The following is a 121,896-nucleotide window of genomic DNA, read 5'->3' as shown; positions in this document are numbered from 1 at the left end:
CTCAATTTGGTCCAAACCCCAAATAAATGTGTTTAGGTAAACTACTAAATTGTTTGCCCTCGATACCACTGATAGAGAGAGATGCACAGCTGTTTGCCCCTCCCCCCTGGTATTAATACCTACTCTGGGTTAATTAATAAGTAAAAAGTGATTTTATTAAATACAGAAAGCAGGATTTAAGTGGTCCCAGGTAACAGCAGACAGAACAAAGTGAATCACCAAGCAAAATAAAACAAAACAGAAGTCTAAGCCTAATACAGTAAGAAAACTGAATACAGATAAAACCTCATCCTCAGAGGTGTTCCAATAAAATTCCTTTTACAGACTAGTGTCCTAGTATGGGTTCTGCAGTCACTCACACCCCCTGCAGTTACTGTCCTTTCTTCCAGTTTCTTTCAGGTATCCTTGCGGGTGGAGATGCTCTCTCTTGAGCCAGCTGAAGACAAAATGGAGGGGTCTTCCAGGGGTTTAAATAGACTTTCTCTTGTGAGTGGAGATTCTCTCCTCGCTCCTATGCAAAGTCCAGCTCCAAGATGGAGTTTTGGAGTCACTTGGGTAAGACACCTGTCCATGCATGACTCAGTTTTTACAGGCAGCAGCCATTGCCCACATGCTATCTTGAATGTCTCCAGAAAGACTTCTTATGTGGATTGGAGTCTTCCAAGATCCATTGTTCGTTAAGAGTTTCTTGATTGGGCACTTAATTTGCACATTCCTTTTTTCAAGAAGCTGACCAAATGCTTTACTAAGGCTACTTACAAATCAAGCAAGTACACAGCCAATATTCATAACTTTGAATACAAAAATGATACATGCACACAAACAGGATTAATACATTCAGCAGATCAGAACCTTTACAGAGATATGTTACATGGCATATGTAGCATATATACATTCATAAGCATATTTCCATAAAGCCTTATGGGGTGCACCGTCACAGTATATTTCTGTTTTGTAAAGTAAGTTACAAACTCTTGCAAATCCAAGCTTATCGGAAGAGTCTTTCTCCGTGGTCCCTTTTACTCTGTTTAAGAGCCTGACTCCCTTGCCTCTGATATGTTGAAAGAAATGAAGTGGGTAAAAAAGCCCTCCAAGAATCTTTCTCTGTCTCTCACACACACAAGCTATTTCTCATTCCTTAAATTTTTTTTTCTCCATTGGTAGAATTCCTATCAACTTTTACACTGATCTGACTTTTTTTTTTTTTTTTTTTGTAATGTGGTTTTGCAGGGATAGGACAAAATCAGACTCGTAAAGAAAACACATTTTGAACTTTAATTGAATGGCTGTTCTAACTCCATAATATGAAAGACTTCACTTAACAATGTATTTACTCTTTTTTATTTAATGTGTCCTCTTTAATGTTTGACTTTAATGATTTAATGTTGGTCAGTGTTATGCTCACTATGATAAGATTTTTCCTCCTTCTTCCTGTTGTCTAGATCAAGTTACAGTGAAGATGAAGGTTCTGTCATTCTGCCACAGCTCCAGAGCCAGCTCCCCTCTCCCTGGGTTTATTGTTTTCTTCCTTATTTGTTATGTTCACAAGATTGAATCAGGTAGGAATCCGCCCTGTGTCCGCTGTTTCTCAGAGAAATTATTTAGGCCCCTGAAGTGTCTTAACAACATGCTTTGCTCAAAATCAGTGGAACTCACAATGTGTAAACTTACCCACACAGCAAGAGCAGCACTTTCATTATTCAGTTTTTGCCCTGATTGCGTTGCTGCTGCTGGGTTATTTTTTTTGCTCCTGGGATAGTGCCCAGGCCTGTTTCTTCACACAAGTATTTTTAAAAGATTGTCAAAGATGCCCAAAGCATTGGGTGGACACTTATTGAAGAGTTTAATAATAACAATAATAAAATCAAACAACTTAGTGGGTTTCAGCTGTAAAAAAGGTCAGAGCCATCATCTGAGACTAATCTGCACAAAAACATAAAAAGAACCAGAATATATTGATGTCATGTGACTTTTTAAATTGGGCCTGTTAGCTAATACATAATATGGTGTATACATAATACATAGTATACACCATATTATTAGGCATTATGTGCATGGTAGTCCTATAATATACATGAGAGAGAGAGAGAGAGAGAGAGTTGGGATGTTAAGTTAACTGAATGTATTGTGCTCTTCCCCCAATTCTGTTCACCAATATCTAATATCCCACAACACTTTACAAATCTGACGTCAGCGTTGGCAATAGAAAATAGGAAGCCTATCAAAGCCATGAAAGGTGTGTCCTAGCACATCTACCTCTACATTCACCTGGTTTGGAATGTGGTATCCAAAACAGGGTTAGGGAAGGTACCGAACAACAAGTTAAGAAACTGGTGGGTTGGATCTTAGGTGATGTATAAAGTGCTTTTTCACTTGTAAACAGCCATGGTATAAGTATAAGTGGGTTTGGGGTGTATTTTTCAAGCACACCTTCTGTGTAAGGTGAGCACGATGCATGGTAGGAATTGCTTCCCAGGAGGAGGATATGGATGTTTCTTTTTCGTAGTACACTGTTCTGTCTTTAGGCAATAATTTTCATTACATTTGGTTATTTGGTCTCTTGATCATAAGACGTATTTAACTATAATAGTCCAACAATTGGCTCTAGCAATAGGGCTGTCTCAAGAGAACCTTGGTGAAAGAAAACCAAATATGGGCCACCAATTCTACCCTTATTCCTGGTGAGGCCCAGCAAATATCATGGCAATCTCAGTAAACGTGTCAGTTTGAGAGCACTTAGAAAAATGGCTGTTGAATAGTAAGTTTGTCTCAACTATACACTGAGCACGTCCATTCCCAGCTCTCTGCCTCAGTTTCCCTGATGTGTGAGTTTGCCATGGACTGAACACCCCCATCGTCAGCTTCCCACCCCGTGTCAGCACTGTATGCCTGTGCCATGCGCTGAACCTACCAGTTCTCACCTCCCCATTCTGTCCCATGCTCAGTGCCTGGCCATGCACCAAACTTGCCTGTTATCAGCTCCACGCCCCATCTCAGTGCTGTGTGCCTGTGCCATACGCTGAGGCTGAGTGTTCTTATAACACAGTCCTGCTGCCCATGAGCTCTTAAACATTCAGGCTGAAATTTTCCATGGTGGGTGTCTGCCTCTGGCTGAACTTTTTGGAAAGTTTGTCTGAAATGGAAACGGTTGGATGTGTCCTTCATATCAAATTCCCACTTTCCTCTGAGCTGCTTTTCTTGTTGTTGTCCTGGTGCATTTTCCAGCAAAGTTCACAGTGATCGGACCCCATGACCCTGCCACTGCCATCCTGGGTCAGGAAACTGTTTTACCCTGTCACCTGTCCCCCCCGATGAGCGCTGCAAACATGGTGGTGATATGGTTCCGATCTCAGTTGGCATCCTTTGTGCACCTGTATCGTGGTGGGAAGGATCAGTATGATGGGCAGTTGCCAGAGTATCAGGGAAGAACAGAGCTTTTGAAAGCCGGACTTAAAGATGGAAACGTTCCCTTGAGGATTCTCAATATCAGACACTCTGATGAAGGAAAATACCACTGCTTTGTTCAAGACAATACTTTTTATGAAGAAACCATATTGGAACTGCGAGTAGCAGGTCAGTAGCTTGTGTCAGTTTTAGCTTTGTGTGATTTGCTGGCTTTGTTCTTTGCTATTACAGTAACTGTGACTCCCTGCTTGTGATACAGTGTATCTAAATTTCAGCTAACAGCGACTTTCATACTAGGGAAAATATGCTGGAAACTTTCCCAACATGTATTAAAAATATTTTCAGGATGGCCAAGGTACTTTCTTGCCCAATCTTGATTAACCCCCAAAGGGGCCTTTAGTTAAGAGGGAACGGACTTCTGGATGTATATGGCCTTCTGGTTGCATTTCTAGGATGTGGGCTAAGGTGGGACTGCCAGATGTTTATGACCTTATTATTGGTTCACTGTTGGTTGTTACTTAGGGGTGTAGTTAAAATCAAATGCAACATTCTTATTTGCTGAGACTGCATAAAGGTGATGGTCATGGTGAGTGTGACGGGTTCTCCCTGGGGTGCCACCTGGAACTGGGTTATAGCTGAGCCCTCTGTCTCCCCAATCTGGATTCCCTCTTGCACTGTGACATTGTGACAAGCTGCAAAGCCACTCACACCAACATCTGCAGGCAGGGACCACACCCAGCTGTGTTCATGAATGCATCTGACCAAGCATTCATGAACCAACAATAGCGAGGCTTCAGCCAAAACACACACCCCTCCCACAGCACCCCAAGCTAGGATGCTGGAGCTGTACCATCCTGCTCTTATCAAAAGTCTGACCAGTAAAGATTATTCCAATTACCAAGTTCGGCCCTCCCTCGATGTGGAGAGGAATATGCACAAAACCTTTGTTAACTGAGTTGAGATTTTTTGCAAACACATCACTCAAACCACATTGTTTTAGGTAAAAAAAATATATATAAAATAGATTTATTGACTACAGAAAGATAGATTTTAAGTGATAGCAAACAGATCAAAGTAGATTACCTAGCAAATTAATAAAAACGCAATCTAAGCCTAATATACTACCCAGAATTTGAATTGAACAGTGTTAGATAGTACAAGCTGTTTGTAGATGTTTCATACACAGACAGGGTTTCCTTCTTGGGACCAGCACATCCCCAGTTCAAAGTCTGTGCTCTTCCAGAGATATATCCAGATGTGGAGTTGTGAGGAAAGTGAGGCCTGTTGGTGATGTCACTTCCCCCTTTTATAGTTTCTTCCCTATGGCGGGAACCCCTTTGTCTCAAACCAGGTTCCCAGCCCAGTTTGTGGAAAAATACAGGTACCAAAATGGAGATCAGAATCGTGTGATCTAGTCAGATGCCCCTGCATGTTTGAGTCATGGCAGCCGTTATCCATACTCTGTCTGAAGTGTCCTCCGGTGAGGACAAGGCTTTTCCATGGCCCATTGTTTTCACTGATGGGCCATTAGCATTGTCTAGCTTCTTCACTGTTGTACCTGAAAGGCTAGTTGTGGGTGTTACTCAGGGCAAGCACATTTCAACTACAGATGCATAGTCAATATTCATGACTCCAGATACAAAAATGATTCATACATACAAACAGGATAACCATACTCAGCAAATCATAACATTTCCATTGACACCTTACATGTATAAAATGCAACTTAATTATATCATAATCATACCCAATCATATTACTATGGTGAATGTGGAGTGCAGAGTGTCACAGTGGGGAGGGGAAATTATGTACAGTAATTCCTCTTGGTTAACGTGGTTTCGTTGTTACGTTGCTGATCAACTAGGGAAAATGCTCGTTTAAAGTTGTGCAATGCTCCCTTCTAACGTCATTTGGCAGCTGCCTGCTTTGTCCACTGGTTGCAGGAAGAGCAGCCCATTGCAGGTAGCTGATAGGGGTTTGGAACCAGGGTGGACCGGCAGCCCCCCTATCAGCTCCCCGCTCCCATAAGTTCCCTGTGCAGCAGCTGCCCAGCAGGCTATCAGTTGCCCAGAGTTCAGCTGTCCCTCCCCACACTGCCATGTGCTGCTCCTGCCCTCTGCCTTGGAGCTGCTCCCGGGAGCCTTCTGCTTGCTGTGCGGGGGGGAGAGGAGGAAGGGGGGGGGCTAATGTCAGGGTGTCCCCCTGCACCTTGCTTACTCCATTTTCCATAGAGCAGGGGGGACACACGACAGGGCTCAGGACGGAGGGAGCTTGCTGGCAGCAGATGGTCTCAGCAAGCTGATCTAATTAACAAGGCAGCGTACTTAAGAGTGGGGTCAGCATACTTAAAGGGGAAATGCGCATCTCTCTCTCTCTCTCACACACACACACACACACACACACACACACACACACACACACACACACACACACAGAGTGTGTGTGTCTCTGTCTGTCCTCTCTCCATTCCTGCTGCCTTGTAGAGTGTGAGAGGTAACCCTTGAGGGCTCAGCCAATTGCTAGTTCATCATTCAGCACTAAGGCATTCCCTGGGAAATATCCCATCCTCTGACTCCTCCACCTCAACCAAGCTTCACAATCATCATCGCTGTGTACCAGTATTAAATTGTTTAAAACTTGTAGTGTATGTGTGTGTGTGTATATAGTCTTTTTTTTTGTCTGGTGGAAAAAAAATTCCTGGAACCTAACCCCCTCATTTACATTAATTCTTATGAGGAAATTGGATTCGCTTAACATCATTTCGCTTAAAGTCGCATTTTTCAGGAACATAACTACAACGTTAAGTGAGGCGTTACTGTATTTACCACTCTTAGATGAGACTGAGCATTTCTCCCCTGCTGCTTTGACACTGCAACCATGTAGCCAATTAATTTTTTTAAAATAAATATGCCTTTCTAATGCACTAATGATCAGATTTTCAAAAGTTCAGATCCTGTTCAGGTATCTGCATTGTCCTATCACCAAAGGTGCTCAGCGCTCAGTTGCTCATGTCTTGAGATGACAATATCTCCCACTGACTCAGTGAAATTATTGTAAATACTGATTCACATTTTTGTGTGTCCATGATCATTGGGAGTTCAGAAAGTCCAGTGTTCATTTATCCCTTCTACTGACTACTCACATGAATTAGTGCCTTCTCATGTGAGTAAGGGATCCACAAACTCTCCTTTATCCCTTCTGCTTTATTAATTAACTTATGGAATTAATACCTTTATGTATTTTCCCCTTAGGTCTGGGCTCTGCTCCTCTCATCTCTGTTGAAGGTCACCAGGATGGAGGGATCCGGGTAGTTTGTCGATCTACTGGTTGGTACCCAGAGCCTGAGGTGCTGTGGAAAGATTTCAATGGGCGACGTTTACCATCACTCTCTGAAACAACATCCCGAGGGAATAACAACCTGTTTGAAATAGAAACTGCTATCGTTGTGAAAAAATATTCTAACCAAAACTTGTCCTGTTGCATCAGGAACACCATTCTCAATCAAGAAAAGGAATCAGCAGTTTATATAGCAGGTCAGTTACCATCCAAATCCCACACTGAACTCACCACCACCAGAAACAAAGCAAAACATAGGAAGAAAAGAACTGAAACATCTGTGGTGGATATTTCATAATTCACAAACAAAGAAGATGGGAGTGTTCAGACTATCCAAGTTTTTTGGATTTCACGTAAATTTAATATTAAGTCTGACTTTCCTGATATTCTAGCGTGTGCACACACACACACACACACACACATATGCACACAAAAACTTGCAACATTTTTTAGAAAAAAATTCACTCAATCCACTGACACAGTATGTTCCTGTAACTTTAAATTCACTTTAATGATTTTTTTTTAATGTGGTAAATTTTGTACTCTGGGTTGACTGTGATCTGTAGAGCCCTGCAAATCTGCAGATATCCACTTTATATCTGCAGATATCCTCATCCCACAGATACGGATATCCGCAGATCATTTTAGGGGATCGCAGATTGGATGCGGATACATATTTTGTATCCGTGCAGGGCTCTAGTGATCTGTTTGTTTCACCAACTCTGTCTTCATTACTTGTGTGAAATGTCACCTAAGTCTTGTGATGTTGTTTTTACTGACATTCAGTGGGACTTGTGCTCCTTAAGACACTTTGATCCGAATCCACAAAGGGACTTATTTTACACTTGTCTACACACAAAAGTTGCACTGATTAACTATTTAGTGAATCGATGCCACCTGCTCATGTGAACACTCTTGTATAAGTTTCAGAGTGAGCTATATAGATTTAGCTCCAGTCAATTCCTTACCAACTTCAGCTAAATGGAGATAAATCATAAATCAGCTTAATTGTGCCCTAAGGTTTTGTGGATCAATTTATTCATGTTGGTGCAACCCTCATATGTTGTCAACTCTTGAACCAATTTAAGAATGGTCATATAAGAGAGTTACCCCAGTTTCACTGTATCAGAGCACAAACCCTGAGCAGAGAAAGCTTTAGGTACATTTCCAAAATTCCATCCTGGGTGGATGTCTGAATCACTGTGAACACAAGAACAGTAAATGAAGATTAATTAGTTTGCTATAGAATTGTTTGGAGAAATTGGGATTATGATTCCTTCAAATATTGAGGGGGCAATAGTGGATTTTTTCAAAAATATTCTAATTAATCTGACAGTTTCTGAATGTTGCTGAACACTAAGGATTAAATTATTTGCTGGTGTAACTCTATTGAAGTCAGTGTGGTTTTATGAACAGAGAATTTGCCCCTGGACTCTCTGGCCCTCTGAATAGCAATGCATCAAATCAGGCCTGTTTTTTCCAGGATTAAATCAGTGTTAAAGGTGTGTTGATTGGAGCCATTTTTAAAATCAGTTTCTGGTATTTTGTGTAGTGTAGACGTGGCCATTCTTTCACTCTTTATCTCCCAGAAATTCTGCTGGATACTATTTATGTATTTGTATGGAATAAAACCATCTGATTTTAGTCACTGCTTCCAAACAAAGGCAATTTCTGGGTGTTTTTGTTTTTCAGATCCATTTTTCCCAAGGGTGAATCCTTGGATGGTGGCGCTGAAGTGTGATCCTGGTGGTTTTGATTGGTTTTATTGGCCTCACTGTTAATCTCTTTAAAATGAAAGGTAAATATCAGAAGGAGAAATATATTGTACATAAAGGGTTTATTCTAATAAATAAATAAGAGCAATTTTGGAATTTAATATTAAAAGATCGTGTGATCTGCTGACCTTGTCCTATATAAAGAAGAAGAATGCATGTGAATTTATTGATAGAGGGTGGAGGCAGAGGTGGGAAGGGGGAGAGGGGTAGAATAGGAGAGAGGAGAGTCTAGGGCAATAGAACTGAACCAGAGAATCTGATCACAGCAGACACGTCTGTGTTCTGCTCAGTTCTCCCCCTCCAGCTACTTGTCTCTGGTTCCACTTGAGACAAGGTTCAGCAAAGCCTAGCCTCTCAGATTCAAACTTCAGATCTCTTTTTTGCTAATAAAGTGTAGTGCACCTGTGGCGAATCAGTTAATAAACACATTTGTTCCTCAGTTAGGAAATAAAAAAATCATATCAACTGTCACATAACTCAGACACAGCTGTCCATGCCCAGGTGAACTTCATCCATAAAGAATATCTGCCCAATTTCCAAATAAATCAGACATGTCTATTCATCCTTCCTAGTCAATTTTGCACCTGTAGGATGTAGTCTTCTAACACTGTTTAATGAAGCAAGGAGATGCTAATCATTTATATTTATTTCTGTACTTTTCAGGAAAACTTACTAAAGAAGTTGGTAAGTTTCAAATTCTTTTTTTCCACAAATACAAATTTTGACCAAGTTACACAACTGTGTATTGGCTTCTTGGTTTCTATGATTTATTTTATTACTGTGTGTTTGATAGTTGGGAGCTGTGTGTGTGATAGGCTGGACCATTTTAGGGTCTTTTTGGATGTTTCCAGAGACTCTTTCCCCTTAAAAGTCCTTTGAATTAGGGGGTTAGGTCAGCATAGCTATGTGTCTTGGGAGTGTAAGTTTTCAGCGCAGATGAGCCCTCAGTCTGAGGCTTTCAAAAGAATCTCTAGAGGTCTGGTTTGTTAAGGAAGGTGTGGTGCAGTGGGAATTATCTGTAATATGTTTATGAATCCTATGTGTGCCCCAGTTTCTGACCAAGGATTCTGACCAGAGCTTGAACAGTGGAGTACACTACAGAATCTGGGCTGACCGGAATGGTCTATGTTTCACCTCCATTTCTCTATGATAACCTACGTCCTTCCTATGCTGTGTCCAGTTGACTAATACACCCGACTGTTTTGAAAATGCTCTTTGAATGCCAATGCAAATGTTTGGTGAGGTGCATTTATCCCTTAAGAGTGTGCAAGTCTCTACCAGGAGTATCTCAGTTGGACTCGAACAGAGCTCAGAGTGCAAAGCAGGAGCACTGAAGGCCGAGAGATCCCGTCTACGGAGGTGGTGAAGCCATGTGGCTTATCCAGGAGGAAGAGAGAGCGAGAGGCCTAGCGAGTCTGGCAGACTGAAGAGTCTCTAGACACTGTTGCAAATCTGGGGGTGTAGCACTGATCAAGTGAATCCATGACAGAAGTTAAAGAATAGCCATGATCTTTGAAAACTCATGGCGATTGGGGGAGGTCCGGGATGATTGGAAAAAGGCAAATATAGTGCCCATCTTTAAAAAAGGGAAGAAGGAGAACCCAGTGAACTACAGACCAGTCAGCCTCACCTCAGTCCCTGGAAAAATCACGGAGCAGATCCTCAAGGAAACCATTTTGAAGCACTTGGAGGAGAGGAAGGTGATCAGGAACAGTCAGCATGGATTCACCAAGGGCAAGTCATGCCTGACCAACCTGATTGCCTTCTATGAGGAGATAACTGACTCTGTGGATATGGGGAAAGCAGTAGATGTGATATATCTTGACTTTAGCAAAGCTTTTGATACGGTCTCCCACAGTATTCTTGCCAGCAAGTTAAAAAAGTATGGATTGGATGAATGGACTATAAGGTCGATAGAAAGCTGGCTAGATTGTCAGGCTCAACAGGTAGTGACCAATGGCTCGATGTCTAGTTGGCAGCCAGTATCAAGCGGAGTGCCCCATGGGTCAGTCCTGGGCCCATTTTTGTTTAACATCTTTATTAATGATCTGCATGATGGGATGGATTGCACCCTCAGCAAGTTCGCATATGACACTAAGCTGGGGGGAGAGGTAGATATGCTGGAGGGTAGGAATAGGGTCCAGAGTGACTTAGACAAATTGGAGGATTGGGCCAAAATAAATCTGAGGATCAACAAGGACAAGTGCAGAGTCCTGCACTTAGGATGGAAGAATCCCAGGCACTGCTACAGGCTGGGGACTGACTGGTTAAGCAGCAGTTCTACAGAAAAGGATTTGGGGATTACAGTGGATGAGAATCTGGATATGAGTCAGCAGTGTGCCCTTGTTGCCAAGAAGACTAGCAGCATATTGGACTGTATTAGTAGGAGCATGGCCAGCAGATCAAAGGAAATGATTATTTCCCTCCGTTCAGCACTGGTGAGCCCACATCTGGAGTACTGTGTCCAGTTTTGGGTCCCCTACTACAGAAAGGATGTGGACAAATTGGAAAGAGTCCAGTGGAGAACAACAAAAATGATTAGGGGGCCAAAGCACATGACTTATGAGGAGAGGCTGAGGAAACTGGGCTTGTTTAGTCTGCAGAAGAGAAGAGTTAAGGGGGATTTGATAGCAGCCTTCAACTACCTGAAGGGGGGTTCCAGAGAGGATGAAGCTCGGCTGTTCTCAGTGGTGGTAAAGGACAGAACAAGGAGCACTGGTCTCAAGTTGTAGTGGGGGAGGTCTAGGTTGGATATTAGGAAACACTATTTCACTAGGAGGTGGTGGAATCTCCATTCTTAGAGATTTTTAAGGCCTCGCTTGACAAAGCCCTGGCTGGGATGATTTAGTTGGGTTTGGTCCTGCTCTGAGCAGGGGGTTGGACTAGATGACCTCCTGAGGTCCCTTCCAACCCTGATATTCTATTATTCTAGAGTTAGACCCAAGAACAGGGTTTATCTTCAACCACTCCCTGCTGCAGTCAGCTTGTACCTGGTCTGAAGGCCCTTGTGTGTGGCAGAGGGAGCAGACCCTGCAGGATAGCTGTTTAATGCCAGTTGAGCCCAGAGGAGTTTTTGTCTTTTCCTAACTGGGATGGGGCTGTGCCCGAGGATAGGGTGTGTTCATCTAGTTTTATAAAATCTGGGATAAGTCTAAATTAGACAAATGTCACACCAAAATGATGTTGGGGTGGGGAGCAATAGAAAAGAAGAAATTGAATAGAAACAATCACCCAGCCTTAACTTTGTATTGAGGGTAAAGAGAAACAACACATAAGGGAAGGAAAACTCACAATAAACTCTTATCTGTGTTTCTTTTATGTTTTAGGGGAATTAAATCTAGAAATTGTTAAGTGTCGTTATCCTTCCTCTGAGAAGAAAATGTTTGTGAAAAATTGGATCCTCCTGTAGGAGTGTAATAGTCATCGGTGCATTAGGTGGCCTAGTGGTTAGCACACTTAGTGTCCCCTCCCAGTGGGCAGGTCTTGCAGTCCTGGCCCTCTTTTAATCTGAGGGGCAAGGAGGTGGGCAGTGGTACGGGAGCCTGGGCCCACCCACTCTTCTGGGCTCTGACCCACTCCTAGGAGGGTCATCAGTGTCTGGTTCCCAGAGTTGTCCTCCGAGTTGCCCTCTCTCGGTCACTTCCTACCGTCTGCTGGTCTCCCCCAGTTCCAGTCCAAGATAAGGTGAAAAGAAAAAGAAAAGGCAACGAAACCATTAACCCCAACTGGGCCTAAGCGAGCAGCCAGTCCCTCGGGCAGGCTGCTCCAAGGCTCTTGTCAGTAACCTCCAGGGTAGGTGTGTCCTCCTCCCGTGCCTCTCCCATCTTCGCTGCGTTGCTCCCTTTTCAGCCCTTTCTCCAGTTGACGCATGATCTGCAGGGCTGGATGGACGGTGCTACCTGGCTCAGTACTGTCCTTTCAACCCATCAGGCCCAGTGTGGTGTTTGTGTACTCCCTCACACACCCTCCCCTTCAGACCTTGGGCTGTGGTGTCCTGGGGCCAGTTCATGTCCCCACCATCCCGTGAAAAAGAAGTCCACGCTTTTATTTTCCGTGACTGAATGATGTACCACCCGAAAGCTGTGTGGCTGCATTGAGAGATACCAATGAATAATGCCTGGGTTATGGTCTGCCATTGAGCTCAGCCAGTGGAGTGGTGCATGGTCAGTTACTAGATGGAAAGGCTGCCTCCACCAGTAATAGCGTAGGGCACCGATGTCTCATTTCACTTCCAGGGCCTCCTTTTGATGACCGATTAGGCTGCCTCCTGTGGGAACAACTTCCTGCTGAAATAGAGAACAGGGTGTTCTCCTCCTCCAAATTCTTACCATAACACTGCTCTGAGTCTCAGGGCTGGCTCCAGGCACCAGCCTACCAAGCACGTGCTTGGGGCGGCACCTTGGGAGGGGGCGGCGATCGGGGTTTGCTTTTGTTGTTTTTGGTTTGGCGGGGCAGGGACTTCGGCGGCGCGACGCAGCTCTTGAGGGGGTGGGGACTTGGGCGGCGCTGGGGGGGATGGGGACTTGGGCGGGGCGACGCGACGCTTGGGGGGTGGGACTTGGGTGGCGCTGGGAGGCGGGGACTTGGGTGGTGCGATGCGACGCGGCGCTCAGGGGGGCGGGGACTTGGGCGGCATGACGCGGTACTGGGGGGGCGGGGACTTGAGCGGCGCAGCACTGGGGGGGCGGGGACTTGGGCGGCGTGACGCGACGCTCGGGGAGGGGTCGGGTGGCGCTCGTGGGGCAGGGCGGTGCTCTTTTTCTTTTGCTTGGGGCGGCAAAAATGTGAGAGCCGGCCCTGCTGAGTCTGACATCAGGCACATCTGTTTTGGAGAATCAAGGGCTTTGAGAAGGCTGAGTGGAATATTACTGGCTCCTGGGTCAATGGGTCCTGTATTGCCCTAAATGCCTTGTCACTGCTTTTGGTCCAACAGACTCTTTCGGTTGCAGTGTCCTTAACCAGGTCTGTCAACTGGGCAGCCATGGTAGCAAAGTTTGGGATGAACTGTCAATAGTATCCCACTAATCCCATAAACCACCAGACTTGCTTCTTTGTGAAAGGGACAGAGCAGCCTACTAGGGCTTGGACTTTTCCACCAAAGGTCGTAGCTCCTCCCCTCCCCCCACAGCATACCCTAGGTAAGTGACTTCTTGGGTGGCCAGCTGACACTTTGACTTCTTGGCCGTCAAACCTGCCCCTTTGAGAGCTTGAAATACCACCGCAACGTGCTTCATATGCTCGGCCCATCTCTGACGGTAGAAGTTGGTGTCGTTGATGTAGGAAAGTGGCCGTGTCCCCATGAAGTCCAAAGGGCATGGTTTTAAACTGGTCTATTCCGTCACGGTCAGATGGCTTAACTGTTGTGGAGTTGTTTCTTTTAAATGTACCCCTTTTATTTATTTATTTATTCATTAAACTTGGGTTTTTTTGTTTGCTTTCTTGTTTTTTATGATTATTCTAATGGGGGGAGGTGGGGGAAGGATGTTGATTTCTGTCAGCCTTCACTGTCGTATTGATGATAAAGAGAAATAAAACATAAGAAAAGGGAAATGCCTAACAAAAATATCTATTTATTTCTCTTTGATTTTTAGAGAAACGAGATAATGAAATAAGTAAGTGTCATTATCCTTCCTCTGACAAACTTTTCGTACCAATTTGGAGTCTCGTGGGGCTGTTCATTTAATTGTGGTGGAGTTGTTTGCTTTTAAATTTATTTTTTAACATTGTTGCAATCAAAAACCTTTTTTGTTTGCTTGCTTTATTATTATTATTGTTATTTATTATTCTTTTGGGGGTGATTGTTTTTTAATGAAACTTTATAAAATGTGGGGAAGGACTAAACTTGATGAATTGCACACCAAAAGCTAATTTGAAAAATTGATAAGCAATACAGTAATAGAGTAGGTAGTGGGCAAGAAAATATGACCCAGGAGGAATTGTGGGAAGGCACTGGAGGACTATCAGCCCCTGAGATGATTAGCCTCCCTTCACACTGCAAAGTGGGCATGTAACCAACCTGAATTAAAGTGGTACCTGAGCTACAGCCTCTACCCAAAGTCTTGCCAGCCAGCGTGGGTGTAAAGCACCAACAAACCTGAGTCAGAGTTTTTGTGCTTGCGCAATAAACAGGTTCGGGCAACAGCCAGGTAAGATCCTGAGCTAACTCTGCAGTGAAGATCCACCCTGGGAGAGAAACACACATGCAACCCAGTGCAGGTTCTGGTGATCTTATAACTTTCTTTTCCCATCAGTGTATTAGTTTGTACAATATTGAATCATGCAATACTTGTTCAGATCTGCTCTCATCTCTAATTATGTGGTTGTTTTTAGGGTGGAGAAGATCTGTGGCACCTATAGAAGAAAGTAATTAAAGATCTTATTTTATCAGTGTCCAAATATCAGTCCCTATGAGGCAATGTGCCTCTTTTTCCTTGAATGTGGGAGTGGATGTGATAGTTCAGGTACCTGCCCAGCTCCCTGCATTTTACAGCGGATCACAAGGTGAAACAGGGTTTGTGCCTATGTCCTACTACAGCATAATGAATCTACATCATATTGCATCTACTCTTCCTGCCCCTCCACCGCTCGCATGTGCACTGCACCCTGCAGAGATCTGTGACAGCAGCTGCCACTCATTGTACGGATCCAGTGGGACATGCACCTCCACAGCCACTTCTCTGGGGGAGTTTGTTTTATCTCCCTGCGTTGATGGCCGATCTCCAATTTCTCTGTTTCTTCTTTCATCTTTTCCTCTCTGAAGAAGGCCAGGAGCTCTGCAATGACCCCACGCTGATGGGGTGAGCAGGGACTGTGTCTGTGTGCGACCCGTGCTCCAGTCTCCAGCAGAGGAACAGAGCCTTGACCACAGACAGGGGCACTTCTGGCTCCATTATACAGATCTGGGGAGCTCCTGTGATCAGAGCTGTGAGCTTCTCTCTTTTCTCCTGTCTCCATCTACCATGATCTCAGCATTCTCCTGTCTCTGGTAAACAGGACGTCACTTTAGCCTCTCCATCACTAGCACGACCCTCTCTCTCTTTCCACCAGCCACCTATTCTATGCCTCTCCCCAGTGGTAGATTAGCCACTGCCCTGGAAAAATGGGCACCTCCGCACCCTGACCCACTCTACCTGCCCGGCGCTCCTACCAGAGAGTGGGGTCAGGGCTCAGGGGCTTGTGCTGCTCCACCCGCCCTCACTCCAGCCAGGGGACAGGGTCGGGGCACAGGGGCTTGCCCTGCTCGCTGGCTGGTGTGCTAGGTGGCCAGAGTGGGGCACACCCCCGACCCCATTTTGCTGGCGGTAGTGCAGGCAGAAGGGGTGGGGAAGGGTCCCCACTTGCTCTGGCTAATCCGCCCCTGCTCCCCCTACACTCATAGCTTCTCCTCATTACACCATGACCCCCCCTCACTCGTGTTAACCCCTCCCCCAGGCTAATGTACTTTTGTGCTGTGAGTGCTGCTGAGCAGGGGAAGGGATAGCTCAGTGGGTTGAGCATTGGCCTGCTAAACCCAGGGTTGTGAGTTCAATCCTTGAGGGGGCCACTTATGGATCTGGGGCAAATATTGGTCCTGCTAGTGAAGGCAGGGGACTGGACTCAATAACCTTTCAAGGTCTCTTCCAGCTCTAGGTGATTGGTATATCTCCAATTATTACCTATTTTGGGCAGGTTCAGTCCTGGTACCATGTGAGCTGTTACTGTCTGAGTTGTGACATTTCAGAGCAGGCTGGGTGCAGTGGGGAGGCCCCATAGCAAAGTCCAGCACAGGCCCTTTAAATTGCCACCAGAGCCCTGCTGCTGGAGCCCTGGGGTACGGCTGCAGGGTTCTGGGGGCTATTTAAAAAGTCTGCGGCTCCCGTTGCTTCTACTGCCCCGGCCCTTTAAATAGCCACTGGAGCCCCACCGCTTCCCCTGGGCTCCCTCAGCTATTTAAAGGGCTGGGGCGATAGAAGCAGGGGAGCCCCGGGCCCTTTAAATAGCCCCAGAGCCCTGGGCTGCTGCTACTCTGGTGGGGGAGAAAGGAGGAGGGGGCACTCACTGTACAGGGTGGGCTCTACCCCCTGTACCCGCACCCCCTGCCCACAGCCAGCCCCTGCTGCACCAGCCCTGCCCCCCCTGCCCTGCCTGCACCAGCCCCTGTCTTCAGCCAACCCCTGCCGCACCCCCCTGCCTGAAGCCAGCCAGTCCCACACTCCTCTCTCTCCAGCTCTGCCAACCCCTGCCGCATCCCCCTGTGGCCCTGCCTGAAGCCAGCCAGCCCACCCCACACACCCCTGTCTCCAGCCAGCCCCGTACCCCTTATCCTGCCTGCAGCCAGACCCTACCTCTAGTGAGCCCCTGCCCTGCTCCAGCCAGCCCCATACAGCCAGTCCCAGGGCAGTAACCCTGCACACCTCCTTCAGTGAGGGGGGCAGGGAGCAGCTGGGACCCACACATGTGCACACTGGCCCCCAGGGAGTGGCAGGGACCCACACATGTGACACGGAGCTCATTTCTAGTTCAGGCCCATCTTTTTAAAAAAGAACTTTAGGCAGGGTTAACATACATCCGTATTTTCCCGGACATGTCAGTCTTTTTGGTTCTTAAATCACCATCCGGGAGGAAAATACGGACATATGGTAACCCTATTGGTACAAAAAATACATACCGTGGCACATCCCTTAAATCAGAACTTTTTATAAGGAACCGTTTGCTAAGAAATGAAAGGCTTTTTTTTACGTTGTTTTTTTTTTTTCAGTCATCCCTGCTGGGGCCCTGCCGAAAATGTTCGAATGGGGCCCCGCACTTCCTAAAGCTGGCCCTGCTGATGGGTAAATCCTGGAGGAAGGAGATTCCCTGAGTCACTCTCCAGCTGGGACAGATTCTGTCACTGACACTATCAAACCCTCCCCCAGGGCTGAGCTCTGCCCCTAACGCTCTGATTCTCTCTCTTACAGCGAATGTGACGCTGGATCCAGACACGGCTCATCCTGAGCTTGTCCTGTCTAAAGATCAGAAAAGTGTGAGACGGGGAAACACAAGACAGCAACTGCCCAACACCCCTGAGAGATTTGACACTGAGCCCTGTGTGCTGGGCTGTGAGGGATTCACCTCGGGGAGACATTGCTGGGAGGTGGAGGTCGGGGGTGGGCGATACTGGGCTATGGGGGTGGCCAGAGAGTCTGTGAGGAGGAAGGAAGGGATCAGCCGTAGCCCTGAGGGGGGGATCTGGGCTGTGGAGCGGTGGGAGGGTCAGATCCGGGCTCTCACCTCCTCTGAGACCCCCCTATCCCTGAGCCGGGTCCCCAGCAGGATCCGGATTTGTCTGGACTGTGACCGGGGGCAGGTGACATTTATCAATGCTGGTGACGAGGCCCCGATCTTCACTTTCCTGCCAGGCTTTGTCCCTGGGGAGAGAATCCGACCTTCGCTGGCAGTGTGGTGGGGATCCCAGCTCAGACTGCGTCCCTGTGCGGCGGGAGGGATAACTCAGTGGGTTGAGCATTGGCCTGCTAAACCCAGCCTTGTGAGTTCACTCCTTGAGGGGGCCATTTAGGAATCTAGGGCAGAAATCTGTCAGGTACAGTGGGATTAGTCCTGCTTTGAGCAGGGGGTTGAACTCAATGATCTCCTGAGGTCCCTTCCAACCCTGATGTTCTATGTGAGGGACCCCTTGACCCCAGCCTCACCACTGCAGATGTTCTTGGGCAAGCTGGCTACCCTATAAAATAGGGGCCATTAAACCAGCAGGTGTTTAGCTTGTGCTGCAGGATTTGGACACCCAGTGACTGCTTAGGGTGACCAGATGTCCCAATTTTTGGGTCTTTTTCTTATATAGGCTCCTACTACCCCCCACCCCCTGTCCTGATTTTTCACATTTGCTGTCTGGTCACCCTATGACTGCTGGACAAGCTCCCTGATTTCTCTCAGTTTCAGTACTAGCCAGGACCTTATGGATGCTGCAGTGCAACCTTGATTAACCTTTTTGTTTATGGTATCCCCAAGCAGAGAGTCCTTAGCCAGGTACCCCACTGCACATCCAGGTGCAATAACTGTGTAGGCAAACACGGCATTTATGGCTTAGCAGTCACTCCCACACAACCACTGACATCTAATGTACTGAGAAAACGTTGGCCAAGATATTCGTCTTTCCATTTGAAAAGCATTGTGGGATCTTCAATTTGTGCATGGAAAGCCAATGGAGACGAACAGCAGGGAACAACATTTTGAGACACACTGTCAGGTTCAATTTGGCCCAGAGTTTAGATTTTGTAAAAACAAACTTTTATTAAGGACAAAAAAAAAAAGTTAAGACCAGCAGACACATTTCCATATACAGTATAGTGTGAGGTTTCTGTGAAACGATTGTTCCTTGCAGTGTTTGCAACCAAAACTTTGCAGTTCTCTGATAGTGCATGAGAGGGATAGCTCAGTGGTTTGAGCATTGGCCTGCTAAACCCAGGGTTGTGAGTTTAATCCTTGAGGGGGCCATTTGGGGATTGGTCCTGCTTTGAGCAAGGGGTTGGACTAGATGATCTCCTGAGGTCCCTCTCAACCCTAATAATCTATGATTCCCACTGGGGGCCCTGAGCTCAGCCTCTCTGGCCTCACACACCTTTGTCTCTGATCTTTGAGGACCTCTGGCTCCTCATCACTATGAGGGCTGCCCAGGGGCGGGGAGTGATGTTCTGAATGTAGTATAATATCTCACTGAAAGGTGACAGGGCCAGAAAGAGTTAATCGACTAACCTGACCCATGGCCAAACTTTAGAAACTGGTTTGGAAGATATGTAAATGAACAGAGGTTTGAAATGCAAGTCTGCATTGTTAGAGATCTCAAGGGTAGATGTTTGTTCAGGTCCTGTGATATGAGCAAACAAGTCTTGTCTATCGCTACAGCTTTGATTCAAAGATCAAAAAAAGAATATTAACATTTAGGAAGACACTTAAGTGAAATAGTAGTATTATCTATGTGTCTCTTTGAAGATTGTGGTAACCTGTATCTGAACTGTTTAATGGATAAATTACCCTGTGCTAATTGCCAGGATGTTTGGGAGAAGGAGCATTAGGCCTATTGTTTTCTCAGGCCGAAAGGCTGCTGGAAATGTATAAGAACCCTGGGACATGATCCTTCTTCATTTCAGATCTGCTTTGGGTTTCAAGAAGGGGGAACCATAAGCCATAAGGATTGAGATCCCCAGTCACTGACTGGAGTCACCCTGGGCATGGACATTGGACTGTAACCTATGGACTATTTCTAAAAGGAGTTTTGGCAACTACAAGCTCACCTCTACTATGTATCTTAACCTCAAGAATTGAATTCAAGTCTGTCTGTATATTGGTCTTTTAACCAACACTCTCTCTCTTTTTTTTTTTAATAAATTTTAGTTTAGTTAATAAGAATTGGCTATAGCGTGTATTTTGGGTAAGGTAAGAGAGAATCCGAACCTGGGTATGTGGCTAATCCTTTGGGATTGGAAGAACCTTTTCTTTTATATGATGAAGTAAGATTTTCAGTAATCATCATCATATCTGATAGGTGTGTCTGGACGGAGGCCTGAGGCTGGGTACTTTGAGGGAACTGCGTGGTTTGGACTTCTGAGTAACCTGTATGGTAATATAGAAGTTGTTTTGGCTGGCTTGGTAAATCTAAGTATTGGAATAACCATCAGCTTCTGGGGTTTGTTTGCTCCGTTTGGTTTGCAGTTCACCTTGATTGAGTGACCTCAGCTGGCTCCTACGGGCAGCACCGTCAAAGGGGGCAAGTGGGTCAATTTGCCCCGGGCTCCGCAGGGGCCCCCAAGAGAACGGCTGAGGCTCCCGCCCCAGCCCGACTGCGCCTCCGCCCCTCTCCTGGAGCCTCAGCGCATCTAGGAGCGTCCCTGAACTGCTGCAGCGTGGCTCCGGCGGGGCCCCTGAGCTTCTCCCCATGCAGAGCCGCGTGGTAAGGGGGCGGGGCTGCGAGCTCCAGCGGGGCCTGAGCTCCCTCCGCTCAGCCTGGAGCTCGCAGCCCCGCCCCCTTACCACGCAGGGAGGAGCTCAGGAGCCCTGCCAGAGCCACGCTGCAGCTGTTCAGGGACGGTCCTGGATGCGATGCACTGAGGCGCTGGGTGAGGGGGGAGCCGGGGGTAAGAGGCCGGGGCCGGGGGGGTTGGATAAGGGGCAGGGAGTCCCAGGGACAGTCAGGGGACAGGGAGGCGGCAGAGGTTGGGGGGGGGCATGAGGGGACAGGGAATGGGGGGGGGTTGGTTTGTGGGCATTCCGGGGGTCTGTCAGGACTTAGTGGGGGGGTGGATAGGGGTCAAGGCAGTCAGGGGACAGGGTGGGGGGGGTCTCTGAGGGACGGTGAGGGGACAAAGAGCAGGATGGGTTGGGGATTCTGAGTGGAGCGGGCAATTGGGGGGCAGGAAGTGGGTGGGGGTCAGATAGGGGGGCAGGGCCAGGCTGTTTGGGAGGCACAGCCTTCCCTACCCTCAAGCTCATTCAGCAGTTTGAGGGTAGAAACTTGCAGGAGAGCCAAGCTGTTAGCTTTTCAATTAGGGCTACCATCCCTTTCACTTCTCAAATGCCAAGTTATAGTCTATATTTAATTTCAGTGCCATAGGGAGATTCATGTCAGGGGAGGGTAGTAGCTTCATTTAAAATTAGCCACTGGGGGAGGGATCACATGAGAAGAGCAATATCCTTCCCAACCCTACCAAGGGAGACCCCCCCCTCCCCTGCATTCCCTGAGGCTTCAGAGGGATTAATTCAGTAGTTCTCAAACTTTGTCCCGCTGACCCTTTCACATAGCAAATGTCTGAGTGCGACCCCGCCCTTATGAATTGAAAACACTTTTTTATATATTTAACACTATTATAAATGCTGGAGGCAAAGCGGGGTTTGAGGTGGAGGCTGACAGCTCACGACCCCCAGTAATAACCTCGTGACCCCCTGAGGAGTCCTGACCCCCAGTTTGAGAACCCCTGGGTTAATTTAATTTTAGCACCCTGTGTCCATTCACATGCATGTGCTATTTTGAGCATTTCAGTTTTCACAACATAGGCTCATCCCAGATTCTGGAATAAGCTCAAATGCTCAGTTCGTGGAGTATGTACATCAGCTATACTAAAGACAAACCCACAGTAACCATCTCCAGTTTGTAAGGGACCCCATAGATCCAGTCTCTAGGAAACAGATAAATGCATCGACGTTAAGTCCATTAATGGCTATTAGACAGGATGGGTAAGGAATAGTGTCTCTAGCCTCTGTTTGTCAGAGGATGGAGATGGATGGCAGGAGAGAGATCACTTGATCATTACCTGTTAGGTTCACTCCCTCTGGGGCACTTGGCATTGGCCATTGTTGGTAGACAGGATACTGGGCTGGATGGATGGACCTTTGGTTTGACCCAGTATGGCTGTTCCTATGTTCTAACCTAAATGAACCCAAAGTTATGGAGACAGATATGAGTCAAGGAAGCCAGCAGAGTATCAGAAACCTGGAAAAATCTCTGACTGGATGGGCTCAGGCGTTTGGTCACAAGCTGAGGTGGTTCAAAAGTTTTGGATTTTTTTTAAGCAGAATTTTTGTTATTGTTTCTTTAAACAATCAAACACAGCAAGCAGCAAATATTTGACCATACACATCTGAAACCCCAAACCATGTTCAGGTTTTGGCAGACTAATTTCAGCTTTTCAATCAAAAATTGTTGTGGTTTTTTTTTAAAGGAAAGCAGACATTATCCGTGATTTTTTTTCTGCTTTTTAAAAGCCCCTAGTTTTCAATCCAAGAAAAGGTTTGACGGAAAATATTTGTCCAACCCTTTTAATGATCTTTAGTGCCTTTTAGCACTAGCTGATGCTGAGAACCAGTGATACCTTGTAAAGAAGTTTTCTCAAAACTGGGTATGTGCTGAGATGCAGAAGGTTTATTTTTCCCAGGGCCGCCCGTGGGGGGGAGTAAGTGGGGCAATTTGCCCTGGGTCCCGCAGGGGCCCCCACGAGAATATAGTATTGCAATTTTTTTTATGGAAGGGGCCCCTGAAATTGCTTTGCCCCAGGCCCCCTGAATCCTCTGGGCGGCCCTGCACTATGAGCCCTGGAAGCTCCTCCCCCTCCCTCCCTGCAGCAGTGGGGAGGAGGAAGAACCTCTGGGGCTGCAGGAGGAGCAGACATGGGGGCTGAGCAGGGGGTAGAATTAGCAGCCAGGCTGGGGACAGGCAGGTGTGGAGGTGGCAGGGACACAGAATTAATTAAATAATTAGACTCCACAGCAGCCAGGAACATTTTGTACAGATCTGTGGGATTAGGTCTCATTGGGGCAACAAGTGGCAAAGGGATTAGGGTGATCCGATGTCCTGATTTTATAGGGACAGTCCCAATTTTTGGGTCTTTTTCTTATATGGGCTCCTCTTAACCCCTCCCCTCCCCTCAAAAACAGACTCCAATGATAAACTGCACTGGAATTAATTTTCAAACTGGACAACATCAAATTAGGCCTGAATAAAGACTGGGGGTGGATGGGTCACTACAAAAAGTAATTTTCCCTGTGCTGATACTCGCACCTTCTTGTCACCTGTTGGAAATGGGCAACGTCCACCTTGATTGCATTGGCCTCATTAGCACTACAAAAGAAATTTTCCCTCCCTTGATACTCACCCTTTCTTGTCAACTGTTGAGAATAGGCCATTTCCACCTTAATTGAATTGGCCTTGTTAGCAATGACCTCCCCACACTCGGTAAGGCAACTCCCATCTTTTCATGTGCTGTAATATATATACTGTTTACTGTATTTTTAACTCCATGTATCTGATGAAGTGGGTTTTAGCCCACGAAAGCTTATGCCCAAATCAATTTGAAAGGGCTTGGCTACGCTTGCAGATGTAGAGTGCTGTGAGTTAAACCAGCCTTTGGAGAGCGTAGTAGGGAAAGCGTCGCAGTCTGTCCACACTGACAGCTGCCAGCGCACTGTCGTGGCCACATTTGCAGCACTTGCAGCGGCATTGGGAGTGGTGCATTATGGGCAGCTATCCCAGCGTTCAGGTGCTTTTCAAATGCTGGGGGTGGGGTGGAGTGTGACAGGGAGTGTGTTGTGTGTATGTGGGGGGGGAGAGAGTGGGTTTTTGGGGTGCTGAGTGTATCAGCACGCTGTCTTGTAAGTTCAGACCCCCCTTCTTCCCCCCCCCCGCCTCTCTCTCACTCACTCCAAGCAAACAACATTCCTCAGTAATGATCGCTTTGTCATGGATCAGATAAGCAGCCGTCTGTCAGAAACAGAGCTTTGAAAGGTCTTTTCCGCATTCCTACAACCGAGTTCAAAACAATGAGAAGAGTGGCCACTTGACTTAAGGGGATTATGGGACGTTTCCGGAGGCCGATTAGAGCACAGTTATGCAACACCTCGTTCACACTGATGCTGGGGCGTCTCAGCCAAGACGCATCAGACGGCATTCCTCTCGCCGAGGTGGAATACCAGGAGCACTCTAGCCATGGAGTCAGAGCACTCTACGTGCCTTGTCAGCATGGACGGGGAGTGAGTTAGAGTGCACTGGGCAGCTTTAGTGTGCTCTAACTTGCAAGTGTAGCCAAGACCTTAGTCTCTAAGGGTACGTCTACAGTACGAAATTATATTGAATGTATAGAATTAGAATTCTCTAAACAGATTGTATGCATTCGATTGTGTGTGTCCCCATTAAACGCGCTAAGTCGGCGGAGTGCGTTCACAGTACCAAAGCTGGCATCGACTCTCGGAGCAGGGAAACAGAAGCAGTAGCCTCCAGGCTAAGAACAGGTGTGACGGCTGCTCTCTTGGCCAGCGCACCCAGCACTGAACCTGGGACCCCTAGAGCTCTCTGTTTGTCCCACATCCTGTGCAGTGCAGGACCCCAAGTGTGAGCTCCCCGCACAGCCACTGCCCTCGGACAGTTCTCTGTGGACCACTTAGTCCCTGAGTCTTCTGAGACTGACAAAAAGGGAGAAAATCAGTGCAGGCCTTGCTGAGTGTGGTTGTGTTACAGGGTCACCTGCCGAGCTAGGGCCCAAGCTGAGATCCCAGCACATTCCACAGGCCCCTGAGCTGCCATCAGATGGACTTTCAGCCTCTGTCCCTGTGGTGGTGGGGGAGGAATTGGGTTACTGCCCTGGGGGAGATGCTGGAGGAGGAAGAAGATTTAGCTGCCCACAGACAATTTTAACAGTTCTAAAGCTTCAGCTTTTTGAATCTCAGTGTCATTAAATAGTTCTGGTCTGACCGAAATATTGTCTGATCCCCCCATAATTTCCAACAGCTGTGAACATTTAAATTGGTAACAATTGGAATGAAATGCTGAAACCCAGATTTTTGTGCAACTGTGAAAGTTTACAATAAATATAAAATTTGGTTAAAATGAACATTATCTGTCAAAATTATATAGTATAAAAAAAAAAAGAATTCCACCAAATCTGACTATCGCGCCTGTTGCCGGCACAGAGGCCCGAGGCGACAGCAACAGTGGTTCGTTGCCCGGTGTGCTTCGCTTCCAATAAACACACCAAGGTGGAGAAGCAAAAAAAAGTTTATTTGAGCCCAAATAAGGTGCAAGGGAGACATAGCAATCTCAAATCCCGCACACAGATACAAGCGGTTTTCCTCTCTTTATACATAACTTCAGCTAAGCATTCCCATCACCCCCACACTCCTCCTCTTCCCCCACCTTTCATTCCCATGCAGCAAATACACTTTGCAATAGCAATTACCTTAAGCAGTTAAGTCATACTTGGCAAAAACCACTTTAGCTCGTTAGTAACTCTTCTGTGAACAGTTATCTTGTTTTACTTTCCTGGATCTGTTATTCTGTCCCCCCCTTAGCCAGGTGTAAGCAGGCTTCATCATTATCTCCTGGCAGTACCACAGTTGAGCTAGCTGTTGTACATTCCATTCTCGGTTACTGGCCTGCTAGGTTGATTAAAGTTCAAACATAAACATGGAAACGCTTTGGTCAGACATGGAGTGACTTTAGTTCATTCAGGCCTACTACAGAAGGCTTTATTGACACTTATGGCTTTCCACCCTCCTGAGTTACCTAGGGTTATGCCTAGTGACACCAACAACTCCCCCCTTTGAGAATACTCAACAAACCTTTTGGCTGAGTTTTCTCAAACTTTGAGGACAAAAAGCAATTAAGCTCTAAGGAGCTGGGGTTAGTAATGAGGGGGTATTCAGTTCCACATTCATCCTCCCCATGGACCCAGCAGGATTCGGTATGTGGGAGCCCACACCCACCCTAACCGGTCCAAATGCTTGGAAGGAGCACTGTAAATGTACACACTTCCACCCAGAAAGTGTCCAAGTATGTCTTCATGACCACAGATCAGATGGTACTCCTGATATGTCTGTAAGGGCAGTGGGTCAAGTCTGGTGCTTAAGATCACTCTGAATGGCCATCAGCTGGTCATTTAGGAAATCCTGAATTTCTAAACATACTAGATCCCACTGCAATGCCTTCCCAGCCTCAGTAATATTCAATACCATCTCTGTCAGTAACTTCTGGGTCATAGGACTAATGGTGAAAATGACATGTAACTCACCAACTCCAGCCTATACTTAAGATAGCTGAGCTTCAAAAATAAGTCTAGTGGCCTTTTCTAGTTGGCCCAATTTCTCATCATTTTCTTGGCTTTCAGGTCCCTCTTTTTTTCCAGAGGAAATAGCCCAGGCTCTCTGTTATACTAATCTAATGGCAGCCCCTTGTGAGCAATCTGGGTATGTAAAAGTGATCTGAAAACTGGATAAAGGCAATGTCATTTAAAATCCAATTAGGGAGGGCAATACATACTGAAGGATTTATCCAAAACACAGGGCGCAGCCTGTAGAATAAACCCCAAAATCCAATTAATACCACATTCCCAAACATGGGTCCCACAAGTTTCTTCCTGCCAGTGTATAATTCCTTGGGTTTCTTCACCAGGGTCAGTTCTCAATGTCCTTTCTGGTCAGGAATTCCTGGACTTTGGCAATGTCAGTGGAGTGAGTGTTTCTTTTCCTTTCCCCAAACAGTTGTAGTTCAGCATTCTATAGGGGAGGGATTAGGAATACACCACCCTGTAATGGTTTTGCTTCTTTTAGAAAAACTCAAAGGCACAGTAAATTTGTGCGTGGACAAGGGAGAGGTTCAACCAGCACATCACCTTGTCCTTTTTCCCTGCTGTCCAGAAGCACAATAGAACTAGAAAACGGAATAGGCTAATCATCAGTAGGAAAATTCTTCTGAGGTGGAGGGGTCTTTTTGCAGTGAGAATCCTGGGTCCAAGCAGTCAGTCTTTGGCACATCACAGCGGTGTTGGTAGTCAGCAGGACTTAATAAGGGCCGTTCCAGCATGGAGCCAAAGCAGTCTTTTGCTGGTGGTCTTTTACCTTGATCCAGTCTTCTGGTTCCAAGGAGTAGCGGGGCTGCTAGGGTCTTCGGATAGTGCTTCTTTACCTGTGAGAAAAGAAACCTAACACATTGCATTAGTGTCTTTGCAGATTTTACATCTGCTTGGGTATATTCAAGCCCCCCCCCTTTTTCTTGGTTGTTAGCCAAGTTTTAGATGTGAGCAGTGTCCTTGAACAGAGTCAGTGTCTTATCCTGAAACTGAGCATGTCAACTATTTTTTTTTTCTCCTCAGTTAACTCGTTCTTTTTCCTTTTCCCCTTTTTGGCTTCTTTTAACCTACAAAGGAAACTTTTACTTTTTATTTATACACCTTTTGTTAACAATGAACACATACACTTATTATTTAATGTATGCCACATATACCCTTTTACTAAATTAACCTTATTACAGAGCTTTGGAACAACAAGTCAGGACAAGCACACCCACTTTGAGGAGTTCATTCAATACAAACTCTAGTCCAATAGCTTCCCACCATCCCTAGCCCGCTGGCTAGAAGTCTGAGGTAGCCAGAACGATCCCATGCACAATATGGGGAGTGGGTTAACTCTTCATGTCCTTGCTTCCAAAGACTGTTAATATGCAAAATTTAATAACTTCAATTAAACAATCAATTTAAAAACTTTCAATTAAAAGATTTGGCCAATGAAGTTTTTCTTTTTCTTAAGGAAATGTACTAGACTTTAGTATATCACATTTTTCCTGATGTATCCAAACACTTTGTATTCTAAGTTGAACAAAACAAGTATCTGCATTTCAATCCAACCCTTTCACTTGATTTTAAACCAGACCATCCCATGAAAATATTAAACACAACAATTCTGGCCACAAGACAAACACCACAAGACAGAACATAGAACACAAAACTTAATTCTTTACTCCATTAGTAAATGCATGGTATATTGAATGCTGTTCAGCTGGCATTAATTTTCTTTGATTATCTGAAAGACAAAAACAGAGGTCTGCCCCTTCTGGGCAGTCAATCATTATTTAAAATACACAAATACCTTTATTGATTTCAGACAACACAGGGGAATTACCCCATATTTTCTTGTATGTGTTTTTACAAAGTTCAACTGCTGTTCCCTTTAGCAACTACAGAGTTAACTTTGCACTTTGCCTTAAATCACTTACTTGTTCCAACCTGTTTTTCAATCTCTCTGTCTGTTGCCTGCCCGCCTGGGCCCGATCCTGCTTTTCTCGCTGAACCGTCCCTATCCTGGACACAAACTTGTTCCACTACCAGTTTAGCTAGGAGGGTGGGCTTCACAACTAGCCCCCACCCTTCTGGTCTTTTCCCTAAAACATTTCTACTCACAAGACTACCCGGGTCCTCCCTTTTCTCCAACCACTTTATTGCCCAGTCCTGCTACAACTGGGGGTAGATCCACCTGCCACCCTTCCCGGTCAACCAGGGTCGAGAGAGGAATGCTAAACCCCCCTCCAGTTCTCAGACTTACTGCAGCTGAGAGTGGGCACACCTTTAATCATACAATCCTCAACATATAACACCAACAATACCAAACAAAGCAAACATAAAATAACAAGGGTAAAACAGATAGATGGTGTAAATTCTGCAGGGCTCCCCCATTCTCTATTGCTCACCAAACTGTGACAAATTTCTGTTACCAATCAATTCCTCATGTCAGGTGATCAAACTGACACTGCAGGACGGTGGGGGTGGGTGGATAGAGAAAGCACACCATATAACCAAATTTTAAAGCTTCATTAAAAATAATAAAACAACAATGGAGAGTGTTGGGAACACTCCCACATCACTCAGGAAGAACATGAATGCCCCAAGCCTTAAGCCACTTTAATACTCACACATGTCCAGACTGTTCACGTCTGTATATAACATTCAGAGAAGGGGAATAGGTGGACGGAAGATTATCCTGTATACAGCTTTGCCCAGAATTTCCAACATGCTTCCGCTCTTGGGAGGGCTGTTCTTTTACACCCTGGACTTTCCTGCGGCATCTCTTTCAGAGATTCCAGTTCAGGTCAGCTGCTTGTCCGGCTTCGGGGTTGCAAAAACTGTTGGATCTCACTGAACCGTTAAGCTTTGCAAATGCAATCTCAGTTCTGTAACTTGTATTGCCTTTGGTTTGCCTCTGTCTCTATTTTCCACAACCAGCTGGGGCTGAAAGCAGTTTTTCTTTGTATTTAACACAGTCTGTGCTGATTCTTGACCTTGTACGCAGAGCAGCTTTCTCTTTATCTCTGGGGTTAGCCGAGTTTCAAATTAACCCGTTCCTAGACAAATTGCTTACACTGTGTCAGAGGCTCTTCTTTGGTGATTAAAAGCTCCTCTGAGATGTATGATCTTATTTAGATTGAAGGTACCTTCTAATGGACATTGTTTAGATATAAAAATTCCAATTCTCTAAATACCTGCAGGTTTTAGGACCATAATGTACGTACATGTAACATGCTGGGGTACCCTTAGGGGGTGAGGTGGAATGTTTAGACTGTCCCTTACCCATTTTCCACTTACATACACAGAGAGGGTGCCCTGTCCGCGCTAGCAGCTCATAAACTAAGGATCTCTCCCTACAGGGCACTCACACAGGAGAGACTAACGGGGATGACCATGACTCTCCTACACCTCCCTTCAGCAAAGAGCGTCGGCTAGTCTCTGGGAGACGGCGCCGCTTACTCTGATTGCATCCAGTGAGATGATCAGACTGTCAGTAGCCCACACGGAAAGGAAGGGGGGGAGGGAAGATGGGTTCACACATTCCTAGACCCAGGAAGCTTCCTCGCCGGATGATGCCAGGCCGAGTCAGCCCACCGTGGGTCGGATCTCCTAAAGATCCACTAGTTACCGGGCTTGCGTTAGAATACTCCTGATCATTAGTATTTGCTTCACAGGGCATTCTGGGCGTCTTCCGGTAACGAACACTCACACTGGTATACACACACACACACATACCAAGACCATTATTTCCTATTACCACGATGCATCTTATCTTGCTGCACAGTCAATAAGTTCAGATTGCGTGAGCCCAACAGAGACAGACGTCCGCACGGACAGTTCTCCTCCCAGTGCAGCTCTGGGGCATATGATGAGGGATTTTTACAAGAGCTCTACATACAAACAGCTTCAGAAGCTACCTGTTCGCTGACAAAACAGGAGTAATTGAAGGATCGTGTTGTAATTAAGTGATCCTTCCGGTGGCCACCTTTCCTGGCTCTCTAGCTGATACTGAGGCCAGTCTACTGTACAGAACCTTTTCAGTTTACTTTTAGTCAATGGATCTGATTCAAACACTCTCCAATTCATCAGAATGCATTCTAAGGGTGTACACCGTACCCTGCCTGTACTCTGTTCCTGCCCCATACCTATGGGAAGACACTGGGCATCCCCAGATCTTAACAGGCAAACAAAAGGTTAACAGCACTGGACGGTTCCTACCTTATCCATGAGACCGGTTCCTCACCGTCGCCCGCAGCTGCTTCTCCACTATCTGAGTGCGTTGCACCATTGTGTCCTCCAAGGTCAGCCTGACGCGTCTCTGCCGAGGCCCCCGGTAAAGGCACCGGTGCGCGCTGGGCGTCGGCTGTGACCATCGTCCGCCGCCATTGGAGGAGTCCGGGCAAGGCACAATTTTGCCTCGAGCCCACCCAGGGACGCCAAAACTGTTGCCGGCACAGAGGCCCGAGGCGACAGCAACAGTGGTTCGTTGCCCGGTGTGCTTCGCTTCCAATAAACACACCAAGGTGGAGAAGCAAAAAAAAGTGTATTTGAGCCCAAATAAGGTGCAAGGGAGACATAGCAATATCAAATCCCGCACACAGATACAAGCGGTTTTCCTCTCTTTATACATAACTTCAGCTAAGCATTCCCATCACCCCCACACTCCTCCTCTTCCCCCACCTTTCATTCCCATGCAGCAAATACACTTTGCAATAGCAATTACCTTAAGCAGTTAAGTCATACTTGGCAAAAACCACTTTAGCTCGTTAGTAACTCTTCTGTGAACAGTTATCTTGTTTTACTTTCCTGGATCTGTTATTCTGTCCCCCCCTTAGCCAGGTGTAAGCAGGCTTCATCATTATCTCCTGGCAGTACCACAGTTGAGCTAGCTGTTGTACATTCCATTCTCGGTTACTGGCCTGCTAGGTTGATTAAAGTTCAAACATAAACATGGAAGCGCTTTGGTCAGACATGGAGTGACTTTAGTTCATTCAGGCCTACTACAGAAGGCTTTATTGACACTTATGGCTTTCCACCCTCCTGAGTTACCTAGGGTTATGCCTAGTGACACCAACACGCCTTAGACGCACAGACCCTGCTCCTGCAGGTTCATCCTCACAGGGAGATCTGACGTCCATGTGAAGCCTCAGTGACCCTCTCCACCAGCACAGAGGGCTGATTGCCAGACTACAGCCCTAGTGGTAAATTTTTCACCACAACCTCCAGGGCTGTAATTTTACAGGTAGGCCCCTTCCAACTGAACAAAGTGTTGAGATGAGTTCCTGTCTGCATCCTGTAAAACTTGCCCATACTGGTATTGCCCTGGCCTCTTCTTTTGTCATTCAGTGTTGAACGCATTCTAAACAATATGCATTTCCTCACCTTTTGGGGGCGAAGCCAGACTTTAAGGCACCTGCTCCCCTACTTGGTGTAAACTTTGCTTGTGCCAATCAGAAACGAACACAAACAGGTTTTGGGCCCCGTCCCCTATGATGCTTCTATGATGTCATAGTTGGTACTTTATAGGCCTGCCTGCCATGTGCAGGCAGGGAGAGGAGAAAGAAAAACGAATCCTGTGTACACCCGTAACCGAGCCTGATCACCTCGAAGCCTCTCTCTCAGCTCACATGTATCAAACAGAGTTTCTACGTTTGCCGGTCATTATGCGTTGGTTTGTATTTGTAAGTATCGGTTATTACTAAATGCTGCATCTTTGTTTATAAATATTGTTAGTAGATATTTTAGTCATTGTGTGTTTTAAGTTTCATTAACTCTATTAGCTAATCATATGCTGCTCCCTTACCTCTTGTAATTATCCCCAATAAAACTTTAAATTGATTAATTTTAGTTGTGTGTGTGTCTGCAGTTTGCATCGTGACCCATACTCTCCTTGCATCCCTTACTAATATAGTCTATTGCCACGTGCAGCCTGGTAAATAACAGGCCTGCATTTTCTTTTGCCCCTGCATGTACCTGGCAATTTACACAAAGAGCAGGAGTCAGTTCCGGGAAGGGAAACACCCCCTTGCTGCTGCAGGCGGGGCATAGTGTGAACTCAGGAAATTGAAACTTACCCTCTTACACTGCCCAGAGGGAGTCATGGCTGCAGAGAACCCCATGGAAAGTCTCCAGGAGGAAGCGACATGTCCCGTCTGTCTGGAGTATTTCACAGAACCTGTCACTCTGGAGTGCGGGCACAATTTCTGCCGAGCCTGCATCGCCCAGTGCTGGGAGGGATCCGATACAGACATCTCCTGCCCTCAGTGCAGAGAAACTGTGCAACGGAGAAACCTCAGGCCCAACAGGCAGCTGGCAAACATGGTAGAAATCGCCAAGCAACTGAGTTTACAGGCAGCAAAGGGAAGAGGAGGGGACGGGGTGTGTGGGGAACACCAGGAGGCTCTGAAACTGTTCTGTGAAGAGGATCAAACCCCCATCTGTCTGATTTGCAGAGAGTCCCGGGCTCACCGCGCTCACATGGTGGTTCCCATACAGGAAGCCACCCAGGAGTACAAGGTACAGAGTTGCTGTCCAGTCTTATGGGTAATCTCTTTCGCATCACAAGTTTCCTGAGACAAGTGTATCTGTGTCATTCAGCTGTGTGTAGCCTTCATTGCATGAAAGAGGCTGTACAATTTAATGATACTCCAGCCTGGCAAGAAAGGCAACAGAACGATTTAAAAGTTATCTGATGTGGGAAAGTTTTCGCTGAGCAGCTGAACCCTTTTCAAACCCAGCTTCCACCAGTAAACTAAGGGAACTCTCTGCAGACCGGAAGTTATTAAATGACCAGTGAGGTTTGATTCACAAGAGCTGCAGGCCGGTCTATGGGAGAGTGCTGCCTTCAGACCAGAGAAGTGGGAGTTACTAGCTGTGTCTGTTATTACTGATTGGATCACAGTGTTTATTATTGTTATTTGCATCCCAGCAGCCCCTACAGATGAGATCTGACCTCGATTGCAGGGGACCCTGCGCAAAACCCAGTGAGGGGCAATCCCTGCCCTGAGCCATTTACAGTCTAACTCAGGGGTGGGCAAACTACGGCTCCTGGGCCACATCTGGCGTACGGGACCATCCTGCCCAGACCCTGAGCTCCCAGCTGGGGAGGCTAGAACCTCCCCACTCCGTTGTCCCCGCTACCCCCAGGAGCCGCACCGCTGCGCAGGCAGTGCTCTGGGCGGTGAGGCTGCACGGTCCTGCAGGGCTGCGCAGCAGCATGTCTGGCTCCGAGCGGGCTGCAAGGCTGCCAGACGTGCTGCTCTGAGTGGCGTGGTAAGGGGGCCCGGAGGTTGGGTAAGGGGCAGCGTGTCCTGAGGGGCAGTCAGGGGACAGGGAACAGGGGGCAGTTGGATGGGGCGTGGGAGTCCTGAGGGGCCTGTCAGAGCAAGGGGTGTGGGTAGGGGGCGGGGCAGTCAGGAGACAGGGAGCAGGGGGGTTGGATGCGGGGTCCCCGGGAGGGTGGTTAGGGACGGGGGGTCCCGGGAGGAGGCACTCAGGGGACAAGGAGTGTGGGGGTGTTGGATGGGTCGGGGATTCTGAGGGGGGCAGTCAGGGTGCAAGAAGTGGGAGGGAGCAAATAGGGGCCGGGGCCAGGCTGTTTGGGGAGGCACAGCCTTCCCTACCCGGCCCTCCATACAGTTTTGCAATCCCTATGTGGCCCATGGGCCAAAAAGTTTGCCCACCCCTGGTCTAACTGGACAAGAGAGACAAAAGGTGGGAGGAGAAACTGAGGCACAAAGAGGGAAAGTGATTTGTCCAAGGTCACTCAGTAGGTCAGTGTCAGAGCTGGGTATAAACCCCCACTTATCCAAGGCCAAGCCCATTCCCCTAACCACTAGCCTATGCTGCCCCCCTCAGCAGCACTGAGCAGTGATGAAGTGCAAACAGTAGGAAGAAAAGACTCCCAGGCTCAGCACAGAGACAAGGTTTCCCGCTGGGATTCTGAACTCCTGTATTTCTCCATGAAGGGTTAAACTCAGATGCTGCCGGCCTGCACTAGAGGAGATCACGGGGCTAAAAACTGTGTGGACTCCCGGCACCTTGAGCCCGCACACAAAAGGGCTCCAGACAGCGCAGGTCCATGCAAAGTACCACTGGGATTTCACTGGATTGTAGCAAAACGAACCCCATGGTGGAGCTGACCGGTGCCAGTCTGACCTGTTCTAGTATGTACATGGACAAGGACGAGCCAAAATGCTTCTATTAGTCCCACCAGGCAGATTTTGTAATATCCCAGAATGCACTGCTTCCGGGATCTTTACCAGGGAATGGGACATTGGGGACCTGCCCAGGAGGCATTGCCACGGAAAGGGTTTAGGGCAGCACTGGGGCAAACCCCAACCTTTCTTTATACAAATCTGCCTGTCTAATTAGGGTGGCCACTGAGGCATCGCCAGAACACAGAACATCCCCATACCTGCCTGCATGGGCCCTCCCCTGCCTTCTTCAGCTTGCCTCCACCTGCATCATTCTGCATGGAAGTGCCACCCCCACCCCTACCCCTACCCCTACCCCTACCCCCGCCCTCACTGGTATCCTCAGTCTCCTCCTCTTTCTTTTTCACTGGACAAACCCACGTCCAGTGCTGGGTCCCTACCAGACAGGGATTGTGCTCCACAACACTGGGACTGTGCAGCTTCCAACCAGACGAATGGCCTCCCGACATCTCATGGGGTTTGCCCTGGTGCTTAGACCAACTCTTTCCAACCAGTGCAGTCCCCAGGGCTTCAGGGCTGAAATCCCAGCCCATATTGAAACCCTGCTGGCTTCTGGGATTTGTATCACTTTCTTTGTTAAACCTTCTTTAAAAAAAGGCCTGTTGATTCACCCCCATGTGACTCCAGTGCCCTCTTATGTGCTGCACCACTAATCAATTCACAAATAGCAATAAAGCTTGGTTAGAATTGAGATCTCTCTCTAATTACTGAAAAGACTGAATCGGATTTGGTAATAAGTTGGAATATGACACACTCCCAGTCTGCATTGATAAGGTTTCATCTCCTTGGTGACCCTGATGTCACAAAGTGATTAGGACCAACAGTCATCTTGGGTTTTGGATGGAAAAACTAAAAGCTCCACACCCCTCTCAACCATTCAAATAAAAGCTCCCAAATCCTTTCTGTTTCTTCAGGAAAGAATCCAGGCCCAATTGAAGACTCTGAGGGATGAGAGAGAAAAGCTGCTGGGATTGAAAGTGACTGGAGAGGGGAAAAGCCAGAAGTATCTGGTAGGTGCCTGTTGTTATGAACCAGCAGGGAGTGCAGGGGTGAAAATAACTTACAGGACTTAGGGGTACTGCCGGAGTCCTGAGGGGGGCGTGGTCTCATCCAGAAGAGGAGGGGCTCTCAAGATTTAAAGGCCCTGGGGAACCAGCTGTGGCTGGGAGACCCAAGGCCTTTAAATCAACCAGGGGCTCCCAGCTGCAGAGGTGGCTGGGAGCCCCCCGGGGTTCAGGGGCAAATTAAAGGGCCCGGGGCTCTGGCCACCAGGGTATACCCCGAGCTTTGCGGGGCTGGGGCAGGGATTTAAAGGGCCCAAAGCTCCTGCTGCTGAGGGAAGCCCGAAGCCCTTTAAATCCTGGCCCCAGCCCGGCCGCCAGAGCCATGGCTGGGATTCAAAGGGCTCTGGGCTGCCCACAGCCGTGAGGAGCTTTGAGCCCTTTAAATCCCCGCCCCAGCCCGGCCACCAGAGCAGCGGCGGGGAGCCATGAGCCCTTTAAATCTAAGCCATGGGCAGCCCAGAGCCCTTTCAATCCCCGCTGTGGAAGCCGGTGTGGTCCAGCACAGCGTACTGGCTCTTCCCGGTACGCCGTATCAGACCGTACCGGCTTACTTTCACCTCTGAGGGACTGGCAGTGAGAGGTCTATTTGGAGGCAGACTCCTGTGTGGTCTTGGTGAAAGTGGTCTTGTGTGTGTTTCACCATGATCACGGATTGCTGGGTAGGATTCATGTGTAGACAAGCCCTAAGCTTCCATTTCAGCTGATCAGTTAATGTCTAGCTCTTGTGGCTTGCCCAGAAATCCCCCCCAAGTGAACTGAATGTCCCCGTGAAGTGCTGTCCATGTGTCTGGTCATTTCGTGCATTAACATGTTTGTTTCTTTTTTCTCCCCTAGTGTCTCTATCAGTGTAGTGCTGAGTCCTGCCTCTTGCTGCTCTGGGTCTGAATTCCCAGAGACCATGAATGACATAATATGCTAACATGACAGACATGCAAAACTCCCTTTCAGAGAGATAGGAGCTGAAGGGGAAGCTGTGACAGAATCCTTTCCCTAGGGTAAAGTCAAATGTCAGAAATCAGGATTTTCAACTGAGTTCTCCCTGCTGCACACTCAGCGCTCCATGAAAGGACCCCAGGCTCCATCCATGCCCCTGACCAGCCCTTGCCCTATTTTCATACAGAGACAAACACAAACCGAGAGGCAGAAGGTTGTGTCTGAATTTCAGCAACTGCGGCAGTTCCTGAAGGAACAAGAGCGACTCCTGCTGGCCCAGCTGGAGAAGCTGGATGAGGAGATTGTGAGGATCCAGAATGAAAATGTCAGTAAACTCTCTGAGCAGATTTCCCATCTCAGTGAGCTGATCAGTGAGCTGGAGGAGAAGTGTCAAAAACCACCAAGTGAATTCCTGCAGGTGAGACAAGGAGAAACAGAGGTGCTGACTCCGTGGGTGCTTAAGGGCTAGAGGACGCACGGAAAAAATTAGTGGCTGCTTAGCACCCATCATCAGCCAGCTCCCCCGCTGACCCCAACGCCTCCTGCCTGCCAATCAACTCCTCCCCCTCCCTCCCAGCGCTTCCCACCAGCCTCAATCAGCTGTTCCATGGTGTGCAGGAGGCACTGGGAGGAAGAGGGAGGAGCAGGGATGGGGTGCGCACAAGGGAGGGGTCAGAAAGAGGTTGGGTAGGGGTGGAGCGGGGGTGGGAAGAGGAAGGGTGGGGGTGTGGCATTGGGGAAGGTGTGGAGTGGGGGCAGGGCCTGGGGTTCAGCACCCCCAGGGACAATTAGAAGCCAGCACCTGTGGTTAGAAACATCCCAGATCCCCACACAGGGAAGGGAGGGCTCCTGAATCATAAGCTCTGGAGCCAGCGGTCTGAGATCTCAGTGTAACTCGGCGTGTGCGTTGCTGACATGTGAGTGAGTATTATTCTTTGCAGAGTTACAGACACAGAGATCTTAGAGATGGAAAAGCCCCATTAGCTCAGGGAATCCATGGCTCTGGGGCCAGGGCAGGGCCTCTCTTCCCCATATTTGCAAAATCCCTTCCCTGGGATCCCCTGTGTGAATCAAATGGAACTGACAGTCTTTTCTCTCTCTCTCTCTCCCTTCCCTCTAGGATGTCAGAAGTACCTTGAGCAGGTATGTGGCTCCCTCTCACTCCCCCTCACACTTCACAATGCTGGGAAAGAGCTTGACGGTGATGTTAGCACTGCATCTCCCCAGGGCTGTACAGCAAAATGTGTGGGGAAGGTCACATTCTGGATACAAATCTCTCTGATCAACTTCATCCTGAGGTTCTCACCCTTGCACAGAAAACTCTGGAATTCTCCATGCAGTGGGAAGGACTGACCTCAAGTATTTCCCAGAGATGTCACCTCCCTGGGGGACTGGCCTTCTCAGGATAGTGGAGATGGAATATGGGCCTGTCACTGCTGGGACCCAGGTTACCATTCAGCCCAGGCCAGCAGTGGTCAAGAGTCTTTCCAACCTGAGGACTGTTTGGAGACCTGTGTGGAATGAGCAGTGACTCACCAGTAAGCACTTATAATGAGTCACTAAATGAACTATAATCATGTGAAATTGTTTCTCTCCAGGTGTGAGACGGGGAAGTTCCAGCAGCCAGAGGAGATTTCTCCTGAACTGGAAGAGCGAGTCAGTGGTTTCTCCCAGAAAACCATTGTGCTACGGGAGGCTCTGAGGAAGTTCAAAGGTACCTAGAAGGGATCTAGGAGGGGAAACTGGGATAAGTGTCTGAGACTGAGAATGGCGCTGGTCAATTGGTTCATACTTAGATTATGCTTCTATTTAATTGTTGAGAATGCCACACACTTAGGGTCCAAGACACTCAGACTGCTTAATTCAACCCCTTATTTGTTCCAAAAGCATGGCTTGTTATTACAATTACTATGAAAATAAGAAGTGACAGAAATACTGCCCACTTACCTTCTCCTGGTGCATAGGCAGGTCATGATGCATTTCTCCTATGATGCTCCTTACAATGTCTGACGTATTATACACATCCAGATTATATATTTATTAGTTCTTTTCCAATCACCTTTGTGTGTTATGCATTGTATCTTCTAACTGGAAGGACTTTTGCTGTCCAAGCTATTTTCAAGTTATTCTCGTTTCTGATTCATTCATTACCAGTCATTACACTCTGATGTGCATGGATCACTTTGACCCTTTTCTCCACGTGGGATTTTTTGGACTTTGCTAACTGCTCCTTGGCAGTACATTTTGGGTGTCTGGTGTCTTTAAGCACATTGTGTGGTCGAAACATCTCTTTGTCCCATATAGCAACTTATGAACACATCACTTAATAACAAGGCCACTTAAAGCAACATTTCCGTTATGTCAAATATGATGATTTCTGAAAATCTTATTTCATCATATAAAATAAAAGGTTCTACCAATCCCAAAGGATCGAACACGTTACATCCCAGGTTAACGAATGTTTCAGATTTTACCCAAATACACGCTACAGCCATTTCTTATCAACTAAACTAAACTTTATTAAAAAACAAAAAAAGAAAGTATGGTTAAAAGATCAATATACATACAGACATGAGTTTGATTCATCGAGGTTCAGATTCGTAGCGGAGATGGTGAGCTTTCTAGTTATAAAGAATTCTTTCAGAAATAGTTGATAGTCCAATGTCCAATATCACCTTCAGGGTGTACCAGCATAACTGCGACCTCAGTCTTGCAACTCAAACTTCCCCTGATGAAGCCTAAGCAGATCTGGGATGACAGAATCAGGACCCAAGGATCTTTTCTACAATTTCATGTCTTTTGACAAGTTGGGAGTTCAAAAGGATGTTGGGTCCATTGCTGGGAGATGCCTGAATGAGAGAGGAAAGAGGTTTCAGACCTTTTCACATTAAATACCTTGAGTGTGTCTCTGTCTGTTTCTGTGTCATGATGAAAACACAGTTCTAGGAGATCAGAGTGGGGATGCTGTTATAAATATGAAGCCTGAAATCTGACCTCTCTTATCCTTTCCCCCTCCAGACACTCTGCCGTCTGCACTGGAGAGAAAAAGAGGGGAACCACTCGGAGCGCACAGACAGGGTGAGATTGCAGCAGCTTCCTGGCACTGGCCTCTATCATTGGCCCCACCCCTGCTCCTCTTCCCCCGAGGCTCTGGCCCCTGGCCAGGCCAGAAACCAGAGCCGAGCTCCCACGCAGGGAGCCCGAATGGCACTGGGGAGCCTTGCACCCTCCACCTGCCCTGGGTGGAGCACCCCGGGGAGCAGGAACATGGGACAGGGGCTGCTCTCAGGCCCCCCAGAGACCCACCCAGGAAAGTGAAGGGTCAAGGGTTCTCCCCAGCTGGCAACGCTCCCAGCCTGGCCAGGGGTCAGGGGCTTGGTGGGAAGAGGAGTAATGGAGGAGGGCCTCAGAGTGAGTAGGGCCACCGGTGGTGGGACCTCGTGCCCCACCCCCAACTTCTACCAAGGGTCCGGAACTGCTGGGGAGATCCAAAGCTGACATCACACAAACACTCCTGACACCAACCTTAGTGCTGAGTTCATGCCCATGCTGATGAACAGAAACACTCACTGAGCAACACCTGAACAGAGCTCTCTGCCCTGAGGGCTGACACATCCCTCTGCTTTACCCCGGTGCAGGGAGTCTCCCCATCGCTCTTCTCCAACATCCTGCCTTTCCTGTGCGCAGGGCTGGGCTCTCCCATTGGAGCTGCTCACTGCTTCCTGGATTGGCGAGATGCTCTCCCTGTGATGCTGCCAGCTCCTCCCTTTTCTCTGGGCTGGGGATGGGGCTCCCCCACCCAATGCCACCTCCTACTCTCTGGTTTCAAGCAGCTCTTCCCCAGTGCTGCACCTTCCTCTCTGTTCCCTGGCCTGGGAGTGGAGGCTGCCTTAGGGGAGGGAGTTTCCCTCTGAGTTTAAAGCTGGTACTGGCCTCCTCTGTTCCCTCCTCAATGAAAGCTTCTGACGCCTTCCTGGCTGTGTCTGTGCCCCTGGGAATGGAGCAGCCCCAGCAGAGGGAGCAGGGAGCAGAAGCTTCTGGATCAAATGAGAAACACATTAGGCCCTGGTCTATGCTAAGGGGTCAGGAGAGGTGGGGGGGTCGAGCTAAGATACTGCCCCTCCCCCATCGACTCCGCTTCCGCCTCTCGCGGCGGGGGAGAACCGGAGTTGAGGGGGAGAGAGCTCGGGGATTGATTCATCGTGTCCAGACTAGATTCTATAAATTGATCCCTGATAGATCGATCACTACCCTGAGGAGCTGCAGTGACATCCCTGCTCAGTCTCAGGTGCCCAGGACAGAGGCAGTTCCCTGGGATCCGGGACTGTCCCAGCCAGGACGGGGCTGCTGGGGAGTGTGAGAAATGGTCCCAGCTTCCCCCAGAGCCGAGCTCTGCCCCTAACGCTCTGATTCTCTCTCCCCAGTGGATGTGACTCTGGATCCAGACACGGCTCATCCCATCCTCGTCCTGTCTGAGGATCGGAAAAGTGTGAGACGGGGAAACGCATGGCAGCGACTGCCCAACAACCCTGAGAGATTTGACACTGCGCCCTGTGTGCTGGGCTGTGAGGGATTCACCTCGGGGAGACATTGCTGGGAGGTGGAGGTGGGGGATGGGAGATGCTGGGCTGTGGGGGTGGCCAGAGCGTCTGTGGGGAAGAAGGGACAGATCAGCCGTAGCCCTGAGGGGGGGATCTGGAGTGTGGAGCGGCACTGGCAGGGTCACTTCCAGGCTCTCACCTCCCCAGTGACCCCCCTACCCCTGAGCCTGGTCCTCAGCAGGATCCGGGTTTGTCTGGACTGTGACCGGGGGCAGGTGACATTTATCGATGCTGGTGACGAGGCCCCGATCTTCATTTTCCCGCTGGGCTCCCTCCCCGGGGAGAGAATCCGACCCTGGCTCTGCGTGGGGGTGGGATCCCGGATCACACTGTGTCCCTGAGACATGAGGGGGAACAGCCCGCTGGGAATGGAAAAATGGTTTTCTCTAGCCAAGTAATCCTAGCCCCTATTGCCTGGAGGACTCCTGTCTACCCAACCTCTGGTCTCTTAGCTCTATGACCCCTGGAAGCTCCTCCCCCCTCCCTCCCTGCAGCACCAGGTATGGGAGGAGAAAAGAGGCCATAGGAGCAGATGTGGGGGCTGCGGGGTCACAACTAGTGGAGGGGCTGGAGGTAGAAGTGATGTGGGGTTGTGGGGCAGTATTAATGTGGAGCTGGAGACACCCATATGTGGAGTGGCAGGGACACAGAATTAGTTAATTGGGATTTGGCATTTTGGGAAGAAGCTGAAAGCTCCGCACTAGCCAGGAGCCTGGGAGAAGGAGACCCAGGAGAGGTAGTAGTTAGAGCAACAAAGAATTCTTCCCTTGACTTATCTGCATCTACAGCAGGGGTTAGATTGACCTAACTACATCACACAGGGTGTGAAAGTTTTCACAGCTCTAAGTGATGTAGCTAGGCTGACCTAAGTTTTAGGTGTAGACCAGGTCTCAGGAAGAATACTCAGGAAGAATACTGCTACTACAGCAGAGCTACAGCTGTGTCACTGAAGTGCCATTGTGTAGATGCATCCGGAAGTGTTTTTTCCATCGCTCTAGTTTATCCCCCTTTCTGAGAGGCTGTAGCCAGGTCACCGGCAGAATTCCATTGGCTGCACCGGGGGTTAGGTCGATCTAGCTGTGGCACTCAGAGCACAAAATGTTTCCCAGCCCTGAATAACATCCCCAGGTTGATCTAAGTGTTAAGTGTAGAGCAGGCCTAAGAGGGATTTCCCTGAAGCTAGCTGAAAACACAGGGGCTGAGGGATTGGCTGGCAGCTTGGTGTGCATGAGGCAGAAAGCCAAGAGAACCAGTCTTGAATGTGATCCCAGCAGGAAACTCAGTGACAGAGCTTGCTTCAGGCACAGGGTTCCCCAGTGTCACGGAGACCCTGGGCGATGCTCTGGAACTGCTCCACACAAAGCCAGTCAGGACTTTGGGGAGCCTCCTCTCCCTTGGAGCAGACTGTTTTCAGGCAAGAAGCTCACACGTCTTCACCTCCTGGGTCTCTCCTTGGAGCATTCAGCATCCTCTGCCCCTCTGTGCGCTTCCCACAGCGAGCCAGCAGGGTCCTAGGGAAACCACTGAGTCCTGCACCCCCACTTCGCAGTCAGATGTGACTCTCAGCCAGCCAGTAAAACAGAGGTTTATTAGATGGCAGGAACACGGTCGAAAACAGAGTTTGTAGGTACAGCGGCCGGGTCCATTCTGGGGGGCAGTGAGCCAGACCCCCACGTCTGCACTTCACTCCTCATCCCCAGCCAGCTCCAGACTGCCAAACCCCTCCAGCCCCTCCTTCTCTACTCAGTTCCTTTCCCGGGCCAGGAGGTCACATGATCTCTTTGTCTCCAACACCTTCAGTTGGCACCTTTTCAGAGGCCTAGGCCTAGGCCATCAGTTGCTAGGAGACAGAGTGCCAGGCATTTAGGTGCACTGGCCCTTTCCTCTGTAGCAATCACACACCCTTATTCCACCACCTAGATACTTAAGAACTGCATAGGGGACACTGAGGCATCAACACAGTATTCAGAGAAAACATTAAGAACATTCCCAGTTCACCACATCTCTCACCCCTTCAAGACCGAACTGAGCAAGGTCACTTCAGCCAATGACCTGGGGAAGTTCGAACCCACCAACGTTCCCATGGATGCCCCAGCATCTCTCCCATTCCTTGGTGTGAGTTACACCAGGCCCTTCCAGTCTCACGCCCTCTCTTAGGTCGAGTGTGCTTGATGGCACTCGCAGGCCGCATGTAGGAAGGTTTATGCGACCCGTACCGTTTTGCCACCCCGATACCCCTTGGGTTCAAACTGGGATGGGGGTCTTCTCCCAGCACCCTGGTCTGCGATTCAGGCTCCCTTGGTTAAGAGCCCCCATCTCGGCCTTGGCCAGCTCTGGGCTTGGGCAGCCACTCCCCACCTTGTGACCCAGATACAACACCTCTGCCGTCCCCACCTGACACTTTCCAGCTTTCATCGTCAGTCCCACCTCCTTCAGGCCGCCCAGCACCCTCTTCACCTGGGTCACCTGTTCCTCCCAGGTCTGGCTAAAGATGCACATGTTATCAGTGTACGCCAGGGCCATGTTCTCCATCCCCCTTAGCTTGTCTAGAATCTCCCCAGGTCTAGGCATGGGGTAGGCATTGGACACTGTGATGGCTTTAAGCTTCCGATGGTCCCCACTAAACCAGATCATCGTGTCTCCCTTGGGGACCAGCCCCACAGGTGAGGCCCATGGGCTGTTGAACGGCTGGATCACATCTAAGGCCAGCATGTCATTGACCTCTCTCTCCAGGTTCTGGGCTGCTTTCCCAGTGACTCTGAACGGGGAACACCTGATGGGAGATTGGCTCCCACCTCAGGGAAGAGATCCACCAGAGGGTCTTCCCCCTTCTCCTCCCAATCCTCCCCTTTCAGGTCCAGGAGTCCCCTTGCTTTCCTCCCATACAGCAGCTCGACAGGGAAGAATCTTGTGGATTCCTGGGGCACCACCAGCTGCCTCCCGATTCCCCACAGTTCTACTTCCCCTTTGGGAGCCCATTCCTGGTACAGGAATCCCTTCTCCCGCAGGACTCTGTCCCTGCAGCCTTCCCCAAAGGGGTTTGCAGCGCTGTGGCCAGCAAGTTCCCTCAGCTTCTCCAAGGAGGGATCCTTCCGCAGCTCGGTCTGGAGTTCAGCTGCTGGGGGACGGAGTGGGACCTGCTCCCTCTCGCTGGCTGGGCCTGGGGTCACAGCCCCCCTGAGCCCTGTCCCTGGTAGCTCCCTCCCTGCTGTGTAATCACTTCGCAGCAGCACATCTGGACCAGGCAAACCTGGTTGGCAACCGACCTGCCCTGTCTGGGTGTCCCCCCACTCAGCTGGGGTCTCAACTCCCACCGTGCTCAGCACTGCCCTTGCTGTCCCAGTGGGGGCAGGCAGCAAGCTCCTTGCTTTGGTCACAGCATCAGAGCCAGCATGAGCCCACTCTCCGGTGTGCAGGGGGGCGGGGAGAATCTCTCCCTCCCACTCAGCCCCAGGGGGCTGGTTACAGGCAGGCAGGTATCCTGAGCCCTGCAGCCCCTCCCCCGCTGCCAGCCAGGTCATTTGCATTTTCACTGACCATTTCCATCTTAGCCAATTGGTTCCCTGGATTTGAATTCAAATCCTTGGCCGTTACAGGACAGGGCCTGATCCTGTCCCAAAGAGACACAGTCACCCCCCCTACAGGATCTCACAGCCGAAATCCTGGAGAACCCCAACTACCAGCCATCCTGACCCCTCCTTTGTCTGCAGAGGGATCCAGACCATAGGCAGGGCGAGGGGCTTCACCCCGGGGACCTTCACTCAGGCCCCACAGCCCCTCAGCATCTGCGGCTGCACCACCACAGTTCTCTCTCTCCCAGGGTCTCACCACCCAGGCGTGTCTCCCTACTGACCCCTGGGAAGCTCCCTATGCCTCTCCACTCCACCATCGCCAGTCCATGCTGCTGCTGCTTCTCCTGCAGCTTTTCCTCGGGCCCTTGCTCTCTCTTACGGTCCTCTCGGGCTCTGCTCCAATTCCATCTGTCTCCGATCCCCTGATGGGGAACCCGATCGTGAAGACCCTCATCTGGTTGGAGAACAGACTCTCGGGGATGCCTGGCTGCTGCTCCAGCTGCTCCCAGATCCTCTTGTAGCCCAATCTGGGTCAGGAATCTGCTCCTCAGAGCGGTCTTCCGCCTCCAACTGCACGATTAACTGTGCCTTGGTGAACTTCCCACTTTGTCCTTCTTAAGGCGATGGTGATAGGCCATCATTTCACTGTTCCCAAGTGGCTCTGGACTCACAGGCCTGTGTGCTCTTGGCTCCCCCATGGTTTCCAGGAAGAACCCCTGGTGTGCCAGCCCTTCTCGTGGTCACCACCTCTTTGCCAGGGTTGAGCTGCAGACTCCTCTGCCCCGGGACTGCTCCTGCAATCCCCAGGGGAACCCTGCTACTGCAAAAACCCTTCTCTCTCCCAGGGTCGAGCAGAAAGCTCCTCCACCCCGAGACTGCTCGCTGCAGTCCTCAGGGGGACCCTGTTACTCCAACAGTCCTTCTCACTAGTCACACACTCCCAGAGGTTAATGGCCCCCTGAAACCGTCCCTCTCTGAGCCTTCAGCCTGCCTGGTCCTCATCATCCCTCCTTTGTTTTACTGCTCCCCAGTCACTTACTGCAAGAAGCGCCATTCACGGGGTGCAGTACATCCCACCTTTGCCACCAGATGCTCTGGAACTGCTCCCCACAAAGCCAGTCAGGACTTTGGGGAGCCTTCTCTCCTTTGGAGCAGACTGTTTTCAGGGCAAGAGGCTCACACGTCTTCACCTCCTGGGTCTCTCCTTGGAGCATTCAGCATCCTCTGCCCCTCCGTGCGCTTCCCACAGCGAGCCCGCCCCAGCGGGGTCCTAGGGAAGCCACAGGGTCCTGCACCCCCACTTCACAGTCAGACGTGACTCTCAGCCAGCCAGTAAAACAGAGGTTTATTCGGTGACAGGAACACGGTCTAACACAGCGAACGGGACCCCTCGGCTGGGACCATTCTGGGGGGCAGTGAGCCAGACCGTCCATGTCTGCACTTAACTCCTCATCCCCAGCCGGCTCCAGACTGCCAAACCCCTCCAGCCCCTCCTCTCTGCTCAGTGTCTTTCCCGGGCCAGGATGTCACATGATCTCTTTGTCTCCAACACCTTCAGTTGGCACCTTTGCAGAGGAGGGGCTCAGGCCATCAGTTGCTAGGAGACAGAGTGCCAGGCATTTAGGTGCACTGGCCCTTTGCTCTGTAGCAATCACATATCCGTATTCCACCACCTAGATACTTAAGAACTGCATAGGGGACACTGAGGCACCAACACAGTATTCAGAGAAAACATTAAGAACATTCTCAGTTTGCTACACTCGGAAAGGCAGACGTGGAGTTCTGAGTAAAGAAACTACTGGCTTCTGTTTGTTTGTACTGTGTTCAGGGCATAGGAATGTGTGGATATTGTTTGTAACTAATACAGATTGCACCAAAGAAATACCTGACTCCTATAATCAATTTCTCCTGCCAATGGAAGAACCTAGCAAGGCCCCAAACACTGGCTAACTGCTGAGGTCAAAGGAGCAATGGGACAACCATAGTCAGAATCTAGACCAGTGGAGGCAAATGGTGGGAAACATTTGCAGGGAGCTCCAGCAGCAAAGAGCCTGTGCAGAGGAGCAATTGCTGCTAACTGTGGACTTGAGCACGTCCAGCTTTGTGTGCTGAGCAGTCCCCATTGTCCCTTCTCTCCGGCCTGACACTCCTCTGCCCAGAGTCAGACAAAGCCCAAACGTGGATCCCTGGCTTGTATTTCCCCCCAGCAGATCCAGTCAACACAGTGATAATGAACTCGGTATTGGCCCAAGGAGACAAAATGACAGGAAGAGACTGGGGCAGCTGGATCAGGGTGGAGGATTGGGTTGGGGAATGGGTTGGATTGTTACTTTCCCTTTTGTGTTTGGAGCTTTACAAAATTAAAACCTAAACTCTTCTTTCTAGCTCTTAGCTTGTGTTTTGAATGGGCTCGGCTGTGACCTTTAGATTGCGATGACATAAATCTTAGATGATTTATCATAAAATCACCCTTCAGCACCTTTGCTCCAGATTAATGAGTTGTTGCCATTTTCATGCCTTGTCACTAACACGCACCAGCTGCCTCTGACCTTAACCCAGGGAGCCCCTGTAGCCCGGCTGGTCCCAGGCGAGTGGTTAGATGTTCAGCAAGACACAGCCAGGCCAAGGCTCCTCCGCGCACACATTGTCACTGAATTAACTCAAGGGGGTTTAGTTCCCACTTATCGTTTCAGTGCAAGTCTGTGTGTGACTGTGGATGCCCTCACTGTGTATTAATATAACCCTTCTGCTGGGGGGAGCTGGCAGCAACCAGGCCTGGGTTCAATATCTAGGGCAGTGGTTCCCAAACTTTAACAACCCGTGAACCCCTTTCACTAAAATGTCAAGTCCCTGTGAACCTCCTCCTAAAAATTAATAATTTCAGGCATATTCTCCTTGACCTGAGTATAAATTATAAAAGCAGTGATCTTGGAAACATAAAATTTGTTTTTATGACATGCTTATTACACACTATTTATTATTAATTATCATTTATCGGGACAGTATTTTTATTACATTATGAAAACAGCAGCACACTTCCAAGCTCTCACTTTCGTAGCTTGCGTCACTTTGAATAAGACTCTTATAAAACAAGGCTCCTAGGTTTCATCAAGGAGCATCAGATGCGAAACAGCAGGAAGGTATTTAAGAAGCCAACTCACAGAGTTCCTCCTACACAAGCATTCAGGTCTTGAGCAGTCCAGGCAAACAATGCACATTACAACAAAACTTAAACTTGTTCTTCATAATAAGTTTAAAAACAATCCTAGCTGCCTATTTAATTTTAAAAACAGCAAAAAATATCCACCTCCCTTTCCATTTCTTCTAAGGAGTCTTGAAGTTTAAATCTCCTCAGTGTGACAGGGATGCTGGCTTTGATCTGCTTAGCTCTTGGAAGTCCAGGAGATCTGAGCTTCTGACGCGGGCTGCTCAGGGTCCCTAGGGAAGCTCCGTCTGCCATTAGGGAATTTTTCCACGAGAACCCCCTGTAACATTTCACAAACCCCCAGGGGTTCATGAAGCCCAGTTTGGGAACCACTGATCTAAGGGTTCCTTTTCAAGAGTACAACAGAACCGGCTCCAGCCCCACCCAGTAACCTGAGAAAATTACACACCACCCCTGGGCGCCTCTAGAGGCAATACTTCCCCTCTCGCAACCACGGAGTCTGAGTGTAGAAAAGAAACTTTGAATGAAAGGAGGGAAATCACACGGCATTCATTTGGGGAAACGCTGCAAGCTGGATTAATAAACATAAAACCATGAGCAAAACAACCACCCTGGAATACATTGGGCAGTGACCTTTTGTCTCAGGTTCTTAATTCAAGCAACCAAAAGTTCCTTTAACGTGCCCACCCCTTCTCCCTCTGCAGCACTCACAGTGAAGACCCAGAATGTAGAGGTGCATCTGCAGAGTTCACCTCTCACCCTGGTGGGGGCCAGGGGGTGCATCTTGCTTGCTCCACTGTCCAGGCATTTGCTCTGGCACCGGCTGCCTTGCCAGCCACTCACAGCTCTACTTACCACTGCACCAGCTGCTCAGCCAGCTATTGGCTCGCCACCCCACACTCTCTGGGACATCTTCACGTCACACCACTGAGCACAGCTCTCAATGATTTCAGCTGCTAGTGGGGGAGCCTCACTGGTAGCACACACAGAGCAGTCTCCTGTATCAGAGAAACTCTCCCAAGGAAGATCTAATGATTAGACCTGACAATCAGTGATTGCAGATCTGTTGGTATGTAACAAAACTCCCCATTAAATCTTAACCAGCTCTGTGATTATATAGTAAGAATTGGATAGCATCCAAGACGTACACCATCTAGTCCAGATAACTCACCCCCAGTGGTAAGCTGCAGCCGGTTCGCACCGGTTTGCGCAAACCGGTTGTTAAATTTAGAAGCCATTTTAGAACCAGTTGTTCCCAGTGGGACAAACAGGTTCTAAAAGGGCATTTAAATTTAACAAGCACTCCCTGCTGCCCGGCCCCAGCTCACCTCAGCTCTGCCTCCACCTCCTGCCATGAACGCTCCTCCTTGCTTCTCCTCCTCTCTGCTTCCCGCGAATCAGCTGTTCGCGTGGAAAGCCTGGGAGGGCTGAGAAGCAAGCAGGCTTCCCCGGCCCAGGAAGAGACGCTGAGGTAGGAAACTAGGGCGGGCCGTGTGCCCCCGCCGGTCTCCAGCCACAGCCCGTCCCCGTCCCCGCCTCCCCGGCCGCGACCCTCCCAAGCTCCGCGTCTCCGGCCGCCCAGCCACCCGGCCCCGGCTCTGCATCCCGGCCCCGACCACCCCGGCTGCAGGCCCCCCCTCCCATCCTCGGGTCCCCACCTGGCCCCGACCCTCCCCGGCCCCGCGTCCCCGACCCTCCCCGGCCACCCAGTCCCGGCCGCGGCACTCCCTGGCCACCCAGCCGCGGCACCCCCCCCGACTCCGCGTTCCCCCCCCCCTCGGCCCCGCGTTCCCGGCCGCGACCCTCCCTGGCCACCTGGCCCCGGCACACCCCCCCCCCCCCGGCTCCGCGTTCCCAGCCCTCCCCGGCCACCCAGCTCCCCCCTCAGCCCTGCGTCCGCCCCACCCCCGCGTTCCCGGCCATGACCCTGCCCGGCCCCGCGTCCCTGGCCGCCCGGCTTCGGCCGCATCCCCCCTGCCGTGCCCCCACCTACCCGGATGCTCGGCTCTGGACACGGCCCCCCCAGCTCTGGCCCTGCCTGGCCCCGTGGCTCCAGCCACCCCTGCTGTTTTGCCACGGGGTCGGGCTCCGGCAGCGCGGGTCTGGCCGTGGTGGCGGTCCCGGCTGCCCGGCTCTAGCTCTGGTCGCGGCCCTCCCTGGCTCCACCCGGCCAGCCGCCTGGCTCCGGCCGCCGGGCTCCCGCCACATCCTCCGGCTCTGGCCGCGCAACTCCTGTCCTGGCCCCGTGTCCCCGGGCTCCCGGCTCCAGCAGCGGCCGGACTGTAGCGCCACCAGCCACGTCCAGGCAGCGCAGTAAGGGGGCAGGGAGGGGGTGTTGGAGAGAGGGTAGGGGAGTTTGGGGGTGGGGGGTCAGAGGGCAGGGAACAGGGGGATTGAATAGGGGCAAGGGTCCTGGTGGGCAGTCAGAAAGGATCAGGGGTTGGATGGGGCGGTGGGAGGCAGTCAGGGGCAAGGGTTCCAGGGGCAGTCAGAGGACAGAGAGAAGGGTGGTTGGATGGGGCAGGGTTCCTGGGGGGCCATCAGGAATGAGAGGAGGGGTTGGATGGGGCAGCGGAGGGTACTCAGGGTACAGGGAAGGGGGGTGGATGGGGCAGGAGTCCCTGGGGTGGGGGGGACATCAAGGAACACGGGGGGTTGGTTGGGGCAGGAGTCGGGAGGGCATGATCCCTCCTGGGGTGAGGAGGGAACCGGTTGTTATGATTTTGGCAGCTCATCACTGCTCACCCCCCTCTCACACCACCACTAGTCTTTGGCACCAACATCTCCTGCCCAGCAAGGGCAGTTCAGTTGCGGGTGAGCCCCTCAATCAGGGCATGCCAAGCACAGTTCTGCTGCCCTTGATTCACACAAGGATAACAACACTTTAGTACCTCTGCCCCCAATAACAAACTGACTGGTGATCCAATACCAGCCAAAAGGAATCATTTGGGCAAAGCAGCCCCATCATGCTGAGCACCGAGGCAGGGTGGGTGTGTCCATGCAAACAAAGGCAGCTCCTGAAGTCCTCTTCCCCAGCTCACCACTAGGTGTCAAAGGAGAGCTCATTCAGACCCTACTTATATTGCAAATGTCCTAGTTTGGTGAGGGCACGTCTACACAGCACCTGAGAGGTGTGATTCCCAGATGGGTGCATGTAAACATGCTGACACTCCTGGAGCGAGCACACTACCAATAGCAGTGAGGCTGCAGCAGCAAGAGGACGGATTGGACTAGCTGCTGGAGGAGAAGCAGCTCCAGTGTCTCCTGGAAGGGGAATCCCAGTGGTGCAGGGGGGCTGCAGCCAGCGCTCCATGGCGCTCTGAACATCCCGTTAGTGTCACACAGACCCAAGTGGGTAAAGTTACTTTTATGCCAAAGTCTTTGCATGATCTGGGTCTAGGTTATGACAAAAGGTAGCAAGTGAATGAGACAAACCAACTGGAGTCTGAGGGGTGGGAGGGGATGATGAGGGAAAAGTAAATCTCACTTACACATTGTCTGTCCTGGGATGGTTGTAAGGCTTCATGGATGTTGGTTCCATTGCTGGGAGATGCCTGAGTGAGAGACAAAAGAGACGGCTTCAGACCTTTTTATATTAAATACTCAAGTGTGTCTCTGTCCATTTCTCTGGCATAATTAAAACACAACTCTAGCTGTTCAGACTAGGGACCCTGTTCTAATACGAAAGCCTTAAATCTCACCTCTCTTCTCCTTTCCTCTTCCAGACACTCTGCTGTCTGAACTGGAGAGAAAAAGGGGAAATCCCTAGGACCATTCAGACAGGGTGAGATTTTAGGAGAAGATTATCTTTAAATTGGGAGAAAATTCCAGTGCACACATCTCCCTGGGATTGTAGCTAAAGTTACCAACCAAAGCGACAGTGGCCAGAACACAAAGCCCTAAAACTAGCCCATGTAGCAGTGAGGAGATCCAGGGGCACTGGAGCAGGGAAGACCAGGGGCCATGGTGGTGAGGCCACTGAGCTCTGCCCATTTTTTAACATGGGCACAGTTTGGGGGCAGGAGGCCACTGCAAGCCTTGGGCAGGTGCGGAGTGTCACAGGCAGTGGTTGTGCTTCAGGCAGGGCAGCTGATCAGCTCCTCCCCATGAGGAACAGCCCCTGCCCGTGGTGCCAGCTTCTTCCCAGTCCCAGCCCCTCTGCACAGGCTGGGGGAGGGGCTGACTTTAGGGTGCACAGGCTGTGCTGTGCTGGGGCCCTATGTCCTGGCCCCAGAAGGAGGATGGATTTCACCTGCCCAACCCCCTTGCACTGCATGTGCAGAGAACCCAGTTTGGGGGTGCAGTGACTGGCACTCAAGGTGACTGACCAAGTCACTCAGAGATTGATCCAAAAGCCTTCTATGTGATTTGGGAATCTTTCCTCTGCTTTCAAGAGGCACCAGATCAGGGCGTGGGATCTTCTTGTGCCTTGGGGTCTCTGCTTGCGAAAGAAGTTTATTAACACTCAGGTTATCGGCATCTCTGGGGAAGTGGCTGGTGAAGGTTTCTCAGTCATTGTTTGACACCAAGTACTAAGATCCATTGTACGTTGAATTATAATTTTGATGGTTCAACCCCCAGTGAGCACCCAATCAGCATCTTCACTGACATGAGCTGTGAATATCTAAGGGACACAGCCCTGAGCACCTGTCCCTTTGCCTTTCTCACCACCGCTGGATTTCAGTGTCTGCTCCCAGGTGTCTGCCCCCCCAGACTCTCCCAGGCCCCCTCTGTCTGTCCCCAGATCCCCTCCTGCAGCCAGGCTGGACAAGTGGCCTGAGAGCCTTGGGGACAGGAGAGCTCTGGTTAGCCCATCCCCTGTACAGCGCAGGAGCCCCAGTGCCAGCTCCCCTCACAGCCGCTGCCATCTGCAGAGAGCCAGGAGTCCTGGAGAGCTGGGGAGACTGTGCAGGGAAACAGAAGCAGGAGCCGCCAGGCTAAGAACAGGTGTGACGGCTGCTCTCTTGGGCAGCGCACCCAGCACTGAACCAGGGACCCCTAGAGCTCTCTGTTTATCCCACACCCTGTGCAGTGCAGGACCCCTTGTGCCAGCAGCCCTCACACCCGCTGCCCTTGGCCATTGGGCCCCAGCCCTCACCTGGTGTGGAGGAGATTGGTCTCAGTACATCACTGAGTCCCTGGCCTCTCTGCTGGGACTGAGAAACAGTCAGTCCAGGCCTTGCTGGGCGTGGTCGTGTTACAGGGCCACCTGCCCCACTACCCCCAGGCTGAGCTCCCAGCACATTCCACAGGCCCCTGAGCTCCCATCAGATGGACTTTCAGCCAGGGCCGGTGCAAGTAAGTTTCGCACCCTAGGCGAACTTCCACCTTGCCCCCACATTCCGCTAACCCCGTCCCACGCTGCAGCTAACCGAGGAGCTAACCCCTACCCTAGGAGTCCGCCGCCACCGCCCCGCCCAGGGAGCCCCCCGCAGCAGCTACCCACCTCTGCAGCTAACCTCGCCTGGGGAGCTTGCCCCAGCTCACCTCAGCTCCACCTCCTCCGCTGAGCACGCCAGCACTGCTCTAATTCTCCTCCCTGCCCAGGCTTGCAGCGCTGATTGGAGGAGACTTAGAGCTGGGCTGTGTGCTCAGTGGAGGAGGCAGAGTGGAGGTGATCTGGAGGGGGGAGCAGTTCCCCTGTGCGCCACCACCCTCCCCCCCGTTACTGCAGGCAGCCCTCCCCGCACCCCCCCCCAGCTCACCTCCATTCCACAGCCTCGCCAGGGCGGACTTTTATGTATCCCCAACTACTAGGCGCCCTACGCAGCCGCCTAGTTGGCTTAAATGGTTGCACCGGCCCTGCTTTCAGCCTCAGTCTGTGTGGTGGGGGGGGGAGGAATTGGGTTATTGCCCTGAGGGAGGGAGATTTACCTGCTCACAGACAATTTTAACAGTTCTAAAGCTTCAACTTTTTGAATCTCAGTGTCCAGTGTCATTCAATAGTTCTGGTCTGACCGAAATATTCTCTGATCCCCCCATAATTTCCCAGAGCTGTGAACGTTTAAATTGGAAACAATTGGAATGAAATGCTGAAACCCAGATTTTTGTGCAACTGTGAAAGTTTACAATAAATATAAAAATTGCTTAAAATGAGCATTATGTATCAAAATTATATAGTATAAAACAAGAAAGAATCCCCCCAATTCTGACTATCGCTCCTCAGCCACACAGACCCTGCTCCTGCAGGCTCATCCTCACAGGGAGAGCTGATGTCCATGTGAAGCCCCAGTGACCCTCCCCACCAGCACAGGGGCTGATTGCCAGACCAGAGCCCTAGTGGTCAGTGATGAGCTGCCAAAATACTAACAACCGGTTCCCTCCTCCTCACCCCATGAGGGGTCATGCCCCCCCGACTCCTGTCCCATCCAACCCCCCCATGTTCCTTGACAGCCCCCCCCACCCATGCCCTATCCACCTCCCTTCCCTGTCCCCTGACTGCCCCTTGCCACCCCATCCAACCCCTTCTCTCATTCCTGATGGAACCCTGGGGACCCCTACCCCATCCAACCACCCCTTCTCCCTGTCCCCTGACTGTCCCTGGAATCCCTACCCCTAACTGCCCCCCACCACCCCATCCAACCCCTGCGCCTTCCTGACTGCCCCCCCCGACCCTTGGCCCCGTTCAGTCCCCCTGTTCCCTGCCCTCTGACTGCCCTGACACTAATCCACCCCCCCAACTCCCCTACCCTCTTCCAACACCCCCTCCCTGCTCCCTTACTGTGCTGCCTGGAAGTGGGGAACCACCCGGCCAAGGTCGGGGCCGGGCAGCAGCCCCTCCCCCAGCCTGTGCAGGGGCTTCTAAATTTAACAACCGGGTCGGGCGATCTGGTGCAAACTGGCTGCAGCTCACCACTGCTAGTGGTAAATTTTTCACCACAACCTCCAGGGCTCTGATCTTACAGGTAGGCCCCTTCCAACTGAACAAAGAGCAGGAGTCAGTTCCAGGAAGGGAAACACCCCCTTGCTGCTGCAGGCGGGGCATAGTGTGAACTCAGGAATTTGAAACAAAGCCTGTTACAAACTGCCCAGAGGGAGCCATGGCTGCAGAGAACCCCGTGGAAAGTCTCCAGGAGGAAGCGACATGTCCCCTCTGTCTGGAGTATTTCACAGAACCTGTCAGTCTGGAGTGTGGGCACAATTTCTGCCGAGCCTGCATCAGCCAGTGCTGGGAGGGATCCGATACAGACATCTCCTGTCCTCAGTGCAGAGAAACTGTGCAGCAGAGAAACCTCGGGCCCAACAGGCAGCTGGCAAACATGGTAGAAATCGCCAAGCGACTGAGTTTACAGGCAGCAAAGGGAAGCGGAGGGGACGGGGTTTGTGGAAAACACCAGGAGGCTCTGAAACTGTTCTGTGAAGAGGATCAAACCCCCATCTGTGTGGTGTGCGACAGATCCCGGGCTCACCGCGCTCACACGGTGGTTCCCATCCAGGAGGCTGCCCAGGAGTACAAGGTAGGGGACTGCTCTCCCATCTAATGCATAATAACCTGTAATTCAAATCCAAAGTTAATAGCATCACAAGTTTCCTTAGACTTGTGTATCTGTGTCACTCAGCTGTGTGTAGCCTTCATTGCATGAAAGAGGCTGTACAAATTAATGATACTCCAGCCTGACAAGAAAGGCAAGAGAGCGATTTAAAAATTGTCTGATGTGGGATTGTCTGATGTGCGATTTAAAAATTGTCTGATTGTAGCAAGGATGGGTAAGAATGGTGTCTCTAGCCTCTGTTCGTCAGAGCATGGAGATGGATGGCAGGAGAGAGATCACTTGATCATTGCCTGTTAGGTTCACTCCCTCAGGGGCACCTTGCATTGGCCGCTGTCGGTAGACAGAGACTGGGCTAGATGGACCTTTGGTCTGACCCGGTACAGCCGTTCTTATGTTCTTATGAAAGTTTTCTCTGAGCAGCTGAATCCTTTTCAGACCCAGCTCCCACCAGTGAACTAAGGGAACTCTCTGCAGACCGGAAGTGATTAAATGCCCAGTGAGGTTTGATTCACAAGAGCTGCAGGCCAGTCTATGTGGGAGCGCTGCCTTCAGACTGGAGAAGGGGGAGTTACAAGCTGTGGCTGTTATTACTGATTATGTCACAGTGTTTATTATTGTTATTGGCATCCCAGCAGCCCCCAGATGAGATCTGACCTCGATTGTGGGGGGCCCTGTAGAAAACCCAGTGAGGGACAATCCCTGCCTTGAGCCATTTACAATCTAACTCAGAGGTGGGAAAACTACGGCCTGCGGGCCACATCCAGCCACAGGCCCATCCTGCTCGTCCCCTGATCTCCTGGCTGAGGAGGCTGGCCCCTCCCCGCTCCCATATTGTCCCACCCCTGGTCTAACTGGACAAGAGAGACAAAAGGTGGGAGGGGAAACTGAGGCACAAAGAGGGGAAGTGACTTGTCCAAGGTCACTCAGTAGGTCAGTGTCAGAGCCAGGTATAAACCCCCATTTTTCCAAGGCCAAGCTCAGTGCCCTAACCACTAGGCTACACTGTCCTCTCAGGAGCACGGGGCAATGATGACATGTGGACAGTAGGAGAAAAAGACTTGAGAAAAGCCCCAGACTCACCAGGGAGACGAGGTTTCCCAGGGGGAACCTGAACTTCTGTGTTGCTCCATGAGGGGTTAAACTCAGATGCTACTGGTCTGCATTAGAGGAGATCACTGGGCTAAACGCTGTGTGGGACCCTGAGCACCTTCAGTCCGCACACAAAAGGGCTCCAGACAGCTCAGGTCCATGCCAAGTACCACTGGGATTACACTGGATTGTAGCAAAACCAACCCCAGGCTGGAGCTGACCGGTGCCAATCTGACCTGCTCTGTTGTGTACGTGGGCAGGGCCCAGCCAGAGCTGTTCTGTTAGTCCCACCAGGCAGCCTTTAGAAATCTCCCAGAATGCACTGCTTCCGGGATCTTTACCAGGGAATGGGACAGTGGGGACCTACCCAGAGGGCATTGCCACGGAAAGGGTTTAGGGCAGCACTGGGGGAAATCCCAACAGTTCCTTATACAAATCTGCCTCATTAGGAGGGACCCTGAGGCATCTCCAGAATATAGGACATGCCCACGCCTGCCAGCATGGGGCCCTCCCGCACCTGAATCGATCAGCCTGCTTGGGCCCTCCCCTGCCTTTGTCAGCTCGACCCCCCCTGCGTCATTCTGCATGGAAGTGCCACTCACACCCCTGCCCCCACCCTCACTGGTGTCCTCCTGCATCCTCCGTCTCCTCTTCTCTCTTTTTCACCGGATGAAGCCACACCCAGTGCTGGGACCCTACCAGACACGAATAGTGCTCCACAAAACTGGGATTGTGCAGCTTCCAACCAGACGAATGGCCTCCTGACGTCTCATGGGGTTTGCCCTGGTGCCTAGACCAGATCAGCCCAACCAATAAAGTCCCCATGGCTTCAGGGCTGAAATCCCAGCCCATATTGAAACCCTGGTGGCTTCTGGGATTTGTATCACTTTGTTCATTAAACCTCAAAAACAGATTTATTGATTCACCCCCATGTGACTCCAATGTCCTGTTATGCTCTGTACCGCCCATCAATTCACAAATACCAGTTAAGCTTGGTTATAATTGAGATCTGTCTCTAATTACTAAAAAGACTGAATCTGAATTGGTAACGAGTCTGATAATGACACACTCCCAGTCTGCACTGATAAGGTTTCATCTCCTTGGTGGCCCTAATGTCACAAAGTGATTAGGACCAACAGTTATCTTGGATGAAAAAACGAAAAGCTCCACACCCCTCTCAACCATTCAAATTCAAGTTCCCAAATCCTTTCTGTTTCTTCAGCAAAAAATCCAGACCCAATTGAAGACTCTGAGGGCAGAGCGAGAAAAGCTGCTGGGATTGAAAGTGACTGGAGAGGGGAAAAGCCAGGAGTATCTGGTAGGTGCCTGTTGTTATGAACCAGCAGGGACTGGTAGTGGGAGGTCTGTTTGGAGGCAGTTTCCTGTGTGGCTTTGGTGAACATGGGCTTGTGAGTGTTTCTCCATGACCATGGATTGCTGGGTTAGACTGGTGCATAGACAAGCGCCAAAGTTCCATTTCAGCTGGTCAGTTAATGTCTAGCTCTTGTGACTTGCCCAGAAATCCTCCCCAAGTGAACTGAATGTCCCCATGAGGTGCTGTCCACTGCATTTCGTGCATTAACACGTTTGTTTCTTTTTTCTCCCCTGGTGTCTCTGCCAGTGCAGTGCTGAGTCCTGCCTCCTGCTGCTCTGGGTCTGAATTCCCAGAGACCATGAATGACATAATATGCTAACATGACAGACATGGAAACCTCCCTTTCAGAGATACAGGGGCTGAAGGGGAAGCTGTGAGAGAATCCTCTCCCTAGGGTAAAGTCAAATGTCAGAAATCAGGATTTTCAACTAAGTTCTCCCTGCTGCACACTCAACTCTTCATGAAAGGATCCCAGGCTCCATCCATGTCCCTGACCAGTTCTTGCCCTATTTTCGTACAGAAACAAACACAAACCGAGAGGCAAAAGATTATGTCTGAATTTCAGCAACTGGGGCAGTTCCTGAAGGAACAAGAGCGACGCCTGCTGGCCCAGCTGGAGAAGCTGGATGAGGAGATTGTGAGAATCCAGAATGAAAATGTCAGTAAACTCTCCGAGCAGATTTCCCATCTCAGAGAGCTGATCAGTGAGCTGGAGGGGAAGTGTCAGAAGCCAGCCAGTGAATTCCTGCAGGTGAGACACGGAGAAACAGAGGCGCCAATTCCATGGGTGCTTAAAGACCAGAGCACTCATGGAAAAAAATTAGTAGGTGCTTAGCACCCATTGGCAGAAAGCTCCCCCCTCTACCCGCAGTGCCTCATGCCCACTGATGAACTCCTCCCCGTCCCTCCCAGCACTTCCCACCTGCCTCAGTGGTAAGAGGGAGGGTGGAGGTGTGGCATTGGGGAAGGGGAGGAGTTGGGGCAGGGCCTGAGGTTGAGCACCTCCAGGGGCAACTAGAAGCCAGCACCTGTGGTTAGAAACATCCCAGATCCCCACACAGGGAAGGGAGGGCTCCTGAATCATAAGCACTGGAGCCAGTGGTCAGAGATCTGAGTGTAACTCGGCGTGTGCATTGCTGACATGTGAGTGACTATTGTTCTTTGCAGAATTACAGACAGAGATCTTAGAGATGGAAAAGCCCCATTAGCTCAGGGAATCCATGGCCCTGGGGTCAGGGCAGGGCCTCTCTTCCCCATATTTGCAAAATCCCTTCCCTGGGATCCCCTGTGTGAATCAAATGGAACTGATGATCTTTCCTCTCTCTCTCCCTTCCCTCTAGGATGTCAGAAGCACCTTGAGCAGGTACGTAGCTCCCTCTCACTCCCCCTCGCACTTCACAATACTGGGAAAGAGCTTAATGGTGATGTTAGCACTGCATCTCCCAGGGCTGTACAGCAAAATGTGTGGGGAAGGTCACGTTCTAGATACAAATCTCTCTGATCAACTTCATCCTGAGGGTCTCACCCTTGTATAGGAGACTCTGGGATTCTCCATTCAGTGGGAAGGACTGACCTCAAGTATTTCCTAGAGTTGTCACCTCCCTGGGGGACTGGCCTCCTCAGAATAGTGGGGATGGAATATGGGCCTGTCACTGCTGGGGCCCTGGTTACCATTCAGCCCAGGCCAGCAGTGGTCAAGAGTCTTTCCCACTTGAAGACTCTTTGGAGACCTGTGTGGAATGAGCTGGGGAGGTGGGAGTTGGTGCCTTAGTCTAGTTCCTAGGGGACAGATTTCTGCAGCTGGGAGAAGCAGAGGAATTCTAACTCCAGGCCCATTAAAGCAGCGACTGCCTAGCAACCATTTATAATGAGTCTCACAATGAACTGTAATCACATGACATTGTTTCTCTCCAGGTGTAAGAAGAGGAAGTTGCAGCAGCCAGAGGAGATTTCTCCTGAACTGGAAGAGCAAGTCAGTGGTTTCTCCCAGAAAACTATTGCGCTACTGGAGGCTCTGAGGAAGTTCAAAGGTACCTGGAAGGGATCTAGGAGGGGAAACTGGTATATGTATCTGAGACTGTGGAAAGAGAATGGCTCTGGTCAATTGGTTCATAATACATTATGCTTCTATTTAATTGTTGGATGAGAATGCCACACACTTAGGGTCCAAGACACTCAGACTGCTTAATTCAACCCCTTATTTGTTCCAAAAGCATGGCTTGCCAGTACAGTTACTGTTAAAGTAAGAAATGACAGACATACTGAAAGAAATACTGGCCAGTTACCTTCTCCTGGGGCATAGGCAGGTCATGATGCATTTCTCCTATGATGCTCCTTACAATGTCTGACATATTTTACACATCCAGAGTATATATTTATTAGTTCTTTTCCAATCACCTTTGAATGTTATGAATAGGAAGTATCTTGTATAACTCAAACACTACACATGCATGTGTGTTATGTATTGTAAGTATCTTCTAACTGGCAGGGCTTTTGCTATCCAAGCTATTTTCAAGTTATTCTCATTTCTGATTCGTTCATTACCAGTCATTACACACTGATGTGCACGGGTCACTTTGACCCTTTTCTCCACATGCGGTTTTTTGGACTTTGCTAACTGCTCCTGGGCAGCACATTGTGGGTGTCTGGTGTCTCTGAGGACATTTTGTGGTCGAAACATCTCTTTGTCCCACAGAGCAATTTATGAACACATCACTTAATAACAAGGTAACTTAAGGAAATATTTCCCTTATGTCAAATACAATGATTTCTGAAAATCTTACTTCATCATATAACACAAAAGGTTCTACCAATCCCAAAGGATTGGACACATTACGCCCCAGGTTACCAAATGTTTCAGATCTTACCCAAATACACGCTACAGCCATTTCTTGTTAACAAAACTACACTTTATTAAAAAACAAAAGAGAGAGAGTATGGTTAAAAGATCAGTATACACACAGACATCGAGGTTCAGATTCATAGCGGAGATCGCGAGCTTTCTAGCTGTAAAGAGTTCCTTCAGAAATAGTTGATAGTCCAGTGTCCAATATCACCTTGAGGGCGTACCAGCATAACTGGGACCTCAGTCTTGCGACTCAAACTTCCCCTGATGAAACCTAAGCAGATCTGGGATGACAGAATCAGGACCCAAGGATCTTTTCTACAATTTCATGTCTTTTGACAAGTTGGGAGTTCACAAGGATGTTGGGTCCATTGCTGGGAGATGCCTGAATGTGAGAGGAAAGAGGTTTCAGACCTTTTCACATTAAATACCTGAGTGTGTCTCCGTCTATTTCTGTGTCATGATGAAAACACAGTTCTAGGAGATGAGAGTGATGATGCTGTTATATATATGAAGCCTGAAATCTCACCTCTCTTATCCTTTCCCCCTCCAGACACTCTGCCGTCTGCACTGGAGAGAAAAAGAGGGGAACCACTCGGAGCACACAGACAGGGTGAGATTGCAGCCCCTTCCCAGCACTGGCCCCTCTCAGCGGCCCCACCCCTGCTCCTCTTCCCCCGAGACCCTGCCCCTGACCAGGCCAGAAACCAGAGCTGGGCTCCCACCCAGGGAGCCCAAGTGGCATTGTGGAGCCCTGCACCCTCCACCTGCCCTGGGTGGAGAACCCCGGGGAGTGGGGACATGGGACAGAGCCTGCTCTCAGGCCCCCCAGAGACCCACCCAGGACAGGTGAAGGATCATGAGCTCTCCCCAGCAGGCAATGCTCCCAGCCTGGCCAGGGGTCAGGGCTTGGTGGGAAGAGGAGTAATGAGGCAGGGCCACGGAGTGGGCGGGGCCACCAGTGGTGGGACCTCGTGCCCCACCCCCAACTTCTACCAAGGGTCTGGAACTCCTGGGGAGATCCCAAGCCATCATCACGCATTCCAGGGAGCGGGGACCTGGGCTGGGGGTTGCTCTTAGGCCCCGCAGAAACCCACCCAGCAGAGATGGAGGATTAGAAGCTCTCCACAGCAGCCAAGTTCTCAGCCTGGCCAGGGGGCGGGGCCTCAGCAGGAAGAGGAGGAGTGGGGCAGGGCCATGGAGGGGATGTGGCCACAGGTGGTGAGACGTTTTGCCCCCCACAGCAACTTGTACCAAGGTTCCAGAACTCGTGGGGAGATCCCAGACTGACATCACACAAACACTCCTGACACCAACCTTAGTGCTGAGTTCATGTCCAGGCTGCTGGACGGAAACATTCACTGAGCAGCACCTGAACAGAGCTCTCTGCCCTGAGGGCTGAGACATCCCTCTGGTTTACCCTAGTGGAGAGGTCTCCCCATCACTCTTCTCCAACATCCTGCCTTTCCTGTGGGCAGGGCTGGGCTCTCCCATTGAAGCTGCTCCCTGCTTCCTGGATTGGGGAGACGCTCTCCCTGTGATGCTAGCAGGTCCTCCCCTCTCTCTGGGCTGGGGATGGGGCTCCCCCACCCAATGCCACCTCCTACTCTGTGGTGTTAACCAGCTATTCCCCAATGCTGCACCTTCGTCTCTGTTCCCTGGCCTGGGAGTGGAGGCTGCATTAGGGGAGGGAGCTTCCCTCTGGGGTATAAAGATGATACCGGTCTCCTCTGCTCCCTGCTCAGGAAAAGCTTCTGACGCCTTCCTGGCTGTGTCTGTGCCCCTGGGAATGGAGCAGCCCCAGCAGGGGGAGCCGGGAGCTGAAGCTTCTGGAAGCAAATGAGAAACTCACTAGGCCCTGGTCTATGCTAAGGGGGCGGGGTGTCGAGCTAAGATACTGCCCCTCCCCCATCGACTCCGCTTCCGCCTCTCACAGCAGGGGAGAACCGGAGTTGACGGGGAGAGAGCTCGGGGATCGATTCATCGTGTCTAGACTAGACTCTATAAATTGATCCCCGATAGATCGATCACTACCCTGAGGAGCTACAGTGACATCCCTGCTCGGTCTCAGGTGCCCAGGGCACAGGCAGCTCCCTGGGATCCAGGCCTGTCCCAGCCAGGACGGGGCTGCTGGGCAGTGTGAGAAATGGCCCCAGCCTCCCCCAGGACCAAGCTCTGCCCCTAACGCTCTGATTCTCTCTCCCCAGCAAATGTGACTCTAGATCCAGACACGGCTCATCCCAACCTCGTCCTGTCTGAGGATCGGAAAAGTGTGAGACTGGGAGACACATGGCAGGATCTGCCCGAGAACCCTGAGAGATTTGACTATTGGGGCTGTGTGCTGGGCTGTGAGGGATTCACCTCGGGGAGACATTGCTGGGAGGTGGAAGTGGAGGTGGGGGCTGGGGGATGCTGGGCTGTGGGGGTGGCCAGAGAGTCTGTGGGGAGGAAGGACGGGATCAGCCTCAGCCCTGAGGAGGGGATCTGGGCTGTGGGGTGGTGGGGTCGGTTCGAGGCTCTCACCTCCCCTGCGACTCCTCTGCCCCTGAGCAGGGCCCCCAGCAGGATCCGGGTTTGTCTGGACTGTGACCGGGGGCAGGTGACATTTATCGATGCTGGTGACGAGGCCCCGATCTTCACTTTCCCGCCGGGCTCCGTCCCTGGGGAGAGAATCCGACCCTGGTTCTGGGTGGGGGGATCCCAGCTCAGACTGTGTCCCTGAGACACACAGGGGAGGGGCGGGGGAATATCTCACTGGGAGCCCTGAAATCAGCCTGTCTAGCCTCACACACCCTTTTCTCTGTGACCTCTTCCTGTGGACTTTCTATCATCCCGTCTCTATGACCCTGGAGGCTGCTGCGTGGCAGAGAAGCCAATAGCATCACTGACCCAGGGACTGTGCAGCCTCTTTGCCGCTGTCCTCTATGATCCAGGAGGACTCTTGGGATCCTGGGTCAGACAGTGCCACTGAGACATGCGGTGCTGCGGGGGGCAACAGCCCACTGGGAATGGAAAAATGGGTTTCTCTAGCCAAGTAATCCTAGCCCCTGTGGCCTGGAGGACTCCTGTCTACCCAACCTCTGGCCTCTTAGCTCTATGACCCCTGGAAACTCCTCCACCTCCCTCCCTGCAGCACCAGGTATGGGAGAAGAAAAGGGGCGTTGGGGCAGATGTGGGGGCTACAGAGTCACAACTGGTGGAGGGGCTGGGGGCAGAATTGATTTGAGGTTATGCGGCAGTATTAATGTGGGGCTGGGAACAGGCATATCGGGGGGGTGGGCAGGGACACAGAACTATTTAATTAAGATTTGGCATTTTGGGAAGAAGCTGGAAGCTCCGCACCAAGCGGGAGCCTGGGAGAAGGAGACCCAGGGACTGTGGAGTGTGCATTCATCCCAATATCCAGTAGAAATGAGTGACAAGCGTAGACACTTCCTAGGTCGATAAAAGAGATTTTACCATCAATGCAGTAAATCCACCTCCAGAAGACACAGTAGTTAGGGCAATAAAGAATTCTTCCCTTGACTTATCTGCGTCTACATCAGGTGTTAGATTTACCTAACTACATCACACATGGTGTGAAAGTTTTCACAGCTCTAAGCGATGTAGCTACGCTGATGTAAGTTTTAGGTGTAGACCAGGTCTCAGGAAGAATATTGCTACTACAGCAGAGCTACAGCTGTCACTGAAGTGCCATAGTGTAGATGCATCCGGAAGTGTTTTTTCCATCGCTCTAGTTTATCCCCCTTTCTCACAGACTGTAGCCAGGTCACCGGCAGAATTCCATTGGCTGCACCGGGGGTTAGGTCGATCTAGCTGTGGCACTCAGAGCACACAAAGTTTCACAGCCCTGAATAACATCCCCAGGTTGATCTAAGTGTTAAGTGTAGAGCAGGCCTAAGAGGGCTTTCCCTGGAGCTGGCTGAAAACACAGGGACTGAGGGACTGGCTGGCAGCTTGGTGAGCGTGAGACAAAAAGCCAAGAGAACCAGTCCTGAGTGTGATCCCAGCAGGAAACTGAGTGACAGCTTGCTTCAGGCCGGGGTTCCCTGGAAAGGCAGATGTGGAGTTCTGAGTAAAGAAACTGCCGGCTGCTGTTTGTTTGTAGCGTGTTCAGGGGAAAAGAATGTGTGGATATTGTTTGTAAATAATAAAGATTGCACCAAAGAAATACCTGACTCCTATAATCAATTTCTCCTGCCAATGGAAGAACCTAGCAAGGCCCCAAACACTGGCTAACTGCTCAGGTCAAAGGAGCAACGGTGCAACCACAGTCAAAATCTAGACCTGTGGAGGCAAATGCGTTGGTGGGAAACATTTGCGGGGAGCTCCAGCAGCAAAGAGCCTGTGCAGAGGAGCAATTGCTGCTAATTGTGGACTTGAGCATGTCCAGCTTTGTGTGCCGAGCAGTCCCCATTGTCCCTTTTCTCTGGCCTGACACTCCTCTGCCCAGAATCAGACAAAACCAAAACATGGATCTCTGCCTTGTATTTCCCCCCAGCAGACCCAGTCAACACAGTGATAATGAACTCGGTATTGGCCCAAGGAGACAAAATGACAGGAAGAGACTGGGGCAGCTGGAACAGGGTGGGGGATTGGGGTGGGGAATGGGTTTGAGTGTTACTTTCCCTTTTGTGTTTGGAGTTTTACACAATTAAAACCTAAAATCTTCTTTCTAGCTCGTAGCTTGTGTTCTGAAGGGGCTCGGCTGTGACCTTCAGGTTGTGATGACATAAATCTTAGAAGATTTACCATAAAATCACCCTTCAGCTCCAGGTTTTCTCCAGATTAATGAATTGTTGCTATTTTCATGCATTGTCACTAACATACACCAGCTGCCTCTGACCTTAACCCAGGGAGCCCCTGTAGCCCGGCTGGTCCCAGGCGGGTGGTTAGATGATCAGCAAGATACCACCAAGCCAAGGCTCCTCTGCCAACACATTGCCACTGAAATCACTCAAGGGGGTTTAGTTCCCACCTATTGTTTCAGTGCAAGTCTGTGTGTGACTGTGGATGCCCTCACTGTGTATTAATATAACCCTTCTGCTGGGGGAAGCTCGCAGCAGCCAGGCCCGGGTTCAATATCTAGGGCAGTGAGTCCCAAACTTTAACAACCCGTGAACACCTTTCACTAAAATGTCAAGTCCTGTGAACCTCCTCCTAAAAATGAGTATTTCCAGGGATATTCTCCTTGACCTGAGTATAAATTATAAAAGCAGCGATCTTGGAAACACCTTAAGATCTGCTATTGTGTGGCCAGGGAGGTTGAAGTGTTCTCCTACAGGTTTTACGCCATCATGTGCCAGCAATGCCCCTCTGCTATGTACATCGGCCAAACTGGACAGTCTCTACGGAAAAGGATAAATGGAGACAAATCAGATATTAGGAATGGCAATATCCAAAAAAACTGTACAAACCCCAGGGGTTCACGAAGCCCAGTTTGGGAACCACTGATCTAGGAGTTCATTTCAACAATACAACAGAACCAGCTCCAGCCCCACCCAGTAACCTGAGAAAATGACACACAGCCCTGGGCGCCTCTAGAGGCAATACTTCCCCTCTCACAACCACGGAGTCTGAGTGTAGAAAAGAAACTTTGAATGAAAGGAGAGAAATCACACGGCATTCATTTGGGGAAACGCTGCAAGCTGGATTAATAAACATAAAACCATGAGCAAAACAACCACCCTGGAATACATTGGGTGGGGGACAAAACCTTTTGTCTCAGGTTTTAATTCAAGCAACCAAAAGTTCCTTTAACGTGCCCACCCCTTCTCCCTCTGCAGCACTCACAGTGAAGACCCAGAATGTAGAGGTGCATCTGCAGAGTTCACCTCTCACCCTGGTGGGGGCCAGGGGGTGCATCTTGCTTGGTCCACTGTCCAGGCATTTGCTCTGGCACCAGATGCCTTGCCAGCCACTCACAGCTCTGCTCAGTGGTTTCCCCAGGAATTGAAATTAGGGGGGGGTGTTCGAATTTACAGGACGGGTGTCAGGACCAATGAGATATATAAAAGCCATATGAATAAACTAAATGCTTTGTTAGGATGATGCAAATTTAACATAAGAATAATGCAAGTTACACCAAAATGCATAACAGGTCTAGATTTCTAAAAATATATAAATTAAAAAAATATTAATTTAAATTGACTTTTGAAAAGTAAGCCATTGTGGGATAACAGGGAAGTTTTCTCATGGATCAATAACTGGTTAAAAGATGGGAAACAAAGGGTAGGAATAAATTATCAGTTTTCAGAATGGAGAGAGATAAATAGTGGTATCCTGGAGGGGTCAGTACTGGGACCAGTCCTATTCAACATATTCATCTGGAAAAATGGGTAAACAGTGAGGTAGCAAAATTTGCAGATGATACAAAACTATTCAAGATAGTTAAGTCCCAGGCAGACTGTGAAGAATTACAAAGGGATCTCACAAAACAGGGTGACTGGGCAACAAAATGGCAAATGAAATTAAATGTTGATAAATGCAAAGTAATGCACATTGGGAAACAATCTCAACTATACATAGAAAATGATGGCATCTGAATTAGCTGTTACCACTTAAGAAAGAGATGTTGGAGTCATTGTGGATAGTTCTCTGAAAACATCCACTCAATGTGCAGCAGCTGTCAAAAAAGCAAACAGAATGTTGAGAGTCATTAAGAAAGGGATAGATAATAAGACAGAAAATATCATATTGCCTCTATATAAATCCATGGTATGTGTACACCTTGAATGGTGTGTGCAGATCTGGTCACCCCATCCCAAAACAGATATATTGGAATTGGAAAAGGTACAGAGATGGGCAACTAAAATGATCAGGGATATGAAACAGGAGGAGAGATTAAAATGACTGAGAATTTTCAGCTTAGAAAAGAGATGGCTAATGGGGATATGATAGAGGTCTATAAAATCTTGACTGGTGCAAAGAAAGTGAATAAGGAAATGTTATTTAATCCTTCACATAACACAAGAACTAGCAGTCACCCAATGAAATTCATAGGCAGCAGGTTTAAAAAAACAAAAGGAAGTACTTCCTCACACAATATAAAGTCAACCCAGGGAACTCTTTGCCAGGGGATGGTGTGAAGACCAAAACTATAACAGGATTAAAGAAAGAACTAGATAAATTCCTGGAGAATAGGTCCATCTGTGGCTATTAGCCAGGATGGGAGGGATGCAACACCATGCTCTGAGTGTCCCTAGCCTGTTTGCCAGAAGCTGGGAATTGGCAACAGGGGATGGTCACTTGATGATTACTTGTTCTGTTCATTCCCTCTGAAGCACCTGGCCTTGACCACTGTTGGAAGACAGGGTACTGGGCTATATGGACCATGGGTCTGACCCAGTATGACCATTCTTATGTAAAAATTAATTATAATAATAAAAATGTTTAGTACAGAAACTCCCCAACATAATGACCTCCCAAGATAGCAACAATGTGAGATAACAACCTTGGCAAATAATGCATTTTAAAAATCTTGGCCTACCAGGAAACATATTTATATAAGCTTCCATTCCCAGTCACAAATCTAGCATTCTGGAGCAAAGTGACTAAAATATAGTCCAACAAACAAATGTTTACTTAACATGCCCCTCCCTTTTCCCTCCACTGCACCCCGCTCACCAGTGTTGTCTTTAGTCAGTGGAGACTCAGAGTTCAGAGGTGCTTTCACGTGAGTACACCTTCCAGGTGGAGGACAATAAGGCACTTTACTTGTTCTTCCAGCTGCTCACTGTTCGCTCTGGACACGGCTGTTCGTTATGCCACCGTTCACTCCACCGCTCTGTTGCCAATGGCCCTGCGCAGTCACCGTCTGCTGCCACCTGCCACTTTGCCTTCTATGAGTTGGTCTCTTGAGCTTCCACCAGCTCTCAGTGATTTCAGCGGAGCTCTCAGTGGGGGAACCTCACTGCTAGTGCAGTCTGGGCTGTCTCTTACACAAAAACATTGTCCCCACAGGAACACTGTCCCTACAACAGGACTAAGCACTTAGACCTGATTGTCAGTGATCTCAGCTGCAGTTATCACTTAACAGAATGTAACAGGCTGGTGTGGCTCCCCTCCTCCCCAGGGAGGGTTAAGCCCCGGACACCCAAGGGGCGGGGCTCCAGAACAGTGAGCCCGCCCCTCAGAGGGTCAGGCGGCGACCCGGAAGCATAAAAACCGGCCACCAGAGCTCAGTCGGAGCCCAGCCACCGTCGGGAGCAGACCTGCCCAAGAGGGCTCGGGACTGCGAAGCTGCTGGAGCCCACAGCAGTTGCCCAAACTGGCTGGAGCTTCCCCTCGCTCGCTACTGGGAGGACCCGCTGAAGCTTCCCCGTGCCGTCTACGAGGAGGAACCTGCCGGAGACTTCACCTCTCCCTTGTTGTTACCCCGAGGAACCCCCGGAGCAGAACTGGCTGGACTTCCCCGAGGAACTGCCGGATCTACCCCCCAGCCCGGGCTGCGAGGAGCCCATGCTGTTGGACTTCCCGGGAGCAGACGTCCCGGACCAGGTAGGCCCCGAGGGGGGTATTGGAAATGGCCCGGGGGCAGCCGACCCCAGTCAGGCTGCAGATTAACCTACGCCCATGTCAGTGTGTTACGGTCAGGATCCCCACTGACCGTCAGTGGTGGTAGCCGCTGCCTAGGGCCCCGGGCCGGGACGCAGTGGAGTGGGCGGGCCTGCGTCCCCCCTGCCACCCCACTCACGGGTGGCAGTCTTCCCCTCTCACCCCAGTGCTCAGCCTTGCAGCAGAAGGCCTGAGCCCTAACTGTCTTTTTGTATTGTTGCTCGGCCTTGAAGAAACAGGGCAGGACCCGAGTAAGAACAACAGGCCGGTGTGCCTCACCTCCTCCCCAGGGAGGGTTGAGCCCCGGACACCCACGTTTACACAGAACAAAAGACTATCTATGGAGCCTAATCAGCTCTCCTTTTAAACAGTGGAGAGGGACAGGTCCCCACCCTCTCTCTTGATGCCTTCAAATCATCACAGGCTAAGTACAGTTCTACTGCCCTTTACTCATACAATAAAAAAAAATTTCATCCCCCATTTCCCCCGCATTCAAGTGGTTTGTAACCCAACCCCAGCCAAAATCTATCACTTGGACAACACAGCTCTGTTTGCTGAATACCTAGGTAGATTAGGTGTGAATGTAAATATAATCTGGCCCTGAAGCTTTTCCCCACAGCCCCAGCTCATCACTAGCTTTCAGGGAGAGCTCATTTAGACTTTGCTTACAAATCATCATTTGAAATTATTAGGTTGGCCAACATCACCGAAATGAATGCACTGACATCATAAAAAACAACAGCTGTATAAGGAAGCAAGGAAGCTAGTCTATGTTAATACTTTTCAAATCTATTATACTTTTTCAGATACACATATTTTATCATGCACTGTATAAGCTTTTAAAGTGTGTATTAATGTTTCACTTTAAATTCAGATTTGCAAACAGTCACTAAATTGGTATGTAACTAGCTCACAAAACTGGGGGGGTGTTGGGGAAATTCAGGGGAGGTGTAGGGAAATCACTGTTCCCCAGCATCCGGGTTCTTACCACCAGAAGCAGCTGCCTCCAATACCTGTACGTTCACCAACCAGCCCTGAGAACTACGACCCTTACCCTCTGCACTCAACCCCCATCCCCATGCAGTATAGGCATCCTGAAGTGCAGCACTCACTACACAGCACTCCAGACAGGACATATTCAAACCTGTGACCGTACAGTTCCCCACCCCACCGCTCTGCCCTTTTAGATTCCCAAAATGTTGTGTGTCTGTCAATAAACTAATTTTCTTTTCAATAAATGAATTCTTGGCTTTGAAAACAGTCTTTATTATTGCAGAAAGTCAAAGATACTTTAGCCCAGGAAAGAAACAGGCACTGCAAATCATCTTAGGAAACACACATTCCTACTAACATTGTAACCACTGCACTTCACTCCCGTGCAAGGCACCAAACATTACTGTTGGTTTTCAGCCTCAAATTCCTCCCTCAAGGCATCCCTAATCCTTGCAGCCCTGTGCTGGGCCTCTCTAGTAGCCCTGCTCTCTGGCTGTGCAAATTCAGCCTCCAGGTGTTGAACCTCCGAGGTCCCTGCCTGACTGAATCTTTCACCCTTCCCTTGACAAATATTATGGAGGGTGCAGCTCGCGGATATAACCGCGGGGATGCTGCTTTCCCCCAAGTCTAGTTTCCCATACAGAGATCACCAGCTGTCTGAACTGGAGAGAAAAAGGTGAAATCCCTAGGACCATTCAGACAGGGTGAGATTTTAGGAGAAGATTGTCTTTAAATTATGAGAAAATTCCAGTGCAAACATCTCCCTGGGATTGTAGCTAAAGTTACCAACCAAAGCAACAGTGGCCAGGACACAAAGCCCTAAAACTAGCCGATGTAGCAGTGAGGCGATCCAGGGGCACTGGAGCAGGGAAGACCAGGGGCCATGGTGGTGAGGCCACTGAGCTCTGCCCATCCCCTGTACAGCGCCAGCTCCCCTCACAGCCGCTGCCATCTGCAGAGAGCCAGGAGTCCCGGAGAGCTGGGGAGACTGTGCAGGGAAACAGAAGCAGGAGCCGCCAGGCTAAGAACTGGGGTGACAGCTGCTCTCTTGGCCAGCGCACCCAGCACTGAACCAGGGACCCCTAGAGCAGGGGTCCCCAACCCCTGGGCCGCGGACCGGTACCAGTCCACGGCCTGTTAGGAACCGGGCCGCGAACTGACCCCTAGCACATCAAGCGGCGTGTCTCCGGCGGGGCCCCTAATCCCTGCCCCCTCAGAGGTGAGGGGGCTGGGCTGCGAGCTCCGGGCTGAGCTCAGCTGCCTCCACTGGGCGTGGAGCTCCCAGCCCCGCCCCCTCACCACGCGGCTCTGAGCGGGACGGAGCTCAGGCACAGGGCCGGCTCTAGGCACCAGCGCTCCAAGCATATGCTTGGGGCAGCACTTTCCAAGGGGCGGCACTCCAGCCCCACCCCCACCCCTCCACACACACTTTTTTTTTGCTTGGGGCACAAAAAGCCAGGAGCCGGCCCTGAACCAAGATGTTCAGCTCATGTTTCAGTGTGAGCTGGAGCTGACACTGCAGTTCTGAATTCAGTCACTAGATGGCGCTCATGACAGCCTGAGTTGCCCAGGCTGGACTGCAGTTCAGGCTGCCCTGAGCAGCATCCCCTGGAGCTGAGCCTGGGCTGCGGCAGCGGGAGGGGCTCAGCTCCGGGGGATGATGCTCGGGCTCCCCAGCGGCAGGGCAGCCTGAACTGCAGTCCAGCCTGTGGGTGAGGAGCCGGGGAGGGAGGGAAGCAGGGCCCAGGATGCAGGGAGGGGGGAGGGTCCTGCTGCCGCTGCTGCTCTGCTCTGAGTCTCCCCAGGGCGGCGCGGTGTTTCCCTGCCCGAGTGGGCTGTGCAGGGCGCCGCCGGGCTGGGGAGGGGGTTCAGATCCCGGCTCGCGCTGACAGGGCGAGTGGCTGGGCAGCTCGAGCTGCCAGGGAGCTGCCCATAGGCGCCGACTTATATGGGGCTCTGGGGCTTTAGCCCCAGGAATAAATCCCAAGCAGGGGCTCTGCCCCACCAATGTTTTTTCTCCCCTGCTTGGAGCGCCCCCCCGCCGCCACCGCCGCCCCCAGGGCTGGAGAGCTTCCCCCCTCCCCTCCCCGCCCGGCCCCAGAGAGCTTAACTGCCTGAACGCAGGCAGCTGCGTCTGCGTGTCTCAGTCTCTTCCTTGCCGCTCAGCAGTCAGCAGTGAGTGCAAGCTGGAGCTGCTGCTGACTGTTGCTGACTGTACCATCTCCGAGTGGAGGGGGATGGGGAGGGGGGCCCGCCGTGCTGGTGGCAGCCCTCTCCTCTGCCCCACCCCGGAGGCTGGAGGCTTAAACGCAGGCATGTCTCTCTCCCTTGCCTTGCCTGTTGCCTCTGCTGCTGCCGGCTGCTGTTGCTTGCTGGAGCACTGGCCGGGGGAGGGGAGCGGAGGGGAGGGGGCTGTGCCATGTTTGGCATCCCTCCCCTCCCCCTACCTGGAGGAGATGCAAAGGGCACTTCCGGCCAGGACTCGGAGACTGACCTCACCCACCTGAGCAGGTCCTGGGCTTCCGTGAGTGTTTGACCTTATGATTCCCCCCCAGCCCCCACTCCTGCCCAACGCTGGGGAAGGGGCAGCCCCATGCCATCCCCTCCCCCCGTCCCCCCCACTGAAGCTACGGTGAGGGGCTGCAGGCTGCAGCAGGGGTCAGGGAGGCAGGAAGCCATATGTGAAGGCAGTGCCCCTCCCCTCCAGCATCCACCCACCACAGGGCAGATGGGGGAGGGGGATTCATAGACCTACCTGAGCAGCTGGGGCTTGGGTGAATTTTATGACACCCTGCTCCCCTGCCCCATAGCCATCACCATGCAGACCCCACTTCTGCCCCATGCTGGGCAAGGGGCAGCCCCATCCACAGTGAAGTTATGGTGAGGGGCAGCAACATGGAAGGTCACCTGTGATGGCAACCCCCACCCCCTAGTACCCATCACAGGGGAGGTGAGTGGGCTTTCTGGACCTGAGGGGCCCTAGGAAGGAACATGTGCAGTGACTGTGGTGCAGAGTGTGTGTGCTGTGGGGGGCAGGGGGGAGAGGAGGGGTCCCTCCCCTGGAGCTTGCTGCTGCCAGTGGTGGTGATGGGGAGTCCTCTCTGGCCCTAGCCCTGGGGCAGCCTGTCTGCACCCCAAGTTCCTCATCCTCAGCCCTGCCTCACCCCAAAGCCTGCACCCCCAGCACCGAGCACGCTCCTGCACTGTGAACCCCTCATCCCCAGCCCCACCCCAGAACCCTCACCTGAGGGGAAAAACATGCAACTTAAATTTGGTGGTCAGTTTGGAGTATCATTGTATTTAGCACAATATTTGATTATTTTACACCCTTCAAAGTATGTAACTGGTCGTATACAGGTGTTTTCTCTGAATACTGTCTGTGTGCCTCAGTTTCCCCAATGCATTTCTTAAGGCTCTAGATGGTGGGATAAGGGGGTGTGATTGTTGTAAAGCCCTAGAGGGCCAGTGTGATGCTGTCTGCACAGAGAATGGCTGACACCCTGTCTCCAGGCAACTGATGGCCTGGGCCACTCTCCTGCAAGGTGCCAACTGAAGGTGTTGGAGAACAAAGAGATCAGGTGGCCTCCTAATGCTTGGAAAAGAGACAAAGGCCAGAGGAGGGAGTGTCAGTGCCTATGCAGACTTCTGGGAAGCGCATGGTGTGGAAGGGGATGCTGGGATGCTTTGGAACAACTCCATACAAAGCCAGTCAGGACTCTGGGGGAGCCTCCTCTCTGAGCATACTGTCTCCAGGGCAAGAAGCTTACACCTTCCTGGGTCTGACCTCGAAGCATTCAGCCCTTCCACACCGTGCGCTTTCTGCAGCGAGTCTGCCCAGGCAGGTCCTGGGGCAACCAGAGGTCCCTGCACCCCAACTCCGCAGTCAGATGTGACTCTCAGCCAGACAGTAAAACAGAAGGTTTATTAGATGACAGGGATACAGTCTAAAACAGAGCTTGTATGTACAGAAAACAGGACCCCTCTGTCAGGTCCATCTTGGGGGGTGGGGAGCCCAGACCCAAGTTCTGGGCCTCTCCTGATTTCCCCAGCCAGCTCCAAACTGACACTCCCTCCTCTGGCCTTTGTGTCTCTTCCGGACAAGAGGCCACCTGATCTCTTTGTTCCCAACACCATCAGTTGGCACTTTGCAGGGGAAACTGAGGCACCCACACAGTATTCAGAGAAAACATTAAGAACATTCCCACTTTGTCACAACAGGTGCAACAAAATTTAATACCGTATATTAGGTATTAATAGACAAGTGCTGCTTCTGACTTTCCACTTTTAATTGACCCTTGTAATCTTGTGGTGCTGACGCATTGTAGCTTCATTTTATATCAGTTTACAGGGTGAGAGCGCGGGGAGGGGGGCACCATTTTGGGCCCCACCAAAAATTATACGAACCTGCCGCCTATGGAGCTGCCCCCTCCTGCCCCTGGACCCAGCCCGCCGTGCACCTTCCCCGCCTCAGCCCTGTGCTGCCTGCCCTGGGTGGGGAGAGGCAGAGCCCAGCTCCAAGCAGGGCAGCCGGGGATACTGCCCCAGCAGGGGACTCCCCTGGCTCGGGCACCTGAGGTCAGCGTCCGTCCTCTCGGCTCTGCCTGCACGGGGCTGCGGAAGCAGCTGTCAGCGCCTGCCCCTCTCAGCCCTTGCACCCCCCATCCCACTCCCAGCCCCTCCACTTGTACCTCCCCCATCGCGCCTTCGCTGCACCCCTTCCTCTTGTACTCTCTCTTTCCCTGCACCTCTCCCCTTGTATCTTCCCCCAGCCCTCTCCTCCTGCACCTCCCCCTGCACCTCTTCTCCTGCAACCCTCCCGATACCCTCTGTCCTCCTCCACCCTCCTCTGTGAGTACATCACACGCCGCTTCTCTGCCAGTGTAGAGCCCCCAGCACCCCCACACCTGCTCCTCTGCCTGAACCCTCTTTACTAGATCCCCATCTGTCATAAACAGACAGTTATGGGTTAATGCCTCTTTTACCTGCAAAGGATTAAGACGTTCACCTAGCCTGGCTGACACCTGACCAGAGGAAGCAATGGGGGAACAAGATGTTTCAAAAGGAAGGAGGGTTTTTTCCTTTGTTTAGTTTTCAGTTTCAGCCAGAGTGAAAAAGATCAGGGAACCAGCCTCTTATCAGAGTAGTAAATTTTAGAAAGAGATAAATAGGTTTATGTTTATTTCTTTGTAACCTGTCTTGTGCAATTAGAGGTAGAATCAAATTGGGTATTTGGGTATTTTCATTGGTGTACTAAATTTTTGCCAAGGGGAACATCCTCTGTGTTTTGAATCTGTTGTCTGTGAGAGTAGCTGGTATGCTAATCTCTCCCAGAGGGTTTTCTTTTACCTTTCTTTTCTTTAATTAAAAGCCTTTTTCTTAATACCTGATTGATTTTTTCCCTTGTTTTTAGATCCAAGTGGGTTGGATCTGGATCCACCAGGAGTTGGTGGGAGAAAGGAGGGAGGATGGTTAATTTCTCCTTGTTTTAAGATCCAAGGGGTTTGGATCTGTGTTCACCAGGAAATTGGTGAAGTTTCTCAAGGCTACCCAAGGAAGGGAGTGCTTGTGAATGGTGGCAGCCAGACCAGATCTAAGCTGGTAATTGAGCTTAGAGCTTCTCATGCAGGTCCCCCACATCTGTACCCTAAAGTTCAGAGTGGGGAAGGAACCTTGACACCATTCCTTTCCGGGTACAAGGTTTGAGGGTTAGTCCCTGTGCCTTCCATGTGCATGTGGAGCACTAAAGATGGGGTTGCAGGGGATGAGGGGATGAGATTTATACTAAAGTGAAATAAAAATAGGAGAAACGGTTTGATCCTCACTGCAAGTGTAAACGGGGATTGCCGTGGTGAATGAGGAGGTCACATTTGGGGGGGAGCCCAGGGCTGGGGCAGCAGGGTGTGCGGGGGGGGGGTGTTGAGGGGGGAAGAAAGAACCAAGGGCTGGGGTAGCCAAAATCTTTTTTGCTTGGGGCGGCAAAAAACCTAGAGCCGGCCCTGCTCAGGCCCCGCCGGCCACACGCTGCAGCTGTCGGGCGAGGCGCTGAGGCTCTGGGTGAGGAGGGAGCCGGGGGTAAGAGGCTGGGGCCAGGGGGGTTGGCTAAGGGGCAGGGAGTCCTGGGGACAGTCAGGGCACAGAGAGGGGGCGGAGGTTGGGGGGGCGGTCAGGGGGCAGGGAATGGGGGGGGTTGGATTGTGGGTGTTCCGGGGGGGGGGTCTGTCAGGACTCAGCGGGGGGGGATAGGGGTTGGGGCAGTCAGGGGACAAGGAGCAGGGGTGGGCTCCCTGGGTAGGGGGCTCGGTTAGCTGCAGTGGGGGACGGGGTTAGCGGGGGGCGGGTGCAAGGTGGAAGTTCGCCTAGGGTGCGAAACTTACTTGCACCGACCCTGGCTGAAAGTCCACCCAGGGAGCCCCCCGCAGCAGCTAACCTCGCCTGGGGAGCTTGCCCCAGCTCACCTCGGCTCCGCCTCCTCCGCTGAGCACGCCGCGTCGCTCTAATTCTCCTCCCCTCCCAGGCTTGCGGCGCCGATTGGAGGAGACTTAGAGCTGGGTTATGTGCTCAGCGGAGGAGGCAGAGTGGAGGTGATCTGGGGCAGGGAGCGGTTCCCCTGTGCGCCTCCCCCCCGCTCCCCGTTACTGCGGGCAGCCCTCCCCGCGCCCCTCCCCCAGCTCACCTCCACTCCACCTCCTCACCTGAGTAGGCTTTTACACACCCCCAACCACTAGGCACCCTAGGCGGTCACCTAGTTGGCCTAAATGGTTGCACTGGCCCTGCTTTCAGCCTCAGTCCATGTGGTGGGGCGGAGGAATTGGGATATTGCCTTGGGGGAGCTGCTGGGGGAGGGAGGAGATTTACCTGCTCACAGACAATTTTAACAGTTCTAAAGCTTCAACTTTTTGAATCTCAGTGTCCAGTGTCATTAAATAGTTCTGGTCTGACCTAAATATTCTCTGATCCCCCCCATAATTTCCCAGAGCTGTGAACATTTAAATTGGTAACAATTGGAATGAAATGCTGAAACCGGGATTTTTGTGCAACTGTGAAAGTTTACAATAAATATAAAAATTGCTTAATATGAACATTATGTATCAAAATTATATAGTATAAAACAAGAAAGAATCCCACCAATTCTGACTATCGCTCCTTAGACACACAGACCCTGCTCCAGCAGGCTCATCCTCACAGGGAGAGCTGACGTCCATGTGAAGCCCCAGTGACCCTCTCCACCAGCACAGGGGCTGATTGCCAGACCACAGCCCTAGTGGTAAATTTTTCACCACAACCTCCAGGGCTCTGATCTTACAGGTAGGCCCCTTCCAACTGAACAAAGAGCAGGAAGGGAAACACCCACTTGCTGCTGCAGGCGGGGGAGGCATAGTGTGAATTCAGGAATTTGAAACAAAGCCTGTTACAAACTGCCCAGAAGGAGCCATGGCTGCAGAGAACCCCATGGAAAGTCTCCAGAAGGAAGCGACATGTCCCGTCTGTCTGGAGTATTTCACAGAACCTGTCACTCTGGAGTGTGGGCACAATTTCTGCCGAGCCTGCATCGCCCAGTGCTGGGAGGGATCCGATACAGACGCCTTCTGCCCTCAGTGCAGACAAACTGTGCAACAGAGAAACCTCCGGCCCAACAGGCAGCTGGCAAACATGGTAGAAATCGCCAAGCGACTGAGTTTACAGGCAGCAAAGGGAACAGGAGGGGACGGGGTTTGTGGGAAACACCAGGAGGCTCTGAAACTGTTCTGTGAAGAGGATCAAACCCCCATCTGTGTGGTGTGCGACAGATCCCAGGCTCACCGCGCTCACATGGTGGTTCCCATCCAGGAGGCTGCCCAGGAGTACAAGGTAGGGAACTGCTGTCCCGTCTAATGGATAATAACTCTGGATTTGAATTACAGGTTAATAGCATCACAAGTTTCCTGAGACTGGTGTATCTGTGTCACTCAGCTGTGTGTAGCCTTCATTGCATGAAAGAGGCTGTACAAATTAATGATACTCCAGCCTGGCAAGAAAGACAAGAGAACGATTTAAAAATTGTCTGATGTGGGAAACTTTTCTCTGAGCAGCTGAATCCTTTTCAAACCCAGTGAACTAAGGGAACTCTCTGCAGACCGGAATTTATTAAATGCCCAATGAGGTTTGATTCACTAGAGCTGCAGGCCAGTCTATGTGGGAGTGCTACCTTCAGACTGGAGAAGGGGGAGTTACAAGCTGTGTCTGTTATTACTGATTGTGTCACAGTGTTTATTATTGTTATTGGCATCCCAGCAGCCCCTACAGCCCCCAGATGAGATCTGACCTCGATTGTGGGGGGCCCTGTAGAAAACCCAGTGAGAGACAATCCCTGCCCTGAGCCATTTACAGTCTAACTCAGGGGTGGGGAAACTACGGCCTGCGGGCCACATCCAGCCACAGGCCCATCCTGCCCGTCCTCTGAGCTCCTGGCTGAGGAGGCTGGCCCCTCCCCGCTCCCATATTGTCTCACCCCTTGTCTAATTGGACAAGAGAGACAAAAGGTGGGAGGGGAACTTGAGGTGCAAAGAGGGGAAGTGACTTGTCCAAGGTTACTCAGTAGGTCAGTGTCAGAGCTAGATATAAACCCCCATTTTTCCAAGGCCAAGCCCAGTGCCCTAACCACTAGGCTACACTGTCCCCCTCAGGAGCACGGAGCAGTGATCACATGTGGACAGTAGGAGAAAAAGACTCCTTGAGAAAAGCTCCAGGCTCACCAGGGAGACGAGGTTTCCCAGGGGGAACCTGAACTCCTGTGCTGCTCCACGAGGAGTTAAACTCAGATGCTACCGGTCTGCACTAGAGGAGATCACTGGGCTAAACGCTGTGTGGGACCCTGAGCACCTTCAGTCCGCACACAAAAGGGCTCCAGACAGCTCAGGTCCATGCCAAGTACCACTGGGATTACACTGGGTTGTAGCAAAACCAACCCCAGGCTGGAGCTGACCGGTGCCAGTCTGACCTGCTCTGTTGTGTACGTGGGCAGGGACCAGCCATAGCTGTTCTGTTAGTCCCACCAGGCAGCCTTTAGAAATCTCCCAGAATGCACTGCTTCCGGGATCTTTACCAGGGAATGGGACAGTGGGGACCTACCCAGAGGGCATTGCCACGGAAAGGGTTTAGGGCAGCACTGGGGCAAATCCCAACAATTCCTTATACAAATCTGCCTCATTAGGAGGGGCCCTGAGGCATCTCCAGAATATAGGACATGCCCACGCCTGCCAGCATGGGGCCCTCCCGCACCTGAATCGATCAGCCTGCTTGGGCATTCCCCCGCCTTTGTCAGCTCGACCCCACCTGCATCATTCTGCATGGAAGTGCCACTCACACCCCTGCCCCCACCCTCACTGGTGTCCTCCTGCATCCTCGGTCTCCTCTTCCCTCTTTCTCACCGGATGAAGCCACACCCAGTGCTGGGTCCCTACCAGACACGAATAGTGCTCCACAAAACTGGGATTGTGCAGCTTCCAACCAGACAAATGGCCTCCCGACGTCTCATGGGGTTTGCCCTGGGGCCTAGACCAGCTCTGCCCAACCAGTGAAGTCCCCAGGGCTTCAGGGCCGAAATCCCAGCCCATATTGAAGCCCTGGTGGCTTCTGGGATTTGTATCACTTTGTTCATTAAACTTCAAAAACAGATTTATTGATTCACCCCCATGTGACTCCAATGTCCTGTTATGCTCTGTACCGCTCATCAATTCACAAATACCAGTAAAGCTTGGTTATAATTGAGATCTCTCTCTAATTACTGAAAAGACTGAATCTGAATTGGTAACGAGTCTGATAATGACACACTCCCAGTCTGCACTGATAAGGTTTCATCTCCTTGGTGGCCCTAATGTCACAAAGTGATTAGGACCAACAGTCATCTTGGATGAAAAAACGAAAAGCTCCACACCCCTCTCAACCATTCAAATTCAAGTTCCCAAATCCTTTCTGTTTCTTCAGGAAAAAATCCAGACCCAACTGAACACTCTGAGGGCAGAGCGAGAAAAGCTGCTGGGATTGAAAGTGACTGGAGAGGGGAAAAGCCAGGAGTATCTGGTAGGTGCCTGTTGTTATGACCCAGCAGAGACTGGCAGTGGGAGGTCTGTTTGCGGCAGACTCCTGTGTGGCCTTGGTGAACGTGGGCTTGTGTGTGTTTCTCCATGACCATGGATTACTGGGTTAGATTTGTGCATAGACAAGCTCTAAAGTTCCATTTCAACTGATCAGTTAATGTCTAGCTCTTGTGACTTGCCTAGAAATCCCCCCCAAGTGAACTGAATGTCCCCGTGAGGTGCTGTCCACTGGGTCTGGTCATTTCGTGCATTAACACGTTTGTTTCTTTTTTCTCCCCTGGTGTCTCTGTCAGTGTAGTGCTGAGTCCTGCCTCCTGCTGCTCTGGGTCTGAATTCCCAGAGACCATGAATGACATAATATACTAACATGACAGACATGGAAACCTCCCTTTCAGAGATACAGGGGCTGAAGGGGAAGCTGTGAGAGAATCCTCTCCCTAGGGTAAAGTCAAATGTCAGAAATCAGGATTTTCAACTAAGTTCTCCCTCCTGCACACTCAGCTCTTCATGAAAGGACCCCAGGCTCCATCCATGTCCCTGACCAGTTCTTGCCCTATTTTCGTACAGAAACAAACACAAACCGAGAGGCAAAAGATTGTGTCTGAATTTCAGGAGCTGCGGCAGTTCCTGGAGGAACAAGAGCGACTCCTGCTGGCCCAGCTGAAGAAGCTTGACGAGGAGATTGTGAGGATGCAGAATAAAAATGTCAGTAAACTCTGCGAGCAGATATCCCATCTCAGTGAGCTGATCAGTGAGATGGAGGGGAAGTGTCAGAAGCCAGCGAGTGAATTCCTGCAGGTGAGACAGGGAGAAACAGAGGCGCCGATTCCGTGGGTGCTTAAGGGCTAGAGCACCCATGGAAAAAAATTAGTGGACGCTTAGCACCCATTGGCAGCCAGCTCCTCCCTCTGTCCCCAGCGCCTCCTGCCCATCAATCAACTCCTCCCCTTCCCTCCCAGCGCTTCCCATCTGCCTCAGTGATAAGAGGGAGTGTGGAGGTGTGGCATTGGGGAAGGGGCAGAGTCGGGGCAGGGACTGGGGTTGAGCACCTCCAGGGACAATTAGAAGCCAGCACCTGTGGTTAGAACCATCCCAGATCCCCACACAGGGAAGGGAGGGCTCCTGAATCATAAGCACTGGAGCCAGCGGTCAGAGATCCGAGTGTAACTCGGCGTGTTCATTGCTGACATGTGAGTGACTATTGTTCTTTGCAGAGTTACAGACAGAGATCTTAGAGATGGAAAAGCCCCATTAGCTCAGGGAATCCATGGCCCTGGGGTCAGGGCAGGGCCTCTCTTCCCCATATTTGCAAAATCCCTTCCCTGGGATCCCCTGTGTGCATCAAATGGAACTGACAGACTTTCTTCTCTCTCTCTCTCCCTCTCCTTCCCCTCTAGGATGTCAGAAGCACCTTGAGCAGGTACGTAGCTCCCTCTCACTCCCCCTCGCACTTCACAATACTGGAAAGGGCTTAATGGTGATGTTAGCACTGCATCTCCCAGGGCTGTACAGCAAAATGTGTGGGGAAGGTCACAGTCTAGATACAAATCTCTCTGAACAACTTCATCCGGAGGTTCTCACCCTTGCACAGAAAACTCTGGGATTCTCCAGTCAGTGGGAAGGACTGACCTCAAGTATTTCCCAGAGATGTCACCTCCCTGGGGGACTGGCCTCCTCAGGATAGTGGGGATGGAATATGGGCCTGTCACTGCTGGGGCCCTGGTTACCATTCAGCCCAGGCCAGCAGTGGTCAAGAGTCTTTCCCTCCTGAGGACTGTTTGGAGACCTGTGTGGAGTGAGCTGGGGAAGTGGGAGTTGGTGCCTCAGTCTAGTTCCTGGGGGACAGATTTCTGCAGCTGGGAGAAGCAGAAGAATTCTAACTCCAGGCCCGTTAGAGCAGCGACTCCCTAGCAACCACTTATAATGAGTCTCACAATGAACTGTAATCACATGACATTGTTTCTCTATAGGTGTAAGAAGAGGAAGTTGCAGCAGCCAGAGGAGATTTCTCCTGAACTGGAAGAGCAAGTCAGTGGTTTCTCCCAGAAAACTATTGCGCTACTGGAGGCTCTGAGGAAGTTCAAAGGTACCTAGAAGGGATCTAGTAGGGGAAACTGGGATAAGTGTCTGAGGCTGTGGAAAGAGAATGGCTCTGGTCAATTGGTTCATAATTACATTATGCTTCCATTTAATGTTTGGATGAGAATGCCACACACTTAGGATCCAAGACACTCAGACTGATTAATTCAACCCGTTATGTGTTCCAAAAGCATGGCTTGCCATTACAATTACTGTTCAAGTAAGAAATGACAGACATACTGAAAGAAATACTGCCCAGTTACCTTCTCCTGGGGCATAGGCAGGTCATGATGCATTTCTCCTATGATGCTCCTTACAATGTCTGATGTGTTATACACATCCAGAGTATATATTTATTATTTCTTTTCCAATCACCTTTGAATGTTATGAATAGGAAGTATCTTGTATAACTCAAACACTACACATGCATGTGTGTTATGTATTGTAAGTATCTTCTAACTGGCAGGGCTTTTGCTATCCAAGCTATTTTCAAGTTATTCTCATTTCTGATTCGTTCATTACCAGTCATTACACACTGATGTGCACGGGTCACTTTGACCCTTTTCTCCACATGCGGTTTTTTGGACTTTGCTAACTGCTCCTGGGCAGCACATTGTGGGTGTCTGGTGTCTCTGAGGACATTGTGTGGTCGAAACATCTCTTTGTCCCACAGAGCAATTTATGAACACATCACTTAATAACAAGGTAACTTAAGGAAATATTTCCCTTATGTCAAATACAATGATTTCTGAAAATCTTACTTCATCATATAACACAAAATGTTCTACCAATCCCAAAGGATTGGACACATTACGCCCCAGGTTACCAAATGTTTCAGATCTTACCCAAATACACGCTACAGCCATTTCTTGTTAACAAAACTACACTTTATTAAAAAACAAAAGAGAGAGAGTATGGTTAAAAGATCAGTATACACACAGACATGAGTTTGATTCATCGAGGTTCAGATTCACAGTGGAGCTGGCGAGCTTTCTAGCTGTAAAGAGTTCTTTCAGAAACAGTTCATAGTCCAGTGTCCAATATCACCTTGAGGGCGTACCAGCATAACTGGGACCTCAGTCTTGCGACTCAATCGTCCCCTGATGAAGCCTAAGCAGATCTGGGATGACAGAATCAGGACCCAAGGATCTTTATTACAATTTCATGTCTTTTGACAAGTTGGGAGTTCACAAGGATGTTAGGTCCATTGCTGGGAGATGCGTGAATGAAAGAGGAAAGAGGTTTCAGACCTTTTCACATTAAATACCTGAGTGTGTCTCTGTCTCTTTCTGTGTTATGATGAAAACACAGTTCTAGGAGATCAGAGTGATGATACTGTCATAAATATGAAGCCTGAAATCTCACGTCTCTTATTCTTTCCCCCTTCAGACACTCTGCCGTCTGCACTGGAGAGAAAAAGAGGGGAACCACTCGGAGCACACAGACAGGGTGAGATTGCAGCCTCTTCCCAGCACTGGCCCCTCTCAACGACCCCCCCCCCCCGCTCCTCTTCCCCCGAGACCCTGCCCCTGGCCAGGCCAGAAACCAGAGCCGGGCTCCCACCCAGAGAGCCCGAGTGGCACTGTGGAGCCCTGCACCCTCCACCTGCCATGGGTGGATCACCCTGGGAAGCGGGGACATGCGACGGGGGCTGCTCTCAGGCCTCCCAGAGACCCACGAAGGACAGATGGAGGGTCAAGGGCTCTCCCCAGCAGACAATGCTCCCAGCCTGGCCAGGGGTTAGGGGCTTGGTGGGAAGAGGAGTAATGGGGCAGGGCCACGGAGTGGGCAGGGCCACTGGGAGTGGGATCTTGTGCCCCACCCCCAACTTCTACCAAGGGTCCGGAAGTCCTGGGGAGATCCCAAGCCAACATCACGCATTCCAGGGAGCGGGGATCTGGGCTGGGGGCTGCTCTTAGGCCCCCCAGAAACCCACCGAGCAGAGGTGGAGGATTAGAAGCTCTCCACAGCAGCCAAGTTCTCAGCCTGGCCAGGGGGCGGGGCCTCAGCGGGAAGAGGGGGAGTGGGGCAGGGCCATGGAGGGGATGTGGCCACAGGTGGTGAGACCTCGTGCCCCCCACAGCAACTTGTTCCAAGGTTCCAGAACTCGTGGGGAGATCCCAGACTGACACCAACCTTAGTGCTGAGTTCATGCCCAGGCTGCTGGACAGAAACATTCACTGAGCAGCACCTGAACAGAGCTCTCTGCCCTGAGGGCTGACACATCCCTCTGCTTTACCCTAGTGGAGAGGTCTCCCCATCGCTCTTCTCCAACATCCTCCCTTCCCTCTGGGCAGGGCTGGGCTCTCCCATTGGAGCTGCTCACTGCTTCCTGGATTGGGGAGACGCTCTCCCTGTGATGCTGGCAGGTCCTCCCTTCTCTCTGGGCTGGGGATGGGGCTCCCCCACCCAATGCCACCTCCTACTCTCTGATGTTAAGCAGCTCTTCCCCAATGCTGCACCTTCCTCTCTGTTCCCTGGCCTGGGAGTGGAGGCTGCATTAGGGGAGGGAGCTTCCCTCTGGGGTATAAAGCTGGTACCGGCCTCCTCTGCTCCCTGCTCAAGAAAAGCTTCTGACGCCTTCCTGGCTGTGTCTGTGCCCCTGGGAATGGAGCAGCCCCAGCAGAAGGAGCTGGGAGCTGAAGCTTCTGGAAGCAAATGAGAAATTCACTAGGCCCTGGTCTATGCTAAAGGGTGGGGGTGGGGGGTCGAGCTAAGATACTGTCGCTCCCCCATCGACTGCACTTCCGCCTCTCGCGGTGGGGTAGAACCGGAGTTGACGGGGAGAGAGCTCAGGGATTGATCAATCGTGTCTAGACTATAAATTGATCCCCGATAGATCGATCACTACCCTGAGGAGCTGCAGTGACGTCCCTGCTCGGTCTCAGGTGCCCAGGACAGAGGGAGCTCCCTGGGATCCAGGACTGACCCAACCAGGACAGGGCTGCTGGAGAATGTGAGAAATGGTCCCAGCCTCCCCCAGGGCTGAGCTCTGCCCCTAACGCTCTGATTCTCTCTCCCCAGCGAATGTGACTCTGGATCCAGACACGGCCCATCCCATCCTCGTCCTGTCTGAGGATCGGAAAACTGTGAGATGGGGAGACACGCAGCAGCGACTGCCTAACAAACCTGAGAGATTTGACACTGAGCTCTGTGTGCTGGGCTGTGAAGGATTCACCTCGGGGAGACATTGCTGGAAGGTGGAAGTGGGGGGTGAGGGTTGCTGGGCTGTGGGGGTGGCCATAGAGTCTGTGGGGAGGAACGGAAAGATCAGCCGTAGCCCTGAGGGGGGGATCTGGGCTGTGGAGCGCCTGGATCAGTTCTGGGCTCTCACCTCCTCTGTGACCCTCCTGCCCCAGAGCTGGGTCCCCAGCAGGATCTGGGTTTGTCTGGACTGTGACCGGGGGCAGGTGACATTTATCGATGCTGGTGATGAGGCCCCGATCTTCACTTTCCCTCCGGGCTCCGTCCCTGAGGGGAGAATCCGACCCTGGTTCTGGGTGTGGCGGGGATCCCGGCTCAGCCTGTATCCCTGAGACATGCAGGGGAGGGGAAATATCTCACTGGGAGCCCTGAAATCAGCCGCTTTAGCCTCACACACCCTTGTCTCTGTGACATCTCCCTTTGGCCTTTCTATCATCCCATCTCTATGACCCTGGAGGCTCCTGCGTGGTAGAGAAGCCAATCCCATCACTGACCCAGAGACTGTGCAGCCTCTTTGCCGCTGTCCTCTATGATCCAGGAGAACTCTGGGGATCCTGAGTCAGACAGTGCCACTGAGACATGCGGGGGACGAGCCCACTGGGAATGGAAAAATGGGTTTCTCTAGCCAAGTAATCCTAGCCCCTATGGCCTGGAGGACTCCTGTCCACCCAACCTCTGGCCTCTTAGCTCTATGATCCCTGGAAGCTCCTCCCCCTCTCTCCCTGCAGCACCAGGTATGGGAAGGGAAGGGGTGAAGAACTTCTGGGGGTGCAGGAGGAGAAAAGAGGTTTTACCATCAATGCAATAAATCCACTTCCAGGAGAGGCAGTAGTTAGAGCAACAAAAAATTTTCCCTTGACCCATCTGCATTTACAGCAGGGATTAGATTGACCTAACTACATCACACAGGGTGTGTACGTTTTCACAGCTCTGAGCAATTGTCATAACTATAAAGGGAAGAGAACAGCCCTCCTGTGTACAATACTATAAAATCCCTCATGGCCAGAGACACCAAAATCCTTTTTTACCTTTAAAGGGTTAAGAAGCTCAGGAAACCTGGCTGACACCTGACCCAAAGGACCAATAAGGGGACAAGATACTTTCAAATCTTGATGGGGGGAAGTCTTTTGTTTGTGCTCTTTGTTTTTGGGGTTGTTCGCTCTTGGGACTAAGAGGGACCAGACATCAATCCAGGCTCTCCAAATCTTTCTGAACCAGTCTCTCATATTTCAAACTTGTAAGTAACAGCCAGGCAAGGCGTGTTAGTTTTATTTTTGTTTTCTCAACTTGTAAATGTTCCTTTTTACTGTGACGATTTTACCTCTGTTTGCTGTAACTTTCAACCTAAGGCTAGAGGGGATTCCTCTGGGCTATATGAATCTGATTACCCTGTAAAGTATTTTCCATCCTGATTTTACAGAGATGATTTTTACCTTTCTTTCTTTAATTAAAACCTTTCTTTTTAAGAACCTGATTGATTTTTCCTTGTTTTAAGATCCAAGGGGATTGGATCTGGACTCACCAGGAATTGATGGGGGAAAGGAGGGGGGATGGTTAAATTCTCCTTGTGTTAAGATCCAAGGGGTTGGATCGATGTTCACCAGGAACTTGATGAAAAAGTCTCTCAAGGCTACCCAGGGAGGGGAAAGTTTTGGGAGGAAAGGGGGTGTTCCAGACTGAGGAATCTGGATGGTGGCAGCGAAATCGGATCTAAGCTGGTAGTTAAGCTTAGAAGTGTTTATGCAGGTCCCCACATCTGTACCCTACAGTTCAGAGTGGGGGAGGACCCTTGACAGCCATGTAGCTAGATTAACCTAAGGTTTAGGGGTGGGCCAGTGGCTAGAGTGGCAGAGCTACAACGTTACAGCTGTGTCCCTGAAGTGCCCTAGTGTAGATGCTTTCTACATTGACAGAAGTGGTTTTTCTATCGCTCTAGTTAATCCCCCTTTCTGTGAGGCCGTAGCCAGGTCACCTGCAGAATTCCATTGTCTGAACCGGGGGCTGGGCCGATCTAGCTGTGGCGCTCAGAGCACACAAAGTTTCACAGGCCCGAATAATGATCTAAGTGTTAAGTGTTGAGCAGGCCTAAGGGGGGTTTCCCTGGAGCTGCCTGGAAACACAGGGGCTGAGGCACTGGCTGGCAGCTTGGTGTGCATGAGGCAGAAAGCCAAGAGAACCAGTCCTGGGTGTGATCCCAGCAGGAAACTGAGTGACAGAGCTTGCTTCAGGCCCTGGGTTCCCTGGAAAGGGAGACTTGGAGTCCTAGGTAAGAAAACTGGTGGCTGCTGTTTGTTTGTACCGTGTTAAGAGCACAGGAATGTGTGGACATCATTTGTAACTAATACAGATTGCACCACAGAAATACCTGACTCCTATCATCCATTTCTCCTGCCAATGGAAGAACCTAGCCAAGCCCCAAACACTGGCTAACTGCTGAGGTCAAAGGAGCAATGGTACAACCCAAGTCAGAATCTAGACCTGTGGAGGGAAATCTATTGGTGGGAAACAGCTGCGGGAAGCTCCAGCAGCAAAGAGCCTGTGCAGATGAGCAATTGCTGCTAATTGTGGACTTAAGCATGTCCAGCTTTGTGTGCCGAGCAGTCCCCATTGTCCCTTCTCTCCGGCCTAACACTCCTCTGCCCACAGTCAGACAAAACCCAAATGAGGATCCCTGGCTCGTATTTCTGCGCAGCAGAACCAGCCCAGACAGTAATAGGGGGTAGCTGTGTTAGTCTATATCCACAAAAACAACGGGGAGTCCAGTGGCACCTTAAAGACTAACAGATTTCATAGAAATCATAGAATCACAGGGTTGGAAGGGACCTCAGGAGGTCATCTAGTCCAACCCACTGCTCAAAGCAGGACCAATTCCCTGCTAAATCCCCAAATCTCTAAATGGCCCCCTCAAGGATTGAACTCACAACCCTGAGTTTGATGTATTTGGTCATAAGCTTTCGTGGGTAGGAAAACCACTTCCTCAGATGTATGGAGTGAAAATTAGATTCAGGCATTATTAATCATGAAGAGAAGGGAGTTACCAGCCAGTGATTATGGGGTCAGTATTGGGCCAAGGACAAAGGCCACATCAAGGAGTGGTGACATCACCATTATCACCTGACTCTGCACAGACTGGCCTAGGGTCGGTGGGGAGGGTCAGTGAGATGATTATCAGACAAACTCTGTGTCTGAGCGTGTCCATCCATCTCCTTATCCTCTTCTCCCAGGATCCGGCTGCAGATGGAAAGGTTTGCCCAGCAGCGAATGCGCTAAGTTACCCAGGTTCTGTTCTCTGCTCTGTGTGAAGTCACTGATTCTGTCTGGGCCTGAATTTCCCCAATTCTAAAAAGGGGGAAACAGCCCTTCCCCATCTCACAGCAGCAAAGGCATCATATGGATGTAGGGGAGGGGGAAAGAGGGCACATGGGGTCATGTGTCCCCCAGATTTGCTGCCTGTCTTGTAGTGACCATGTTCACAGAGACTGAGCATGTTCAGTAACGTCAGCTGAAGGCGCTGCCCTCACTCTGCCCCTTCCCCCCACACTGCAGGCAGGTTATCTCTGCACAGCAGCATGGTGAAGCTGAGCCCATTGGCATTTGTGAGGTGCTCAGACAGTGCAGGGATGGGGGCCAGGTAAGGACCTGCAATTGCTAGAAGTGCAGCTGTTTCCTCTCCACATCAACTCACAAAAACATCACATTGGAGTTGTCACAAACTTGCCCGATTTCACACTGACCCTTTCACTAGTTGGTGTTTCTCTTAACACCCCAGCTCCTGGAATCCTGTGATTATGTGACAATCTCAGCTGTCTAACAAAGGTCAGTTTCTTGCTCTCATGGCTGAGTAGAAAGGGTTGAGAACGTGACCAGAGCGAATCATGAATGCTCCGAAACAAACAAAAACTCCAGAATGTAATTTTTTAGGAGAAAACCCCTCATGTTTCCTTCAGCCAACCTCAAGATTTTTGATTACGCGGTGCTGGCAATATTGCATTGGCAGCGATCAGTTTGTTGTCAGGCCTCTTGCTTCCAGCAAAGGCTCTAAGGACCCAAATATAAAAATGAACATTCTAATTTCTCTCTTTACTTCACCCTTCCTCCAGGGGGCCTGTGCTCATTTGCTGCTTGGGCCCACAGCCTGGCTCCATGCGCATTCCCACACCTCGCCCTCTCTGTTTCCCTTTCTGTTGATTCTGCTGTTTTAGGTAAATGATGGCATTAAAATAGGGGACTTTCCATGGGTAGTGAATAGCGTTAAGGCCTGAATTCTCGCAGTATTGCCAATTCCAAATGTTTAAAAATCATGAGGCAGGACCTGTGATATGATGAGATTGCCTTTAAAACCATGAGACTTAAAAATAATAGTTAATAATAAATGCTGGGTTCTTTCTATTTGCTGTCTGGCTTCTCAGACCTTTAGGTTGCACTCAGATCACATTGTTACATTTTTCTCTGCCATCAAGAAAGCTAGAAACTTCCTTTGTTTAGGAAACAAAAGCCAAGCGTCTCACCTCGTCACATGCTTCCAGGAGCTGGGGCTTTAACAAAGACCAAATATCAGGAAAACCATGCTCTGAAGTGTCCCTTGCCGCTGTGGGGGTGGCCAGAGAGTCTGTGGGGAGGAAGGGAGGGATCAGCCGTAGCCCTGAGGGGGGGATCTGGGCTGTGGAGCGATGGGAGGGTGAGTTCCGGGCTCTCACCTCCCCTGTGACCCCCCTGCCCCTGAGCCGGGCCCCCAGCAGGATCCGGGTTTGTCTGGACTGTGACCGGGGGCTGGTGACATTTATCGATGCTGGTGACGAGGCCCCAATCTTCACTTTCCCGCCGGGCTCCGTCCCTGGGGAGAGAATCCGACCCTGGTTCTCGGTGGTGGGATCCCAGCTCAGACTGTGTCCCTAAGACACGCGGGGGAGGGGCAGGGGAATAGCTCACTGGGAGCCCGGAGATCAGCCTCACACACTCTAGTCTCTATGACCTCTCCCTATGGACTTTCTATCATGCCGTCTCTGTGACCCTGGAGGCTGCTGCGTGGTGTTGTCAGATGCTACCGGTGTGGTGCTCTGCTCTGTTCAATGTTGATATCAATCGGCTGCGTGTGTGTGTTCTCTCCGTGTGCTGCCCTGGCTCTGTGCAGATCGCTGACCCAGCAGACCCCGTGAGAACCCCCAATGACCACAGGCTCTAGTAAGGTACGAAGGCACGTCGGCCAGGTTTATTGTCGAAGAGAAACACAGTCTCCAGCTCCCTGGCAAACGAAGTCCAAGGTGCTGCTAAGATGCAGCTAGCCAGTACTTATGAAAAAAGAACAGGAGTACTGTGGCACCTTAGAGACTAACAAATTTATTTCAGCAGGAGCTTTCGTGAGCTACAGCTCGCTTCTTCGGATGCATAGAATGGAACACAGAGACAGGAGATATTTATACATACAGAGAACATGAAAAGGTGGAAGTATGCATACCAACAGGAAGAGTCTAATCAACTGAGATGAGCGAGAGACTGCTGAACTTGAATTAATATGCAAATATGACACAATTAACTCAGGCCTAAACAGAGACTGGGAATGGTTGGGTCATTACACTAATTGAATCTATTTCCCTACATTAAGTTCTCCTCACACCTTCTATGGGTCACCTTAATTATCACTTCAAAAGTGGTTTTTTTTCTCCTGCTGATGATAGCTCATCTCAATTGATTAGACTCTGCCTGTTGGTATGCATACTTCCACCTTTTCATGTTCTCTGTATGTATAAATATCTCCTCTCTCTGTGTTCCATTTTATGCATCCGAAGAAGTGAGCTGTAGCTCACGAAAGCTCCTGCTGAAATAAATTTGTTAGTCTCTAAGGTGCCACAGTACTCCTGTTCTTTTTGCGGATACAGACTAACAGGGCTGCTACTCTGAAACCAGTACTTCTGTGCTCCCTGGTAATGGACCCAGCTAAGTCAGTGGTGGGACTTTCCACTGCCCCCTCGGCTGGACAAAGACACTGCCCCAGGGATGCATTCTTATACACAGGTAAAACAAGTTACACATCACTCCTGACGTATTGAGGTGCAACCCTTCTATGTAGCAAGGTACAACCCCTCTACGTAGTAAGGTGCCGCCTCTCATCTTGTACATGTTGGTTTGAACAAAACAACTCTATCCATCATATTACCCTTTTGGCCCTGTCATTGGGATGGGTCAGCCTGTTCCTTGTTATCTGTGTGGAGCAGGGCCGGCTTTAGGCCCATTTGACCGATTCCTCCGAATTGGGCCCCGCACCTGAGAGGGCCCCGCGCCGGCAGCGTCTCTCCCGGAAGCAGCAGCTGTTGCTGCTAGGCAATGAGAGACGCCGGCCGGCAGAGGCCTGAGGCAGAGGCAGCCGCGTGGGTGTTGCAGGTCAGGAGGGGAAAGCGGGGAGGAGGGACAAGGCATTTGTGCTTTGCAGCCTTCCTTCCCCTCCCCTCCCCCCAGCACTTACCTGGAGGAGACGCCGAGGGAGCTTCTGGTCCGGTGGGAGACAGGAATCTCTGCAGTGCACCTCAGTCACCTGAGCAGCTGCTGGGGCTTCCAGCAGTGAGTGTTTGACCCTGTGATTCCCCGTAGGTTTGTAATATTGGGTTGGTGGTGTGGTTTTCGGTGGTGTTGCTGTTTGAGGGTGAGTCTGTGCCTGCCTGTGTCTGTTTCAAAACTAAAGTTGGGATCATGTAATGTAACCCAGGAGAAAAGCCCCGAGCCGGTACTTAGTGCTGTGAACTCCAGGTGAGAGAGAGAGGGAGGTTTGGAGGAGGAAATCAAATACATCAAGAGGGGAGAATGCGAAAGGTCTGCAACAGGGCAGGCTGAGACATATCTCCCCCCACACACACACACAAGAGGGGAAATTGAGGCACGAAGTGATCTGATTCCCCTCTCCAAATTATTTTGCAAAGGAAGGGGACTGGGGCTCCTATCCAAACCAGTTCCCTTCCCATCAACTCTGTTTTCCCTGCTGTAAGGCCGCTGTAGGGGCTGAATATTTCCATTAAACTATGGCTTCTTCGTTTGCCCTACAACAATAAATTAGACCGGCTTGGAGGGGGGGGGGCTATTCCCCCCAAAAGCTGTGTGGATATTAAGTTTTTTTTAAGGTGGGGGCATGATAATATTCCAGATCAATCAAATGCCCAGCTCAGCTTTCTATCCATCCAACAGCTCTAGGGCAGGGAAGGAAGGTGCTCTTGGGGCAGAGCGGTTGCAAAACAGGGGTGAATTTACCGGGGCGGGGGGTCCGGTTGAAATCCCACCTGATGCAGCCATACAGAATCACTGGCAGCACTGGGAGAGACCAGGAGTGGAAACAGGTGGCCTGGGGGTGTGGGGACATTTGCCCTCAGTCCTGGGCTCCGGGATGGACTAGGCTGGGTGGTGGGTTCAGTCTAGTCTAGCCAATGGAAGCACCTAGCCAGGCCCCAAACACTGGCTAACTGCTCAGGTCAAAGGAGCAATGGGACAACCACAGTCAGAATCTAGACCTGTGGAGGCAAATGCGTTGGTGGGAAACATTTGCGGGGAGCTCCAGCAGCAAAGAGCCTGTGCAGAGGAGCAGATTGCTGCTAACTGTGGATGTGAGCATGTCCAGCTTTGTGTGCCGAGCAGTCCCCATTGTCCCTTCTCTCCAGCCTGACACTCCTCTGCTCAGAGTCAGACAAAGCCCAAACGTGGATCCCTGGCTTGTATTTCCCCCCAGCAGACCCAGTCAGCACAGTGATAATGAACTCGGTATTGGCCCAAGGAGACAAAATGACAGGTAGAGACTGGGGCAGCTGGAACAGGTTGGGGGATTGGGGTGGGGAATGGGTTGGATTGTTACTTTCCCTTTTGTGTTTGGAGTTTTACAAAATTAAAACCTAAACTCTTCTTTCTAGCTCTTAGCTCGTGTTTTGAAGGGGCTCGGCTGTGACCTTCAGATTGCAATGACATAAATCTTAGAGGATTTACCATGAAATCACCCTTCAGCTCCAGGTTTGCTCCAGATTAATGAATTGTTGCCATTTTCATGCGTTGTCACTAACACACACCAGCTGCCTCTGACCTTAACCCAGGGAGCCCCTGTAGCCCGGCTGGTCCCAGGCGGGTGGTTAGATGTTCAGCAAGACACCGCCAAGCCAAGGCTCCTCTGCCAACACATTGCCACTGAAATCACTCAAGGGGGTTTAGTTTCCACTTATTGTTCCAAGTCTGTGTGTGACTGTGGATGCCCTCACTGTGTATTAATATAACCCTTCTGCTACGGAGAGCTGGCAGCAACCAGGCCTGGGTTCAATATCTAGGGCAGTGGTTCCCAAACTTTAACAACCCGTGAACCCTTTTCACTAAAATGTCAAGTCCTGTGAACCCCCTCCTAAAAATGAGTATTTCCAGGGATATTCTCCTTGACCTCACTATAAATTATAAAAGCAGTGATCTTGGAAACATAAAATTTGTTTTTATGACATGCTTATTAAATACTATTTATTATTAATCATCGCTTATCGGGACAGTATTTTTATTACATAATGTAAACGGCAGCACACTTCCAAGCTCTCACTTTCGTAGCTTGTGTCACTTTGAATAAGCCTGTTATAAGACAAGGCTCCTAGGTTTCATCAAGGAGCATCATATGTGAAAGAGCAGGAAGGTATTTAAGAAGCCAACTCAAAGAGTTCCTCCTACACAAGCATTCAGGTCTTCAGCAGTCCAGGCAAACAATGCGCATTACAATAAAACTTAAACTTGTTCTTCATAATAAGTTTAAAAACAATCCTAGCTGCCTATTTAATTTTAAAAACAGCCAAAAATATCCACCTCGCTTTCTATTTCTTATAAGGAATCTTGAAGTTTAAATCCCCGCAGTGTGATAGAGATGCTTGCTTTGATCTCCTTAGCTCTTGGAAGTCCAGGAGATCTGGGCTGCTGACCCGTGCTGTCTAGAGTCCCTAGGGACAGCTCTGTCTGCCATTAGGGAATTTTTCCTCGAGAACCCCCTGTTCCATTTCGCAAACCCCCAGGGGTTCACGAAGCCCAGTTTGGGAACCACTGATCTAGGGGTTCCTTTTCAACAATACAACAGAACCGGCTCCAGCCCCACCCAGTAACCTGAGAAAATTACACATCACCCCTGGGTGCCTCTAGAGGCAATACTTCCCCTCTCACAAGCACGGAGTGTGAGTGTAGAACAGAACCTTTGAATGAAAGGAGGGAAATCGCACAGCATGCATTTGGAAAAATGCTGCAAGCTGGATTAATAAACATAAAACCATGAGCAAAACAATCACCCTGGAATACATTGGGCAGTGACCTTTTGTCTCAGGTTCTTAATTCAAGCAACCAAAATGTCCTTTAACGTGCCCACCCCTTCTCCCTCTGCAGCACTCACAGTGAAGACCCAGAATGTAGAGGTGCATCTGCAGAGTTCACCTCTCACCCTGGTGGCGGTGGTGGTGGTGGTGGTGGTAAGTGAATCTTGATTGCTCCACTGTCCAGACATTTGCTCTGGCACCGGCTGCCTTGCCTGCCACTCACAGCTCTACTTACCACCGCACCAGCTGCTCAGCCAGTTATTGGCTCGCTGCCCTATACTCTCTGTGACATCTTCACATCATACCACTTAGCACAGCTTTCAGTGATTTCAGTGCTAGTGAGGGAGCCTCACTGATAGCACAGACAGGGCAGTCTATGGTATCAGAAAAACTCTCCCAACGAAGACCTTAGACCTGACAATCAGTGATTGCAGATCTGTTGGTATGTAACAAAACATCCCATTGAATCTTACCAGCTCTATTATTATACAGTGGACACAGAAAGGATTGGAGAGCAGCCAGGGCTTATACCATCTAGCACAGATATCTCACCACCTTCTCACACCTCCACTAGTCTTTGGCACCAACATCTCCTGCCCAGCAAGGGCTGTTTAGTTGAGGGTAAGCCCCTCAATCAGGGTATGTAAAGCACAGTTCTGCTGCCCTTGATTCACACAACAAGGATAGCAACACTTTAGTACAGGAGTCGGCAACCTTTCAGAAGTGCTGTGCCAAGTCTTCATTTATTCACTCTAAGGTAAGGTTTTGCGTGCCAGTAATACATTTTAACATTTTATAAATTTATAATATATAACTAAACTATTGTTGTATGTAAAGTAAATAAGGTTTTTAAAATGTTTAAGAAGCTTCATTTAAAATTAAATTAAAATACAGAGCCTCCCGGACCGATGGCCAGGACCCAGGCAGCGTGAGTGCCATAACATAAGAACATAAGAAAGGCCGTACCGGGTCAGACCAAAGGTCCATCTAGCCCAGTATCTGTCTACCGACAGTGGCCAATGCCAGGTGCCCCAGAGGGAGTGAATCTAACAGGCAATGATCAAGTGATCTCTCTCCTGCCATCCATCTCCATCCTCTGACGAACAGAGGCTAGGGACACCATTCTTACCCATTCTGGCTAATAGCCATTTATGGACTTAGCCACCATGAATTTATCCAGTCCCCTTTTAAACATTGTTATAGTCCTAGCCTTCACAACCTCCTCCGGTAAGGAGTTCCACAAGTTGACTGTGCGCTGCGTGAAGAAGAACTTCCTTTTATTTGTTTTAAACCTGCTGCCTATTAATTTCATTTGGTGACCCCTAGTTCTTGTATTATGGGAATAAGTAAATAACTTTTCCTTATCCACTTTCTCAACATCACTCATGATTTTATATACCTCTATCATATCCCCCCTTAGTCTTCTCTTTTCCAAGCTGAAGAGTCCTAGCCTCTTTAATCTTTCCTCATATGGGACCCTCTCTAAACCCCTAATCATTTTAGTTGCCCTTTTCTGAACCTTTTCTAGTGCTAGAATATCTTTTTTGAGGTGAGGAGACCACATCTGTACACAGTATTCGAGATGTGGGTGTACCATGGATTTATATAAGGGCAATAATATATTCTCAGTCTTATTCTCTATCCCCCACTGAAAATCTGCTCGCGTGCCGCCTTTGGCACATGTACCATAGGTTGCCTACCCCTACTTTGGTATCTGAGTCCCCAATAGCAAACTGACTGGTGATCCAATACCAGCCAAAAGGGATCGTTTGGGCAAAGCAGCCCCATCATGCTGCGCACCGAGTCAGGGTGGGTGTGTCCATGCAAACAAGGGCAGCTCCTGAAGTTCTCTTCCCCAGCTCATCACTCGGTGTCAGGGGAGAGCTCAATCAGACGGTACCTACATTAAGAATGTCCTAGTTGGGTTGAGGGCAGTGGTGAGCTGGAGCAGGTTCCCACAGATTCTCAAGAATCGGTTGCTAAAATTAGACCTCCGTGGAGAACCGGTTGTTAAAGGGCCAAAGGGTGGGCAAAGAACTCTGGTCTGTGGGCCGGACCATCCTGTTGCTCCCAGGATTCCCAGCTGGGGAGGCTGAGGCTCCCCCGGCCCTTCCCCCGCTTCCTCCCAGCTGCAGCGTGGCCAGCTGCCGGCATCAGCTGGGCAGCTCAGCTGAGCTCTGGAGTCGTCCTGGTGCCACATTTTGAATGGCCCAGCAAGGTGGGGGGGGGGGCTGCTGCAAACTCCAGGGCTGGCCAGAGAAGAGGGGAGGGGGCAAGTGGGGCAATTGGCCCAGGCCCTGCAGGGGCCTCTGGCCCCACGACGATCTCTCCCTGGCCCCTCCCCCACTCCCCCCCCTTAAATCAGAACTTTTTATAGGGAACCGGTTGTTAAGATTTTGGCAGCTCATCACTGGTTGAGGGCACATCTACACAGCACCTGGGAGGTGTGATTCCCAGATGGGTGCATGTAAACATGCTGACACTGCTGGAGCGAGCACACTGCCAATAGCAGTGAGGCTGCAGCAGCAAGAGGACAGATTGGACTAACTGCTGGAGGAGAAGCAGCTCCAGTGTCTCCTGGAAGGGGAATCCCAGTGGTGCAGGGGGGCTGCAGCCAGCGCTCCAGGGCACTCTGAACATCCCGTTAGTGTCAAAGGGACCCAAGTGGGTAAAGTTACTTGTATGCCAAAGTCTTTGCATGATCTGGGTCTAGGTTATGACAAAAGGCAGCAAGTGAATGAGACAAACCAACTGGATTCTGAGGGGTGGGAGGGGATGATGAGGGAAAAGTAAATCTCACTTACAGATTGTCTGTCCTGGGATGCTTGTGAGGCTTCATGGATGTTGGTTCCATTGCTGGGAGATGCCTGAGTGAGAACCAAAAGAGACGGCTTCAGATTAAATACCCGAGTGTGTCTCTGTCTATTTCTCTGTCATAATGAAAACACAGCTCTAGGAGTTCAGACTGGGGACGCTGTTCTAATATGAAAGCCTTAAATCTCACCTCTCTTCTCCTTTCCTCTTCCAGACACTCTGCTGTCTGAACTGGAGAGAAAAAGGGGAAATCCCTAGGACCATTCAGACAGGGTGAGATTTTAGGAGAAGATTGTCTTTAAATTAGGAGAAAATTTCAGTGCAAACATCTCCCTGGGATCGTAGCTAAAGTTACCAACCAAAGCGACAGTGGCCAGGACACGAAGCCCTAAAACTAGCCCATGTAGCAGTGAGGAGATCCAGGGGCACTGGAGCAGGGTAGACCAGGGGCCATGGTGGTAAGGCCACTGAGCTCTGCCCATTTTTTTACATGGGCACAGTTTGGGGGCAGGAGGCCACTGCAAGCCTTGGGCACGTGCAGAGTGTCACAGGCAGTGGTTGTGCTTCAGGCAGGGCAGCTGATCAGCTCCTCCCCATGAGGAACAGCCCCTGCCCGCCGTGCCAGCTTCTTCCCAGGGCCAGCCCCTCTCAGTGGCCCCACCCCTGCACAGGCTGGGGAAGGGGCTGACTTTAGGGTGCACAGTCTGTGCTGTGCTGGGGCCCTATGTCCCGGCTCCAGGATGGGGCTGGATTTCACCTCCCCAACCCCCCTGCACTGCATGTGCAGAGAACCCAGTTTTGGGGTGCAGTGAATGGCACTCAGGGTGACTGACCAAGTCACTCAGGGATTGATCCAAAAGCCTTTTATGTGAGTGGGAATCTTTCCTCTGCTTTCAAGAGGCACCAGATCAGGGCGTGGGATCTTCTTGTGCCTTGGGGTCTCTGCTTGCGAAAGAAGTTTAACAACACTCAGGTTATCAGCATCTCCGGGGAAGTGGCTGGTGACGGTTTCTCAGTCATTGTTTGACACCAAGTACTAAGATCCATTGTACGTTGAATTATAATTTTGATGGTTCAACCCGCAGTGAGCACCCAATCAGCATCTTCACTGACATGAGCTGTGAATATCTAAGGGACACAGCCCTGAGCACCAGCCCCTTTGCCTTTCTCACCACCGCTGGATTTCAGTGTCTGCTCCCAGGTGGCTGCCCCCCCAGACTCTCCCAGGCCCCCTCTGTCTGTCCCCAGATCCCCTCCTGCAGCCAGGCTGGACAAGTGGCCTGAGAGCCTTGGGGACAGGAGAGCTCTGGTTAGCCCATCCCCTGTACAGCGCAGGAGCCCCAGCGCCAGCTCCCCTCACACCCGCTGCCCTTGGCCATTGGGCCCCAGCCCTCACCCGGTGGGGAGGAGCTTGGTCTCAGTACATCACTGAGTCCCTGGCCTGTCTGCTGGGACTGACAAACAGGGAGAAAATCAGTGCAGGCCTTGCTGGGTGTGGTCGTGTTACAGCGTCACCTGCCCCACTAGGGCCCAGGCTGAGACCCCAGCACATTCCACAGGCCCCTGAGCTCCCATCAGATGGACTTTCAGCCAGGGCTGGTGCAAGTAAGTTTCGCACCCTAGGCGAACTTCCACCTTGCACCCGCCCCCCGCTAACCCCATCCCCCGCTGCAGTTAACCAAGCCCCCTACCCAGGGAGCCAGGCACCCCCACCCCCTGCCCAGGGAGCCCCCCGCAACAGCTACCCTGCTCTGCAACTAACCCCGCCAGGGGAGCTTCCCCCGGTTCACCTCGGCTCCGCCTCCTCCACTGAGCACGCCGCGTCGCTCTAATTCTCCTCCCCGCCCAGGCTTGCGGCGCCGATTGGAGGAGACTTAGAGCGGGGGTTATGTGCTCAGCGGAGGAGGCAGAGTGGAGGTTATCTGGGGCGGGGAGCAGTTCCCCTGTGCGCCTCCCCCCCCCACCCCGTTACTGCGGGCAGCCCTCCCCGCACCCCCCCAGCTCACCTCCACTCCACCTCCTCGCCTGAGCGGGCTTTTACGCACCCCCAACCACTAGGCACCCTAGGCGGCCGCCTAGTTGGCCTAAATAGTTGCACCGGCCCTGCTTTCAGCCTCAGTCCATGTGGTGGGGAGGGAGGCACTGGGTTACTGCCCTGGGGGAGCTGCTGGGGGAGGGAGGAGATTTACCTGCTCACAGACTATTTTAATAGTTCTAAAGCTTCAACTTTTTGAATCTCAGTGTCCAGTGTCATTCAATAGTTCTGGTCTGACCGAAATATTCTCTGATCCCCCCCACAATTTCCCAGAGCTGTGAACATTTAAATTGGTAACAATTGGAATGAAATGCTGAAACTGGGATTTTTGTGCAACTGTGAAAGTTTACAATAAATATAAAAATTGCTTTAAATGAGCATTATGTATCAAAATTATATAGTATAAAACAAGAAAGAAACCCACCAATTCTGACTATCGCTCCTTAGGCCTGGTCTACACTAGGACTTTAATTCGAATTTAGCAGCGTTAATTCGAACTAACCGCTCAACCGTCCACACCAGGAAGCCATTTAATTCGAACTAGAGGGCTCTTTAGTTCGAATTTGGTACTCCACCCCGGCAGGTGGAGTAACGCTAAATTCGACATGGCTAGTTCGAATTAGGCTAGGTGTGGATGGAAATCGAACTTAGTAGCTCCGGGAGCTATCCCACACTGCACCACTCTCTTGACGCTCTGGACAGCAGCCCGAGCTTGGATTCTCTGCCCAGCCACACAGGAAATGACCCGCGAAAATTTGAATTCATTTTCCTGTCTGGGCGGTTTGAATCTGACGTTCTGGTTGCACATCGGGGCGAGCTCCGCAGCACCGGCAGCAATGCAGAGCTCTCCAGCAGAGGAGTTCATGTAATCTCTGAATAGAAAGAGGGACCCGGCATAGACTGACCGGGAACTCTTGGATCTGATCGGTGTGTGGGGCGAGGAGTCTGTGCTTTCGGAGCTGCGCTCCAACGAACGGAATGCAAAGACCTACGAGAAGGTCTCCAAAGCCATGATCCAGACAGAGGATACAGCCGTCATGCAACGCAGCGCCGCGTGAAAATCAAGGACCCCAGACAAGCCTACCAAAAAATCAAAGCGGCCAACGGACGCTACGGAGCCTGCCACCACTGCCCCACCAGTGACCATGGACTCTGATGATGGGACAGTGTCGACGGACAGTTCCTCGACGATGTTCACGGACGGGGAAGATGAGGAAGGGTTTGTGGAGGACGAGGCAGGCGATAGCGCTTACAACGCTGGTTTCCCCGACAGCCAGGATCTCTTCATCACCGTCACGGAGATCCCCTACCAACCCTCCCCAGCCAGGAACCCGGATCCTGAATCAGGGGGTGAGGGCTGGGGCCCAATGGCCAAGGGCAGCGGGTGTGAGGGGAGCTGGCGCTGGGGCTCCTGCGCTGTACAGGGGATGGGCTAACCAGAGCTCTCCTGTCCCCAAGGCTCTCAAGCCACTTGTCCAGCCTGGCTGCAGGAGGGGATCTGGGGACAGACAGAGGGGGCCTGGGAGAGTCTGCGGGGGCAGCCACCTGGGAGCAGACACTGAAATCCAGCGGTGGTGAGAAAGGCAAAGGGGCTGGTGCTCAGGGCTGTGTCCATAATCTAGGCAGGACTGATTCTATTTTTAGATACCCAAAAAGGAGGGATTGACTCGGGGAGTCATTCCCAAATTTTGCTTTTGCGCCCCTGGCTGATCGACCAGGGGCACTTATGACAGCACCAAATGGCGCAGTGCAAAAGGACAGGTAACCATGACCATCTTATTACCGTCTTCTTACCAGTTCATGGTATGGTAGACGGTGCAGTATGCCTGGTAACCATCGCTGCTGTCATGCAAAAGCATAAGCATGCTGCTGTGTAGCGCTGCTGGTCCGCCTCTGTCAGCGGCATCCAGTACACATACGGTGACATACACAAAAGGCAAAATAGGGTCCATTGTTGCCACGCTATGGCGTGTGCCAGGGCATTTCATGGAAAACATGCTCGAAATGATTGTCTGCCGTTGCTTTCCCGGAGGAAGGAATGACTGGCGACATTTACCCAGAATCCACCGCGCAAATGATTTGTGCAACAGCAGGCACAGGGGTCTCAACAAAAAATTCACAGAGACAGCCTAGACTCAGTTAATTGTTCGCAAAAAAGTATCATTGCAAGGAATTCACTAACTGTTTCCCATCTCACAGCTTCCACTGTCTCCAGACCTTCCACAGCATCCCCCTCGCAGAGGCTGGCGAAGGTTAGGCGGCGAAAGAAAAAGACAAGGGACACGATTTTCGATGAATGTGTGGGCTGCTACCTAGCCGAGGCGGACCAGCAGAGGCAGTGGAGGGAGAAAGTCTCTCTGTACCAGCGCTCACACAGCGAATGGGAGGAGAGGTGGCGTGAGGAACACAAGCAGGCGACTCAAGCAATGCTTGTACTAGTGAGGGAGCAAACGGACACGCTCCGGCGACTTGTGTATGTTCTGCAGGACCGCTGCAGGACAGAGCCCCCGGCAGTATCTCTGCAACCGCCCTCCCCCGCCACAAAGTCACATACCCCCCTCACCCTAAATAACCAGGAGGATGCCCGCCCTGGGCCGTGAATACTGTCACTGCACCCCAGCAGAGTGCTCAAGTAACCAAAAGCTCTCATACCCTACGTTTGCATAAGTCCTTCCCTTCCGGACTCAAACAAGTCCCAATCCCAGTCCCATCCCATAACTGTGTACTTAAGTAATAAAAATACTTTGCTGTTAAGTACTGTTTCCGTCATGTTTCTTCACTGAAGACTGTGTTTGAATGGGGTGCGTGGGGAAGTGTGTTGCTAATTGCATAGGACAGGCACCTTTCGCAGGGTACAGACACGGGGGCCGGATCAGCAGCGGGTAACACACACAGTGCAGTCAGCAGGCACCGTGGTCGGTATGGGAGGTGGTTTCCAGGTTCTGTGTGGGCGGTGGGGATGTGACTTTTTAGCGGGGGAGGGCGGGTACAGATCTTATACAGCGGTCCTTGTCGTGGACCGCTGAGTCACGCAGCAGAGGAATCTGTATCCGTCCTCCTCCGCCACAAGGCCACATAGCCCCCCGCACACAGAATCCCAAAAAGGAGGGATGGCAGGCTCCGTTGAAACAAGCAGTCCGGCAATGCGGACCGCTGTAGGAGCAGGAGCCTGTCATTCCTTGAGTTTAGAGGCGGTCTTTACATCAGCGCACACCCTACCCACCGCAGTCTGCGTTCCAGTTTCGACCCTTTAACGAAAAGTCATGAATAAAGAAACCTCTCCTCAGTAACAGTGTGACATGTATTTTATTTTTACACGTGTCTTGGAAGTGGAGGAAACGGGGAGAACGGGGTATTTAACCGAAGAGGAGAGTCAACAGTAACTGGGTAAAGAAACAGGGGCAGGTTCAGCTTCTCTGTAAAGAAACTGAACAGTCACAGGTCACGCTGCTCGCTGGTATTTAAAGAGTTCCTTGTCGCTGTCCCAGGCGCCTGTATAGGGCTTCATGAGCAAGTGCATTAGCGGGCAGGCTGGGTCACCGAGGATCACTATAGGCAAATGCACATCCACAACAGTTATTTCGTGGTACGGGAAGAAACTACCTTCCAGCAGGCGTCTGAGCAGCCCACAGTTCCTGAGAACACACGCATCAGGAACCTTGCCCGGCCATACGACGTTCATGTTGGTAAAAAGGCCCCTATGGTCCCCCAGTGCTTGCAGAACCATTGAAAAGTAGCCCAATTTCTCAGCAGCTGAATGTGGAAGAGGTGGACGATAAAGTGCGAGGAGGAGAAAACGGCGAGGATCGCAGCGGGCTCCATGCTTGCAGTGCTGTGGCGTCCACGCTGTCACTGACCAGAAAAGGGCACGAACCGATTGCCCGCAGGCGCTTTCAGGGAGGGAGGGAGTGAGGGCGTGATTGACGGTTCAATGACGACAGTCACCCAAAACCACCCTCGACACATTTTTTCCCCCAGCAGGCATTGGGGGCTCTACCCAGCATTCCAATGGGCAGCGGGGACTGCGGGAACTGTGGGATAGCTTCCCACAGTGCACCGCTTCGAAAGTCAACGCCGGCCCCGTTAATGTGGACTCAGAAGTTCGAATTAGTGTATTTAGTATGGATACACAAATTCGACTTCATAAGGTCGAATCCACAAATTCGAATTAAGTAGATTCGAAATAGTCCTGTAGTGTAGACAAGGCCTTAGACACACAGACCCTGCCCCTGCAGGCTCATCCTCACAGGGAGAGCTGACGTCCATGTGAAACCCCAGTGACCCTCCGCACCAGCACAGGGGCTGATTGCCAGACCAGAGCCCTAGTGGTAAATTTTTCACCACAACCTCCAGGGCTGTATTCTTACAGGTAGGCCCCTTCCAACTGAACAAAGAGCAGGAGTCAGTTCCAGGAAGGGAAACACCTCCTTGCTGCTGCAGGCGGGGCATAGTGTGAACTCAGGAATTTTAAACAAAGCCTGTTACAAACTGCCCAGAGGGAGCCATGGCTGCAGAGAACCCCGTGGAAAGTCTCCAGAAGGAAGCGACATGTCCCGTCTGTCTGGAGTATTTCACAGAACCTGTCATCCTGGAGTGTGGGCACAATTTCTGCCGAGCCTGCGTCAGCCAGTGCTGGGAGGGATCCGATACAGCTGCCTCCTGCCCTCAGTGCAGACAAACTGTGCAACAGAGAAACCTCCGGCCCAACAGGCAGCTGGCAAACATGGTAGAAATCGCCAAGCGACTGAGTTTACAGGCAGCAAAGGGAAGCGGAGGGGACGGGGTTTGTGGGAAACACCAGGAGGCCCTGAAACTGTTCTGTGAAGAGGATCAAACCCCCATCTGTGTGCTCTGCAGAGAGTCCCGGGCTCACCGCTCTCACACGGTGGTTCCCATCCAGGAGGCTGCCCAAGAGTACAAGGTAGGGAACTGCTGTCCCGTCTAATGGATAATAACCTGTAATTCAAATCCAAAGTTAATAGCAACACAAGTATCCTGAGACTGGTGTATCTATGTCACTAAGCTGTGTGTAGCCTTCATTGCATGAAAGAGACTGTACAAATTAATGATACTCCAGCCTGGCAAGAAAGGTAAGAGAACGATTTAAAAATTGTCTGATGTGGAAAGTTTTCTCTGAGCAGATGAAACCTTTTGAAACCCAGCTCCCACCAGTGAACTAAGGGAACTCTCTGCAGACCAGAAGTCATTAAATGCCCAGTGAGGTTTCATTCACTAGAGCTGCAGGCTAGTCTATGTGGGAGTGCTGCCTTCAGGCTGGAGAAGGGGGAGTTACAAGCTGTGGCTGTTATTACTGACTGTGTCACAGTGTTTATTATTGTTATTGGCATCCCAGCAGCCCCTACAGCCCCCAGTTGAGATCTGACCTCGATTGTGGGGGGGGCCCTGTAGAAAACCCAGTGAGGGACAATCCCTGCCCTGAGCCATTTACAGTCTAACTCAGGGGTGGGGAAACTACGGCCTGCGGGCCACATCCAGCCACAGGCCCATCCTGCCTGTCCCCTGAGCTCCTGGCTGAGGAGGCTGGCCCCTCCCCGCTCCCATGTTGTCCCACCCCTGGTCTAACTGGATAAGAGAGGCAAAAGGTGGGAGGGGAAACTGAGGCACAAAGAGGGGAAGTGACTTGTCCAAGGTCACTCAGTAGGTCAGTGTCAGAGCTGGGTATAAATCTCCATTTTTCCAAGGCCAAGCCCAGTGCCCTAACCACTAGAATACACTGTCCCCTCAGGAGCATGGAGCAATGATGGCATGTGAACAGTAGGAGGAAAAGATTCCTTGAGAAAAGCCCCAGACTCACCAGGGAGAGAAGGTTTCCCAGGGGGAATCTGAATTCCTGTGTTGTTCCATGAAGGGTTAAACTCAGATGCTGCTGGTCTGCACTAGAGGAGATCACTGGGCTAAACACTGTGTGGGACCCTGAGCACCTTCAGTCCGCACACAAAAGGGCTCCAGACCGCTCAGGTCCATGCCAAGTACCACTGGGATTACACTGGGTTGTAGCAAAACCAACCCCAGGCTGGAGCTGACCGGTGCCAGTCTGACCTGCTCTGTTGTGTACGTGGGCAGGGACCAGCCAGAGCTGTTCTGTTAGTCCCACCAGGCAGCCTTTAGAAATCTCCCAGAATGCACTACTTCCGGGATCTTTACCAGGGAATGGGACAGTGGGGACCTACCCAGAGGGCATTGCCATGGAAAGGGTTTAGGGCAGCACTGGGGGAAATCCCAACAGTTCCTTATACAAATCTGCCTCATTAGGAGGGGCCCTGAGGCATCCCCAGAATATAGGACATCCCCATGCCTGCCTGCATGGGGCCCTCCCGCACCTGAATCGATCAGCCTGCTTGGGCCCTCCCCCGCCTTTGTCAGCTCCACCCCACCTGCATCATTCTGCATGGAAGTGCCACTCACACCCCTGCCCCCACCCTCACTGGTGTCCTCCTGCATCCTCGGTCTCCTTTTCCCTCTTTTTCACCGGACGAAGCCACACCCAGTGCTGGGTGCCTACCAGACACGAATAGTGCTCCACAAAACTTGGACTGTGGAGCTTCCAAACAGACGAATGGCCTCCTGATGTCTCATGGGGATTGCCCTGGTGCCTAGACCAGCTCAGCCCAACCAGTGAAGTCCCCAGGGCTTCAGGGCTGAAATCCCAGCCCATATTGAAACCCTGGTGGCTTCTGGGATTTGTATCACTTTGTTCATTAAACCTCAAAAACAGATGTATTGATTCACCCCCATGTGACTCCAATGTCCTGTTATGCTCTGTACCACTCATCAATTCACAAATACCAGTAAAGCTTGGTTATAATTGAGATCTCTCTCTAATTACTAAAAAGACTGAATCTGAATTGGTAACGAGTCTGATAATGACACACTCCCAGTCTGCATTGATAAGGTTTCATCTCCTTGTTGGCCCTAATATCACAAAGTGATTAGGACCAACAGTCATCTTGGATGAAAAAACGAAAAGCTCCACACCCCTCTGAACCATTGAAATTCAAGTTCCCAAATCATTTGTGTTTCTTCAGGAAAAAATCCAGACCCAACTGAACACTCTGAGGGCAGAGCGAGAAAAGCTGCTGGGATTGAAAGTGACCGGAGAGGGGGAAAGCCAGGAGTATCTGGTAGGTGCCTGTTGTTATGAACCAGCAGGGACTGGCAGTGGGAGGTCTGTTTGGAGGCAGATTCCTGTGTGTGGCCTTGGTGAATGTGGACTTGTGTGTGTTTCTCCATGACCATGGATTACTGGGTTAGATTTGTCCATAGACAAGCCCTAAGCTTCCATTTCAGCTGGTCAGTTAATGTCTCGCTCTTGTGACTTGCCCAGAAATCCTCCCCAAGTGAACTGAATGTCACCCGTGAGGTGCTGTCCCCTGTGTCTGGTCATTTCGTGCATTAACATGTTTGTTTCTTTTTTCTCCCCTGGTGTCTCTGTCAGTGTAGTGCTGAGTCCTGCCTCCTGCTGCTCTGGGTCTGAATTCCCAGAGACCATGAATGACATAATATACTAACATGACAGACATGGAAACCTCCCTTTCAGAGAGACAGGGGCTGAAGGGGAAGCTGTGAGAGATTCCTCTCCCTAGGGTAAAGTCAAATGTCCGAAATCTTAGGATTTTCAACTAAGTTCTCCCTCCTGCACACTCAGCTCTCCGTGAAAGGACCCCAGGCTCCATCCATGTCCCTGACCAGCCCTTCCCCTATTTTCGTACAGAAACAAACACAAACCGAGAGGCAGAAGGTTGTGTCTGAATTTCAGCAACTGCGGCAGTTCCTGGAGGAACAAGAGCGACTCCTGCTGGCCCAGCTGAAGAAGCTGGACGAGGAGATTGTGAGGATCCAGAATGAAAATGTCAGTAAACTCTCCGAGCAGATTTCCCATCTCAGTGAGCTGATCAGTGAGCTGGAGGAGAAGTGTCAGAAGCCAGCCAATGAATTCCTGCAGGTGAGACAGGGAGAAACAGAGGCACCGATTCCATGGGTGCTTAAAGGCCAGAGCACCCAGGGAAAAAAATTAGTAGGTGCTTAGCACCCATTGGCAGCCAGCTCCCCCACTCTACCCCTAGCGCCTCATGCCCACCGATCAACTCCTCCCCCTCCCTCCCAGCACTTCCCACCTGCCTCAGTGGTAAGAGGGAGGGTGGAGGTGTGGCATTGGGGAAGGGGCGGAGTCGGGTCAGGGCCTGGGGTTGAGCACCTCCAGGGACAATTAGAAGCCAGCACCTGTGGTTAGAAACATCCCAGATCCCCACACAGGGAAGGGAGGGCTCCTGAATCATAAGCACTGGAGCCAGCGGTCAGAGATCTGAGTGTAACTCGGCGTGTGCATTGCTGACATGTGAGTGACTATTGTTCTTTGCAGAGTTACAGACAGAGATCTTAGAGATGGAAAAGCCCCATTAGCTCAGTGAATCCATGGCCCTGGGATCAGGGCAGGGCTTCTCTTCCCCATATTTGCAAAATCCCTTCCCTGGGATCCCCTGTGTGAGTCAAATGGAACTGACAGTCTTTCCTCTCTCTCTCTCCCACTCCTTCCCCTCTAGAATGTCAGAAGCACCTTGAGCAGGTACGTAGCTCCCTCTCACTCCACCTCGCACTTCACAATACTGGGAAAGAGCTTAATGGTGATGTTAGCACTACATCTCCCCTGGGCTGTACAGCAAAATGTGTGGGGAAGGTCACATTGTAGATACAAATCTCTCTGATCAACTTCATCCTGAGGTTCTCACCCTTGCACAGAAAACTCTGGAATTCTCCATTCAGTGGGAAGGACGGACCTCAAGTATTTCCCAGAGATGTCACCTCCCTGGGGGACTGGCCTCCTCAGGATAGTGGAGATGGAATATGGTCCTGTCACTGCTGGGGCCCTGGTTACCATTCAGCCCAGGCCAGCAGTGGTCAAGAGTCTTTCCCGCCTCAGGACCATTTGGATACCTGTGTGGAATGAGCTGGGGAGGTGGGAGTTCGTGCCTCAGTCTAGTTCCTAGGGGACAGATTTCTGCAGCTGGGAGAAGCAGAAGAATTCTAACTCCAGGCCCATTAGAGCAGCGACTCCCTAGCAACCACTTAGAATGAATCTCACAATGAACTGTAATCACATGAAATTGTTTCTCTATAGGTGTAAGAAGAGGAAGTTGCAGCAGCCAGAGGAGATTTCTCCTGAACTGGAAGAACAAGTCAGTGGTTTCTCCCAGAAAACTATTGCGCTACTGGAGGCTCTGAGGAAGTTCAAAGGTACCTAGAAGGGATCTAGGAGGGGAAACTGGGATAAGTGTCTGAAGCTGTGGAAAGAGAATGGCGGTGGTCAATTGGTTCATAATTACATTATGCTTCTATTTAATTGTTGGATGAGAATGCCATACACTTAGGGTCTAAGACACTCAGGCTGATTAATTCAACCCGTTATTTGTTCCAAAAGCATGTCTTGCCATTACAATTACTGTTAAAGTAACAGACGTTTTGCAGCATGAGCTTTCGTGGGTGAATACCCACTTTTTCGGATGCAAGCAGCTTTCACCCACGAAAGCTCATGCTGCAAAACGTCTGTTAGTCTATAAGGTGCCACAGGATTCTTTGCTGCTTCTACAGAACCAGACTAACACGGCTACCCCTCTGATACTTGTTAAAGTAAGAAATGACAAACATACTGAAAGAAATACTGCCCAGTTACCTTCTCCTGGGGCATAGGTAGGTCATGATGCATTTCTCCTATGATGCTCCTTACAATGTCTGACGTATTATACACATCCAGAGTATATATTTATTAGTTCTTTTCCAATCACCTTTGAATGTTATGAATAGAAAGTATCTTGTATAACTCATACACTACACATGCATGTGTGTTATGCATTGTAAGTATCTTCTAACTGGCAGGGCTTTTGCTGTCGAAGGTATTTTATTCGTTTATTACCTGTCATTACACACTGACGTGCACGGGTCACTTTGACCCTTTTCTCCACATGGGATTTTTTGGACTTTGCTAACTGCTCCTGGGCAGTACATTGTGGGTGTCTGGTGTCTTTATGCACATTGTGTGGTCGAAACATCTCTGTATCCCACAGGGGAACTTATGAACACATCACTTAATAACAAGGTCACTTAAGGAAACATTTCCCTTATGTCAAATACAATGATTTCTGAAAATCTTACTTCATTATATAACAGAAAAGGTTCTACCAATCCCAAAGGATCGGACACATTACGTCCCAGGTTAACGATTGTTTTAGATCTTACCCAAATACACACTACAGCCATTTCTTGTTAACGAAACTAAACTTTATTAAAAAACAAGAGAGAGAGTATGGTTAAAAGATCAGTATACAAACAGACATGAGTTTGATTCATCGAGGTTCAGATTCATAGTGGAGATAGCGAGCTTTCTAGCTGTAAAGAGTTCTTTCAGAAATAGTTCATAGTCCAGTGTCCAATATCACCTTGAGGGTGTACCAGCATAACTGGGACCTCAGTCTGGCGACTCAAACTTCCCCTGATGAAACCTAAGCAGATCTGGGGTGACAGAATCAGGACCCAAGGATCTTTACTACAATTTCATGTCTTTTGACAAGTCGGGAGTTCACAAGGATGTTGGGTCCATTGCTGGGAGATGCCTGAATGAGAGAGGAAAGAGGTTTCAGACCTTGTCACATTAAATACTTGAGTGTGTCTCCCTCTCTTTCTGTGTCATGATGAAAACACAGTTCTAGGAGATCAGAGTGGGGACGCTGTTATAAATATGAAGTCTGAAATCTCACCTCTCTTATCTTTCCCCCTCTAGACACTCTGCCGTCTGCACTGGAGAGAAAAAGAGGGGAACCACTCGGAGCGCACAGACAGGGTGAGATTGGAGCCTCTTCCCTGCACTGGCCCCTCTCAGCGGCCCAACCCCTGCTCCTCTTCCCCCGAGACCCTGTCCCTGGCCAGGCGAGAAACCAGAGCCGGGCTCCCACCCTGGCAGCCCGAGTGGCAGTGTGGAGCCCTGCACCCTCCACCTGCCCTGGGTGGAGCACCCCGGGGAGCGGGGACATGGAACGGGGGCTGCTCTCAGGCCCCCCAGAGACCCACCCAGGACAGGTGAAGGGTCAAGGGATCTCCTCAGCAGGCAACGCTCACAGCCTGGCCAGGGGTCAGGGCTTGGTCGGAAGAGGAGTAATGGGGCAGGGCCACGGAGTGGGCGGGGCCACCACTGGTGGGATCTCGTACCCCACCCCCAACTTGTACCAAGGTTCCAGAACTCGTGGGGAGATCCCAGACTGTCATCACACAAACACTCCTGACACCAACCTTAGTGCTGAGTTCATGCCCACACTGATGAACAGAAACATTCACTAAGCAGCATCTGAACAGAGCTCTCTGCCCTGAGGGCTGACACATCTCTCTGGTTTACCCTAGTGGAGAGGTCTCCCCATCGCTCTTCTCCAACATCCTGCCTTTCCTGTGGGCAGGGCTGGGCTCTCCCATTGGAGCAGCTCACTGCTTCCTGGATTGGGGAGATGCTCTCCCTGTGATGCTGGCAGCGCCTCCCTTCTCTCTGGGCTGGGGATGGGGCTCCCCCACCCAATGCCACCTCCTACTCTGTGGTTTTAAGCAGCTCTTCCCCAGTGCTGCACCTTCCTCTCTGTTCCCCGGCCTGGGAGTGGAGGCTGCCTTAGGGGAGGGAGTTTCCCTCTGGGGTATAAAGCTGGTACCGGCCTCCTCTGCTCCCTCCTCAATAAAAGCTTCTGACGCCTTCCTGGCTGTGTCTCTGCCCCTGGGAATGGAGCAGCCCCAGCAGGGGGAGCCAGGAGCTGAAGCTTCTGTTAGCAAATGAGAAACACACTAGGCCCTGGTCTATGCTAAGGGGGGCGGGGGCGGTCGAGCTAAGATGCTGCCCCTCCCCCATCGACTCCGCTTCCACCTCTCCTGGCGGGGGAGAACCGGAGTTGACGGGGAGAGAGCTCGGGGATTGATTCATCTTGTCTAGACTAGACTCTATAAATTGATCCCCGATAGATCAATCACTACCCTGAGGAGCTGCAGTGACGTCCCTGCTCAGTCTCAGGTGCCCAGGGCAGAGGCAGCTCCCTGGGATCCAGGCCTGTCCCAGCCAGGACGGGGCTGCTGGGGAATCTGAGAAATGGCCCCAGGCTCCCCCAGGGCCGAGCTCTGCCCCTAACGCTCTGATTCTCTCTCCCCAGTGAATGTGACTCTGGATCCAGACACGGCTCATCCCAACCTCGTCCTGTCTGAGGATCGGAAAAGTGTGAGATGGGGAGACACATGGCAGCGACTGCCCAACAACCCTGAGAGATTTGACCCTTGGACCTGTGTGCTGGGCTGTGAGGGATTCACCTCGGGGAGACATTGCTGGAAGGTGGAGGTGGGGGCTGGGCGATACTGGGCTGTGGGGGTGGCCAGAGAGTCTGTGAGGAGGAAGGGAGAGATCAGCCTCAGCCCTGAGGGGGGGATCTGGGCTGTGGAACGATGGGGGGATCAGTTCCAGGCTCTCACCTCCCCTGAGACCCCCCTGCCCCTGAGCCGGTTCCCCAGCAGGATGCGGGTTTGTCTGGACTGTGACCGGGGGCAGGTGACATTTATCGATGCTCGTGACGAGGCCCCGATCTTCACTTTCCCGCCTGGCTCCGTCCCAGGGGGGAGAATCCGACCCTGGCTCTGGGTGGGGGGATCCCGGCTCAGACTGTGTCCCTAATACACGCAGGGGAGGGGCAGGGAATATCTCACTGGGAGCCCGGAGATCAGCCTGTCTAGCCTCATACACCCTTGTCTCTGTGACCTGTCCCTGTGGACTTTCTATCATCCCGTCTCTATGACCCTGGAGGCTGCTGCATGGTAGAGAAGCCAATAGCATCACTGACCCAGGGACTGTGCAGCCTGTTTGCCACTGTCCTGTATGATCCAGGAGAACTCTGGGGATCCTGGGTCAGACAGTGCCACTGAGACATGCGGGGCGGCGGGGGGCAACAGCCCACTGGGAATGGAAAAATTGGTTTCTCTAGCCAAGTAATCCTATCCCCTATGGCCTGGAGGACTCCTGTCTACCCAACCTCTGGCCTCTTAGCTCTATGGCCCTTCGAAGCTCCTCCCTCTGCCCCCCCCCCAACAGCTCCAAGTATGGGAGGAGAAAAGGGGACTTGGGGCATATGTGGGGGCTACAGAGTTGTTAGGCCTGAATAAAGATGTAGTACAAAACCGGTTAGGCCAACCTGACTGAAATCAGGCTAGCAGAGGTTTCTGGGTAAACCCAGAGTGGAATACTGAGAAGCAGTATTGTCTCACAAAGCCCTGGGAAAGAGTAAGATAAGTGAGGGGGCTGGTGCCAGCTGTGTTGTGTTAAGAAACAGTGTTTGAAGGACTGATAAGAAACACAAGCATCTCACAGTTCTGACTCTAACTCCCTAGTTTAGTGTTCGGTGTGTTTTTAACTCCCTCACATTCCTAACCTTTGGCGCTTGTTGAGATATTAACAATATAATGCTGTAGAGACTAGGCATGCGTATATATTAAAAGGTGTCTAATTTCTAGTTGTTAGACAAAGGGGGTGGATTGTGTCAAAGTTAGACTCAGGACTCACAGTTTGTCAGACCACTCTGTTTTATTAGCACAGCGCTCTGCTAATAACACCCAGATAATGTGAGCACCATGCAAGACACAAACTATCTTATTTATACAGATAAAAGGGTGAGAACTTAACAAGATAACAAAGGAAGCAGAATCAGATAAGTTTACCTGGGCTAGGCATGCATATACTAACTATTACCCATCTTCTGTTAATGTTTCGCCATTAGCACCATTGTTTATGCCTAATGTTTCTTTTCCTGGCACCTGTATTTCAACATTTCGTATTTCTGCTTAAAGGTACATACAACATTTCTTTAATCCATTCTTATTTTTACAATATAATTCATTCTACTTTCACAATCCCTCCTTTTGGTCAAGCTCACGCCATGACCAAAATTTTACTGGGTTCCACATATTAACCGTTCTTTATCTCTTTGTTCATCAGCAATATTCAAAATCATCATATTAGCACTCTGTTCTGGGGCAGTCACCTGAGTGGCATGCCTTACACAATTTTGGGTACAACAGGAGACTAACTGAAAACATACAAAAATTATTAGGATTCCAAACAGGATAGTCAGGGCTCCCTGAAACAACCAGTTTCCTATGCCAGAGAATACTTAGCCACTTCCATAAAGAACTTGGCTCTTCATGGGGAAGATATGCAATTTGTTCTAAGTGGCTAGCGTGATCTATTACCTCATTGGTATCGTCAGGTATAAACACACAACATTGTTTTCCAATGAGAGCACAGGTCCCTCCTTTGGCCGCCAGCACTATGTACAATGCCTGACGGTTTTGGAGGACCACCTGTCGGATCGCCCCTGTTTCTTTGGCCAGGGCTCTTAAACTTTCTTAAGTTTTATTTGCCATTATTTTAACTACTTCTTTTAACCTCAGGAGCCTTTTTGCCTGGTGTATTACTCCCCAAGTGGGTTAAAGGAACTGCCAATAGTCTCTTCCCAGGTGTCATTACTGTTCCATATTGTGTTAAACGGACAAGGTCCTCCAGTGAGGTCTGGGGAATTGAGTGGGATAGCCAGGACAGGAACATCAGTTTGAGAGTGGGCTGGGATGTGGCTGCAGACCCAGCATTTAGAAATATTAAGGGTCTGAGCTATCCACACTTGCTGCTGGATAAAAGAATTGTCATTGTGGACTCCCCAGACCTTCAGACACCAACAGCCGAGGAACAGGCACCACCAGAGGTGCATGTTGGAGGCAGGGCCCTTCTGGTTCTGACAACCTCAACTGAGGGAACTGTAGTCACAGTTTTATGTCCACCAGGCAGCAGGCGCTAGGCTCACTACTGCTTTTTCTTGGGCCTTGCTTTAGGTAGTCGTCTGCTTCTGGCAACCCTTACGAGAACATAGATTGTAAGGTATTGCAGGCTGTTCCTCTACGTCATCTTCTGGAGTCAAAATTGACTCTGCATGGTCCTGAGGTGATGATTGGTTCGCTGGGGGTGGTGCATTCTTACACGGCAAAGCATGTATTCATGCTGCGGATTCCAGACAGTTTAACAGCCGTCTGGGTAGTAAGCAGTGCCTGATGATTCTTTGATACTCTTTAAGTCTTTTTGCTTCTTTCCTTGACTCTGGCTATAACAATGGCCTTCACACCTTATCTTTTCCTGATGCATTCATTCCTCATTCACACAAACAGATTGAGAATACAAACAGTAGTATTTTATATCGAGCAAAAAGGCATTGCAAATTAAACCTTGCTAAGTTTTACAATTAATAACCAAGACAATTTACACTGAGACCCAGGCCTTCAATGTTTCTTTAATTTACTTAACATAGACACAATAGAGAATCCTGTCTCTTACTACCTAAATCTTAAAACAAAGAGTTAGAGAGGGCCCAATTTGTAATGCATATGGGAAAACAGAATCTTACAGTTCCAGAGGGTCATTTCTTTCTGCTATTCAAAAAGGGTGGCTGGCAGGATGAAATCAAATTATACATTATAAAGTCCAGCTTCTACATATCCCCCTTTTGACACTAAGATTATCAATCGCCAGTGTCACTATTATGTAGTAAAATACTGGGAGGTGATTTGGGCCTGTGGCTCTAGCTTTGCATACATTTGTTTTATCCACCAGCATATTTTAAACATTTCAATTAAACACATACAATTTAAAACCAAAAACAATTAGGGGTAGTAACATTAGTATGCCAGTAGTTGTGGGAGACCATCCAGATAATATGAATGGTTCTGTTTCCCACAGTGTTTTGTTTGTTTGTTTTTAGGAACTATGTTACCTTTTTAAACAGATAATTGGTAACTGTTTGCCATTCAATGCCAAGACTGATAGAGAACTCAGCTAAATCAGTGCTTACAGTAAGCTGAGACTTTTTGGTTGTGGCAAATAGTAAATGTGATTATTGGTAAACACAGTACTTACATTACATGTACATTTGTCTACTGATGGGTTGCTAAAACTTCTATCCTTTTAAAACACTTCTTTCCAAGAATTAACACACACATTGCCCGTTATACAATACTTTGGTCTAATTATTAATTTTATCCCACATACAGGATCCTAGTGAGATGTCTTTACTACAGGGCTTTGGAGCAACAGGCATGGATAAGCATACCCACTTTTGAGGAGTCCACTTGGTACAACCTCTAGTGTCCAATAGTTTCCCTTCCTCCCAGCCCACTGGCTTGAGGTTTGAGGTAGCCAGAAGGATCCCAGGCGCAATCTGTGGAGTGGGCTAGCTTTCCATATCTTTGCTTCCAGAGCCTGGTGGGGTGCAATTTTAACAACAATTTCTTCACTTAACAAATTTTGTGTTACCGTACTGGAGTCATACTGCATCCAGTTATATTGATAGGTATTAAACAATTATCTTTTTCTTTGCTTTAACAGATGTATTAAAACCTTAATATTCTCTGATATTACCCAAAACATCTTATGTTCTAAATATCTGCATTTTAGTACATTCCATAGCTATTGCAGTATGTTTTTTTTAAACTTTTGTTTTTTTAATAGGTTGTTCTGTAGCTGGTATTAGCTTTTTCTGATTTTCTGAAAGACAAAAATAACATTTTTCTACCTCTTTCAGGGTGGCATTGATTGTTGCTTAAAAGATTCCTTTCTTTTACAAATACCCTTGCTGATTGCAGGCAAAACAGAGGAATTACCCCCATATTTTCCTGTGTGTGTGTTTTAAGTTTATTCACAGGTGATAGCTGAGAAGCATCATTACCATATTACCTTCAAGGATTTTTCCAAAAATCATACACACTATACCTTGTTACAGGGGTACTTACTAACATTAAATTTATTTCAATGTTTAATATTAACAATAACATTTAGCATCAAATCTCTTAAAGGGATCTTGTTATACCATGTCTTTTATTTAGGCAATTTATTTTGTGCTGGCAGTTTTCACCTTCCTTTATCAGTTAGGTAATTTGCATCAACACAGGCTTGGCTTTTGGATTCAAAGCCATCAGCAGAGCTCAGAGACTCTGTCTTAAAAGGGACACAATCAACTTCCACCAGAGTTTTGATTTCTTTCCACTTTCAACTCCTGCTTACAAAACACACAGAGATCTGAAAAAGAAAACAGTCTATTGCGGCTCTTTTTGGAGCCCTAATAGGATTTTAATTCAGTAGCATATTTCATTTGTATTTTTTTTACCCCTTTTTACAATATACACTGCACATGTCCTAGGGAAAAAGCACATTTCTTCTATAGTACAACTTTTTTTTTTTTTTAAACATTAGCCATATGAATTTTTACATACGATGTAACTGTTTCTTTTTTCTTACAGAGTTTTCATGTACCCTTATCAAAAGTGACAGTCTGATTACACAGAGCAATTTTAAGGCTCAGTGTTTTTAACATTGCTTCTTTTTGTTTTGTGCACCTCACCTCTGCTGTTGCTTCAGAGGGGCACTGTTAAAAAATTATTATTTTTTTTCACTACAGCTCTTATCTGCTATTGTTACCAGAAAAACAAAACAAAACCAAACAAACAAAAAGACTCCAGAATCTCTCCCTATTCTCCTGATTTTGACTGCCATATTGCAGCCATGACTTGGTTTTTATTTAAAAAAACATTTTAAATTTTATAAAGAATCAAGTTACCCCTTAAGGGTTAAATGCTAAATCCCAAAGCCAAACAACACTAATTACCTGTGTCTTGCAAAAAGGTCTGTCAGTTTTGCAACTTTGAATTAAGAGTCAAATGAATTTTTTTAGTGGCATTAAAAACAAAAACAAAACTAATTTATCTTACACCTACAAAACAGGAGTTTTACAAACCAGATGTGCTGGTTTAGATTCTTAGAACTTTACATATTTTCACAAATAGATACATACACATTTTCACAAAATTTAACTGCTTAATTCTCTCCAGCCTTTGTAGAGTTAACTTTTCACTCTCTTTCCTTAAATCACTTGTTTTTCTCCCAAAATAACACCTTTATCCCCTCAGATTTCACCATTTTAAGTATTGTTCCAGGGGTTCATGCCTGCACTTACTGCTTTTCTTACTCCTTACACTATGCCCTTAGGGCTTCCAACCTGTTTTTCAGTTTCTTTATCTGTTGCTTGCCTGCTTTTCTGGGCCCGATCCTGCTTTTTTTTTTTTTTTTTTTTTTTCTTGAATGAACTGTTTGAGTGATATTGTGGTCACTTCACAATTTTGAAATAAATGTTCAAGGAAAGGAGCCCCTCCCCTTGCTGAATTGTTAGTGGAACACTAAAGAATCAGTTTTTGAGGCAGACAACAAAGGGGAACAGAACAAGGGGCTTTTTGTCCTTTTTACAATGAGATAGGAGAATTAAGGGGGTTGGATCAATCCGGGGTGGGTTTTTGAGAACGGGGTAAAGGGGAGCGCTCGGTCTGGTGGTGGGAGAGGAGGCTTTTAATAAAGCTTTTAACTTATTATTTGAATATTTGAGAGAGGCGAGTTTTGATTTTGTCTAGCTACGATTTGCCTCTTCCCACCACTGAATGAAACAATTAACCTCTTCTTTAGCCAATTTAGTTTTAGGTTGGCCGAGTTTGTCATTTAAGACGTCCACTCGGTCTTTGTTCCAAGATATTAACAGTGGCCACTGAGTTTTGGGATCCCCCTGAGTTAGCCTAGACCATTTTTCCAGAAATTTACAGGAGTCCGGACCCTTCTTACAGGAGTCTGGACCCATCCTAAATATATAAAATGAGCCAGCGTTCGTTTAGGGAACTGTCCTGACTTAGACGTCTGGTTACCCATACAGGAGGACTTCACACACCAATCGCACAAGAAGGAAATTCGGGTTCGTCAGAGCAACACACAAAAGGAGCCCACAGGCTACTGCCTCAATTGCCCTTGCTTTCACACCAGGGGTTTTACCCAAAGTGTGGTGCGGCTGCAATTGTGCAGATTCCACTCACTCAGACCGCAGGGACAGGAACCCCTTGGTCGGCCGATCCCCGGACAGAGATGGCACCCAGACTCAAACACTCCACAGGAAGACAGATAGACACAGAGACAGGACAGTCCTCAGTCCGGACAAAACACAGAAATAATTACCTGACCAGATTCCTGATGTCAGATCCCGGGATCCCTACCAGAACAGAGTGGGAACCAACAGGTTCAATGGCGTAGACTTCACTGTGGTCGTGCACCTTTCCGTTCTGGTGGAGGACCGCTCGGGCCAAATGCCCAGGTGCCGGCTGCCACGGTCATCCTACAAAAACAGTCAGGAATCACACAGCTCCAGTGAAGACGGTTGCCATCTCGGTGGAACCTCCAAATTGTCAAAGTTAGACTCAGGACTCACAGTTTGTCAGACCACTCTGTTTTATTAGCACAGCGCTCTGCTAATAACACCCAGATAATGTGAGCACCATGCAAGACACAAACTATCTTATTTATACAGATAAAAGGGTGAGAACTTAACAAGATAACAAAGGAAGCAGAATCAGATAAGTTTACCTGGGCTAGGCATGCATATACTAACTATTACCCATCTTCTGTTAATGTTTCGCCATTAGCACCATTGTTTATGCCTAATGTTTCTTTTCCTGGCACCTGTATTTCAACATTTCGTATTTCTGCTTAAAGGTACATACAACATTTCTTTAATCCATTCTTATTTTTACAATATAATTCATTCTACTTTCACAATTGCTTAAGTAAATGATTTATGACGTAATAAAACTGTCTATATAAGCTAATACTAAGCTGTAAAGAGGGGGCTGGTTCTTTTCGGATACGAGCTGTTCTTTACTGATGCGTGCACTTGTCAATAAAGAACTTTTTATCGGACCTTGCTGGTGTTGCCTGTCTCTCTGCGGTCAGACAACGAACTTTGCTGTCAACACAATGAAGACCCAGAATGTAGAGGTGCATCTGCAGAGTTCACCTCTCACCCTGGTGGGGGCCAGGGGGTGCATCTTGCTTGGTCCACTGTCCAAGCATTTGCTCTGGCACCAGATGCCTTGCCAGCCACTCACAGCTCTACTCAGTGGTTTCCCCAAGAATTGAAATTAGGGGGGGGGGGTTCGAATTTACAGGAGGGGTGTCAGGACCAATGATATATAAAAGAGATATGAATAAAGTAAATGTTTTGTTAGGATGATGCAAATTTAACATAAGAATAATGCAAGTTACACCAAAACGCATAACAGTTCTAGATTTCTAAAAATATATAAGTAAAAAAAATTTAATTTAAATTGACTTTTGAAAAGTAAGCCATCATGGGATAAGAGGGAAGTTTTCTCATGGATCAATAACTGGTTAAAAGATCGGAAACAAAGGGTAGGAATCAATTATCAGTTTTCAGAATGGAGAGAGATAAATAGTGGCATCCTTGAGGGGTCAGTACTGGGACCAGTCCTATTCAACATATTCATCTGGAAAAATGGGTAAACAGTGAGGTGGCAAAATTTGCAGATGATACAAAACTATTCAAGATAGTTAAGCCCCAGGCAGACTGTGAAGAGTTACCAAGGGATCTCACAAAACAGGGTGACTGGGCAACAAAATGGCAAATGAAATTCAATGTTGATAAATGCAAAGTAATGCACATTGGAAAACAATCTCAACTATACATACAAAATGATGGCATCTGAATTAACTGTTACCACTTAAGAAAGAGATCTTGGAGTCATTGTGGATAGTTCTCTGAAAACATCCACTCAATGTGCAGCTGTCAAAAAAGCAAACAGAATGTTGGGAATCATTAAGAAAGGGATAGATACTAAGACAGAAAATATCATATTGCCTTTCTATAAATCCATGGTATGTGTACTCCTTGAATAGTGTGTGCAGATCTGGTCACCCCATCCCAAAAGAGATATATTGAAATTGGAAAAGGTACAGAGATGGGCAACTAAAATGATCAGGGATATAAAACAGGAGGAGAGATTAAAATGACTGGGAATTTTCAGCTTAGAGAAGAGATGACTAAGGGGGATATGATAGAGGTCTATAAAATCTTGAGTGGTGCGAAGAAAGTGAATAAGGAAATGTTATTTAATCCTTCACATAACACAAGAACTAGCAGTCACCCAATGAAATTAATAGGCAGCAGGTTTTTAAAAAACAAAGGAAGTACTTCTTCATACAATATAAAGTCAACCCAGGGAACTCTTTGCCGGAGAATGCTGTGAAGACCAAAACTATAACAGGATTAAAAAAAGAACTAGATAAATTCCTGGAGAATAGGTCCATTAGTGGCTATTAGCCAGGATGGGAGGGATGCAACACTTAAAAATCTTGGCCTACTAGGAAACATATTTATATAAGCTTCCATTCCCAGTCACAAATCTAGCATTCTGGAGCAAAGTGACTAAAATATAGTCCAACAAACAAATGTTTATTAAGGTGCCCCTCGCTTTTCCCTCCACCGCACCCCGCTCTCCGGTGTTGTCTTTGGTCAGTGGAGACTCAGAGTTCAGAGGTGCTTTCACGTGAGTACACCTTCCAGGTGGGGGACAAGAAGGCACTTTACTTGTTCCTCCAGCTGCTCACTGTTCGCTCTGGCCACGGCTGTTCATTGTGCCACTGTTCACTCCACCGCTCTGTTGCCAATGGCCCTGCGCAGTCACCTTCTGCTGCCACCTGCCACTTTGACCTCTGCGAGTTGGTCTCTTGAGGTTCCACCAGCTCTCAGTGATTTCAGCTGAGCTCTCAGTGGGGGAACCTCACTGCTAGTGCAGTCTGGGTTGTCTCTTACACAAAAACATTGTATCCACAGGAACACTGTCCCCACAACAGGACTAAGCACTTAGACCTGATTGTCAGTGATTTCAGCTGCAGTGGTCACTTAACAGAACAAAAGACTCTCTATGGAGCCTAATCAGCTCTGTCTTTAAACAGTGGAGAGGGACAGGTCCCCGCCCTCTCTCTTGATGCCTTCAAATCATCACAGACTAAGGGTATGGCTACACTGGCGATTTGCAGCGCTGGAAAGCCTCCACCAGCGCTGCAATTAGTAAGTGGCCACACCTGCAGGGCACTTCCAGCGCTGCAACTCCCTGGCTGCAGCGCTGGCCGTACACCTCACTCGGCATGGGGAATAAGGATTCCAGCGCTGGTGCTGCAGCGCTGGTCATCAAGTGTGGCCACACACCAGCGCTGTGATTGGCCTCCAGGGTATAAGGTGTATCCCAGAATGCTTTTATAAATTACTCTCTTTGTTTTGTTATGCAGCCTCTCTTTGTTTTGTTGTGAACGAGCTCCGATCGGAGCTCCGAACAGAGCTCCTGTTTGCTGTGATCATCTGTACCTGGCTATAAACAATCAAATGAGAGGCAGGCAAACAGAACGGAGCCGATCGAAGCTCCGTTGAACTGCTTATCTAAAAAAACAAACA

At 50.1% G+C, this 121,896-nt stretch overlaps 5 protein-coding genes and 1 pseudogene across 5 annotated transcripts; all 6 read left to right on the top strand.

The window, feature by feature from the left end:
* Positions 1-501: 501 nt before the first annotated feature.
* LOC123345524 lies at positions 502-19,589 on the top strand (annotated as a pseudogene).
* A 12,596-nt stretch (positions 19,590-32,185) lies between these two features.
* LOC123345543 (zinc finger protein RFP-like) lies at positions 32,186-37,434 on the top strand (the record flags this gene model as incomplete). The annotated part of the gene is made up of 4 exons (XM_044982520.1): positions 32,186-32,602; positions 35,217-35,312; positions 36,487-36,717; positions 37,420-37,434. Coding segments are annotated over exons 1-4 (759 nt in total), but the record flags the coding sequence as incomplete, so codon positions are not given.
* A 45-nt stretch (positions 37,435-37,479) lies between these two features.
* On the top strand, positions 37,480-41,599 carry LOC123346678 (butyrophilin subfamily 1 member A1-like). Its single transcript, XM_044984152.1, has 4 exons — positions 37,480-37,505; positions 37,952-38,013; positions 39,318-39,377; positions 40,724-41,599. The coding sequence occupies exons 1-4, from the start codon at positions 37,480-37,482 to the stop codon at positions 41,239-41,241; spliced, it is 666 nt and encodes a 221-aa protein (XP_044840087.1). The 3' UTR covers positions 41,242-41,599.
* Positions 41,600-54,475: 12,876 nt separating this feature from the next.
* LOC123346676 (zinc finger protein RFP-like) lies at positions 54,476-63,666 on the top strand. The gene is made up of 8 exons (XM_044984151.1): positions 54,476-55,095; positions 57,443-57,538; positions 58,116-58,346; positions 58,936-58,958; positions 59,510-59,625; positions 60,994-61,053; positions 62,648-62,829; positions 63,574-63,666. The coding sequence occupies exons 1-8, from the start codon at positions 54,679-54,681 to the stop codon at positions 63,664-63,666; spliced, it is 1,218 nt and encodes a 405-aa protein (XP_044840086.1). The 5' UTR covers positions 54,476-54,678.
* Positions 63,667-68,638: 4,972 nt separating this feature from the next.
* Positions 68,639-86,405, top strand: LOC123345541 (zinc finger protein RFP-like). Its single transcript, XM_044982517.1, has 9 exons — positions 68,639-68,939; positions 77,413-77,837; positions 79,953-80,048; positions 80,633-80,863; positions 81,463-81,485; positions 82,036-82,151; positions 83,534-83,593; positions 85,169-85,344; positions 86,385-86,405. The coding sequence occupies exons 2-9, from the start codon at positions 77,421-77,423 to the stop codon at positions 86,388-86,390; spliced, it is 1,125 nt and encodes a 374-aa protein (XP_044838452.1). The 5' UTR covers positions 68,639-68,939; positions 77,413-77,420; the 3' UTR covers positions 86,391-86,405.
* Positions 86,406-103,840: 17,435 nt separating this feature from the next.
* Positions 103,841-112,210, top strand: LOC123345537 (zinc finger protein RFP-like). Its single transcript, XM_044982515.1, has 7 exons — positions 103,841-104,417; positions 106,543-106,638; positions 107,229-107,459; positions 108,058-108,080; positions 108,633-108,748; positions 110,289-110,348; positions 111,688-112,210. Exons 1-7 carry the CDS (start codon positions 104,001-104,003, stop codon positions 112,197-112,199), a joined length of 1,455 nt encoding a protein of 484 aa, XP_044838450.1. The 5' UTR covers positions 103,841-104,000; the 3' UTR covers positions 112,200-112,210.
* The last annotated feature ends 9,686 nt before the right edge of the window (positions 112,211-121,896 follow it).

This window comes from Mauremys mutica, chromosome 12 (genome assembly GCF_020497125.1).
Source record: "Mauremys mutica isolate MM-2020 ecotype Southern chromosome 12, ASM2049712v1, whole genome shotgun sequence".
NCBI lineage: Eukaryota > Metazoa > Chordata > Testudines > Geoemydidae > Mauremys > Mauremys mutica.
Note: the sequence above shows the minus strand (reverse complement) of the source record. Positions and strands in the feature narration are given on the sequence as shown.

What these genes read in the sequence shown, in the direction of transcription:
- LOC123345537 (XM_044982515.1), top strand. Translation starts at nt 104,001, where the DNA reads ATGGCTGCAGAGAACCCCGTGGAAAGTCTCCAGAAGGAAGCGACATGT. An exon ending in GTCAGAAGCACCTTGAGCAG is followed by an intron (nt 108,081 to 108,632) that starts GTACGTAGCTCC and finishes GTTTCTCTATAG; the next exon opens with GTGTAAGAAGAGGAAGTTGC. An exon ending in ACTCGGAGCGCACAGACAGG is followed by an intron (nt 110,349 to 111,687) that starts GTGAGATTGGAG and finishes CTCTCTCCCCAG; the next exon opens with TGAATGTGACTCTGGATCCA.
- LOC123346676 (XM_044984151.1), top strand. Translation starts at nt 54,679, where the DNA reads ATGGCTGCAGAGAACCCCGTGGAAAGTCTCCAGGAGGAAGCGACATGT. An exon ending in GGCTCTGAGGAAGTTCAAAG is followed by an intron (nt 59,626 to 60,993) that starts GTACCTGGAAGG and finishes TTCCCCCTCCAG; the next exon opens with ACACTCTGCCGTCTGCACTG. An exon ending in ACTCGGAGCACACAGACAGG is followed by an intron (nt 61,054 to 62,647) that starts GTGAGATTGCAG and finishes CTCTCTCCCCAG; the next exon opens with CAAATGTGACTCTAGATCCA.
- LOC123346678 (XM_044984152.1), top strand. Translation starts at nt 37,480, where the DNA reads ATGCTGGGAAAGAGCTTGACGGTGAT. An exon ending in GGCTCTGAGGAAGTTCAAAG is followed by an intron (nt 38,014 to 39,317) that starts GTACCTAGAAGG and finishes TTCCCCCTCCAG; the next exon opens with ACACTCTGCCGTCTGCACTG. An exon ending in ACTCGGAGCGCACAGACAGG is followed by an intron (nt 39,378 to 40,723) that starts GTGAGATTGCAG and finishes CTCTCTCCCCAG; the next exon opens with TGGATGTGACTCTGGATCCA.
- LOC123345541 (XM_044982517.1), top strand. Translation starts at nt 77,421, where the DNA reads ATGGCTGCAGAGAACCCCATGGAAAGTCTCCAGAAGGAAGCGACATGT. An exon ending in GGAAAAGCCAGGAGTATCTG is followed by an intron (nt 80,049 to 80,632) that starts GTAGGTGCCTGT and finishes ATTTTCGTACAG; the next exon opens with AAACAAACACAAACCGAGAG. An exon ending in GGCTCTGAGGAAGTTCAAAG is followed by an intron (nt 82,152 to 83,533) that starts GTACCTAGAAGG and finishes TTCCCCCTTCAG; the next exon opens with ACACTCTGCCGTCTGCACTG.